Genomic DNA, 124,402 nt, shown 5'->3' on the forward strand with positions numbered 1-124,402 from the left:
CCGGTGACTCCCACATTCTGGTTGAATGCTTAGCACAGGAGTGGGTCTGCAGTGTTAATGCATGGAAAACAGGGGTCACTGTTTTTTTTTAAAGGGATTTTCCTCTAAGCCTTGGGATAGGCCCATAGACCACAGGGAGGAGCACAGGTTCCCTCTGCAAATGGACCCTTGGAATTGATCTGCTTCTGGCAAGAGGTCGCACTGTACCACAGAAGCCCTGTGTTACCGTGGCCCTCAGTACAGAGGCTCTGTCGTTGTCAGCCAGAACTCCGTCCTTATTCTTCCGAAGCTGACCTTGGAAGCCATGTCATTTTAGCTACCATTTGGCACACACATCTCTAGAAATCTTGGTGGTTTTTCTATTTTCTATAAATGGCCCTTGGAAATAGGATTCCAACCCAAGATCCAGCATCCATTACTTCTTGACGGATGACCCTTCTAGACCTCAGAGTCCACCTTGCTCCTCAGAAACCTTGAGTTCTTCCATACCCTTCCCTGTCCAGCATGCATTCTCAAACCCTAGAGCTCTGACAGCACTCTTGGGGGCTACATATTTCTAAGTATAATATCTGTGCTAACTCCGCTCTCACAGCACTGAAACTAGGTCCCCCTCTCCCCCCGTGCTCACCAGTTTCCCTAGTCTAGTTAGCTAGTGTACACTTGGAACTTCCTGTCTCTGCTTCCCAAGTGCTGGGGTTAAGGACATCTGTTACTGTGCCCACCTAGATTTTATGAGTGTTGGGGATTTTAACTCTGGTTCTCACTCTTGTGTGGTAAGTACTCTCTCTGCTCACCATGCCATCTTCCCAGAACTCAAAATATGCTTTAATGGGTAACAATTTAGAAAAATAAAACCTAGGGGCCGGCAAAATGGCACAGTGGGTAAACATGCTTGCTACCAAACCTGATGACCTGATTTTGACTGCTGGAATGTAACAAGGCAGAGGGAGAGAACCAACCTATAAATTGCCGTCTAACCTCCACACATACCGTGGTACTAGTGTGAACACAGATGTTTGCACTCACCCCACCCACATGCACCACCAACCAACCAACCAACCAACCAACCAACCAACCAACCAACAAATCAAATATTTAAGAAATAATTTAGGATTTCAAGCAGGGTGTGGTAGCTCATATGTGTAATCCCAGCATTCAGGAAGCTGAGGCAGGAGAATTACCAAGAATCTGAAGCCAGTCTGGAGAATATGGAGAGTTTCAGACCAACCTGGGCTATATAATGGGATGTCCTGTCTCAGAAAAAAAAAGCAAATGAAAACAAAATTTAAGACTTCAAAAGGGACATGCTGTCACTCTGAACCCAGTGTCTAGAACTATGGGTCAAACAACCACGAGTGGGAGATTATTAGGAAAAAGGCCACTGGCTGCTCTTCAGGGATGGGTGACTGAACTCTTCCTGCCTCGGAACAAAGCTGCTTTTGCCAGAAAGGCAGGTCTCTGTTGCCTCTCAGCAGGACCAGAAAAAGCTAACCTTACAAGTCCTGGCTGCAATCTATCTTAGGGTATCCTGGTGCAACTGTAGAGTTTCACTCCCTAAGGAACAGGCTCAGACCCCCGGAACTGTGGTTGCTAATGACCCGTGTCTTCCTCGCACAGGTGGCCAGTCCCAAGAAAAGACTCTGCACATGATAAAATGTTTACCTCAGTAAAATGTCTGCCAGGTCACCCAGAAAGAACCCTATCGGTCGTCCAAACCATTAAGGCAGAAACTTCTAGGATAGGATGATACTAAAACACGGCCAATGTAGGTCCCTCCCCCATAAAACAACCCCCAGAACATTTCCAAACCCTTCCTCCAGCCTCTCTTGCCCACTGCCGCTGTACCTTGGTGTAGTGAATTATTTTCTATCTTTGGTTTCCTCTGTCTTAGTGAATTCATTCACAGCCTGAGCATCACTGATCTATGAACAGTGTCCTTTGTCTGCAGGAACATCTGCAGACTTTTTCTTGTCATTATTCTCCAAACAATACGGTACAGTAACTGTTTGCATGGCATTTCCATTGTATTCAGTGTCACAAATCAACTACACGGGAAACTGTGGACAGTTTATATACAGATATTACACGGTTTTATATAAGGGGTCTGAGCAGCCTCAGATTTTGGTATCCTAGAAAGCCTCTGTAACCAATCAATCTCCGTGGATCATAAAGATGATTGTCCTAAGAGAATGCCAAGTATAAAAGGTCAAATTAGAATCCTTAAGTATTGGCCAAGAAGTCTGACATCTCAGAAAGACTCGATGCTGAGGGTCAGGGCAGTGTTTTTAAAGGTTAAAAGAAAAAAACAAAAATAAAAAAAACCCACAAAAACCAAACCAAACCAAACCAAACCAAAACAAAACAAAACAAAAAACACAACAACAACAACAAAACCCCAATCCAAACCAAACCAACAACAGCAAGCCATGCAGAACACAACCGTATCAATCCTAGCTGAGGGTCAGAGTAACCTTGCTACATCTTTCAGACACAACACGACAGTTCTCATTTGTGCCCTTAAGTTACTTATGTTTATGTTTAGTTTGTACAAACACTACTTCATGAGGATAATACATCCAGGCCACAGTCAGGGTCATGGGAAACCCCAAATAGGTTGCCCAAGTGGAAGTGGTTGTTGAGGGGGTTAGAGGGAAGAGAGATATCTAAACCGACACAAAACGGGGTCAGGACAAGATGGCATCACCTTAGGCATTTTAATATTACAGATAGGGAAATCAATGTTGATTTGATTCTTGGTCTGGTGCATGCTTGCTTAGGACCGGCCCTTCCCCTGTTCACTGGCTGCGACCCCTTGGCCCTTTGTGGAAGAAATCCAAATAGAGACAATTAATGCACACATCTGCAAATATGTGTAAATGACACCCCCTCCTGGAATGGGGCTGCAGTACCCCGTACTCTGCACCTGGCCTTTTTTGCTGCCCTCTACCACTTTTTTTAAAAAAGGCTAGTGGTGAATGCAAGTCTTTCTGAATGCAAAACTGGTACCCCACTCTTCCAAAGGGGCAAGCCCCTGGCCAGGACCCATCTATGCACCCTTTCAGGGCCTCTCATCAATGAGCGCTGGCCACTCCTCTCTGGCCAAGAGAGCTGGGAAACAACCAACCAATGTCTGGGCCTGGCAGAGGGTTCGAGAATCTGAAGAGAAAGGGGTTTTGTTCTCCACCCTCGAAGACTGGCAGGAGTTGGCCTGCTGGGCCCTACCGCCTTTCTCTCCCCTCTCTCCAACAGCACAAATACTTTCTCTTCCTTGCCAAGGCTCGATGGCTGCCTGGCGGGGCCTGTGGTGGTCCCCCAAGGGCCCGGCTCCCACGCCTCACCTCCTTTTGATGGGCAGCTGTGGCAGTCCCTGCCAAGGTCTCAGGACCTGGCCTCCCTGGTAGTATACATCTGCTCCCAAGCCTGGTTGTCATTGCTGCCCTGAGAGGAACGCTCAGTGCCCATGCTCTGCGCCAGCCACCCTGCTGCAGATTGGCTCAGAGGCCTGGAGGCAGTGCAAGTGCTGGCTGGCCAGCTAACGAGCAAGTGTCATTGGTGGCTAAATGTGTACTTATGCCCGTTCCATTACAAAAAGCCTCATTTGTGGCTGTCACCCCGTCCCCACTCCCACCCCCCCTGGACAATCCAGCTTCTTTCTTCAGAAACAGCTCTGTCTGAAAGCTCCCGGGGAGGCTGCTGGCAGTTTCCGGTATTGGGTGCTAGTCCAGGATCCCTGCCCAGGCTCTTGGCTGGGGGAGGAGCTGCCTCCCTCTACTAACAACTCCCGAGGGTGTTTCTCCTGGGGTGCCAGGGTTTCTAGCCAAGATCATTTCGTTTTGTCTTTGACCTTGAGGAGGTGTTCCTGGTCTCATTCTCCAGCTGTAAAATGGGCACAGGGAGGGAATTTGATGAAGGTGAAGGCATCTAGCTAAAGCCCGGGCAGGCTGCAGCCAAAACTTCACAGGAGAATTTTGCTGCAAGAGGGAAGCTTGAGAGTGAATGCGTTTGTCTTTCTAGAGGCTGAGGCAGGAGTATGAGAAGCCAGAACAGCATGGGATACACAATAAGTTCGAAGTCAGCCTGGGCTGTGAGGCAGGATAGAAAGAGGGGAAGGAAGGGGGATGGAATAGAGAAAGAAAAGAAGCCTTCTCATGCTGACTGAGAGTTATGAAATTTCAACACAACTGATAAAGCCACAATGGCCTAGGAGATAGGACCACTGCGGTTCCTTAGATTTTACAAAGATGTTAAAACTAACTGTGCTTAGGCTGGGAACAGGTTGAGTTTTTGTTATTCCTCCTTCATCTCTAAATAAAACAGCCCTCATAAAATCATGCAACAGTTCCATTTAAAGCAGGAAATTCTTTAAGACTAGGAAAACAACTAAACCAGTCATGTAGTTTTACTTAACTTTTATCTTAAACTTAAAATCTAAGCCTCGCTTAATCACTAAACCGTGTGTATGCCACCGTCTTTTGAGCAATGGTATCTTAGAAACCCACAAACAAAATCATGCGCTGTTTATAAAGACCATATAAGGAGACCTAGGTGGGCCAGTGAGATGTGTCAGTGGATAAGAGCTTGCTGCTAAGCCTGAGGACTTGACTTCCATCCCTGGACCACAATGCTGGTTGGTTTTATGTCAACTTGACACGAACTAGGGTGGTCTGGAACGAGGAAAATGCTCCCACCAGGTGGCTGGTAGGCAAGTCTGTAGGGCATTTTTCCTAAACAATGATTGATGTTTGAGAACCCAACTCATTATGGGGGGTGGCATCCCTGGGTGAGTGGCCCTGATTGTATAAGAAAGCAGGCTGAGCAAACCCTGGGAGGCAAGCCCCTACTGTGGTGGTGCTCCTCCATTGCCTCTGCATCTGCTCTTGTTGAGTTACTGCCCTGCCTTCCCACAGTGATGGGCTGTGGTGTGGAATTGTAAACTGAGACAAACCCTTTCTTGCCCAAGTTACTTTTGATCATGGCATTTTATCACAACCATAGAAATCCTGAGACAAACCCATATGGGGGATGGAGAGAAGCAACTCCTCTCAACTGTCTTCTGACTGCTACATGTGCTAGTGGCAACTTTTTTGTCCTCCGACACCCCAAAGATCCTGCCTCCTTCAGAGTCCTACATTCCTGGGGTGACAGTCTTTGAGGGCTCTCCAGCATCTTCCAGGGCATCTTCCTGAGGGGACCTGCTGCAGTGACACTGGCTTGCCACTGTCACCCAAGTCCACAGCCTATATATGAGTTTGACTGGTGTCATGCCACTCTAGTCTCAGACCCCATGTTCTGAACCTTGGGGGCTTCCTCCTTGGGACTCCCCTCAAAGGATGGTTGGTTGCATTGCTCCAGATGCCCTCAGCCATGTCGCCCAGGTTTAGAAGCTCACTTCCCGGGAAAGGGCAGACATTAACCGATATGCAAGGGCTTTCGGTGTAGATGGCTAACATGACCACTCCCTTATTAGGGGAAAGGTTTTTATTGTGCATAAGAAGAGAGAAAATATCCAGAGGTATCGGGAACTGTCTAGAGCAGAGAGAAAGCAAAGCAGACTGGATGTGGCCAGGGCTAGGGAAGTGGAAGAGCGGGGGAGAATAGTGGAGCTGGAGAGAGAACAAGGAATAGAGAATAGACTGTTGTGGGACAGCAAGGGACCAAGAGAGCAAGAGCAAGAGAGTGGGCTGGGCAGATCATTGCTGCTAATAAGGAGGACCAATAACTGGGAATGGGGTCTGGGAGAGAAGAATGCTAGCCTAGCATGAACTTAGAACTGTGTAACAGGCACTGAGGGAGCCTGGGCCCAGCGTGGCCTTAGATATACCGGTCAGTGTCATAGGTAGCCATATGTCCTCCTGCCAGAGGTAAGGGGAATAGCTCCTTTTAGATGGAAAGTAGCTTCATTTCACACGTTCCTGAGGGGGGCTGGCTCTTATCTAACCATATAGAAGTCTTTCTAGAGTCCAGGTTAGGCTCATTTCTAGACATGGACACCCTGAGACCTAACCTAACCCTCTCTCCCATACCTCCCAATGGCTCTCTCTTCTGTTCTCTCTCTCTCTCTCTCTCTCTCTCTCTCTCTCTCTCTCTCTCTCTCTGTGTGTGTGTGTGTAGCAACCTAACATTGTCCTTGGGGCCTGAACTATACCCCCATCCTCTTAGGGATTTCCATGAAGATAAAGCTGGGCGTTTCTCAGATGTTTTTCATATCTCTGTATGAGGAACATTCGAAATCCTCTCCTCTTGCTATTTTCAATTAATCGTCAGATGCCATGATAATTCAATTGTGTAGAACAGTAGAAGTTATTCTTCCCACCCAGTTATGCCCTGTGTTTGTCCGTTCATGGATGAGGGGACAAAGAAAATGTGGCACAAATACATAATTGAATACCATTCATCCCTAAAAACAAGGAGACCCTGCAAATTGCCCCATCATGAATGAGCATAGAGCACATCATAAAATTCAGATACAAAAGGACAGACGCAGCATCCTCTTGCTTGCATGTGGGACCGGGAACAGTTGATTTTGTAAACTAACGGCTACATTACCTACTAATGGCTTCCAGAAAGCTGGAGAGAGTAGGGAGGAAGGGGGGAGAGGATATAATTTCTCTTGACTATTGCTAGTGGGAGGTGCAGCTGCCAAGCACGTGGCTATGCTCTCGTCTATGATTAGAAGCAAAGCCGAGGCGTGAGTGGTATACTCCTTGATGTACGGGTGAGAGATAAGGGACTGAAGGACAAAGACACTAAAGATATTCAACTTTGTGATGTCAAAAAAAAAAAAAAAAAAAAAGTCTCACTATGCAGCTCAGGCGGACTTGTAACCTTCAGCAATCCTCCTGCCTCAGCTTTCCAAGTGCTGGAATGGACTGCAACTGGGAAGCATGCATCAACTTGCTTGGCTCGATGAGCCAAGAATAAGTCCCTTTAAAGAGGGAAGATTCAGGGGTTGGGGATTTGGCTCAGTGGTAGAGCGCTTGCCCTAGCAGCGCAAGGCCCTGGGTTGGTCCCCAGCTCGAAAAAAAAAAAAAAAAAAAAAAGAGGGAAGATTCTTGGCTGATCACGAACTGAAACACGCTGCCCCTGTAACGGTTATTGAGCGTGTTGTGTAGGCCAGGCAATGTTATCACAGAGAGGAGAAAGGCTGCTGTTTCCTGCCCTCCCCACCCCATAAGAACAGATAATGGGACAAAATAAAGTTTGGCTCTTTTGATGTCCCTAGGCTGGAGATCATGACTTCCTGTGAATCAACTCTATGAGAAGCACACATGTCACAAGGAATGGCAAGAGATTACCTCAGGGCCAGGCCGTGGCCAGCCTCATCAACACCAGGTCCATCATTGTCACCTCCCAGTCAGATGCTTCACTGTAGCCTTGCCATTCTTAACAATCTCTTAGGCTTCCATTTCACATTGAGCTTATATGCTATAGCTGGTCTTGCTAAGCAATGGCAGGGTCTGCTTAGACTCTGTTGCGTTTTATAAACAGATAAAGAGAGAGGGAATGTGTTTGGTGGATGTGCAGTCAGGTATGGGAAGGGGCTACCTTTGTAGGCCCATGCTGATGCATCCTTTTCCCTGGGGGACCAGCTACACGATGGTATAGTATAGAATAGAGTTTATTTGAAGCACAGGGAGGGGAGTTGAGAGGGTAGTAGACAGAGAGAGAGAGAGAGAGAGAGAGAGAGAGAGAGAGAGAGAGAGAGAGAGAGAGTGTGTAGAGGAGTAGAGGCCAGTCATGAGCATGTGGAGAGAGAGGGGGAGGGATATGAGGAGAGAGGGGACAAAGATTGAGAGGATAGAGCAGAGCAAGAAGGCCAGATCAGAGAGAGCTGAGGAGCTAGCAGTCCCTTTACACTGAGTCAGGCACACCTGGCTGTTGCCAAGTAACTGTGGGGTGGAGCTTAGACAAAATGCTAAAAGGCTCTTATTTTGAGTGGCAGCAGGAGGCGTAGAAAACAGACAGGAGGGCTGGAGAGATAGCTCAGCGGTTAAGAGCACTGACTGCTCTTCCAGAGGTCCTGAGTTCAATTCCCAGCAACCACATCGTGGCTCACAACCATCTGTAAAGAGATCTAATGCCCTCTTCTGGTGTATCTGAAGACAACTACAGTGTACTTATATATAACAAATGAATACATCTTTAAACAAACGAACAAACAAACAAACAAACAAACAAACAAAACAGACAGGAGGGCTGGAGAGATGGCTCTGTGGTTAAGAGCACTGATTGCTCTTCTGGAGGTCCTGAGTTCAATTCCCAGCAACCACATGGAGGCTCACAACCATCTGTAATGAAATCTGGTGCCCTCTTCTGGTGTCTGAAGACAGTTACAGTGTACTCATATACAGAAATAAATAAGTCTTTAAAAAAAAGAAAGAAAGAAAAAAAGCAGACAGGACTCCATGTTATCACCTACAGCAGCGTCACATGAACTCTTTACCCAGATCTCTCAGGTGAAGGCAGGATCCCTGACTTTCCAGCAGACAAGAGTTTCAGCACGAGTCAGTAAGAAGCAGAGTCAGAATTTTTACTATCCTTTCCCTCCCTTTCCCTCTTTTTCTTTCCTTGTGGTCCCGAGACTCAAACCCAGGGCTTCACCAATGCTCGACAAGCACTCTCCACTGAGTCGTAGTCCCCAGCCAGAGCTAGAATTTATTAAGAGATTTTAACACATACTTAAACCGGCACTAACACAGAGGGGACGTCTTCGGTTGCTTCCTACTGCTGTGATAAAATAGCATAACCAGAAAAAGCAACTTGGGGAGCTAGATCAGAACTGACTGAGGTGAGGTGAACTTTAAGGATGGGGCTGACCTCATAGGGCGCTGTTATTAGAGCAGCAAAGGGCAATGGTCTCTGTGGGAAAGGAAAGCCTGCATCCCGGCACAGTGAGCCTCTGGGTTCCCAAGGGTAGAGAAGGGATTTGTTTTGGAGGTGTTAAGTTCCCTCTGTGGATCTGTTTGTTCCCTGAAGTTCAGGATGGTAGACGCTGTAGATGGTTATGCTCACTTCCTCGTCGGGAGTTCCTCAGCTTTGTTTTATGTCCTTATCCCTTCGTTCTAGACGCTGAGGGCAGATAAAGTGAGGCATGGTCCTTTCTGGCTGGCTTCTTCTTGCTAGCAGAGGGAGCATCATTTGTGAGTTTGCCAATGTGGGGTGACTTTGAGAGAAGTGTTGCTTTATCTTTTTTTTTTTTTAATTTTTTTATTTTATGCATATGAGTACACTGTCGCTGTCTTCAGACACACCAGAAGAGGGCATCAGATCCCATTACAGATGGTTGTGAGCCACCATGTGGTTGCTGGGATTTGAACTCAGGATCTCTGGAAGAGCAATCAGTGCTTTTAACCACTGAGCCATCTCTCCAGCTCAGTGTTGCTTTATCTTATCCTGGGCGGTAGACCCAGTGATAGCGCTGATTTGATCCAGGAGGAACACATGTGAAAAGTTTAAAAAATGAGTTAAAATCCTGAGTTTAAGGATAATGAGGGAGATTAGGGTTGGTTGGCTTGAACAAGCACAGAGTGAGCGCAGCTGGCTCAGGGCCGGGGCATCCTGATTGGCCATCAGGCCAGTCCATCATCACGGCACCCTATTTGCAGGGAGTGGAGGACAGGCAGTTGTCAGGGCCTTTCTTCTAAGATGTTAGGCTTTTGTCCCTAGAGAGGAAGACCCCAGCCGTTTCGAAAGTTCAGCACCTTTATCACCTACTCTTTCCTACCCTCTCCCCATCTGTCTATCCATTGTGGAAGTCAAACTCCTCTCTCCCCATTCTCTTTCTCAGAGGAAGAGAACATGCAAGAAAGCCATCCAAAGCACCCTTGGCAGGTGTCATAGAGCTCTGTTGCTATGGCAACACACTGTGACCCAAAGGCAAGTTGGGGAGGAAAGGGTTTATTTGGCTTACATGTCCACTGCCCTGTTTGTGATCAGAAGGAAGTCAGGACAGGAACTCACACAGGACAGGAACCTGGAGGCAGGAGCTGATGCAGAGGCCTTGGAAGGTGCTGCTCACTGGCTTGCTTCCCATGGTCTACTCAGCCTGCTTTCTTATAGAACCCAGGACCACCAGCCCAGGGATGGAACCGCCTACAATGGGCAGGGCCCTTCCCTATCTGTTGATGCCCGCACCCACTCGGCACCGAGAATCAGGCGAAAGCCTGCGAGATTAAAGAAACACACACACACACACCACACACACACACACACACACACACACACACACACACACACAGGTTATTCATGTCAAGCAAGAAGAGGAAAGGGCTCCTGTAGCTTTATTCACCAAATATATACCCCAAGTTCACCAGGTAGAAAATTTCTGGGAAGCACAGTGGGAAACCCTGGCTCGAGACTTCGGTAACAAAAGACTGACTGTGTACCCTGAATTAACTAAGGAGAAATCCAGGAAAACTAGCCTAAATCTCAAAGACAAAAGATTGGGAAGACACAAAAGACAGGAACAAATTGACCACGCCCAGGTGTGTAGGTACCGGGTCAGACTGTTCCTTTGTTAGGAACAAAAGGCTTCCACATGCATCAGCAGGGCTCAGCAGGGGTCAAACCCTGCAAGAGACCCAGAAGGGTCTGACAAGGGGGGTGAAACATTGCAGGGGACCCAGGAGGCTCTGACACCTATCTATCATCACTAATTGAGAAAATGCCCTACCACTGGATCACATGGAGTCTTTCCCTCAAATTGAGGTCCCCTCCTTTCAGATAACTAGTTTGTCTGTCAAACGGACCCGAGAGTAGCCAGCACAGCAGGCTTTGCCAGAGGTGTCAGCAAGACTTATTTTTGTCATTTGTCCATCACAAGATGTAAGGCCATTGGATGGTGGAAGAAGTGAGACATTTTTCATTGGCCAATGTTCAGCATCTGTTTGCCTCTGCTTAACCCCGTGGGGAATGTGGTGGTTTGAATGAGAATGGACTGTATAGGCCATATATTTGAATACTCACTCCCCAGTTGGTAGGCCTATTTGGGAGGGATTAGGAGATGTGGCCTTGTTGGAGGAAGTATGGCAGGGAGCGGGGGTGGGGGAGTGGTGGGGGGGGGTGAGAGGGGGGGGGGGATTGTTGAGCTGTGAGGCTTCCAAAGTCAACTTCCTGTTGCCTGTGGATCAGATGTAGAGCTCTCAGCTACCTTGTCTGCTTGCACACTGCCATGCTATCCACCATGATGATAAAGGACTAAACCTCTGAAACTGTAAGCCAGCCCCAATTAAATGCCTTTTTTTTGTAAGAGTTGCATGGTCACCGTGTCTCTTCACAGCAATAGAACACTGACTAAGACAGGGAACATTAAGAGATTAAGCTCATGAGGAAAATGTTTTAGCAACGTAAGTATTGTTTAGTAAGGTGACATGAAATTGTCCAACTGCCTGGCCATACACCAGAGCTCTGGAGAAGGAGAAGGAGAAGGAGAAGGAAATTGTGTGATCAGCTGGTTTTTACATCAGACTCCTGCCTGAGAAACAACCTCCCAGAAGCTTTGTAAAAGTAGCCAGTTAAACTCAGAACTTCATGGACAACTTAAAAGAGAAATAGAATCCTAATGGGATCTTTTTTATAACATAGTCCAGCAGTGCCCCAGACACCATTTAGGTGTCCTGAATAATTTCCCCAAACCTGTGAGTTTGATGACAGTCTTTATTTAAGACGCCTTTATTTAAGAAAATGGATAATTACGGTATAGAAAGACATATTGGCATTCAAGAAGGTAGGCCTTTGTCTAGTTGGGGTTTCTATTGCTATGGTGAAACACCATGACCAAAAGCAACTTGAGAGAAAAAGGTTAATTTGGCTTAGACTTCCACATCACTGGTAATCATTGAAGTCAGGACAGGAACTCAAACAGAGCAGAAATGTAGAGGCAGGAGCTGATGCAGAGGCCCTGGAGTGTACTGACTTGTTCCTCATGGCTTGCTCAGCCTGTTTTCTTGTAGAACCCAGGACCACCAGCCTCGGGATGGCATCAATGACAGTGGGCTGGGCTCCACCACATCAGTCACTAATTAAGAAAATGCCCTACAGGTTTGCCTGTGGCCAGACCTTCTGAAGGCATTTTCTTCATTGAGGCTCCTTCCTGTCAGAGACTCCAGCTGGCATCAAGTTAACACACAACTAGCTAGTACAGCCTTTAAAAAGCAATGACAACAAAAAAACAGGAATAGAATCCATAGTGAGAGATACACCTTTTCTGTTGGTATTTAAGACCATGTAAGTGGCCAAAACCACTTTTTTCTCCTTTTCTGTCAAAGCCAGCTGAAGGTCTAGTCTTCAGGCCACTCTGGTCTGAAAGAGCCTTTGGATCCTGTAGTCTTTCTTTACCGGTTAACCCATCTACATGAGGATGAGTCAAAGGCCTGGCTTGACCCTTGTTGCACTTGGAGATATGGAAGAAAATTTCCCTATGTTGACCCTTCTCTTAGAAATATCCAAAGACTGGGGGTTGGGGATTTAGCTCAGTGGTAGAGTGCTTGCCTAGCAAGCACAAGGCCCTGGGTTCGGTCCCCAGCTCCGAAAAAAAGAAAAAAAAAAAAAAAAAAGAAATATCCAAAGACTGGATACTGGCCAGAATGCACCAGATGGGGTTCCCATGGTCTTCCTGAACAAGAGGACAAAGACTCCCCATGGTAACAGGACACTTTGATGTTCCATGGTCTCCTGGAACCTGGTTGACATTGGAGAGCAAAGGAGAAAATATTCTTACTATTAATCCCTCTAACCTTAAGAATATAAACCTCAATATATGGTTATTAAATACCCAGATGGTCAGTTATACCAGTCTGGTATTTTTCCTTCAAAATAGGGTTTCTCTGTGTAGCCCTGGCTGTCCAGGAACTTGCTATGTAGATCAGGCTAACCCAACTCAGAGACCCACCTAGCTTTGCCTCCTGAGTGCTAGGATTAAAGGCCTGCACCACCATTGTCTGGCCAGTCTGGTACTTTTAACCATTGTCGAACCTTTCTGGGCCCCCATCATTGTTTGACCCCCTGCTGAGGCCTTGGTTATGAATGTGGAAGCCTTTTGTTGCTAACAAAGGAACACCCAGGCCCTGAAGTGACAGGCCTGGGTGGTACACCTGGGCGATAACCGGTTCCTGTCTTTTGTTCCTCTTTCTTTGTTCCTGAGGGCGTAAGCCTGTTTTTCCCACTGCGCTTCCTGGAATTTTCCACCCACTGAACTTGGGGTATATATTCGGTGAATCAAATAAGAGATTTGGCATTCTTGTAACACATGAATGACCCAAGTGTTTTTTCTTAAACCTCAAAGGCCTGTGCCCGGCTCTTGGTGTCAGCGTGGGCTCTGACAAACCACAGTATAATATTTTAAAACCTCAACACTTTTAAATAAACTTTGATTATATGCAAATTTCAGCCAGTTCTTGTAATTATCGATCTTTGACCTTTGTAACATTAACACCATATATATCACCTCTAAATCTTATCCTTTACATACCTTAAATATCTAACTCAGAACTTCTTAACTTGCCTAAACCTTCTGTCTTAGTTAGGATTTTACTGCTGTGCATAGACACTGTGAAGGACACCATGACCAAAGCAACTCTGAAAAGGACAACATTTAACTGAAGCTAATTTACAGGTTCAGAGGTTCAGTCCATTATCATCAAGGCAGGAACATGGCAGCATCCAGGCAGGCCTGGTGCAGGAGGAGCTGAGAGTTCTACATCTTCATCTGAAGGCTGCTAGCAGAATACTGACTCCCAGGCAGCTAGGATGAGGGTCTGAAAGCCCACACCCACAGTGACACACCTACTCCAACAAGCCACGCCCACTCCAGGGCCACACCTTCTATTAGTGCCACTCCCTGGGCCAAGCATATAAAAACCATAATACTTTCCATTCATATTTTCCATTCTGAAAACATCCAACCATCTTAACCTTCATGTATATGTATATCTCTTTACTAAATTTAAGTCCATGTCTGAATCCTTTAAAAAAATTTTTTTTAAAAAATACTGTAAGACATAATAATAGCATTAGTAGATAAATATACTATCTGTTGTGAGAGCTATAAAATATAATGTGGTACCAACCAGAGCTTCCAGGGACTAAGCCACTACCCAAAGACTATACATGGACTGACCCTGGGCTCTAACCTCATAGGTAGCAATGAATAGCCTAGTAAGGGCACCAGTGGAAGGGGAAGCCCTTGGTCCTGCCAAGACTGAACCCCCAGTGAAGGTGATTGTTGGGGGGAGGGTGGTAATGGCGGGAGGATGGGGAGGGGAACACCCACATAGAAGGGGAGGGGGAGGGGTTAGGGGGATGTTGGCCTGGAAACCCGGAAGGGGAATAACAATCGAAACGTAAATAAGAAATACTCAAGGTAATAAAGATGGAAAAAAAAGAAATGTAAATATATATATATATATATATATATATATATATATATATATATATATATGTAAGGGAGTACCTGGTGGGTCCATACTAAGGTGTCCCCTGAGAAATTATACCTGGAACAGATATGGTATAAAGGGGGCTGTTTGGGGGAAGGAGGTTGTGAGGACCTGGAGGAGGAGTAGAGGCAGACAGGAACAGAGGAAGGGGGTTGGGTGGGGGGGAGCAAAGAAGCCCAGAAATGGGGAGAATGAGAGACCGGCCAGGCACACGTGGAAACAGAGCTGGAGTGGCAGGGCAGTCCTTTGATATGCAGCTCACATCTGGAACACCTGGCAGTGGCAGCAGGTGATGACATAAGCCATTGATTGCTAGGTCCCTGGGAGGAGCCTAGTGGACTCCTAAGTTAAGTGAGAACTTTTTTCCCTCGGTATGGTGTATTGAGTGTCTACCCCTTCCTCTTAAGACTCCAGAGGCAATCCAAAGTTTGATTTCAGTGTTCACGCTGGGGAACTGATGAGCCGACCGGCTTTACTTACAAGGGGTGGTACAGGGTCCCTGATGGGAATGATCCAGAAGTGGTCACACTGAAAAGTCTTTACCCTGTATGTACGACCGATTTCCCACAGCCACCTAGGCAGCTCTTCCTCCAGTCAATCACCCTAGGCCCTCCATAAGACTTTGAGGCATAATTGTATAAGGTGGGCTGTTCCATCTCCTCTATATCTGTGAATGAGTATTACCATTTAATGAATGCCTCTATGGTCACTTCAGGCTGGTACAGCTGCAGGTATGAAGATGTTTAGAAAGTTAGGACAGAAGCCCTGCATTCTAACACGTAGACACTGTTTTCTCTTCTTCCGGAAGTTATGTCATGGTATTGAAAGATCCCACGCAGAGAGACCCTTACTCAAGTCTTGGGAAATCGCGGACCCCAGACACAGAGAGACCATTTTGGATGTAATAAGCAAAGGCGAGGTTTATTACAGAGACCTATTACAGAGATCTCCGGGCCGACACATATCCCACGCAGGAGACAGAGGTGTCGGCCCGAGAGGCTGGGAGAAAGAGCATTTAAAGGCAGAGGCTGTGAGCACCAGGGGATGGGGGATGTCAAAGGGGAATGTACCACAAGTTACAGGATTGTTTTATGGCTCCAGGAGATAAGGGGACGCCAGAAGGTTCCTGGAACAGAGCTACTAAATCAGGAGAACGGTTGGGTCTTTAGGTCCTCATTATTTTTAAAAGTTTGTCAAAATTGATGAAGCATCTGTATTTGAAACACCTCTGGTTAGGCTTGGGTCGCTGGTTTCCTGGGGTGCTCTCTGTAGGACGCAATGGCTAGAAAGCACAAGTAGGGGCTTAAATAAACATCACAGGGGCAGAACAAAGAACAGTTAACTCACACCCGGTGATAAGCAAAGTAGTTCTCTTGTATTTCTTTTCTTTATCTTTATGGCCTATTATTCCTGGCGGCAGAGCTTAGCCCTGAGTTTGTGGCTTTTGGGGCTTACTCTTTTAATTTTATATTTTTAAACCTTAAATTCGTATAATTTTCCTTTCAGTATAAGGTCCTGTTGTTTGTGGTGATGTAAACTCCTCCCCTCATGGAAAGAGGTGAGTAGGATATAGGCATCTCTTAGCTGGTGGCCTGAACAAGTGATAGTCCATGAGAAAGTACCAGGCCCTTGGCCCGCCACACGCTGAGTTTCTAGCAGGCCGTGGGGGAGGGGAAGGTACATATTGTTCCTGGTGAAAGGGACAGGAGGGGAGGGAGTCACTCTGCTTAGGGTCTCCCTGATACCGGGCCCATTTCCTTAACTAAACACATTTTAAAAGTCTGGATAGGAAGCAAACAGGATAAGCACTCCTGGTGATTTTCTTTTTATTTAAAGAGGGCAATCTCAGTTGGGAGCCCGTCTCCTAATTCACCACAGGCAAATTGGGTTTAAATCCCAGTAATCTGAGGATATTAGCCATAAAAACAAACAGACAAACAAAAAACCCCAAACAAACAACTAAATATCAAAAAGAACTCAGCAGGGTGTGGTGGTACATGCCTTTAATTCCAGCACTCTGGGGCAGGAGGATCTCTGGGAGTTCTGAGGCCAGCCTGGTTTACGGAGTGAGTTCCAGGCTAGCCAGGGCTACACGGAGAAACCCTGTCTTGGCAAAATCAAACAAAATCAAAACCAAATAGAACTCAGAAGCCTAGGGCATTAGACTGTTCCTTTGTCTTAACCTCTGTTACTGTAATGGAAAGAGCAAAAGCAAGGGTTCACAGAGTACCATGGGGCTGACACACCTAGAACAAAGGGGTAGTGGAGGTGGTGGTGGGGACAGCCATCTTCTCAGTTAGAGGAAAATCGGCCTGGAGAGACCAGACAGAACTATTAGGCATTACTACCCATCAGAGCCTGCCTCATTCTCCTGTACAGCAGACTGATCCTGTCTCAGCTGCAGCAGGTGACTTCCGGCAGCAGCTTGTCCTTAGACTTATCCTTAGAGTCTGTGTTGGGATCTGTGCTGTGATATTCATCTCTAGGCCACCACACATGTCCAAGTGTTTGTTTCTTTTGTAAGAGGCCAGGGTTGGAAGAACCTGGCTGGGAAAACTCTTAGGTCTCCTCTAGAAACTAGTAAATACTTTATTTAAACAATGTGTTGTGGTAAAAACAAAACAAACAAACAAAAAAAAACAAAAAAAAAACAACAAAAAAACAACAAAAACAAAACAAAACAAAAAACCACCTTGGAGTTCTGGTGTTATCTCATGAGTCTAAAATAAAAGGGGTATGGTAGTCCCCAGGGGGCTCAGAAGGACCAGGAAGTTTTATAGGCACCATCATTTTGATTTATGCCCTGTGATTACATTAACCAAGACGGTAGTAAGTGTTCAGTATCTGCCTTCTTCATAACATTAGTGGAGATAGCAGTTATGTCACACAGCTGTTTGCTGCTTACGGTGAGCTCAGCTCAACAGCAAAGTGAGTCCACCCCCATCAGGTAGAAATCCCTGTGGGATCTCCACGTTTCACTGACTTAATGTGGACCATTACTCCCTTTCTTTAAAAAGACACTTTAGTTGGGTTGGTGCCGATAGAGGAGGAGATGACACCCACGGCTTAGGCAGGTAGGCCTAATAGAAAAATAAGGAAACAGGAAGGAATTCCATGGCCTCAGCTCATAGAAGCAGAGTCCGTTTGTGCCTATTAAAGTAGCTAGAATGACAGTGTGAGTTCTCCTTCAGATTGGGTTTAAAGAGGAAGAGAAAAGAAATTCAAACATCATTTAATTTTTGTTCAGAACAGTAGTAAGCCTGTCTTTCTTTCTCTCAGTATTGCAGAAGAGACAAGGGAAGGATAGGATATTGTGAAAAATCCAGAAGTTTGTCTGTCTCCAGGGAGATGGCCACTTCCCAAATCCCCCTAAGGAATGTCCTTCCTTCCAGCAAGTGGGTCAGCCTTAGCTCTGACCAGTGTGCGGTAACATCTGCCTAGAGCCTGTCCTCCAGGTTAATAGTATAATTTTAGTATCTGTTTGCAGGTCTCTAGTCATCTAATGGTTTAACTTGTTTCCTATGATACATAGACATTAGTGTTAGAAGGAAAGGTTAGAGAGAAGACAAAATTACTGCCCCTTTTCCAGAATGTGGGAAGGACGCCCTCCGCTTAACAACTATACTTTGTATCCTTTTCTACTAGTTGTTTTTAAACACGGAGATGGCTCAATAGTTACTTTGTATCCTTTCACACTAGTTGTTTTTAACACAGACCTGGCCCAACAGTTACTTTGTATCTTTTTATATTAGTTTTTAACACAGCCATCTGTGTATTATGAGATAAGTAATAGCAACGTGGTGGAAACAGTTTACTGACTAGCTGTCCTTAAGGACATGTTTTTCCTTCTTGGGCTGTTTTTTTTTTTTTTTTCCCCTGTCACAGAGTCAGGGCCAGTCTGACGGAGGACAAGGGTTTGGAGGATATTTTGAGACCAATATACTTGAGTCTGCAGTGGGAGGATCAAATCCCATCTCCGGAGCCAGCTTCTCTGTGAGCTTAAGGACAACTGTCAGCACATCCTATACAGAGTAGGTAATGTGTCCCTACCAGCACAGATTTTATTTTAGACCAGTGGTTCTCAACCTTTCTAATACTGTAGCACTTTAATGCAGTTCCTCATGCTGCAGTTACTCCAACCAAAAAATTATTTTTATTGCTACCTCAAAACTATAGTTTTGTTACTATTATATATTATAATATAGATATCAGCTATGCAGGATATGTGATCTGGGACCCCTGTGAAAGGTCTCATGACACCCCCCCCCCAAAGGGTTGAGAATGGCTGTTTTAGAAGCTCCTGTTTGGCACCATAGCAGATACGAATTCACTGTGGCACACCTGGGATAATTAAAAAAACACCAAAAACCTTATGAACAACAATATGCCCTTTTATTATGGGCAGGATTTAGGGGGTTCCTCAGGAGACAAGAGGTCCCAGATTTTAATTGTACCTTTTATATCAAAGAAAAAGAGGTCTATGGGTCAGAAGTTGGTCTCTGAAGCCTAGAGAGCTTCAGGGATCCAAGGAGAAAAAGAGGGCAGTGGTGGAGAGATTGTAAAGATGGGGTATTGTGGAAGGAAAGGTGTATGTAGAGAGGCAGAGTAAGAGAAAAGTTTGATGGGTAGCGGTGGGGACCTCAGCTAGATCAGTGTCAGAGAGAGAGAGAGAGAGAGAGAGAGAGAGAGAGAGAGAGAGAGAGAGAGAGAGAGAGTTAGGAAATTAGGTTTAAATGTTTGAGCTGCTAAAACCTCATGTGCAGAAATGAAGGAACAAAGGGACAGACAGAAGTGGAGACAGAAAGACTTGAAGGTGGGGAACTTCAGACCGCTAGCTATTCTGTCTTATGAAACTGTCCAAGTCAGTGAGACTTTGGAAATCAAAAGCACCAAATTCAGGCCATATGTTAATTGTTCAATTTGCACTGGGTCCAGCCCTCAGTGGACAGGCATATCGACTCCTTGAGTTTTTGTTTGTTATTTTTTGGGTTTGTTGTTTTGAGGTTTGTTTGTTTTAAGGACAAGCCAAAGGAGTATCTTTAGGAATAAAGATCTTGGACCCCATTTTGGGCAAGGTAAGGGTAGGGCTCATTTCTGGTGAATGAACCATCACCTATTACTACAAAGTGGCCTGAAGTGATAAACCAGGGCCTGAAACGGGAGACCCTCATTTCAGGGACCTGGCAGGCAAAGTAAAGAATCCTGGGGTTCTCAGGGTTGTCAGTTGGGGGTGGTTGTAGACTGAACTGAACCTTACCTTGTGTGTATAGATGATGGCTGCTGAAGGTCAAACGGCCTCGGAGGAGGTGTGTGAGAGTGAGAACTGAGTTTTTCCAAATCGGTCAGTAGGATTCCAGAAAGGGACTTGTACCACTCACAAAGGCAGAGGCTATGAACAACCCACATTTTTCAGGTCACGATTGGCAGTCGTTCAGCTCAGAGGATGAATGGGGCTCCAGATGGGCCTCAGTGGAAGGAGGAAGAGAAGGGAAGGGAACAGAGAAAGCGGACCAAGGGGACTTGGTCTTCTCTTTGCAGAAAAGGAGGCCGTGTACTGAGGCTCGTGGGTCTGGAGGGTTTTAAGGGTAGAAAAGGGATTTTGCTGGCTGTGGGGAGTGTTGAAAGTTTCATTTGTAGATCTGTTTCCTGTAGTTTCTGAACTACACGGGAATGCTGGCCCGTGTTCTTACAGATATGCTCACTTCCAGATGAGGAGTTTCTTTCTTTTTTTTTGGAGCTGAGGACCGAACCCAGGGCCTTGTGCTTGCTAGGCAAGCGCTCTATCACTGAGCTAAATCCCCAACCCCGAGATGAGGAGTTTCTTAACTTGCCTGGGACCCTTTGTTTTATGTCACTAACCCCTTGGGGAACGGAAGGATTTTATTTGGCTTTTATTTTCCAATAATGGTCGGTCACTGAGGGAAGCCAAGGCAGGAACTCCAGGCAGAAATCTGGAGGCAGGAACTGAAGCAGAGGCCATGGAGGAGTGCTGCTTACTGGCTTGCTGTCTGCTCAGTCTGTTTTCATATACAACCTAGGACTATCATCCACAGTGAGCTACGCCTTCCCACGTTAATCATCAATCAAGAAAATGTCTAACAGACTTGCCCATGGGCCAATTCGATAGAGGCAGTTCCTCCATCATGGTTCCCTCATTCTAGATGACTGAAGATTGTGTCAAACTGACAAAGCACTGACCAGCACAGGTTCTTAGGGAAAGTATATGACACACCCAATTATGGGAGGGAATAGGCTTCTCTAGAGAGGCATGCTTAAATACCTTCATGGTAGCCATATCTATATGATTTTGGTGTCTCTTAAAATTACACTGCTAATAGTTCGTCTCCCTTCCTTCCTTCCTTCCTTCCTTCCTTCCTTCCTCCCTCCCTCCCTCCCTCCCTCCCTCCCTTCCCTTTCTTTTTTCTCTAGGTTTTAACATTTATTTGAATATTGAGGCAACAATATCCTCAACTCTCACTAATCCCAGGGTCGCACATGATTCTTATCCTTACTTCATTTTAATTTACATCACACACACACACACACACACACACACACACACACAGACACTCACGCACGTACCCAAGTGCCATTCATGTGGAGGCAAGAAGATAGCTTTCAGGAGTAGCTTCTCTTACAGTTCCTAGGAATAAAAGCACATCAATCATCCAACTTGGCGGTACATACAAACCTTTACCCCCTGAGCTATCTCAGTAGCCCATCCTATCCCTACTTGTCAGATCAGGAAACTGAAGCACAGTGGTCCACCTTTGAGATTTAAAGCATGGTTCACTGACTGCAGAGTGGGTTGCAGACAGGCTGTGAAAACTGGACTTGCTGGGCTGTTCACGGGTCTGAGGACAGCCCTGAGTGGGGCAGACCAGCAGTTTGGCAGACAAGAACTTTAAGTGACCGACTCTGGGCCAGTTTCTCTAGCTTCATGCTCAGGAAGTCTCAACTGGGTACAAAGAAGCAATAGATTTGCAAACTGGACAAGTGACTTCAGTTCTGGAGACCACAGGTAAGAGGCCTCTCTTCCTAGAATTGCAGACTCTAGATGAAAACTTGGGGGTTGTCCTGTAAAAAGGATTTCTAAGAGACTCATTTTTAAAGCAAATGGCCTAATAGGGCAGTTCCTGGGGTACACTGGGAAAGATTAGAGCTGATAAGGTGAATCTGTGGGTCACAAAAAGAGTTAATGAATGCCTTTTACTATACATGGAGTTTTTAGTCTGGTGAGATTCCCAGAAAACTGCAGGTGTATAGCTAGGAAAAGGGAAAAGTCACACTTGATCATGTGCACTTAGACCTGAGCATAGTTCCTCTATGCTCCCACCTGTGAGTCAGAATGCAACTGAAATCTTTCAATCTTTTTTTTTTTTTTTTTTTTTTTTTTTGAGATAGGGTATTACTGTGTAACTCTCCCTGGACCTCAATGTGCAGACCAGGCTGGCCTTGATGTCACATAGATCCACCTGCCTCTGTCTCTCCAAATACTGGGATTAAAGGCATGCGCCACCATGCCTGACTTCTGAAACACTATTATATAAAAGGAATATGAGGTTGGGGAGGTGGCTCAGTGGGTGCTAGCCGTGCAAGCCTGGGACCTGAGTTTGAATCCTCAGGCCCCATGGGAAAATAAATAAGTTTAAGGGATCTTGTCTCTGTTGCCTGACTTCAGGGTAAATTTTATGGATTGTATTGGAATTTTTGTGTTTGTTTGGTTTTGATCCTTTTGAGACAATGACCTTTCTACATAGCTGTTCAGGAACTCAATCTGTAGACAGGCTGATGTCAAACGCAGAGATCTAAGGAGTTGTGCCACCATGCTCAGCCTGTTCTTGAGCTGTTGTGAGTGGGAAGCCTGAACCTATAGGCTTAAAATTTTCTCATCCTTACTTTTAGTAATGGTTCTTAAACGCTTTAACCTTCCTTCTAGCCCACCACCTACCAGAGGAAGGAAAAGAAAGGGCATGGGAGAAGTGGACCTGTTTAGAAATGGTTCTTTGGAATGAATCCCATCTGTGTTGTAAGGAAATCAGCGGTTCAGTTCACACGATTCAGCAGCAGGAGTTTGATCCACACAGGAGTACTTCACGGATACACCAGCAGTCCAGTTCAGTAGAGTCAGGACGCAAACACGAATCAGCAGCAGTGGCATGACTAGCATAGACAGCCAGGCCTCAGTACTAGTCAGCAGGAGGAACCAGGACCACTAGGGACGCCAGGAGAAGTTCTTTACCATGCCTCTCTCATTGAAGTGAAGATCAGCGAAGACAAGAGACCAAGAAGTGTGGCAGAGCAAGCTATGCAAGCCCCTCTCACAGTCTGTTGGGTCCTATTTATGCTCCCTCCAAACATCATGTGACTTCCACAGGGCTTGCCTTATCACATGAGTCTGTCTTAGCAAAACTCCATGTGGGTCTGTATCAGCTGACATCACTCTGCCAATCAGCAGGAGTCCATGGAAGCAGCAAGAAGCAGCCAGAACACCACCATAAGTTTCTTGGTACACTTCTCTCTATGGAGTCACAACAAATGGAGCTTAGCTACACAATGTAACACAGACCAATACATGCATGTCCTTAGCAGAGAATCCTTCATCACATGTCCTTTCACGTGCTTCAGGAAAACACTTCTTCATGTGTTTGTCCCGGCAAAACACCATCTAACACAACAGATTCCCAAAGAACCCTTAGGTTTCCACTTCATCAATCAGACTCTGGGATAAGGGGTTCCTTTCCCCTCCCATGTCTCCCCGATTTTCTAATACTGTCCTGCCTCAGGAGAACTTAGACCTGATCCTAAATAAAGTCATAATAGTACCTTGACCAGTAAAACTTGAGGGAGAGGAGGGTTGGGAAGGGCATTCCTGAAGAGACCTTGGAACCTGATTCTCTCTCTCTTTCTGTCTCTGTCTCTCTTATGGTGTGTGTGTGTGTGTGTGTGTGTGTGTGTGTGTGTGTGTGTGTGTGTGTAGATCATCAAGGACCTTGGGCTCTGCTATCTGGAAAGGACTCCCCAAGCTTTTGTCTAGGAAGACAAGAGACTTGGAAGCATGTGCTAGGGCAAGGATGGGTTTTTGGCTCCTGGCCCATGTCGCAGGCAGGAGAGTGAGACAGGAAGAGGAAAACCGGAATTAGGCAGTGTAATGTCCCTAAGGGCCCTGAGAGCAGCTCTTAACATATTAGGGAGCATTAGGGAAAAAGCAAGAAAGGCTTTAGGCCTTGCTGTAAACCTGAGGGCAAACTATTGTTGGGCAAGGAAAATTTTCTCACTACTCTTTTATGATCAGTACCTGGGCACCTACAAATTAAGTGGTGAAAAGAGAATTTATCACGAGAGAAGGTTTACTTGTGTGTAGCAAGCCCTCAGGAGTTCTGGGTGACAGATAACTCAAAAGGAGGTGCATCAATCAGCTGTATGGTAATCAATACTCAAAAAGCCCAGATCGGGGAGCAGGGGTGAGGAATGGGTAGAGGGACACAGTCTGGTGGTGAGGGTGGTAGATGATAGCCCATCACAGAAGAAGCACACGTGGGAGAAGAAGCTTATATCTGCAAACAGAAGCCATAGAGGGACCAGGCTTCCACAATTCTTTCCAATGGGACACCTCCAGTGACCCAAGGACTTCCCACTAGGCCTTATCTCCTAATAGCACCACTCGGGGACCAGTCTCTAAATCTCATAGTACCTTGGCAGATACTCATGCCATTCCTAAACCATACCAGGTGTGTTTTCAAGTATTTTCTGCACATGCACCTCCACCATAGAATGATGCAACAAGGAGGTCGTACACAGCAGAACCTTGACCTAGGAACTCCCCAGCCCTAGTGTCAGAAATACATAGCTTAAAAGAAATGACCTCCACCGTCTCGGTTATTCTGTTCAGCTGTAAATGGGACAAGACCTATACACCTTGGTTGGGAAAGGGATGGGGAGAGAAGAAGAGACATTGGAGAGACGCCTTTGGGAAAAACAGCTGTGGATTTCAGGAGAACAAAGCGGAGCGGAACCAGCTTGGAATGACACTGTTTGTCTGGACAGCCATGAGAAGTCTGTGAATCTTCAGGGCCATAAACTAACCCCAGGAGTGAGTTACAGTGGGTTTGCCCTTCATATCTTTACGGGGGATGGGGGGTAGAGCTACTGTTAGAGAGAACGTATGTGAGCCTTTACTTTTCAGAACTCCCTGTTTCCCTTCAGATAAAGAGAGATGAAAGCCTTTCTGCAGCTGCTGTATCTCAAATGTCCTCCCTTCAAAATCAGCGCTGTGCAAACACAGCGGTGCCTAGGTGGCCATCCTGTACAGCTGGCCCTCCTTGGTCAGTATCTGTGAATTAGTGAAGGAGTGAATGAGTGAATGGATGAATGAATGAATGAGTAAATGAGCATAGAGGTAGTATGCAGGGGGATTGTTGCTTGGTGATCAAGTACATAGTGGCAGATAAAGTCCAAATCCCTCTCCTGGGTGAGGTGACCCCATGGTGGTAGGCTAGACTTCCCCCAGCACATTTCAGAGCTGGCGGAGCCTGCACAGATCAATCCAATCCACTCACCAGCCGGGCTCCTGGGCTGCTGGGCTCAGCAGTTGGTTCCTCAGAGGATTAAAGCCACAGCTACAGAGCACTAGGTCTGCAGGGTGAAGTCTGAGATTGGAAGTCTGCAACTCAGTTCATCTATTATCTTCGGTCTTTTTTGAGAGACGAAACTGGAGAGCAAGTGTTGGACAGGTTCTCCCTGGGGTTGCTGGATGAAAAGGAACAGGAGGCGAGAGAAAGAAGACAGTTCTCCAGCAGGTCAAAGGGCTCTCTGCACTGAAAAACTCCCACACCCTCCCAGCAAAGCTCTTCCGGCTGGGAGAGAGGAGGAGGAAGATCTGGGGAGGGTGGGTGCTGCCTGAAACAGTGAGTGAATGAATTGGTTATCAACTAATAGCTAATAACTAATAGCTTCAGGACTTGTGCTCCATTACCTGTCCCAACCTTGCCCAATCTGGGTTCTTTTAAAAGTCTATTCCTAGGGGTTGGGGATTTGGCTCAGTGGTAGAGCGCTTGCCTAGGAAGTGCAAGGCCCTGGGTTCGGTCCCCAGCTCCGAAAAAAAGAACCAAAAAAAAAAAAAAAGTCTATTCCTCATGGCATGCAAAGTCCCTGGTATTGGGTTCAAAGAGGGAACTCGATGTTCTTCATCAAGTGGCTGCTGTCTGGACCCACACAAAATGACTTGTCCAGATGTCCAACTGGCTCAGCTACAGTGGCGTTGGCAGAACTTTATTAAAAGTAGATCATTCTAAGGTATTTATTCCATAATCTTCAAGTCCGCAGAGTAGACATGTGATCTGGGCTAGCGTCCTCCTTTTGTCACAGCAGATAGAGACCTTGAGAATTCTGCTAGGCTAATGGATGGCCGGAAGACAAAACACCACCAGCCTCTTTCTTTGACATAGTTTCTCTATGGACCTGGAACTTGGTGTAGACCAGGCTGTTCTTAAATTCATGGTAATCCTATCTTTATATCCTGGGTGCTGGGATTACAGGCATGTACCATCATGCCAAGCTGAGGAGGCAATTAAAAAATTGTGTGTGCACATGTACGTATGCACGTGCATACATGTTTGTGTATGCGTGTACACATGTTGTGTATGTGTGTGCACATGTCAGTGCACGTAGGTGCAGTTGTTCTCCAAGGACAGAAACATCCAATCCCCTTGGAACTGTAGTTGTAGGCAGTTGTGAGCTACCTATATGGGTTCTGGGAATCGAACTCAAGTCCTCTCTCTACAAGAGTAGTCCATACTCTTAACGGCTGAACTGTCTCTCCAGTCCCAAGGAGTCAACTTCTGAGGGAATAAAACACGTGTGTCTGGGCAGCAGCTTGGCACAGTCATCAGGCTTCTTTAACCACTTCTGGATGTCTGTCACAGAATGGCAGACCCAGGAGTGAGAAGATACATCTGGGTACCTTTCCCTAGTGAGTGGGAGGCCCCTGGCTGGTTCCACTGTTCTTCTGCCAGGCATTTAGAGGAGGGAAATTAGTCAAGACTGGAAGGCGCTTCTATAGTCATTCTGGGTGCGGTAGTGGTCAACAGAATCCTCCAGGGCGATACGGAAAAACCACACAAAGAAAGCTCAGAAGAGACCCATTTCAGTGAGGAAACATTTTTTTTTTTCCATTTTTAAACTGAAGGCGTGTTTATTCCCCAGCACTGGCCTCTGGACCTTGGCCTCTGGCTTAGAAACAAAGGGGGGTTGTTTGGTTCCTGGGCCTGCATTTGCTCACAGATTATGATGTGTGCCCAGAGCATCTGGTTTGGGGAGGCGGTGTTCAGTTGGAGGGATGAGCGCAGGACTGTTCTACTCAAAGCTTAGTCTAGGCCTGCATTTGACAATGCCGTGGAGGAAGGAGATGGGAATCTGAAGACCTCCTCCCTTCCCTCCATGGAGCAGAGAATGTCGACCTCTGAGGTCACTTGTCCTTATGAACACATCTTCTTCCTGATATAGGTCCTTTGGTCTGGCCACCACCACAGGGATCTCACTTCCACATCTGCGGTCTGCCTCTCATTGCGTGCAGACGTCTGCTCTCCAGGATGTATCTATCCCTTCTCCTCCCCACCTCTCCCCTCCTCTCCCTCCTTCCGGCCCTCCCTCCCTTTCTTTCTTCCTTCCTTTGAGACAGGGTCTCCACACAGACCAGGCTGACCTCAGCCTTGTGATTCTCCTGTCTCAGCCTCCCAGATTCTGGGATTACAGGTGTTCATTACTACGCCCGGCTACTTCTGCTCTCCTATCGGGTCCACATGTGGAGTCTGGACCTCCCCTAGGGAACAGCCCTTTCATCCATCCAACACCTATTTGGGAAGGCGCTTTCTTTGTACTGGCCACCATGTTCAGCTATGCACAAGGAGATCGCTGTTGTGGGTGAGACCAACAGGCAGCAGAGCGTTTATTTCAGTAGATTTCACCTACCTCTTTGCCAAGCAGAAGCTGGGTGGCCTCCTCCATTCAGCTCCTGCCTGACCCCACATACCCTTCTCATCAGCGCGGCGCCTGGCTGGTTCTAATTCTGAAACACATGTGGCATTCACTTTCGCGCTCTCCCTTTTTCCACACTCTCTTTTTGCCAACCACACTCCTTTTTCCTCCTGTACTCAAGCAACCACCCTGTCTCTCCTGGACCAATGCACTGAGCTTCCTACTAGGCTCTGGCCTTCTGTCCTGCCTTCCCTGAGCCCCTGTCTCACATTAACCAGAGGGAGGACTCATCTGAAACTCTCAACACTCGGCTCCTTAGGGCATTTCAGTAGGTTTTTTCCCCCCAGGTTTTTCTTTTTAAGATAAGTATGTATTGTTGGGGATTTAGCTCAGTGGTAGAGCGCTTGCCTAACAAGCACAAGGCCCTGGGTTCGGTCCCTAGCTCCGAAAAAAAATGTTTAAAAAAAAAAAGTATGTATTAATTGTGCTAAGCAGCGTTTCCTTAGGACATTTTTATGTATGAATACAATATCTTTTGACCAAACTCATCCCCTGTTCCCTCCCCTCTCCCTTTTGCTCCCTTTTCTTCCTTTCCTCCCTCACCCCTCCTTCCCCCTTCCTCTTCCCCTCCCCCTCCCTCCCTTTCCCTCTCCCTCCCTCCCTCTCCCTCTCCCCTCCCTTCTCCTTTCCTTTTTGGAGCTGAGGACTGAACCCAGGGCCTTGAGCTTGCTAGGCAAGCGCTCTACCACTGAGCTAAATCCCCCACCCCTCCTTTCCTTTCCTTTCCTTTCCTTTCCTTTCCTTTCCTTTCCTTTCCTTTCCTTTCCTTTCCTTTCCTTTCCTTTTCTCTTGTAGTCTCTCTTTCATTTCATGAGCTTTTAAAGTATTTGCTAGATTTCACACACGAGAGTAAGTGTGTAATATCCACCTTTCCGGGCTTGGCTTATTTTGTCTAACAGTATTAAGCTCCATTCAATTTCCTCCAAAGGATATGACTTTATTCTTCCCAGCTGAATACTCTTCATCTGTTGATGGGCACCTGTGTTGGTTTCATATCTTGGCCATCGTGATCCATGCCAAGACAGCCATGGTTGGGCATGTATCTCTGTAGGTGTCTCTGTGTAGCTGGATCACATGCAGTTCTGTTTTTGCTTTTGAGGGGAATGAGTTGAGGCCTGGTCTTACGTAGCCAGGCCAGCCTTGAGTTTGCTAAGTAGCTAGGGATGACCTTGAAAGGATTCTCTTACCTCCTGAGTCCTAGGACTACAGATGCGTGCCACCATGCCCAGCCTCTGATTTTAGTTTTTTGAGCACCCATTATACTTGTTTGTGTAGCTGCTGTGGTTTACATCCTCACTGTACTGGTTGCTATTGCTTCTGTTAACTTGACACTGACTAGAGTCATCTGGAAAGAGCCTCCTCTGAGGGATTGCCCTGGTGAATGTGTGTGGAAATTGTCTGGATTGTTGATTGACTCTGGAGGACCTGAGGCCTAGCCCACAGTAGGCAGTGCCATCCTGGAAAGGGAAGGAGGGAGGAAGGGAGGGGAAGAAAGGAAGATGGCTTTTCCATGGAAGTGCTCCTCTATAGCTCTGCCCCAGTCCCTCCTCCGACATCTGGCAGGAATAAATTGTGACCTGGGAAAGAAAGGCAAATAAACCTTTTCCTCCCTAAATTGCTTTTGCTCATGGTGTTTATTACAGCAACAGGGAGCAATCTGGAGCTCCCACTAACAGCTTAGAAGGGCTCCTTTAACTAAAGGTGATCAACTTGAGAAGGCCAGAAAACCGAGGGTTCAAGACTAGTCAGTACTATATGACAAAATCCTGTCTCAAAAGATCAAACCAAAGTCAGGTCGTGGTGGTGCACACCTTTATTCCTAGCACTGAAGAAGCAGAGACAGGGGGATCTGTATGAGCTCAAGGCTAGCCTGGTCTACATTGTGACTTCCAGGGCAGTCTGGAAACAACAACAACAACAACAATAACAACAACAACAACAATGAAGGATGCCTATTATACTGACTTCTTTTTGTTTTGTTTTGTTTTGTTTCTTGAGACTGAGTTTTTCTTTGGAGCCCTGGCTGTCCTGGAACTTACTCTGTAGACCAGGCTGGCTTTGAACTCACAGAGATCCTCCTGCCTCTGCCTCCCCAGTGCTGAGATTAAAAACATTCATTCACTTCTGACTTTTAAGAGACTGACTTGTCTTTCTGACGTTGACTCTCATATACGCAGAATCAAAAAAATTCACTTTTTGTATGTGGGATACAAACATTCTGTCCATTGAGTGAGTAGTGAGGAGTATTGATTTTAATCCATGTGTAAAAGCTCCACATAAGGTCCACAGGAGGAACAAGGCATGCTACCTGGCGACATCTACAGTTTAATGCATATGCCTTGTGGCTAGCAACCCTAGGGATAAACACGCAGCAGACATTGGCATAGCTCACCAAAGACAACACAAAGCTCAAACTAGAAACCATCAGGAAGGCCATATTAAGTCCATTTTACAGATTGGGAAACTGAAGCTCAGAGAATTTGCCCAAGATCTTTCATTTGGTATGCAGCAGAACTAGAATCAAACCCAGGTTGACAAGGCCATGCCAGAGTGGCCCCTCTTGTCTCTGTGGCCTTCTCTTCCCTCACTCGTAATTAGTCCAGTGGGGTAGACATTCTTTCTTGATCAGGTTTATGCCTTTCTGAAAGCTTAGCGTAGTGGTTTGAATATGCTTGGTCCAGGGAGTGGCACTGTTAGGAGGTATGGCCTCATCGGAGGAAGTGTGTCACTTTGGGACTGGGCTTTAAAACCTTGCTCGTAGCTACCTGGATGATAGTCTGTCCTGACTGCAGTCAGATCAAGATGTAGAGCTCTCAGCTTCTCCAGTGCCATGCCTGGATGCTGCCCTGTTTCCTGCCTTGATGATAATGAACTGAACCTGTAAGCCATCCCCAGTTAAATATTGTCCTTATAACAGTTGCCTTGGGCTCCTCTCTCTTTCTTTTCTGCCACCACCATGCCATCCAGACTGAGGAAGGCAGAGAAACTCCGGGGCCATGTGAGCCATGGGCACAGTTATACCACAAGCACCCAGAAGGCCGCGGGAATGCCGGAGGCGTGCATCACCACAGGATCAACTTTGACAAATACGATCCAGGTTACTTCAGGGAAGTTGGCATGAGGCATTACCACTTGAAGAGGAACCAGAGCTTCTGCCCAACTGTCAACCTGGATAAGTTATGGACGTTGGTCTGTGAGCAGACACGGGTCAATGCAGCGAAAAACAAGACTGGAGCTGCTCCCATCATTGATGTTGTATGATCAGGCGATTACAGAGTCCTGGGAAAGGGGACACTCCTAAGCAAACTGTCGTCGTGAAAGCCGAAGTCTTCAACAGAAGAGTTGAAGAGAAGATTAAGGGTGTTTGAGGTGCCCCTGTTCTGGTGGTTTTAAGCCACTTTGGAGGTTAATTTAATGCTAACATTAAAAAAAAAAAAAAAAGAGTTGCCTTAGTCAAGATCTCCTCACAGCAATAAAAACTCCAATTAAGACACCTAGTTATCTTTTCTCCTTGAAACAGAATCTCATGAAGTCCAGGCTGGCCCTGAACTCCTGATCCTGCTGCCTCTAACTCCCAAGTGTTGGGATTGGCTACCTCACCAGGTTTCACACTGTTTTGGGGATTGGATTCAGGGTAGGTGAGCACTCTAGCATTTGAACCACACCTGCTACCCTCGAGGCCTTTTAATGTTTAAAATTTTAGAGTAGGTTGTATTTATAGAAAACTTGCATTTGGACATAATGGCAAACGCCTGTGATCCCAACACTTGGGGCTGAGGCAGGGGGAATGCCTGTGTGTTCAAGGCCAGCTTAAGCTATAGTGTTTTCAAAAAACGAACAAACAAAGCAAATGACTAATTAAACAAATGGAAAACTTACAAAGAGTTCAGAGTTCCTGCGCTATTACTGTGAACGTTTGTCCCAGCTTAGAAACCAACGCCAGCAGAGTGTCTGTGTCCCTTAGATCTCATCAGCTTGACATGAGCTAGAGTCATCTGGCAAGAGGAAATGTCTCCACCAGACTGACCTGCACCTGACTCGTGCAGCATTTTCTTCTAATGGTTGACATGGGAGGGTTCCTGCCCTGACTTCTCTCCACGATGGGCTGTAGCCTGTGAAATTACGTAAGTGGTTTCCTCCCCCAGGTTGCTTTTGGTCATGGTCTTTATCACAGCAATGAAAAGCAAACTAGGACATCCTCCCGCTTTGTTTGGATACCACTCACCTTCTCCTCAGCGTTTGATTTGCTTTGTTTGAGACAGGGTCTCCCAGCGTAGCCCTGGCTGGCCTTGCCTTTCACACTCCTCGGTCTTTGCTTCCTCAGGGCTGGGGTTGCAGGTGTATGTCTCGATGCCTGGAACGGTGCCACCGGTCTCCACACTGACATCTTTCTTCTGCTCCAGTGTCCCATCCAGGGACACCACAACTCACTTTCCTCTGGCCTGTGGCATTTTCTCAGGTTCATTTGCTTTCTTAGGACTTGGACGATGTCAAGGAGTTCGTGATCTGGCTCTGTGGCTTTGTCTCAGCAATTGGGCTTGTCTGACGTTTTCTAACCCAGAAAGACTGGAGCTGTGGGTGGTTGGGAGAAGATGGCCAAGGTAAAGCTCACATGATAATCTGTCAGTGCTCACGCCACGGGGCATCACTGACGTTAACTTTAGTGCCTGTCAAGGGAATAAGCTATGTTTTCTGAAACTTTGTTTCACGAAAACACTGCTCCTCCCATTCCCTTCTCCTGACTACTCCTTGGGAACAGATTGCCCAGGCAGCCCCTGTTCAAAGTGAGGGGAGGGGGCTTAAACTATTCTCCCTGGAGGGAGGGAAGGCTTACAGAAATTACTTGGAACTCTTCCTTGAGGAAGATGTGTCAGTCAACTTTCCATTGCTGTGAGAAAACACAATGGACAATTTACAGGGATAGAAAGATTGGTTTGGGCTCACAGTTTCAAATGATTACAGGGAAAAAAATTAAATTTGCTCTTTGAGAGTTTCATACATGTAGGCAATCGTTATTCTTTTTGTGTGCTTATTTGGAATATTATTTTCTAGATACTACCTCTCTCCAACTCCCAGCAGGAGCCACTAACCTGTCTTCCTTCCGACTTTATGGTTTTTTTTTTTTAAATAAAGTTATTATTAGCAGCCCACTGTGTCTAACTAGTGCTGGCCGGCCATGTGCAAATGGGCATGGGTACATTCACTAAGGAATGAACAACCTACCAGAGGCCACATCCTCAAGTGGCCATCAAAAGTGGCCATCCACTGCCACTAACTCCGTAGGGAGAGAGTGTGGCCCCAGGAGCTCCTCCCCCAACCATTCGGAAAATTTGACTGACTTGATCTTGTGCAGGCTACCACAGTGGCCGGGAGGTGATGTGTGCCTCCACCACACCATGCCCAGGAGAGAGTGCTGATGGTGCTCTCCCCACTGCTCTGGTTCTTAACATTTCCTTCCTTCCTTCCTCCCTTCCTCCCTTCCTTCCTTTCTTCCTTCCTTCCTTCCTTCCTTCCTTCCTTCCTTCCTTCCTCCCTTCCTTCCTTCCTTCCTTCCTCCCTTCTTTCTTTCTTTTCATTGTTTTAACCTTTTATTGATTTTTTTTTGTGAATTTCACATGTTGCACCCCAATCCCACTCATCTCCCTGTTCCTTCCTATCCACCCTCCTCACTGGTACCCCCCCCCCAAAGAAAAATCCCTAACCACGGAAGCTGAAGTGTGTCATGCTGTGTCACAGGTATATCCTTTGGTTTACACATCTTTACTTTCAGATGTTCACTGCAGTGAGTCATTGTTCTGGTCCAAGGCCTCTGACTTCTGCTACACTATCAAATCTGGATCATCGCCGACTCCTCTCGGATATCCTGTTGTCCTGTGTCATGAAGACCCTGCAGCTTTGGATCTGCAGGACCGGCTCCTTCATGAGCTCCAGCAGGTCATAGACAGGGTAGGTGTTGGGGTGGCCAACTCGAAGCCCTGGATTTGGGCCTGGGTGGTAGATGAGTTGGTCAGCCTGCCAGCTCCCACACACAGGGAGCACTTCAGCACTGCTGGGGTTAGTTCATACAAGTGCCATATTTCCTGCTCTTATGCCCTTGGGCTGGCTTATCGGGACCCATGCCACCAGGGCCAGCTCTACTGTGCTGCCCACTCGAGGTGCAGGGCTGCTCTCTCGAGTGCTGCAGCCAGCAGTTTCAGCTGGTCTTCTGTAGAAGTAGGTTCCGACACATGTGCTGGTGCGTAAGTGCAAGCAGGCCAAGAAGAGTGAGTCTCCCTTCCTTCTTCCAATGTCCTTATGTAGACCTCCAGCAGAAGGTGTGGCCCAGATTAAAGGTGAGGATCACCACACCTGGATCTGGAACTTGCTTTGTCCCAGGCTGGTTTTGAACTCGGAGATCTGCTTGCCTTGGTTTTCTGGGAAAACATGGAAAGCATGTACTAACTTGCCTGGGGCTAAGCTTTTCATGGCCACTATCAGGATTTCCATGTCAAGATCTAGATCAGAAACCTGTGTCTTCCAGCCTTAAGGTCTGGATCGCAGGTGTGCCCTCCATTTCTGGATTGTAGTTCATTCCAGAGGAAGTCAAGATGACAACCAGGAAGAGCCATGACACTGGCCCACCACCATGTGAAGAACATTCATCACGTGCTGCTGCCACCATGAATGGAAGTCCTGCTTCCCTCACCTCCCATGATGGACTGAAACCCTGAGCCTACAAACGGTCCCTCCCTTAAGTAGATTCTGTACGGATGCTGTCGGGTGTTTGTGTCCTGGATTAAAACAGTAGTGAATGAGGCCTCTGTCTAGAGAATTTTCTGGATTGTTAGCCTGTATCTCCATGAGAAATAGCTTGTCTGACTGCACACCAATGACGACGGACAGTTGCTTCGTCTGTAGGCTTTCCTGTCAAGACACTGCTTTTTCAAGCTTACTGAGCCCTTTCCTTTCTCCCATAGCATTTTCAGTGAGGTTGTGTTGGGAGCGATGCCCTTAAAGCCCTCCATTGTTGATGTTATTATTCTGGTTAGAATTAAGTATGACTGGGTTCATGGAAAATCCCCAACCAGCTGCAGAAGACTAATACAAATCTGGTGGTCAAAATAATAATCATATGATAAAGATACCCAATGTGATGACCTTTAACCTTTCTGAAACAGCCAACATCCTGCTGACTAATAGATATGACAAACCTGTGACTTTTCTGACAACCTGTCAACATCAGCCTACTCCCTGACCACACGAATATTGTGTCCTTGGCCTGCGTAAATGTTTCTTATTTCCCCCCTCCCTCTGTTACCCATGTTATGGTATAAATTCAGCCTTGGGGAAAAATAAAATTGTCGCCTTGATCAGACTCTTGTCTTGGCGTCCTTCTTCGTGTCCCTTGTCCCCCATTCTCTTCCAGGTACCTTCAGACCCTGTTGTTTACAAGGTTGTGTCTCTCAGCTGAGACATGGTCCCAGTTTGGTAATCAGAACATTCAGTTGATTTTCAAAAACTTAACAACGTTAAAGTTTATGTTGTAAGATCCTCTGGGTTAGGAAGTTGCATGGTGTCAAGTGTCTATGAGTCCAGTGTCATAACAGAGCAATGGCATTCTCTCAAAAAACCCTCTGTGCTACACTCTGACAAACAACGGCTCTTCTCCAGTCCTGGCAAGCACTGATGTGGTTTGATTGATTGTTTTTCCAGGCTATTCTCACTGTTGCAGGCTGGCCTCAAACTTGCCATGTAGCCAAGGATGGCCTGAACTCTCAGTCTTCTTGCCTGAACCTTCCAAATGCTGGGATTGCAAATATGCACCAACATACCTGTGCGACTGTTTTTGTAAGGTACAGTGGATCTAACATAGGGCTTCATGCATGATGAGCAGGAACTCTGTTAACTGAGCTACATCCCCAGTCCTTGTTTTTCTCAGTATATAGGTCATTGTGTACACCAGGCTGGCCTTGAGCTTGTAGTAATCATCCTGCTTCTGCTCCCACTGAGTAAGTGCTCCCAAGCACTGGTATAACAATTGTGAACAACCACATTTGGTAAATGATGTGTGTGTGTGTGTGTGTGTGTGTGTGTGTGTGTGTGTGTGTGTGTGTAAGAATCAGACCTCTCTTTCTCTCCCTCTTTCTCTGACAAGGTCTTATACTATACAGCCCCATGCTAGCCTGGAACGTTCTCAGTAGCTCAGGTTGGCCTTGAACTTATGATCCTCCTGCTTTCAGTCTCCTGAGTGCTGGGTACAGAGCTGTGCCTTCACACCTGGTTTCTTCCCCTTTCTTTCTTCTCCATTTCTTCCTCTCTCCCTTCCTTTTTTTTAATTTTTAATTTTGGGTGGGTGGGGCAACACCTACCAAGCACTGCTTGGTTTAGAAGTCACTAGTGTGGCTGTCCTCACACTCACAGACACCTCCCAAATGTTGGCATCAAAGGTGTGCACGGCCATGCCTGGCCCCCCTTTCCCCTTCTTTTCCAAAACTGAGTACATGCATCTGTGTGTGCAAATGTCCTCGGAAGCTGGAGGCATCGAGTCCCCCTGAGTTACAGGTAGTTATGAGCTACCTAGTGTGGGTGCGGGGAACTGAGCTTAGAGCTTCTGTGGGAAACGTCAGGGCACACCCACTACTGAGCTCTTTCCAGCACCCAACCCCTACCTTTTTTTTTTTTTATTTTTTGAGACAGGGTCTCATATAGCTCAGGCTGGCTTTGAACTTGCTATGTAGCCAAGGATATCTTTCTGTGTGTGTGTGTGTGTGTGTGTGTGTGTGTGTGCAGTTGCGGGTGTGAGTGTGTATGCTCATGTGTTTGTGAATGCATATGGAGGCCAGAGGGTGACCTTGGCATCTGTTCCTCAGGACTCCATCCACTTGCTTTTGTTTTTATGTCATTTCAAGTTTTATTGTGTATGGATGGATGTGAGCTTGCATGGGTTTATGTGCATCATGTGTGCAGAGGTGTCTCAGAAGATCCTCTGGAACTGAAGTTACAGGTGGTTGTGAGCCACCTGATATGGCTATTGGGGACCAATCTCGAGTCCTCTGTAAGAGCAGTAAGTGCTCTTAACCATGGAGTTATCTCCCTACCCTTTGTTCTCTAAGTCACTTAGCCTGGAACTCACCAAGTAGACTGGCTGGATGGCCAGAGAGCCCCTACCTGTTCAGTGCCGGGATTACAGGCATGTATCGTAAAGCCAGGGTTTTTATTCCCCCATAGGTTTGGAGACTGAATACAGGTTCTTATGTTTGTAAGGTGTCTTAGCTACTTTTCTACAGCTATGAAGAGACACCATGACCGAGGCAACTTGGAGAGGGTTTATAGTTCAGAGGTCGAGTCCATAACCATCACAGCAGAGAGCATAGCAGCAGGCAGACAAGCTTGATGGTGGAGCAGTAGCCAAGAGCTCATGTGTTGAAAGAACAACCACAAGGCTGAGCGAGACCCAACTGGAATGGCATGGGCTTTTGAAGCTTCGAAGACCACTTCAGTGTCACACCTTCTCCAACAAGGCCACACTTCCTAATCCTTCCCAAAGAGTTCCACCAACAAAACATTCAGATATATGAGCCTCTGGGGGCGGGGGGGGGGGGCATTTTCATTCCAATCACCACATAAAACAGGTGCTTTACTATGAGCTTTCTCCCCAGTTCCAGGGTCTAGGAGTTCTGATCTCTCAGTTTCCATCTACCAAGTGCTGGGATCAAAGGCATACACCACCACACCTGGTTTTTTAATTCTCTTTTGACTTGTGTTTTCACATAGAAGTGCTTTCTGAATTTTGCTGTATATGTGTGTGCACATGCAGAAGTCAGAGACCAACTTTGTGGAGTCAGTTCCCTCCTTCCACCTTTACCTGGGTTCCAGGATTGAGCCTTTCACTTGTCGAGCCATCTCACCAGCTCACGACAAGGTATTTTTATAAGTGTGTTCTCTGGAATCCCAAGCATTTGGACAGCCATTCCACAACAGCAGTTCTCACATGTACATTTCTGTGACTTGTGGCTCGTTTTATAGCTCCACCTAGCCTGTCACAACAAGTTTGCTTCTCTCTCTCTCTCTCTCTCTCTCTCTCTCTCTCTCTCTCTCTCTCTCAGCATTTTAGACTATTAATTCTTCAAAATCTTAGACAGTGGTATTACGTGCCTCTTCTCTATTACTATTATGTTGTCATTTTGAGATAGGGTCTTACTTTGTAGCTCAGGCTGGCCTTGAACTCCCAGCATCCTTCCTGCCTCATCTTTCTAAGTTTTCGAAATGTAATTGTGTACCACTGTGCCCAACATGTATATTACTTTTTTAAAAAAAACTTGGGTAATTTCTTTTCAGTGGCTTTTCTCAAAGTAAATATCAGGTCAAATTTTATGGGTGTTTGGGCTGATTATTTTTATTTTTATCATTATTTTGCCATCTAAGAAGAGGGATCCTTGAGAAAATACCCCTATGAGATTAACCTATAAACAAGACTATGAGGGCATTTTCTTGATTACTGATTGATGTGGTGGAGGGTGGCTCTTTGTGGGTGGTGTTACTCTTGGGTTATAAAAGGAAGCTGAGTGAGCAAGCCAGGGTAAGCATGCAAATAGTCAACGTTCCTCCATGACCTCTGCCTCAGCTCCTGCCTTCAGGTTTCTGACCTGCTTGAGGATCTACCTTGAGTTCCCTCAGTGATAGGCCGCAGTGGGAGTCCTAGGCCAAATAAACTTCAGACAAGTCACTTTAGGTCATGGTAATTTATCTCAGCAACAGAAAGGAAACTAGGGTGGCGTCTTATCATTAGACTCTGATCCAGGGTACTGAACCAATGAGGAATAAATGTATCACTGTTCCCATGGCCCACTGACCCAAGCCTTTTTTAGCAATTTAATCTCTAATGTTAAGTCTGTAGAAAAGATGAAAGGTTCCCTGACTGTGTAAACCCATGACTAATGAAACACACAACAACTGTACACTTGGCTTTGCCACTTGTAGAAACAAAATCCGATGGTTTGGGCCAGGTGTGGTGGTATATATATCAGGAAGCAGAGGCAGGAAGATCTCCGTGAGTTCAAAGTCAGCCTGGTCTATACAGTGAGTTCCAGGCCAACTGGGTCTGTCTGTATGAGACTCTCCCTCTCCCTCTCCCTCTCCCTCCTTCCCTTCCTCCCTCCCCCCTCTGTCTGTCTCTCTGTCTCTCTCTGTCTCTCTGTCTCTGTCTCTCTCTGTCTCGCTGTCTCTGTCTCTCTGTCTCTGTCTCTCTCTCTGTCTCTCTGTCTCTCTCTCTCTCTCTCTCTCACACACACACACACACACACACACACAATTTGAGGGTTTCATGGATGGTTTGCTTACTATGGCTAGTGGGATAGGGTCCATGGGTAACACAATCAAATCTTGATTGTAACACTGTGATGTCCTGATTCTTGGGACGAGGCGTTCTCAGGCTGAGGAAATACCACTCACTGCCTGTCTGCAGATCAGATCACAGAAGAAAGGCCTCCTACAGCCCTCCCTTTGCTTGCTATCAGCTCTGGATCCCAACACCAAGGTCTTTCCTCTCTCAGTGTGTCTGTCTCATGGTTCTTACAGCGGTTGTTCAGTTGCTTTAAAAAAAAATGCATGTGCTTAGGTGATATCCAGGGATTCTGATGTAATTGCTCTGGGGGAGGAGCCCAGTGGTGGATGGTTTAGGTACCGATGTTACCACTTCTTATTACTGCATTGACCACAAGCTCAATGAGTGTTTGCTGAATGACTCAGTGATTGAATGAGTCTGGGTGAGGTAACCGGGTATGACTGTGGCAAGTGGGTAACAGAGAGCTGGCGAGGGCCACTAGGAGCCTCTCCTCTGCGGGAAGAAGGGGGTTTGCTGTGTAGCTGAGCATGACCTTGGACTCTCTATGAGTCATGTGAGGTAAAGTGCTTTTTTTCTCTTCCTTCTCAGTCTTTTTTTTTTTTTTTTTTTTTTTTTTTTGGAGCTGGGATCGAACCCAGGGCCTTCGCTTCCCTAGGCAAGCGCTCTACCACTGAGCTAAATCCCCAACCCCAGTCTTGAACTTTTAATCTGCCTCCGGCTCTGAAGCCACAGAAGTGATAGGCTTGTCCTACTAGAACCAACTAAGAATTATAGTTGCTTTTATTAAATGTAGCTCATATAGTATTCAGTCTTTCCAATGTACACTTTAGAAGCTTCTAACATACTGCTGTGTGACACAACTTTTCCTGGGAGGCACAATACATGTATTCACTCGCCGTAGCTAGGAAGCCCACGACAGAGCAAAGTGTAGATACCACCAGAGTCTAACTTAGTGAATCAATGGGTTTTATTGGGTTTGTTTACAGGAATATGGGTAAGGGGTTAGTTACAGTCACAGAAATGACTCAAAGACATCACCAAAATCCACCCTAGAATAGGTGACAGCTCACAAAAGGTGGGGACCTGCAGCGCACTACACAGCCCGCAGGCAGCTCAAAGATTTGGAGAGTGCTCTTTCCAAGTGGTCTAGTCCTCTGCCAAGGCAGCTTGGCTGGTTTCTGCTTCTGTCAGGCAGTTGGTCGGCTCTTTGAGTGCCAAGGTCCTGCCTCAGCATGAGGAGGGTCCTGAGAAAGGCGGGAATGGGAACAGTGCTGATTCAATAGAGGCTTGGAGACAGTAGAAGACGCAAGCTGCTGGTTCCGGTGGTCTCTCTGTTCCCTGACAGTTCTCAGTATTCTTTACTCTTTAGTTTAATAATTCTTCAGCTTAATAACCAGAACCCTGTCTTTTATTTACTCAAGCTACACCATCAAGGCTTTGAGCATTGTTAATAATCATCAAAAATTCTTAGACTTACATAAATTCTATAAATCCCAGATCCATGGTACCTGTTTCCTTAGAGCAAAAATAAAACACGAAGCAAAAAGACATTTCCTTACACAGCCTGCTCTTCACTGGTAGGTAGCTCTTGTGGTTTGCTGGTACAGCAGACAGCTGTCTTTAGTAAGTGTTTTCATGTAAGAACAGAAAAGTAACAGGCCACTACAATGAAAATGAATCTTTGCAAAGTTTTGAATTTAGGTAAATAAAGCGGCCCACTTTCTCTAATAGCTTTCCAAGCATTATCATTTCCAATTTTTCAAATAGCTAGGAGAAGAGAGTACTAACTTTTCATGTGCTTCTGCATCATCTTTTAATTCTCTAATCTTCGTTTCCATATCCTCCTGTACTCTCCTTCTGATACTGTTTATTCCTAAATCATACGTAAGTTCCTATTGTTTCTCTCTGTGCATTTTCCTTCTGAGACCACTTTAACCCTCTGTCCTTGATGTCCCCAAGTTCACCCTGGCTAATTAATGCAGCAGTCATTGGACCGGAGGGTACATGTATCTCCTCATGATTCCAAATTCAAGGCCAAGTCTGGCAATGAACTATGTCTACAAAAGGACCATGTAGGCTTTTATGGCCTCTGTGGTTATGTTGTCTAGATCCTTTCCTGTGATCCTAAATGCCAAGTGGAAATACTGTTCCTCATCCTCCACAACCTCATGACCATCTCCATTCCTCATTCTTGAGAACCATATCTGTTTCAGGTTACTGTGACGTGATTAGCTCTGAGTAATGGGGGAAGTATATTCCCCAGAAAGAAAGATTGAAAGTAGAGTGGTAAAGACATCAGATCAGCTTTGGGGCAACAGCAACCATCAACACATGTGGGGATGATGGGGATCAGTGGCCTGGCCATGCTCCAGGGGCAGGAACTGTGTCACACCTCCCCTTACACAGCCATGTTGACCCAGCGTTTGAGTATTCTTTGTAGCTTAGCTTTCTTCCATCTGAGAGTGACTCTCGCTTGACCTTTATCACTTACCCTGGCAGGGAGGGGTCTAATGAATCTGCTCTGTTTCAGGGACTTCCTGAAGCTATTCCTTACAAAGTTTTGAATTTATGTAACTAAAACTCAAAAGTTGTTTACTTTTGCTTAAGGAACTTCCTGTAAGCTGGAATGTTTTAGTTTTGGAGGAAACTGTTGCATAACATATATACTCACAAGGTTGTAAATTAAAATTAATAGCACTTTTGAATTAAAAATCTTTACTCCTGCCCTGGGTTCGGTCCCCAGCTCCTAAAAAAAGAAAAAAAAAATCTTTACTCCTCAAAATGAAAAAAAAAAGGGCCAAAGTCTTGTGTTCCTTCTTCTCCCTTAATTCCAGCCCTGGGTGATTGTGAAGTTGTCTTCTGTCTATAGACTTACCAGATCTGGGCATTTCTTTTCTTTTCTTTTTTGTAATTTAATTTCATGAGTGTGAATGTTTTGCCTGTATGTATATTATGTGCACCACATTTTTGTCTTTGGTGTCTTAGAAGTCAGAAGTAGTCAGATCTTCTGGAACTTGAATAAAGGAGAATAGCAACCCACCATGTGGTGTAAGGCGTTGTGCTGATGCTAAGGTCCTCTTCCCAACTGGTTCTTGATCAATAAATAAAGATACCAGCAACTAATGGCTGAGGGCCGGGCGGGACACTTAGAGTTTTGCAGGAGGACCAGGGAGAATGGGAGAACAGGAAAAGAAGAAGGAGGAGGAGGGGCAGGAGATAAAGCCAAGCAGCCATGTGAGTTTTTGGTTGGAGAGGCCAATGCCACTCTATCCGACTGTGCCTGGGGTGGCAGGGAAGGTTTAGCTGAGTGCCCAGTAATTGATTTAGCAAAGGCATTTTAAGGTCAACTGGCACTCAGGTGTGTGTGTGTGTGTGTGTGTGTGTGTGTGTGTGTGTGTGTGTGTGTGTGTGTGTGTGTGTTCATCTGGATCAAGGGAATCTGGGCAGGGGCTGGTCCATTCCCCACTCCCCACAGGATACAATGTAGCTACTGGGAGCTAAACCTGGTCCTCTATAAAAGCCACAAGTGCTTTAATTACAGAGCCATCTCTTTGGACAGCCCTAGACATTTCATATAAAAGCTACACACTACATTCTCTCTGAAATGTATTAAAGCAAATGCTTACACCAGGCAGTTGTGGCTCATGCCTTTAATCCCAGGACTTGTGAGGCAGAGGATCTCTGAGTTCAAGACCAACTTGGTCTACAGAGTGAGTTCCAAGACAGCCAGGGCTTCACAGAGTAACCCTGCCTTGGAAAATCGATAAGACAAAACAAGCACAAACAAAAAACATGTTTAGCATACTCTAGGCAGTGACTTGAATCCCAAGAACAAACACACATATACACATAAATACATATAGTGCAAAAACACAAGAACCAGTCCCAGCCTCAGTTGAAGACAGTATTTTTTTTAGGGCTGGGCTGTTGTCTTTGGCGTCCTCCTTCCCCAGCCTGTGAGTACTGGATCACTACGTCTGTGCCACTGAAGCTTTGTGGCTGGCTTTTCCCACCGAGGATGTTTTCAAGGTTCACCCATGTGTTAGCAGGTGTGAGTATTCAGCCCCTTTTAGGGTTGAATAGTTTTCCACAGCATAGGTCTATACTTTTGTTTATGTATCGGTCGGTCAACGGGCATTGGGGTTTGGCCGAGCTTTCGGCTCTTACTGATGTTCATGTGTGAATTGTTGATTTTCATTCTTCTGTATTCCCACAAGACCTAAGCTCAGGTCAGCCTCAAGTTCACTATGTCCTGTAAGCTCCCAGGATGCTGGAATGTGGACATGTGGTGCCATCTTCGTCTGAAGAAAGGTATGTGTAGAGTAAATGTGCATGAAGAAATATGCTATATATGCATGCGTTTAATTTTGTTTATTGAGGTAGAGTCTCAGGAATTCAAGCTGGCCTTAAACTTGTTATTTGGCTGAGGACGACCTTGAATTCTTGGTCCTTCCACTTCCACTTTCCAAGTGCTAAGATGACAAGCACGCTTCATTGTTTAGAAATGGCGTGTTTGTTTTATTTTACACTCACATTTATTATGTGTATGGATGTGTTCTCTGTCTGTCTGTCTGTGTGCGCACCACTTCCACGCCCTGTCCCCAAACTGGACAGAAGAGGGAAAGGGATCCACTGGAGTCGTGAGCCACTGTCTGGATGTGGAAATCAAACCCAGATCTTCTGGAAGAGCAGCCAGTGCTCTTTCATATACATATATATATCTCCCCACTTTTCTTTCTTTCTTTCTTTCTTTCTTTCTTTCTTTCTTTCTTTCTTTCTTTCTTTCTTTCTTTTTTTCGGAGCTGGGGACTGAACCAGGGCCTTGTGCTTGCTGGGCAAGTGCTCTACCACTGAGCTAAATCCCCAACCCCCCATTTTTCAGTACTTGAGATTATACCAGAACCCAGTGCATGCCAGGCCCACACCCTACCACTGAGTTATATCCTGGTCCTAAAATATCTCTTCAGCTCAGGCTGGACCTAGCTACATGTATGCATGCTTACATGCTGTGTGTGTGCAGCGTGTGTACACTCTTGGTGCTAGAGCTTGGCCCCGGTGTCTGCTGCACAGCAAGCACAGTGTTTATGGGTCGTAGAGAACTCTGGTTGTAAAACAGGCCTTTGATATGTACATACCATCTTGTTTCACTTTAAAGTTCGATGCTGTGAGCTGTGTGGAGATGTGTGGGTGAGTTCACCTGCTTTTGCCTGATATACATTGAACTTTGGTCATTGTTTATTAGGCAAATAGTAGCTCGTCCTAGTCTAAAGCTTAGAAAATGCGAAGGATTCTTTTTTCTTCTTCTTTTTCACTGCTGGGGATTAATCCGGGGTCTTTCCGATGCTAGACAAGGGTCCTACCACCCAGCTGTGCCCAGCTGTCTGACAGACTCTTTGATGACACCCCGGTGAGCACTGGCAGACCTCACTGTGGATGTGCCCACTGACAAGATCAGGCGATTATCTTGCTTGACTGCGTTGGTACAATGCGCCATTCAGGTTGGGAAAGGTGACCTAAGACCTGTTTGAGATTTGAGTTTAGCTAGGACCAGACATGGAGTCAGTCTTGGTGGCCCAGCACTTCAGAGGCAGGCACATGGGAAACAAGTTCTGGGCCAACCTGGACTACGCAGAGATTTCAAGGCCAGGCTGGACCACATAGAATCCAATAGTCAATACAAAGCCAGACTTTGGCAGGAACCTGCCTTCTAGGCTGAAACCGGAACCAGCTTGCTTTTAGGTTGTGCTAATGGATATCTTCATCCTTAGCCAATTCTTCTTTTTTTTTTTTTTTTTTTTTTTTCCGGGGCTGGGGATCGAACCCAGGGCCTTGCGTTTTCTTGGGAAGCGTTCTACCCCTGAGCTAAATCTCCAACCCCGATTCTTTTTTTTTTTTTAAAGATTTATTCATTTATTATATATGAGTACACTGTAGCTGTCTTCAGACACACCAGAAGAGGGCATCGGATCTCTTTACAGATGGTTGTGAGCCACCATGTGGTTGCTGGGAATTGAACTCAGGACCTCTGGAAGAGCAGTCGGTGCTCTTAACCACTGAGCCATCTCTCCAGCCCCCAACCCTGATTCTTGATGCTAGAAAAACACTCTGCCACCGAGGCACACTCCCAGCCTGGTCTTAAGCTTCTAAAAAGTCCTGTGGTAGACGCCTCTCTTTTTCTGAGAAAGGGAGGAGGAGCGGATGTGGGGGAGGGGAGGAAAGAGGGAGGGACTGGGAGGAGTGAGGAAAAGTGATGTAATGTAATTAATAAAAAAAAAAAAATCCAATAATGACAATGAGGTAGATTGTAACTTTGCGGTTCATGTGAACTCAATGCTGCCTTATTTTGATTTCCTTGTTTGTGTCGGAGCCTGGAGCTATTTTGGAGGTGGAAGCAGAAGAATTAAAAACTTTTCCGTGTGAAAGCAGTGTTCACCCAAACATGCCTCGTACCTTTTCAGCACAGACTTGATCTAGAGAGGAAACAGTGCATGTGCTCCTTGGTTGTAACTATCACTTCTGCTTTAGTGCCCTGGCGTCTTCGGAGCTTAGTTTATAGGAGGAGCTGCCTATGAGAGGCATTGTTAAAGCTGGTAAATCAGTCAAGCTACCACAGCGAGCCATTTGTGACCTCTTCCCTACCTTCTCCCCTCTTGCATGGTTTCGGACTTGACCGGGTTGGGGTGACAAAGGAATGGAGAATGGACGCACAGACACAGACAGGAAAGCTGGGCTTGGGTGTCTGTGCTCACTCTGGTGGAGCAGCACCGACCACTCAGTGACTTGGAACCTCAGCATGGTTATTATGTTCAGCACCAGAGAAGGGGTTGGCTCGTCTTGGTAGAAGGAGAAAGCTATCTCAGGTTGCAGTCACCTGGGAGGAGGAATCAGCCTTCGCTAGGCTTGGAACACACTGCCAGCGTTTGCACTCAGACCAGAGGCTTTCTGATCCCTCTTAGCCTCAGCCCGGGCTTTGGCAAGCTCCAGGGTCTGAGCATTGAGGGGGTCCTTGACACGGCTGGACCCCTATCAAGCAATATACTTAGGACCTCATCTGCTTGTTCTGCATCCATTCAGGGCTCCTTCAGATCCCCACACTTTCTCCCTCTCCCCTCTCCCCCTCTCCCCACTTCTGAGACAAGGCGTCATGTGGCTCAAGATGATCCGCAGCTTCTGATCCTCTTGCCTCTTCCTCTGGAGCAGGGTCATAGATATGGTCACCTTGGCCAACTTAGTCAGTGCTGGGAATGGAGCCCAGAAGTTAGTGCATGTCAGACAAATGCTCTACCAGCTGGGCTCCATGCTTGGGACTGTTACCATGTCTTGTTTTGTTAATAAAATTCTTCCTATACTCCTCCCCCCAAAGACTCCAGCGTTAAAGGGGGAGGCCACTAGGGGTGCAGTTCATAAAGCTCAGAGGTGGCGTTGGTTTAGAATATGTAAGGCTCCGGGTTTGATCTTTACCAAAATAATATATACAAAAAATGAGTCAATAAATGAAGTGCCAGCGTTTGGGCTGACGAGATGGGTAAAGGGGCCTGCCACCAAGTTCGGTTAGTTGGGTTCGATCCCCAGAATCTACTTAATGGAAGAAAAGAGCCAACTCCTGAAAGTATTATCCTTAGACCTCAGCAAGTAAGCTGTGGCACGAGGGTGTGGCCCTTCCCTGCAATAATTTAAAAAGAGAGATTCGTGCATAGTAATCTTGTGCCCCGCAGCCTTGTTCACCACATCCATGAGCTTTCATAGCTTTTGCATATGGATTCTTCAGCCTTTTCTAGGTATAAGACAATGCGATCTGCAAGTTGTCATGGTGGTAATTTTACTTCTGTCTCTTCTACCTGGATGTCCAAGTTCCCGTTCCTTGTACCATATTAGAGGAAGTGGCCGAGCAGAAATCCTTGCTTTGTTCCTGTCTTACCCCCCTAGTGATATCAGCTATGTTTGTTATAGGCATCCGGGACCTTTGAGGAAGTAACCGTTGGGGTTGGGGATTTAGCTCAGGGGTAGAGCGCTTAAAAAAAAAAAAAAGAAAAGGAAAAAAAAAAAAGAAAAGAAAAGGAGGAAGTAACCGTCACTCCCGGTGTGGAGTGCTTTGCCGTGGAGTGCTGTTGAAGATGATGGATGCCTTTCCCTTGGAGCAGGACTTTTGTTTTTAGCTTTGTTTTTTATTTTGTGTGCTTTGCTTGCATGCATTTCCTCAGAGGCCAGAAGATGGTGTTGGATCCCCTGGAATTGGAGTTACAGATGCTTGTGAGCCACCATGTGGGTGCTGGAAACTGAACCCTGGTTCTCTGTAAGAGCAACCAGTGCTAGTAACAGCTGAGCCATCTCCTCAGGCCTCCTCTTTTTTCTTCAGGCAGTTGAGGAGTCATTTATTTGTGTCCCCAGGAAGGCATCTTGTTGATGGCTTTTTGATAGACACCCTGTGACCTTTTGTGCTCAGCCCCGACCTGGGACTGGTGTTGCAGTCCTAAGCAGCCTGCACTGATGTTGAGTTCCTGCTCTCTCTCTCTCTCTCTCTCTCTCTCTCTCTCTCTCTCTCTCTCTCTCTCTCTCTCTCTCTAGCTTACATTTTCCATATTATTTTAAAGTTGCTTTAAATTCACATCCAGCCAACCGCTTACTTTTTTTTTTTTTTTTTTTGGCTATACAGTTCTATTAGGTTTTCTTTTTTGAGATTATAATATAATTACATTTTCTCATTCCCTTTCCGCCCTCTTAACCCTCCCTATAACCCTTCTTGTTCTTTTTCCATTTCATAGCCTCTTCTTTAATTAACTGTTGCTGTGTGTGTGTGTGTGTGTGTGTGTGTGTGTGTGTGTGTGTGTGTATGTGCATGTCTATGTGTGTATCCCTAGCTATAACTTGCTCTGTCTCTATGATGTTACTCACACGTATGTTTCCAGTACTGATCTTTCGGTACTGGATGACCAATTGGTCTGTTCTTGCCTGGAGGTGACTATTCCTCCCACTCCAGCTTTTCTTAGTGGCCCAGAGTTCTTTTGTATTCGGTTGAGGCCTCATGCGTTTTCCTGGGTCGGCTTTGGCATGTCTACTGGTGTGGTCCCTGTTCAGCTCAAGTTTAGGCAGTCATGCTGGTGAGAATTTATGGGCGTAGCTTATGACATTCCTAGGAGACACAATCTCACAGCAAACTATCCTATCCTTTGTCTCTGAGCCTTTTTCCACCCCCTCTTCTGAAACGTCACCTGAGCCTTAGGTATGCGGGTGTTTCATACTTGTAGCCATAGCCACTGGGATCCACAAGTCTGCATTCTGATTGGCTATGGCCTCCTGTAATGCTCTCTATCTGTTGCAAAGAGAAGTTTAACTGATGAACAGCGAGAGCTACACTTCTCTGTGGGGATAAGGACAGGGGTTTAGAATGCGATGAGACTAGGCTGTTTAGTGAAGTGGTGATAGTAAGGTCTCCCCCAAGATCCATGACTCCACCAGCTCCCAGCAGTTGGCTACGTTGTCAATAACAGGCATGGTTTCCCTCTTGCTGAGTGGGTCTCAAGTCCAAATCAAGAACTGTTGGTCACCACTAAGGACTGTGTGCCTCTGTACCGTTAGGGTTTCCATGTCATGCTGGTGGTTCATGAGCATTGTAGCTGGGTAGGACTGTTGTTTGCTTCTCGATTTCCAAGCTTGCATGGAGCCTTCTCATAGCCCCCAGGGAGGAGGCATTAGGTCAGTTCCAGCACAGGGGCTTTCAACCCCTGTGTCTGAAGTTCAGGGTGGTTCAGTAGCAAGGGTCCTCTGCCCCCTTTGTGAGACAGGGTCTTATGTAGCTTAGGCTGACCTCAGACTTATTATGTAGCCAAGGATGGTATAAAACTCCTCCTGACCATCCTGCCCCCTAGCTCCCAAGTGCTGGGATCGCGGGTGTGAGCCCTCACACCGGGCTTCTTTCAGAACGGTTTAAGCAGGGTCTCCTAACAGTAAGGAGCGCGTCCCAGCCTGGCTCTCAGCGTGCGCCTGGTACAGAGCTGGGTGGCTGCTCTTTGCTCTCACTTCACTACCCCGACTCAAATACCGTAATTAAAGCACTTCTGTGGGAACGGGTTGTATACACAGGATTAAAACACAACCCGTGGCCTGCCTGTCAGTGGTGACAAGCCCTCACCTTCAGGCTCTGATTTCTGTCCTCTTGTCAGCCCTGAAATACTCATTTTCTTGTAGTCAAAGTGCTTTCTAAGGACAAGTATGTTTCTTATACTTGTCGCCAAGATCTTATAGCCCACAAATCCTAAAATGTTTCACCACCACCACCACCACCACCACCACCACCACCACCATCACCATCACCATCATCATCATCATTATCATCATCATCTTGTAGTTATTATTTTGAGGCTTTGGGTCTTACATAGCTCAAGTTGGATTTCCAATTCCTTGTCTAGCAGAGGATGGCCTTGAATTCCTGGTCTCATTTCTCCCACTTCGCACATGTTGGGATTATAGGTCAGAAACTTTTAAATGACTTTATCATAATATCATCATCATCATCATCATCATCATCATCATCACCATTAGTGTGTATGTGTGTTGGCACACTGGGTGGGTGTGGTGGTCAGAGGTCAGCTTTGTGGACTTGGGCTCTCTGCTTCTGTCTGCTTTCCCAAAGGATTTGTGGGGATTGAACTGAGGTCGCCACACTTGCTCCGTAAGTGCTCTACCCACTGAGCCATCTGCTTAGCCAGATTTTTATTTCTATTATTTATTTGTTTGTTTATTTATTTATTTATTTGAAGTAGAGTCTCACTCTGGTGGTCAGGATAGCCAAGGACTCACTGTGTTGTCCAAGATAGCCTTGGACTTTCTATAATTCTCTTGTCTCTGCCTCCAGAGTGCTGTGATTGTAGGCTCAAACCACCACACTGGCCAAAATCCTAAAGTATTTCCTATTTGGAACTTTTACACAAGTTTGACAATTTTTTTTTTCTTTTTTGGTCTTTTCATGGTTTCTAAAGGCATTATGATGTCAATCGTGTAGTGTCGTTTTTTGCACAATGTCTGTCTGATGAAATGAGTGTGCATCTCTGAGCACAACTGCTAGGTCTTAAGGTGTCAGTATTTGTCATTTTGAAAACTATTTCCCAAGAAAGAAGCTGAGCTGCCTCATACTCTGTCCAAGGTCCGCATGCCCCAGCCTGTTGCTCCACAGACTGCTGTTAACAGCCGGACACTTGCCAATCTGATAAAGGAAACACAGTACTCATTGTAGCCTGAATTTGCTATTCTCTCATTACAAATAAGAATTAGCATGTTAAGTCTAAACAGTTATTTTTAATTAACTAAACAACAAATAATCAATAAACAAACACATTTAGGAAAGAGGGTCCCATTCTGTAGCCCAGACTAATCGGAACTCATTATGGATGGAGCACACACTGGGGATCTGATCTGGAACTGCTGTCTAATCCTCCTGATCCAGCTTTCTAAGAGTTGGCACTACAAGCATAAGCCACCACCGCTCCTGGATTATTTTATTTTATCGACTTATCTTTGCTGGGTTGGGGATCGAATCCAGGGTCTCCAGCATGCTTAGGGAAGCACTCCATCATCGAGCTCCCTTTTAAAATTCCTCCAGAGCAATTTTCTCCGGTCCAGTCCATTCAGGAAGCGGGACCTGGCCTCAGGCTGAGGACTGGCAGCGGGATGCAGGGCGTGGCTCACCGGGAGGCTGAGGCACTGGACCCCCCCACCCCCGTTCAGCCCTCCCTCTTCCCACTGTGGTCTCGGAGCTCCGCCCAGAGTCCTCCCGGGGCTGTCCGGGGCGGAGCCCTTGGGCCAGTGGGCGGAGCTGAGCGCCTGATTTATTCCCGTGTGAGAGGAGCGGACGCAGGAACTCTCGGGTCCCAGCATCGGAGCTTGTGGACCATTTCCCGCGTCCCGCAGCATGCAGTTCTCCCGTGTGCTGGCCGCGCTGTGCGGCGTGCTGCTCTGCGCCTCCGGCCTCTTCGCTGCGTCCGGTGAGTCCCTCTGGCCTCGCCCCTCTTCTGCCCGCCGCTCGGAAGTTCTCAGCGGGGCCCTCCCTCTATCTTTACTGTTGACAAACTTGAGCAAAGCCTGGAGGGGGACGCTCAGGGGCTGCATCCGGGTAGGAGAGGCGAACGTGCCTCTGCGTGCTCTGCCCTGGGGCCTTGAGGCTGTGATCCTAGTTTTAGCACCAAGCGGTGACCCTGGACACCCGGTGACAGCCCAGCCTCCCCCAGGGATGTGACTTACACATAACAAAGGAATCCGCTGCGTCCTGCCTCTTTTTACCGCGTCTGTAAAATGAGGCCAGCAAACTGTGTCTGCTTTCCAATCCTAACAATTTGGGAGAATCTAGTACTCTTGTGAGGGTATATCTCCAGTTAACTTTACCAGAAACTCTCTTCTGAACCCACCTGGCTAGAAAATCCAATGAACTTCTGTGCCCCACTTGTTGGTGTTTGATCAGGTAAGGGAAGAAAGGACTGAGGGGCCCGTGCGAGAGACTGACTATAGGTGGGGCGGGTCTGGAACTTAGAAAAGGGATTCCTGCCCCCGGCTGGCCTTGGCCGGCTGCTTTATCTTCCCTAGCCCTCCTCCCCCGCTCTGAGGTCCCCGGTAGAAGTCTGGGCCTCTTGCGGGATGCTTGTGGAGAGTTCATCATGAAAAAGCAGTGCCCACGTGGGGCCGGTGAGCGGCTCAAGCAGCCTCTACATCGTTTCTCATAGAAATGGGACTGGCGAGATCACAGGCACGAGCGATCACAGCTAGGCTCAGCTCTGTCGGCCTAGCACAGGGTCTGACCTCGGGATTGGAGCTGAAGGCATTGGGTGCCCCAAGCTTTCACGAACTGGGAACTGCTAGTCTGTCCACTCAGCTGGAAAGATGCCTGGGGTCTCCTCTGATCCTTTTTACCCCTCATCTTTGCCTTCTCCACAACATTGCCAAATGTTCTTGGAGACACTTCCCAGAGCAGGACCCTGAAGTCCCATAGGATTTATAGAGGAGCTGGCCTCTCCCGGTCTCATAGGCAGGTGGCCAGCCTCAGTCCCAACGCTGCTGCTGGCCACCTTCCACTTTCTGATTTCCTCTCTGGACCCTTGGTTTGGTTCCAGGTGCAGCTGTAGGGAAGGCTAGAAGCTGGGCCCTTGTTGGTATGGGGTGCCTAGGCCTTGGCCGATCCACAGTCTCCATGTGAGGCTGTGACTGTGCCCTTCCAGGTCAGAGGGGATTAACCTGCTATTTAAAGCAAGTGACTAATAGTTCTGCCACAGCGCCTTAGGATCCCCAGGCCCTTGCCGAGGGAGCTGTGTGGGCTGGTGCTCATTAATGGTGTTGCCTGCCTGCAGCTTTGGAGTCTGAGCTCCCTGGGGCCTTGAGCTTTGAGGAGGGCCCTTGTGCTTTGGGTGGGCAGCGGTGGGGAGGAGAAGAGATCTCTGAGGTTTGATTCCAGTGCCGAGTTTGGGGTGGAGTCTAGTAGGACAAAGGGGAGCTGCTGTTCAGTGTCAGGGTCCCAGGGACAGATGGGAATAGGGTAAGCTTCTGAGACAGGGTCTTCTAGTCCCTGTTTGGACATGGAGATGGGGGTGGGGTTTGCCAGCCGCTTGGCTGAGCTGCATAGTCCCTTCAATTCACAGGCCAGGTGATCTCAGCCCCAGCTTACCCCACCTCTCTTCCTCTGTTCTCCGTTCTGGTTGACGGTGCACATCTGTCACTCAAGGTGCCCCCAAAGCTCCCGTGATCTCTCCAGCCTTCCTCCACCTCTTCAGTTCCTGTTCTAAGAAGCCTCTCCAATTCACCTGCTCATGTTCCCTTTGTCCTAATGTGTTTCCTCATCATTCAGCCTGTGAGCTGGGTCTGCTGCCACCAGACCTGCACTTCTTAGCTTGTCAGCCTTGTCCTGGGGTTTTTAGCTTTCCTCCTTTCAAACTTCAATCTGGCTTCAGAGAGGGAGAGGGAGATGAAGAGGGAAAGGGAGAGGGAGACACACACACACACACACACACACAGAAAGACAGACAGACAGACACATATACACAGAGACAGACAGGCAGACACATATACACAGAGACAGACACATATGCATGGAGACAGACAGACAGACACATATACACAGAGACAGACAGACACATACACACGGAGACAGACAGACAGACAGACACACATGCACGGAGACAGACAGACAGACACATATACATGGAGACAGACAGACACATATACACGGAGACAGACACATATACACGGAGACAGACAGACAGACACACATACATGGAGACAGACAGACACATATACAGAGACAGACAGACAGACACATATACACGGAGACAGACAGACACATATACACAGAGACAGACAGACACATATACACGGAGACAGACAGACACATATACATGGAGACAGACAGACAGACACATATACACGGAGACAGACAGACAGACACACACACACACACACACAGAGTGGTGGGGTGTCTGAGACTTGTCAGCCAATGCTGGGGAGACTTAAGGAAGATTAAAAAGCCGTTGACAGACTGTAGCATGCAAAATCTGAACTTGTCGTTCTTAGGTCCCTCTTCTTCCAGCCCGAGTCCAGTCACATCTGAACCGTTCTCCAACTTGCCAAGCCCTCAGCGTGTCTGCTTCTCTCTAGACTATTATTTTCCTGTTCCTTGTCATCTTTTTCATTCTGACTTTAAAAAAAAATGTGTTTGCTTTCTTGTCTGTGTATGTGTGTGAGCCCGAGTGTATTATAACGGGCACTGCGGGCATGCAGGACCCTCAGAGGTCAGAAGAGGACCGTAGAGCCTCTGAAACAGAAGTTCTAGGTGGTTGTAAAACACCATGTAGGTGCCGAGAACCGAACCAGGCTTCTCTGTCAGAGCAGTAAGTGCTCTTAATCTCTGAGCCATTCCTCTAGCTGCACCTATAGATTTAAAGATTTGTTTCACTTTTTTACAAATTATGTATGTATGTCTCTGTGCGGGCCAGTGCATCTGAGGACAGGTGCCTAGGCATCTGCTCACGCCAGACAAGTGCTATCATTGAACCATACCCCTAGTCTCACCGGCTTCTTAAGCATAGGATGACAGCTAACTTTAGGAGTCCAGCGTGTGCACGTGGTAGCCGGACTCTTAAGTGCTTACCAAATGCCTGTGTTTGGTCTGCTGTTGCAGGTGACTTCTGCGACTCCAGCCTGTGCCTGAATGGTGGGACCTGCTTGATGGGCCAAGACAATGACATCTACTGCCTCTGCCCCGAAGGCTTCACAGGCCTTGTGTGCAACGAGACTGAGAAAGGTACCTGTGCCCAATGACCTGCTCCCCTGTCTCTTCCCACGTGGGTAGCCCTTGTTCCAGTAGAAACTCTCGGCCACTTGGAAAAGCGGGCGATTTTAGTATGTGGGCAAATTGATCCTTTCAGAGACCCTCTTGGGTCCAGGATGATGGTGGTAGGGAAGAGGCTGAGTTGGATGGGTCTTGGCTGGGTCCTGTGTTGCTTTTTGCTGTGTTCTGTCCTTTTCAGACCACCTCTCCATCTGATCTGCCTTCTTGCTTCCAGGACCGTGTTCCCCAAACCCTTGCTTGCACGATGCCAAATGCCTGGTGACTGAGGACACACAGCGAGGGGACATCTTCACTGAGTACATCTGCCAGTGCCCTGTGGGCTACTCGGGCACCCACTGTGAAACCGGTGAGCACTGGGGGCCTGTTGCTTGGCACGGGCACTTGTGGTGACGTTGCCTCTGTGAAGACTGAGGAAGGGGGCAGAGTTCGGTGAGGAACCCATTGTCCCGTACCAGACTTCAGGCCTAGCTTCCTCTCTTGGGCCTTTAGGTCAGGCCTGGTGTTGTGGGGGATGAGAGAGTGTGAGGACTGAGGTCATGGGAATGCCATTTCCTGGAGACATACAGTGTCAGAGTTAAATCTTGGGACTTTGTTCACCAGTAAGAAACAGGCTATTTAACTTAGAGCCAGGACCAGCATAGAGGTCAGGGAGGGGGGGAGGCTGTGTCGCTCTGTGCTATAGGAAGGCCAGAAGCCTGGTATATAGGGAGGAGCTGACCTGTCTGACCTGTTTGGCTATCCCCTGGGCTTCAGAGTAGCCTGGGTGAGTGCCAGCTAGCACTGCTGGTGATAGTTCAGCATGCTGCCCCCAGCTCTGCCCTGCGCATACCAGGGCTTTTCTTATCCTGTGTCACATGGGAAGGGCTGTGTTCAGACAAGGGAGGAAGGAAGGTGTGTGTGTGTGTGTGTGTGTGTGTGTGTGTGTGTGTGTGTGTGTGTGTGTGTGTGTGTGTGTGTGTGTGTGCGCGCGCGCACATTCTCATGGGGGTGTTTGGCAGTGTCCAGTTTTCAGCTATCTAGGCTAGGAAGTGGATATTCTGAGGGTCCTCCTTCAGGCAGGTGTGTGTTGTGCTCTGAGGTTAGCTGAAGGAGGGGAAAGCTGGGCCAGCTATGTGGGGTCTGGGCCCCAGGATGGCAGGCTATAGGCAGAGCGCCTGGGATACCCCTGACTTAAGAGGAGACAGAGCAGAGGCCTATTCTTTGAAGGCTGGTCTAAAGCCAGATGAGTTTGAGATTCTTAGGGGGAGAATGGGGAAGCTCCTGATTGCTCAGGCAGATGGAGGGCTGGGTGGAGCCAAGCAAGCCTGCTAATTACCGAGTGGGAGCTGGGCTAACCATGGTGTACCTGGGTGTGAATTAGCCACGCAGCCTTCTCTGGGCTGCCAGGTCTAGAGTTGTCTCTAGGCTGCATGGTAACACCTGGAGCAGAGGGTAGGTGGTGCCCACACAAGCTGCAGGAGTGAGGGGGGCAGAGGGACCGCACTCTTCTTTGTTATGCTGTTTCTGGTGCCAATGCCAAGGCTGCACCTTTGGGTCCCTTGGGGTGTGGAGATGGTGGGTGTGAGGCATCAGATCTAGGATGTCCAGCCCCATTGGGCATCTTACCCTCTCTGTAAGATTGGCAGTACCTGCTCAGGATGAGCCTCCACGGCTAGAGTCCTGTAGGTTATCCCTGGGGCCCCTGGTAGCAGAAGCTTGGGCACACACCGTTGGTGCCCAGAGGGATGGAGAGGTCTTCTTGCCAACAGCTTGACCGCTCTCCTGAGTTTCTGGTGTTGTGGTACTGGTTATGCAGAGGTGATGGGGCTATGGCTGGGAACATGCTAGCATGTGGGTGGGCGGGTAAGGACTTGGTGGTGGAAGGTGCAAAGGATACAGAAGAAAGCAGAATGGTTCTCATCCTCTCCTCAGAAAGCTGCTGAGGAGTGAGTACCATGTGGAGTCAGGTGTGATGCCAGAAGCCTCTGAGCCAAGGCAGGAGAATTCACAGGTCCAAGGGTAGCATGGGCAACTGGGAGTGACCCTGTTCTCCACACAGTAAGGCCTGGGGTTGTAGCTCAGTGGCGGAACCCTTGCCTAGCCTCACACTAAGAAGATGAGGAAAAGCCTGCTTTGTGTGGAGTTATCTTTGCTGTTCCGTACTGTCCAAGGCAACTCCCCTCCCAAACCCACTCCTGGGCGAGCCAGGGCTAGGGATGTGGAGGAAGAGGCCATCCTGCTTTTCTCTCCTACCAGAGACCACCTCCTACCTGGATGGAGAGTACCTGTCCAGCCCAGCCGTCCCTACCACAGCCGCCCCCACCACAGCCGTCCCCACCACAGCCGTCCCCACCACAGCCGTCCCCACCACAGCCGTCCCCACCCCGGCCCCCAACCCCGATCTTTCCAACCACCTAGCCTCCCGTGAGTTAACTCTGCTGGCCCCTTGTCTCCTGTGTCTCCCGTGCCGTCTTCTCTTCCAACTGGTGTCAGTGTCCCTTGATGTTATCTTCTCTGAGCGAGGGTCTGAGGTTCTCCCTGTCTCTAGGTCCTCATGAGAGGCCACGTTGTTTTTTCTTCTCTTGTCCTGTGGACATGGCTGGGTTATGGAACTTTGGATTAGGCCCCTGATGGTTGCTCTCTCCCTGCAGGCTGTTCCACAAAGCTGGGCATGGAAGGGGGCGCCATTGCCGATTCACAGATTTCTGCCTCGTCTGTGTATATGGGCTTCATGGGCTTGCAGCGCTGGGGCCCGGAGCTGGCTCGCCTGTACCGCACAGGGATTGTCAATGCATGGACAGCCAGCAGCTATGATAGCAAGCCCTGGATCCAGGTAGGAAAAGACACAGGGCAGGGTGATAGGGAACACAGGGAGAGGTGACCGTGAGGGAAGGGTCTGTATATGGAGGGCAGCCGTGGGCCTGGAGCCAAAGGGCAGATTATGAGAAGAGATGGTCTTCTTTGGTGGGGGGGTGGGGAGGGCTTTGGCACCTACAGGACCTCTTGGGGTCTTTTGAACTCAGGGGCTCTTCAGAGCACAGGCTCCAGAGCCTCAGGAGAGAAACCAGCCCCTTGGAGAAAGAACCTAGTGAGCTAGCCAGTTGGCTTTGGATGGAAACGCCAGATGATGAGGAGACCACCTTTCTCACCCGGGGTCCAGGTGGACTTTCTGCGGAAGATGCGGGTATCAGGTGTGATGACGCAGGGTGCCAGCCGTGCCGGGAGGGCGGAATACCTGAAGACCTTCAAGGTGGCTTACAGCCTCGATGGACGCAGGTTCGAGTTCATCCAGGATGAAAGCGGAACCGGAGACAAGGTGCGTCTAAGGAGCGGGCACTAACGTCAGGACCCCCAAGAGTCTAGCCCTGATGGAGAAGCAGGAGCAGCCTGAGGGTTGGGGGTGAATCTTCAAGCGCCCCTTGATATATGTAGAAATGGATAGATCTTGATCATATTCACGCTCTGTGGTCGCAGGCCGCAATCTCAGCCTTCAGAGACTCAGAGTAGTGCCATGCCCAGGCAGGGGCAGTGGTTGTGGTGGATTTGACCTTTGTTCTGAACATTTCGGGGCTGCCGTGTACAGTTGTAAAGGTGTAATTAACTGAGTGGGCACTGTTCACAGCACAGATACCATACAGGTCTATATATCTGTCAGAAAGTTGCTGTTGTTATAAATGCACACAGAGGCCCTCTAGATAGCCCCGTGTGAGCAGGGGTTTATGCCAGGGCCCTGTGATGACCAAGAGGTGAGTGACAAGGACACTAACCTGATGGTGGTGGAGAATCAAAGCAAAGGCTGCAGGCTGAGTCCATGTGGGCTCCGTGGAGGAGGCTGTTCTTCCAACCTTCGATGGCCTCTTGCTTCCTCCTCCTCCAGCCCTGCCCCTTCTCTTGTAGGAGTTTGTGGGTAACCAGGACAACAACAGCCTGAAGATTAACATGTTCAACCCCACTCTGGAGGCACAGTACATAAGGCTGTACCCTGTCTCGTGCCACCGCGGCTGCACCCTCCGCTTCGAGCTCCTGGGCTGCGAGTTGCATGGTGAGTGAGAGAGAAGAAGCTTCCTCTGTCTCTGACGGCCTGATCTGCTCAGGAGTTCCTGTGGAGACTGACCCCCTGCTTCCTGCCTGGGAGTTCCAGTTATATGCTGTCTGCCAGTCCACTGCCCTGGGCATTTTGGATAGCTATTTCACGTCTCAGTATTTCTGCTTATTTTGGTTCCTGGTGCTTCTAGAACAGGCAGTGAATTCCCCCATCGCAGGGGAATTGTCTGTTCTCTTTGTTGCTGTATTCCCAGGGCCTCAGACACGTGGGTGCTTAGTTAAATCTTTGATGAGGGATGAATGAATGAATGGAAGGACACCTCCCTGCATTATTCATCCAAGATACCCAGCTGGGAGGTGCAAGCATAGTGCTTTCCCTTCAGGCATCTGCCACCCGCATTGTGCCATCATGCGGGTGCTTCTAGGACGGGGATTTAGAAAGGGACAGGTTGCTGCTGAACCAGGGAGATTACCCTCTGAAGAGGACCTTCTGACCAATACTGCCATCTAGTTAAGGCCCACTGTCTCTTTTCTGAGGTCTGTTTCTCTTTGCAGCCATAGTGCCACCTACTGGCCATATGGGGTAACTACAGGGCTGGCTCTGCTCACCGTCTTTGAAGACCTGCCCGGAACACCCGGCTGTGCCTTCTTTCCCTGCTAATGGCACTGTTTCCCCGTTTCTGCATTTTAGATACTGCCTACAGCTGAAATCTGGGTCTCACTGGTTTCTACCCTCCCCTCCACTTAGGTTCTAGCAACTCAGGGCTTTGTGATTACTAGCCATACCTGCCACTATTGAGCCACACCCAAGCCCTGGTCTATTTTGGTTTTTTTTTTGTTTGTTTTTTTTTGTTTATTTTGTTTTTTGTTTTTTGTTTTTTGTTTTTTGGTCCCCCGGCTGTCCCTGAACTCATGGAGATTCACTTGCCTCTGTCTCCTGAGTGCTGGGATTAAAGGCATGCACCATCATGCCTACTCCGCTACCCCTTTAAAAGTATAGATTTAAGCTAGTATGCTTCTGTTACCAAATGTGGGCCACAGTGTGTACCACAAGAAGCTGAACTCGGCCCCTGTGCTCAAGAAGCCAATTGAAACAGCGAAATTAATGGTCAAAAGCAGAAAGAGATGTATTCAGTGTGGCCATGTAAGGGAAGGTGGACAGAGACCCAGTGGTTCCCTCAAGTTCTTCTTTGGGATCCTGAGCTATGTTAAAAGTTTAAATAGAGGGCCAGGGACACGCTGGCAGGTCTAAGCAGTACTGAGTCGTGGCCCCACCCACTCCTGACTCATCATTGTCCGGGCTTCTGTCTCATCCTGATCTGACAAGTTGTTAGAATGTACAAAAATCTTCAGGGAGGCACATTCGCGTCTCGTATGGTTCTCCCGGTGGCATGGGATTCCCTGGGAAATTTGCATCTGTTGGTTCTCATTGTTTCAGTAGTCTGATAGTCGCGGGAGAGACACACGTATCTTTCAGATTATTGGGTTTTGCAGGAAGGTTATCCTTCTCACAGGTCACTGCCTTTTGCATCATGTGACTTAGTGTCTGGCAAAGGGCAGAGCTAGGTCTGGTCTGACCACTGCTCCCTGGGGCTGCTGGCTTGAGGCCTTTGGTTCTCCAGGTTACCAGGATAGTTAGTGAAGCCCTGAGTGATTTAAGTCTTGGGGTAGGGCAAGTTGAGCCTCACATCGGAGAGCTGTGTCCTCTGCTTCCTTCCCATCCTGGCCCACCTTTCTCTGTAACCCAGTCTGTTAGCTCCAGAGTGTTGGGGTGTGTGTGTATGTGTGTGTGTGTGTGTGTGTGTGTGTGTGTGTGTGTGTACGTGCACTGTACATGTGGGTGGGATGAGGCCCAGTCTTTGGTGAGTTAACTGTTTAATTTAGACAGTTACTAAGTTTCCCCTAAATACCTAGATCCAAGGAGCTGAACAGGTGAGACCTTTGACCTCATGAAACTTGCAAGGAGTCAGAGGTGAGATTAGTAAATAAAAGGAAGGTCAGGGGTGGGCAAGATGGCTGAGTAGTTAAGAGCACCTGCTCCTTTTCCAGAGGACCTGGGTTGATTTATAGCACCCGCATCAGGGGCTCACAATCACGTGAAAGGCCAGTTCCAGAGGTCCCAGTGCTTTCTTCTGGCCTCAGTGCACTGCTTCTACAGCACACACACACACACACACACACACACACACACACACACACACACACACACACACACACACACACACACACACACACACAAATCAATACTCAGGCACATATTATAAAGAAAGAAGAGAAAAGAAGAAAAGTCAGTTAGCAGCAAGAAGTCTGAAGGAGGAAGTGGTGGAGTCCAGGGAGCAGCTGGAGAGCCAGTCCCAGGGAGATCTTAGAAGGGGTATTCTAGGTGGAGAATTGCAAGGCCAAAGGTCCTGGGGCTTGTTGAAGGATAAGAAAGCCGCTGGGGCTGCAGTCTGAAGTGTGCAGGGAGACTTGGAGAGAGATGGGCTCCACAGACCAACTGTTTTAGCATTTTCCAACTCTTCTCTGGACCTGCTGGGGCGGAATTTTTAATATAGTTTACGTTCCGGTTCTGGTGATTTTATTTAAAAAAAAACCAAAATATTTATTTATGTATTTTATGTATATGAGTGCTCTATCTGCATGTACCCCTGCAAGATAGAAGAGAGCATCAGATCCCAGTACAGATGGTTGTGAGCCACCGTGTGGTTGCTGGAAATTAAACTCAGGACCTCTGGAAGAGCAGTCGGTGCTCTTGACCATTGAGCCATCTCTCCAGCCCCCCAGTTCTAGTGATTTCACCCAGGGCAGATACTCTGTCACTGAGCTAAATGTTCAGAGTCTGTCTCTTTAATTTTTAAGAGGCGGGGTTTTGCTATTCAGCCCTAATCATCAAAGACACTGTCTGCTACAAATAACAACCCTTGTCTGGGGAGATTTATGACCTCCAGGACACCAGGGCCTCACTCCAGGTTGGCCTAATCTTGCAATTCTTCTGCCTCCACCTGCTAGGATCATGGAAAGGTACACCATGCCTGACCAGCTTGTTTATAAGATCTGCCGTCTCTGTGGAGAGCCACAGAGGGTCTCACTTCACAGAGGAGGGAGAAGATGACCTCCAGCGAGGCAAGGACTTGTGCATGCATATACTGAGGCCATGGCCTATAGTTTGCTGTCTCTGCGAGGCCCATGCCAGGGATAATTGTACAGGGTCCTACCCCTAGGAGATGAGGAGAATGAGTAATGTCTGAAAAGTAGTCCCAGGGTAGTGGCTACCTCAGAAGGTCCCAGTCCTGGATGAGCGAGCTCACAGCGCAGGAGTCTCTGTGGAAGCAGGGTGATGGCTGCCTGGCCTCCTGCCTTTTGTATGGAATGGCTCTGCAGGCACCTTCGGGAGGCAGGCATCTGGGGGGACACACTTTCCAGATGAAAATGTGGCTTTTCATCCCCACTGCCACACTCTTCCGCCTTTTACGGGACACAGTTGCAGGGTGGGGATGTGGCCGGACATGAGAGACGGACCATTATCCGCCCGGGAGTTTTACTTTCTACTTAGCATGACCTGTTCATCCGGGAGCAGTATGAGTGCAAACTTGTTGGTCATTCCTGAGAGTGAGCCTGGAGGCAGAGGGAGGAAACAAAGGCTGTTCTCCGGGTACACACCCCAGCATGCTAGACATGTTGGGGTGAGCCGAGGCCCTCCACTAGGTCTTAAGAAATGTTCTCGGGAAGGACACAGAAGCAGCTCCCAAACTCCAGGAATTCCTGGGCTTCAGTAGCCTGTAGCTGCTGGAGGGGAGGGGTGTTTGCTGTACATCACTGGATGGCTCCATACAGGACTTTACGGGTCCTGGCATGGGGGATGATGTCACATTTGGGGTGGTGGTCAGGATCAGGTGTGTGAGATGTGGGTACAACCTCTCTGTGGTTGTGGGCAACACCTCCCGGCCTCTGTTTTCCCATGCCGATAGCTACTTACTTGTTCAGTGTGTTCTGTGGCTAACGTAACTCCAGGAAGCACCCAGCTGTGGGAGGTGTTCTAAGAGAAGGGGAGGGAGTGCTGGGAGTTTGGCCATGTCAGGGGGTGTCGGTGATCTTCTTGGTGCAAATTGGGATGGGGCTGGGGGTTGGAGCTGAGTCCAGCTGACTGTAGTGAAGAGATAGCGGAGAGCAAGCAAGGATAAGAGAACAATTGAGGGCTGGGGAGATGGCTCACTGGTTAAGAGCACTGACTGCTCTTCCAGAGGTCCTGAGTTCAAATCCCAGCAACCACATGGTGGCTCACAACCATCTGTAATGGGATCTGATGCCCTGTTCTGGTGTGTCTGAAGACAGCTACAGTGTACTTATATACATTAAAAAAAAAAAAACAACGAGAGAGAGAGGAGAGAGAGAGAGAGAGAAGAGAGAGAGAGAGAGGCGAGAGCGAGCCAACAGTGGCCTTGGAAGGCAGGTAGGAAGTCCAAGAGGATGCTAAGTTGAGCATCATGGCCTAGTCCCAGATGTTAGGAAGCTGAGGATGAAGGATCTTCTAATAGTTTTTTTGGGGGGTGGTGGTGATGGTGGTGGTGGTGGTGGTGGTGGTGGTGGTGGTGGTGGTTTGAGGCAGCGTTCTTTGTGTAGTCCTGGCTGTCCTGGAAACTGGAAGATCTCTTGAGACCAGGAGTTCAAAGGCCAGTCTGTGTGATACACCTGAACTCAGCTCAGAAAACAAAGGCTGGTGGTCACTTAATTGGGAAGCGTGCTCATGAGAACCTTGGTTTCGGCGTGCAGCACCACATAACCTAGGTGTGGGGGTGCATGGCTGTAGTTCCTTTACTCTGGTGGTGTAGGTAAAGATCAGATGTTCAAGGTCATCCTTGGCTGCGTAGTGAGTTTAAGTCAGCCTGGGCTCCACAAAATACCGCCTCAAACCAAACCAAACCAAACCAAACCAAACCAAACCAAATCCTAAACTAAAATAAAAGCCGTTTGGGAACCGCAGCCCTTTCTCTTTTTATCATCTTGAACCTACACATACTGGTGACAGCCCCTTTTGCCCACAGGATGCTCTGAGCCCCTGGGCCTGAAGAATAACACGATTCCTGACAGCCAAATAACAGCCTCCAGCAGCTACAAGACGTGGAACCTGCGTGCCTTTGGCTGGTACCCCCACTTGGGGCGGCTGGACAATCAGGGCAAGATCAATGCCTGGACAGCTCAGAGCAACAGTGCCAAGGAATGGCTGCAGGTGAGAGCGGGTGGGATTTGTGACCCTGCCCAGCCCCAACCGCTGCTCTCCAAGGGATTCCCCGAAAAGCCTTAGTTTTCTTTGTTTCTTTTTCTCTTTCTTCTTTCCAGGCTACCCATTTTCTCTTGATCCTGCTTTGTTGTGCTTTCACACTTGCACATGCACACACACACACATAGACACACAGTCACACACATACATGCACATACATACACACATACACACGCACTCACTTGCACTCACACACATGCACACAGGCACTCACATGCAGTCACACACATGCAGTCACACACATGTGCATGTACATGCACACACACATACATGCACATACACACATATATGAACATACATACACACACAGACATACCTACACACACATACACACCCACTCACACACACATAAATATACTCACAAACACACATACCTACACACTTAAACACATGGATACACACATACGCTGCTCATACACACCCACTCACACATAAACACTCACAGACACACACACACATATACCTACACACACAGTGACACATACTGACACACGTGCACGCTCACACACACACACACACACACACACACACACACACACACACACACAGAGAGAGAGAGAGAGAGAGAGAGAGAGAGAGAGAGAGAGAGAGAGGTAGAGAGGTAGCACCGTCTCGTCAGCTATCACAGAGTTGACAAAGCTTGCCTGTGGGCAGCAGGGCAGAATGGCAGAGGGCACTTTAGGACTAAACCACTTCAGCAAAGCACATGTGTTCTCCCACTCAGTGTAACTGGGAAATCTCAGAGAGAATGGAGAATGCAGATGGGGAAACTGAGTCCTGGCAGATTGTGTGGCGCTTACCTGCTGGTTGTGGGTGAGCAGGGCTTATAACCTAGATCTGGGGACTGCCGGTCCAGGGGTCAGTTTTCAGGATAGTCAGGGAAAGGACAAACCTAGGCCAGAGGTGCTCAGTCGGGGTCGGGTTCATCAGGAGCCACCCGCTTTTGGGCTCTCTCAGGACCATGTAAAGCTCCAGGAAGCCTGACAGGTTTCAGAAGCAATTCCCACTCCTATAGGCTGTGGTCTCTTGGCCTGTTCACCACACCCCAGTATACATCTGATGCAGGACCTGGCAGAGTTGGCCAAGGCCCGGACCTGTGAAATGCCCTTCACTAAGCTTTACTGTGCTGGAGTTCGTGGGTGTCAAAGTGGATCATTTACGTGCCTTTGTTTATTTTGACTTCACATCTTTGTCATATTGGAGATAGAACTCAGGGTCTTGGGCATCCTAGACCAGTGCTGTGCCACTGAACTATATCCCCTGTCCTTGGTATTTTGAGGCAGGGCGTTGATATGTAGTCAGACTGGCCTTCTACTCCATTGTCAACCTCCTAAATGCTGGGGTTACAGGCGAGCGCCACCACACAGGCTTTATCTTCTGGATGAGTGTCCTAGGGTTTCTACTGCTGGGATGAGACATCATGGCCAAAAAGCAAGTTGGGGAGGAAAAGGCTTATTCAGCTTACACTTCCATATTGCTGTTCAACATTGAAGGACGTCAGAGCAGGAACCCAGATGGGGCAGGAACCTGGAGGCAGGAGCTAATGCAGAGGCCATGGAGGGGTGCTGCTTACTGGCTTGCTCCACATAGCTTGCTCAGCCTGCTTTTTTTTTTTTTTTTTTTTTTTTTTTTTTTGGTTCTTTTTTTTCGGAGCTGGGGACCGAACCCAGGGCCTTGCGCTTCCTAGGCAAGCGCTCTACCACTGAGCTAAATCCCCAACCCCTCAGCCTGCTTTCTTATACAACCCATGGATGGAAGCACTCACCATGGGCAGGGCCCTCCCCCATCAATCACGAATTGAGAAAATGCCTTACGGCTATTCCTTAGGGAGGCAGCTTTTTTTCCTCACTTGAGGTTTCTCCTTTCAGATAACTCTAGCTTGTGTCAATTTGACATAAGACTAGCCAGCGCGAGGAGGAAATAGGCTAGCAGGTCATCCCCAGTGTGTCTGCCTTTTCACCTTCCTGAAGAAGCTCCAACCTAGGACGATGAATGTTGTTTTTTTTTTTCCTGTAGGTTGACCTGGGCACTCAGAAACGAGTGACAGGAATTATCACCCAGGGGGCCCGTGACTTTGGCCACATCCAGTATGTGGCATCCTATAAGGTAGCCCACAGTGATGATGGTGTGCAGTGGACCGTATATGAGGAACAAGGAACCAGCAAGGTGGGTGTCTGTCCGGCTGCAAGTCCTGGGATGCTGTGGGGTCCTGATGGGTGGAGGAGGTGGCAGACTGTGGGGCACTCCTGACACTCCAATTGTTTCCAGGTCTTCCAGGGCAACTTGGACAACAACTCCCACAAGAAGAACATCTTTGAGAAACCTTTCATGGCTCGCTATGTGCGTGTCCTTCCACTGTCCTGGCATAACCGCATCACCCTGCGCCTGGAGCTGCTGGGCTGTTAGTGCTCAGTCCTTCCAGCCCAAGTGACGAGGACGGCCAGAGGCTGAGGGGCCTCCTGGCCCTGCCTCCCAGGCCCTGCTGCCTTCTGTGGCTGACACCTTCTCAATCCTCCCTCTTGATTGCACTGGGACTACAGGCAGGAAGGGCAAGGGGGTTTCAGAGTTGCCCCTCACCCTTCCCCTCACCCTGCAGCCCCCACAGGCCTCCTGCTAGCCCCTTCTCTCAGGCATTCTGGGGGAGTTGGACAGGTCTGAGATGAATAGAGAAGAAGAGTGAAGTTGGGGTATGTGGGCTGCTGTACCAACCACCCCAAGTCCTAAACTTTCTCCAGGGGTTGACTCAAGACTAAAGGGAACCTCTGGTTGCCCACCCATCTCTGCACACCGCACATTCCTCCATGTTCCATTCCTGGAAGGAGAGGCCCATGTCCTCTTGCTGCCCCTTGGGTCACCAGATCCTGCCTCTTATCTCCTGAGACCCCTCTTGACCCTCGCTCTGGAGCCTCGGTTGACAAGAGGACTGTCGGGTCTGGAGAGATAGATGGGCTCTGGGTGGTTGGCGAGCTGGCTGTGGGACCTCTGCTGGCTTGCTACCCAAGTTAACAAGCAGATTCCAAAATACATTTGTGCTCTCCACTGGACCTTCTGTGCTTCCTTATTGCTCTGTCCAAGCCAGAATGTCTGGTGCTCTCTGCCCCCACCCTGTCCTCCTGAGCCCAACACTCTTATGTCAATTGCCAGACCGCAGACAGCTTAGGAGTAGGAATGGGAGACAGGGGGTGGGGTGCAGTTAGGATAGGCTTCCCCCTTCCCGCCTCTACTTCTCTACTTCTCTGGCTCTGGCCTATAGTTGCTACCTGGTGAAGGACCAGAGAAGGCCTGGCAGAGAGGTGGTTCCTATGACTGCTCCCTTCCCTCACTGGGAAGGTGGGCGAGGCCTGGATACTAGGTTCTCTTTGGTAGTTTCCATTTTCTTTTTAGAAGTCTGGCTTTCAGAGAAAAAGGGCCATGGTAGACTGAGCGTGGTCGGGGGAGGGGGAGGGTGCACGTGGAAAGGAAGGAAAGGGTGAGGAGTTGCCAAACAGGATTGTGGGCGAGAACATGATGCTTCCTAGAGTCCACTGGTGGGAGGAAAGGGGGGCTCTGCCCTGCTCTGCAGAATGGCCAGTAGGAGCTATGCTGGCCATGTCTTGACCCTGGTTTTCAAGAGTTAGGTCCCAGCTGAGCTTCAGGAGCCACACTGTGGTTCTCTGGGAAGGAGAAGGGCAGCTACTTGGCTGCTGAAGGGAGAACAAGGAGGTTTGTCTGGGAGCACTTCAGGAACACTCAGCTGAAAGTGCTTCTTTATAAGAGCTGTCCACTGTTGTCAGGGCTTCTTGTGCTTAGGACAGAGTAAGAAGCTCAGTGGTACTCTCTTCATAAAAGAGAGGTGGGAGACTGCCGGACCCTGAGGGCCTCTCAGCCTGAAGCCTTGCTCGAACATTAGCACTGTAGTCCTGTGATTGGAACTCAGGAGTCTTTCTAGGGTTTGCTGGCCCCAGTCCTCCCTTCTGGGGAGCACTACCCCAGCTCCTAATCCTGGCCTTCCCTGGGGACCAGCAGACGATAGGAGAAGCATCCTTTTAGATCTACTGCTTGCGATGGCCTTGCCTCCTGGGACTAAATACACAGGAGAGGGAGTAACACCTCTCCCTGCCTGGCCCACACTTCACAGCCATTTCTGTGGACCAGACTTTATCTGGGCTGCTGGGCAGGTGGGTGGATGGTGTGGGAGACTAGTATTGCCCAAGCTTGTTTCTTGGTTCTTTCTATGTAGCCTCGTGTTGGCCACAGCCTTGAGAACGTTTCCGTTCTGGGATCCTAGCTTAAGAGTCTCTCACTTTGACTTTGGTTTTCTTTCCCTTTCTTGTCTACAGTCCAGACAGCCAGACTCTGCTTACCGACCACCCTGTCACTTGCGCTGACAACAGACCCTTCTGGCTGATCACAAGTCTGCTTCCAAAGCCAGACGCTGTTAGCTCTGAGACCACCTCCCCTGCCTCTGCCTGCTCCAAGTTTGAATATGGTAGAATGGCCTGGAGCCTAAAGCCTCAGTTCAGACAATCTGCTCATATCTTAGTTCTGAGTGACATTTGGCTTCTGCTATATAAAAAATGGAAGTAGGAAAGCTGAATCCATGACATTGCTGGGACTAAAGGACAGAGTACGGAGCACAGATGCCAAGCCTGGCCCAGCCACAGCCTCAGAGGCTTGTGGGAGTTTCCTCATTGGTACTTGTATCCAGTTTGTTTCCCTCCCTAACCTGCTCCCTTTGCCAGTGTGCCTGGTATTCATTTTAGAGGGAACTTAGGTCCACAGAAGTTGTGTTTTGTTCCTAGCTGGGAGAAAAACACACACACACACACACACACACACACACACACACACACACACACACACACACACACACACACACACACACACACACACACACACACACACACGGAGGGAAGGAGTCAGTGCTATCTAGAGTGTATTTAGAAAAGCCTGGCTCCTGACCCTGTGCCCTTGCTGAAGGACCTCCTTCGCTTTCTCTGTTGAAACAAGTAGGCCATGCAGGCCACGACCTGCTCATTTTGGACAGGAAAGAAAACAACACCCTGTCCAAACAGAAGCATCCTGAGTAGCGGCTGCTTGAGAGACAGATGTCAGAGCCCTGCAAGAGGGCTCTGTTAGAGGAGTGCCCCTCCTATCCTGACTTATCCCACCCCAGGACCTCCTGGGGGTGGTCTATGTGTGTGGCTAGCCATTTATCTCTGTGCTCAGCCTCTGGAAGAAGGTTGTCATCCCTCAGCTCTCAGGGGAAGCAGGCATACATAACTTACTCTTCTCGAACTATCTAGGGCAGTCATAGCCCACCCGCAGAGTGCTGAAAGGGGCTTCCCTTTTTGGAAGCCTGGGTATTTTAATGGGACCTCCCACCTCTATAAACAATTCTCTGCCACCTCTCTTTCAACTCCTCCTCCAAGATGTGACAGCTACAACTCCTGGGTCTTCATTCACATCTTGCCAGCCAGCAGCTCCGGGTTTCGAATCTCCAGCTCTAACAGCGGCTACTCCTCCGGGGGCCAGGCCTTTGGGACTTAAGGGAAAGGGACTGTGTACCTTTAAGGGGCTGGTCCAGCGGGCGCGCGGTGTTTGTTGGAAGCAGCTTCCTCTCGGGCCATTCAAGATCCCAAATTCTTCTGCTGCTTCAGACCTGGACAGCCTGTGGCCTCAGCGTGTCGCAGTGGCCCCAAGCGGGTTGAGCCGTCGAAGAACTTGCTGGGGACGGTACACGTGGCTGGGGGTTGGGGGGGGGGTGGCTGTCTGTTGTGCATGCAGGTTTCTCCCTTTTCGCCTAGGGGACCCCGCGGTTGCGGAGAAGGATAGGGATAGGGGACAGGGAACAGAGGGCAGCTAGGGACGGAGGGACTCATCTGCCATGTCATCAGTAGCCGTACAGGCAGCGGACTTGCGCGCGACCCTTTTCGGAGCTACCAAGAAGTAAAACCACAGCGAACCTCCGGGACATCCGAGGTCTGCTGCCTTCTGCTTGTAGTAGGTCGGTACTGTCTCAGTAGAACCGTACCAGATCTGTTCCAGGCATCCACGGGATGCTGCAGGAGCCACCAGAGACCTTGGGGGTGCTGGTAGGGGGACTGGAGACAACCTGCGTTGGGGTGAGCGGAGGATGTGTGCTTTTAGTCTACTTTGAATACTTGGGGGTAAAATGCAGGACACTAGCGAGCACCTGGAGCGTTTGCCTTAGGGACAGGAATGCACGGGGCAAACTCGGTGCAAGCTGGTCACATCCAAGTAGGAGGCCTCGAAGGAAAGGCATAGTCCCTTGAACCCATCCCTACCCCTAGCTCATTGGGTGGTCACCAGCCACCTGCGATCCTGCTTGGACAAGGGCCTCCGGATCTGACCCAGGGAGCGCCTCTGCCCAGTAAGAAAGGGACGAAGACCCGAGGCGCCCTTCTTCCCTCCAGCGACTGGCACCGGAGGCCCGTAATGCTGGTGGAAAACGCCCCTCTTTTCCCTTTGCGGTGGTGTTGGAGGAACTTCAAAGGCTTGGTAAAGCCCATTTGAAAGGGGGCATTGATGTCAAATTCCTTCCTGAACTTGCCTAGTGTATCTGGGGGATGGGGGGGATCCTGCCCTCTGCCGGTGTCTAAGGGACTAATACTTACCAGTGGCTCAGTTACAGTGAGACTATGGTAGAAGTGACATCTTCTCTTCCCTGTCAGGATTCAGTTTAATTTTGTTCTCTTTGGACACTTTTTGGCCAGCGGTGCCCCGAAAAGGCAGAGAACTGGTGATCGTGGTCCCTGAATCTCCTCTACGCCCCAGATATTAGCCAGAGTTAAATAAAGCCTTGGCGGATCACTTTTCCTCCACCGTGAAGAGAGTGGCTTCAGGGGTGGCTGCTTCTCTCCTAGTTGCTCAGAAGGGAGAGAAATCGCCCACTGCTAACAGTCACAGCTGCTGAGGCTTGTCTGCACCAGAGAGTGGTCCGCAGTCTGCCAGTACTTTGCCCTTTGGTCTTCCAAAGAATGTTTTCTGACTGGCAGAGTGGGCCCGTTTATGAATGAAGAGAACGGGGCTCAGACACTTGTTCAGGAGCAGACTGGTTGTAAGTGGACACACCCAGAACAGAATCCAAGCAGCCGGTCTCCTTGGTGTCCTAGGCAGAAGAGGCTATTGGCTGACACAGAGTGGAAGAGGTGCTTATCAGTGACAGAGGGGATGAGACATTGCTTCTGATGCCCACCCAGGCTTTTGCTCTGTGGTTAACCTTAGCATTTTGGGGCCTCCCTTGTCTTCAGCCTCAGAAGTGGGGTGCGGGGGCTTGCATTCCAAGAGGCCAGATGACTTGCCCAGGGTTACTCAAAAGTCTCAGTTCAAAGCCAGCAAACCAGAATCTTCGGATTTTATGACTTCCCCCTGCCATTTGTTATTGGGCACTGGGCACATCTCTTGCTAACTTCTTTTATTTGTCCTGACACCTCCCTGGTGGAAGGCTACACACCTGCAGGGCTAGCCTCGGACTCTCCACTTGCATGGTGCTAATAAAGTCGGACTGGAGTGCATTCGGGTGCTCAGGGAAGCTGAGGTCAGAAGGGCTAGGGCGGGGGAGGCCATTCTTTGTGTTCGGTGTGGATTTGATGACACACATTTGATTGGGGGCCAGAAGTCGCTCATAGCCATCCTTGAAGACCGTAACTCAGATTCACACCATGCCTCTTCTGAAGATTCCTTGTCCTTTTTTTAAAAAAGTCCAAGAGGGATCCATGCAGTCTGGCCACCACGTGGGCATTGTTTCCTGATGCCACTGGGGCTCCAGCCTCTTTGGCCTCTGAGTTCTCCCTGCAATGCTCTTCTCCCAGGATTCTCAAGGCTCCCATCTTCTTGGAGGTCTCCCTGACTTACGGTCAAGGAGCTCCCAGAGCTCAGATTGTGGTTCAGTTGGTAGTGTGCTTGCTCAGCACTCACACAGCCCTGGGTTCCATACCTGCGGCCCCAGGCAGAGGTAGGAGGATCAGAAGTTCAAGACCACCCTCAGCAGCATGAAGAGTTGAGGCCAGCCTGGCCTACATGACACCCTATTTTGAAAGTAAATAAACAAGTAAGCACCCATCTCCCTGCTCCATCTTCCCCCATCACTTGCAGTCCCACCGGTGGCTGTCATCACCTTTGTGACTCTGAGGCCCAGCAGCACTCTGACTCGAACCCCTACTGCTTAGAACTCTGCCTAGCATGTGGAGGCACGGGCAATATTTGCTAAAGAAATTAGGTCAAATCCCATCTCTTTCCTAAGGATAGCCTTAGGCATGCATCTTAGCTCTACTGAGCCCCAGTTCTCTTGTCTAACAATGAAGATGATGTTGGTGTTACTGTAGCCAGGAAGGTGTGCTGACCGTTAGAGGATAGGTCATAATTCACATCAGGCAAAAGGAATCCTGCTCTGTCATTTGTTGGCTGTGTGGTCTTTGGGTAGTTGATTCAGATCTCTGTTTACTTGTGGAGTGAATGGAGAGAATAAAATTCTCTGCTACAGTTATGGTTTGGGACCTCTTAGGAGGGTAACTAAATGAGGTTCATTAAAAAACCAGGGAGCTAGTCTGGGGTCCAGGCTGGAGGTTGTGAGTGTTTCCAGTGTCTCTGTGGCTGGAAAAGCCAGCTTTGGGAACTCACACTCTGTGTCACTGGAGGGAAAGCTTGCTGTAGAATTCCAGGTTTTTCTGAGCTGTGGCTACCTTCTCTGTGACTGACTGAATGAAGGGTACCAGGTCAGCGCAGTGGGGAATCACATTGATGTGGCAGAGGCTTTCCCCAGTACTTGAGCATGTGGAGATTTCTGACTCTTCTGACTCCTCAACTTACTATTTGTTGTGTGGATTCTGATAAAGGCTGGCAGAAAGCACCTAGCTTCATTCAGCATCTCCATGGGTGTGCATTAGCATCCAGACTCCTGTGGGTGGCTGTCCAGAGCTCAGGGAGCAAACGGATGGGGGTGTTTCCCAATCCTTGCTAAACCAAATTCCCAGATCAACTGTCACCATATCAATGCAAGGATACAAGCAGGATGACGGTTATAACCCATGTGACTGTCTCGAGGGAGTTTAGCACCAGAAGCCTTCTAATAAAATCAGGACTCAGATGAAGAAATTCCCAGGCAATCCTGAATTTATAAACAAAAAGTAGAAGAGGGGAATCTAGCCTAGGGCATCCTGTGTGTCAGGCGAGTGGTCTACTGTTGCGTGTAGTTTTACGTTACCCACTTCAGCTCTGAGAAGTGGCTGAGCTACCAGTCCTCTCCCAGCTTCCTTTGAATCCTCGGACAACACACACACACACGCACGCACGCACGCACGCACGCACGCACGCACGCACGCACACACATACATTTTCAACTTGTCTTCTTGGTACAGCTGCTGGGTGTTATGATCTCCTGCCTGGAAAAATTGTTCCCTTATCAATTTCTTATCTCCATCTCTCTCACCTGCCCTAAACTTCAGCTGCTAAACTCCCCTGGCCACCTGCCTATAGGAGCAGCCTGTATGGCCACTCTATTTTGAGATCTCACGTGACTCTTAGTTCTTCTCTCTCCAAAGCATGGCGAACTCCGTTCTCCTCCTGTACCTTCCGCCCAGCAATGGTTTTCTTTACTGACAGATCAAGAACCAACTGAGGAACAGTACCTTAGCATCAGAACCACCCCCTACAGTCCACCATGGAGCAACACTCAGCCCTGGGCACACTTCTCATTTGGACAAATTCAGCTCCTTCTCTTCCTCTCCTCCTCCTCCTCTTCTTCTTTTAGTTAGGGAAAGGTTTATTTGGTTTACAAGCTGTGGTTCAGCTTGTCCAACAAAGGCTCTCTACCAATGGAAAGAATCCAGTAGTCGTTCATTCCACAAGGCTGGATGTCTCAGCTAGTCTTCCGTAAACCCTGGGATCCTGAAGAAGTAGACTCTAATGTCAATTAAGGAATGGACTTGCCATGAGCAGTGAGAATCAGCAGGCAGAGACTGAGCTTCCTTCTTCCATGTTCTTTATAAAGGCTCCCAGAAGAAGGTGTGGTCCAGGTTAAAGATGAATCTTCCCACCTGCCTTTCCCATTCCCTTGGCCTCCAGTCTCTAAGGTTAGATGCATCTTCTCCCACTGAGGCCAGACCAGGCATCCTCTGCTGTATATGTGTTGGGGGCCTCAGACCAGCTACAGTTTGCTGCCTGGTTGGTGGCTCAGTGTCTGAGAGATCTGAGGGGTTCAGATTAGCTGAGACTGCTGGTCCTCCTATAGGGCTACTCTCCTCAGCTTCTTCTAGTCTTTCCCTAATTCAACCACAGGGGTCCCAACTTCAGTCCAGTGGTTGTTTATAAGTATCTGCTTCTGCCTCAGTGAACTGCTTGTTGAGCCTCTCGGAGGACAGCCATGCTGGGCTCTTCTCTATAATCCCACCATGGCATGAGTAATAGTGTCAGGCCTCGGAGCCTTCCCTTGAGATGGATCCCAAGTTGGGCAGGTCACTTTCCCTGAGTCTTCTTTTTCCATTTTTGTCCCTGCAGTTCTTTTAGACAGGGACCTCCTCTTCTTTTTAAAGATCTCTTTGTTTCAGCTGTGCGAGTGTTTTGCTCACATGTATCTCTGTGTACCGCATTTACCAGAAGAAGGTGCTGGATTCCCTGGAGCTGGAGTTGTAAGCTACCATATAGGTGCTGAAAACTGAGCTGGCTTCTAATGATGTCAGTGACTTCAGGGAGCTCTATCAAGACCGAGGAATCCTTGACCCATGACAGAAAGACCCGCCCTCTGGCCCAGAGTCCTGCAAGAATTTATGATACTGTAGGTCTTTTGCTTTGCCTGTCTAACCTTTTAACATTGAAATACGACATGGTCATCTACAAGGTTCATGTGCGAGAACCATGCAATCAAACTAAAAATACATGCATCCATGCATGCATCCATGCATGCATCCATGCATACATACATACATGCATGCATACATGCATGCATACATGCATACATACATACATACATACATACATACATACATACATAAAATTACAGGCCTGGAGAGATGGCTTATCAGTAAAGAGCACTTTCTGTTCCTCCAGAGGACCTGAGTTCAGTCCCCAGCACCCACCTTGAGTGTCTCACAACTTCCTGTTACTCCAACTATAGGGGATTCAACACCATCTTTGACCTCCATGAACACCTGCTCACATATAGCATAACAGCCCCCCCCAAATCTCATAATGTTTTCAGTTAGTTTTATGATTTTGTGTTTAGGCCGTACTCTACAACCTCCTAAGATGGGACCATCAAATGGGGACCAAGTATTTACACACATAAGCCTCTAAGATCATGTCATAGGTTTATGAAGTGCGTAAGGGTATTCAGCACAGTGAGCCCGAGCTATGTTCACGGATACTCAACATGTCGTGGTTTAAGTTCAAGGGTACTTACTTGTTCCTGGGCCAATTTAGGTAGAGGGTGTCCAGGCTGGAGAATGGCTGTGGTTCCCATCTCTCTGCATTTGACTACTGCGGTCCTAGCAGGTTGGAGAAAGAACATCAGGACATGGCCTCTCTGAGAGAGTTTTCACTACAGGCCTGGATATTGTTGCCTAGGGTTTTTCTGCTCCTAAGTGGTTTTGCCCGTATCGAGATCCCCATCGCTGGAGGAGGAAACTGAGACCTGCTGGGGAGAAGTAGGCCAGGCGATCTTCACGCCACGGCTGCAGATTTAGCGCAGAGTCACACAGTGAAGGTCGACGGGCCTCTGATACCTGCATGTGTACACTCAACCAATCACAGAGAGGTAGTCAGGTGGAAACAATGTATAGACTCCCCCTCCTCGTCAGTAGCCCCTAAACAACGCAGTAGGACAGTTATTATCCAGAATTAGACATCAGTGATCTAGAGAAGACCCTCAGTGTGCAGGAGAATATGTAAGGGCTACATGCCAGTGTGATGCTGCTTTATGTCATGGTGTCCTTGGACAAACTGTCCACTGATCCAGAGGGATGGTGGGAGTGGATGGAGATGGTTTTCAACAGGAATCTTCTAGTTCCTGGTCAGGAGGCTTTGTGGGTGTTAGCAAGGCTCTGTCTGGCTCGGGTGCTAAATCTAGACTTCAGATTTTCTGCAAATACAATTCAGAGAAGAGTGGATTCAAACGTCAGTTCCCTCTGTCCTCCTTTCCAGCAGGAACTAATAGTTCTGGGAACAAGAATGTTCCCTCCAGAGTCTCTCACAGGTCAATATTTACTTTGCCTGACCCTCTTCTTCCTCTCTCCTTTCTCCTTCCTTATCTTCCTTCTTCCCTCCCTCCCCCCCTCTTTCTTTCTCTCTCTCTCTTTCTGGAGCCCCTGCCTCCTCTCATCTTGTACACAGACATTCATAAGGCCACATGTTTGCAATCAGTGTGGCAATTGCATTTTGCTTTGTCGTCACAAATGACACCCTGAACACCCTCCCACATTCCTCTAGGATAATCATACAGTTCTATTTGCACAGGCCTGCGGGCACTCTGGTTGCCTTGCACGAAAGCTTGCCTCCTGCCTGCCTCCAGAAGGCCGGCCGGCAGCTCTAAGATGTAAGTCTGACCCTGCCTGAAGCCTGATGTCTTCATAGCTGACTCTGCCTGGAGCCTTCCATCTACATTATCGGGACAGAGAGTTGGGCATCTAGGTTCACCTCCTGCCAAGGCTTTCAGACAGAGTCTCTGCTGACTGACTCGCCTCCTTCTTCTCCCGTGTCAGTCAGAGTCTGGGCAGGAAGCAGAACTCACTCCAGATGGTTGCAACAAGGAGATTTGAATCAAGGGATCACTTCTAGAGAACAACTATAGGGATAGCAGAGAAGTTGGAGGCTGCCGAGAGACAGAAATCGCTAGGGTGGGGGTGGGGTCTTCTTTCTTTCACATCTTATCCCTGCTTCCTACTCACTGAATCCAGCTGGAAGTCAGAGGTTGGGGGTGGGGCAGGGCAAGTGACCCAGAGGGACAGATGCATGGTGACAGTGGACTTGAGATGCATGGGAACAAATGGAGAGCGTCCCTCATGCCTGTCCCTGCCCAGTCTTTCCCTTCCACATCAAAAACTGCCCAGCTTCAATGTTCCTTTGGGTGCTCCCATCTTTAGATGACTTTGTGTAGCTCAAGCTGGCCATAAACTCCATATGTGATCTAGGATGGCCTTGAACTCTCAATCCTCCTGCTTCTACCTACCCAGAGCTGGGATTATAGGTGTGCACAAATCAAAACAAATCAAAGGAACAAAAGCACTTTCGGGAGCCATTCTCATGTTGGTGGGCACTCAAAAGAGGCAGCTGGCCCATGGGCTGTAGGTTGTTTACTTTGTTTTTTGAAATATCATTCTTTGATTACTAAGACTTTTTGAGGTAGAGTCAGGAAGATCAAGAGTTCAAGACCACCCTCTGCTACACACTCAGTTTGAGGCAAGCCTGTGCTAATATGAAACCCTGATGTATTTTCTATTTTTTGGTTTGTTTTTACAGAATTTATGTGTATGTGTTTGTTTGTGTTTGTGTGTGTGCGTGTGTATGTGCATGTGCATGCATTTGTGTTCATGTGTATATGTGTACACGTGTATGTGTTCATGTGGAAGTGTGTGTGTGCGTTTGTGTGTATGTGTATGTGCATCTGAGTTTATGTGTATGTGTGTGTGCCTGTGTATGTGCTAGGGTTAGGCAGCATCGTGGAATAGTTCTTTTCCACCTTTATGTGGCTGCCAGAGATTAAACTCAGGTTGTCATATGTGTGCAGCAAGCATCTTTACCACTGAGCTATCTTACGTCACAAATGATTTTTGACCTTGATCTAGTCTTTAAAACAGACGTCACAGTGTCACACCCCTCCACACCCAGACATTTTGGTGTTGAAACAAAGTTTCCAGTACAGACTTATTGTTACTAAATGTGAAACTCAGCTCTGCAATGTTCTGTTCTAGCCTCGTCTGTTTTCCTTAAAAAGTGCTTGCTGTTCACAACCTTTGACATTTGAACAGCTTCAGTGTGCGGCTCCTGTGCTTACATCACAACATGGCTACAGTTCTTCCCCACAAGGTGGACTCCTTCTAGCTTGTTCTTGTTGCATGCTGTGCTGAGGACGGTGCCTGGCACATGGAGCTGCTCTGTGCTGTGCCTTTGAGTGTGTGTGTTTGTGTGTGTGTGTGTGTGTGTGTGTGTGTGTGTGTGTGTGTGTGTGTGTGTGTGTGTGTGTGTGAGAGTGTGTGTGTGTGTGTATGTGTGTGTGTGTGTGTGTGTGTGTGTGAGTGTGTGTGAGTGTGTATGAGTGTGTGTGTGTGTGTGTGTGTATGTGTTGTGTGTGTGTGTGTGTGTGTGTGTGTGTGTGTGTGTGTGTGTGTGTGTGTGTGTGTGTGTATGAAGGATGCTGAACAGAGGAAGCCCAGCCTGCTAGAGTGGGGCTTCTGTAATTGGCTTGTTTTTCTTCTCTCTGCAGTTTTCCCAGGGCCCAGCCTCATCCAAGACACCCTGGCATTGCCACCATCCCGGCCAGGATGGGCCTGCTGTTCCTTGTCCTTCTTTCGCCACTTTCCTGTGTTTTGGGACTTCCGTTCTACAACGGCTTCTACTATTCCAACGGTCTGCATGGCAGGACCCTGGGCAATGGCTATGGAGAAGGTGGGTGGCTCCTAGGCCTGTGTCCTGGCTTCTGCTGTGAAATGCAGGTTCCAGGCTGAGGTGGAGACAGCAGAATCTTCCCTGTCTAGGCTTCCAGAGGTGGACTAGCTTTGCTTCTAAGATGAGAGGAGATGGTTTATCTAATGTATATTACAGATGGTTGTGAGCCACCTTGTGGTTGCTGGGATTTGAACTCAGGACCTCTGGAAGAGCAGTCAGTGCTCTTAACCACTGAGCCATCTCTCCAGCCCGAGGAGATGGTTTAGATATTCTGAGTTTGCTGGTACCACAGACCGAGTTCTCCTAGGGTGGCCCTAGTCCCTAAACTGCTAGCTCTTTAAGATCTAGCCGAGTGCAGCTACCCTTGGTGTCTCCTGCAGAAGGGACTTTGGGTCACAGAGGTGTGAATTTGAATGCATACCTCTTTTTGGCTGGGTGGCTTTGGGCATGGGCCTTTTGAGATGGCTGTCACTGTGTTCCTGCACCAAGTTCTGTTGCTTAGGGGGTTCTGTCATTTGGACCCTGAGCTCTGACAGTGTCCTGTCTTGGCCAGGATAGCTGGATCTTTGGGAGGAGCCCTGGTAAGAGTTGGCTCAGACGGTGAAAAGGAGGCGTGCTGTGCTTTCTGGAGGCCACTATGGAGTGAAGGGGTCTCAGGAACACTTAAGGCAGGATGCTCACTGGAGCTGCCTTGTCCTTTGGTGAAGTTCTTGTTGGCTCCCAAGTGCTGGGATTACAGGTGTGCAGTTTTACACCCGTTTTGACGCACAGTTGGGAACTAAACCCAGGGCCTGTGCCTGTTATGCAAGCTCTCTCGTAACTGAGATACACCCTTAGCTCCCTATGGTAGCCTAGAAGTTTCTGTGTAGCTGAAGATAGCTTTGAGGCCCTGACTTTCCTACCTCCACCTCTCTAGATCTGAGATCTCATAGGAACCACCATGCTTAGCTTGCCAGTTAGCTTTTGGTGCAGAACAAATTCCCCCAAACATGGCGGCTTATCAGCACACCTATTAATTGAGCTCTGCCGCTCAGCACTTTGGAGTGAGCTCTGTTTCTTCTGGTCCTACAGACTGCGTCTCTTTGGAGAATACAACTCCATGTGTATCCTGAGTTTCCCTCTGAGTCTTGGGGGTGGGGAAGGGAGTGGCAGTGAGGGAGGGTGAGTGGGTGCGGTCTTCACTCAGATATTACCAGACTGTACAGCAAAAAGAATTTTAGGTCAGACGAGAGTTTATTAAGCAGCCGGAGAAGATGAACCGAAGATTGTCTGTGGGAGAGCATTCATGAGGGTCCCAGGATTTGGGATGTGAGATTTGGGGACTGTGAAGCCACCTAGTCTATAGCTAAGCTTAGATATTAGGGGAGGGATGTGCTGGTCTATTTGCTTACCTCTTCCTTTAATCCACAGAATGCTCTCCTTGAGGAGAACACTGAGCAGCTGCAGTTGAGGAAGGGAGTTCTAGTAGGGATATAAAAAATCAATCAGAGGGCCCTTACGTAAGTGTCACAAAGAGGCTGGAGTATGACTTATTAGCTGTTTATAGAAAACGATTCCCTCTTTTTTCCTTTATTCTTGAGAATTTAATAAAGGTATATAATGAGATGTGATCTCATCTATCTCTCATTTTACTTCTGCAACTTCTTAAAATCTCAATGTCGCCCTCTCAAGCACATGTCTTTCTTTGGGGTAGGGGCATGATATTTGTCTCAATATGTTTCCCTGGCTGGCTTGAAACATGCTACCAAATCAGGCTGGCTTTGAACCCATAGAGACTGGCCTGCCTCTGCCCCACCCCGTCCCCGCCCCTGCCCCTGCACATTGGGATTAAAGGTGTATATTACTATGCCTGACTACTTTTGTTTTTCATAACCCTCTAAATCCAGTTAATGCTACCCGTATGTACACCTACGTGGGGCCATCCATCGGAATTCTACCAGGGCCAGTAGAAAGTGATTCTTCTTCCCTTAGCAGCTAACAAGTGCCAATAGTTCATCAGTAAGGGACTGGGCCTGAAGAGTATCTCCTGCATTGATGCCAGAACTCTGGCTGGCTTGATCTTATGCAGGTCACCACACCCACTGCGAGACCACGAGAGCTATAGCCACGCCATGTGCAGAAGACACAACTCCTCCCCATCTGCTGACTCTCGTGTTCTTTCCACCCCTGCTCCCGCCATTTCTCTGAGCCAGGGGTGGCTATTGGAGGGCTGAGCACTGAGCTTTATTCTCAGCTCCTTGACCTCATTGACCATCTCATTGGTTATGTGAAGCAGGAGAGCAAGGGGGTCCTGTCTTTCCTCGGGTCCCCTCGGTCTCCTAACTATCCATCTCAGAACTTGCAAATGACCTGTTATTGGAGAAGCTCACAGGTGGTTGGTGTAGGACGATGTCAGCTGAGGAAGAAGCATTCTGCTTTCCCCAGTCTCTAGTGCTCTAGGCAGGCAAGTCTGGGCTTGTATTCTTAGTGACTGGCACCTTCCCCAGAGAAGGTGGAGTCAACAAGAGCTCCTGGCACCAAGGCTCAGGGCAGGCACAGTGGGACCATCATTTCCATCTTTCATCCAAGCAGCAAGCAAGTGGCAAGGCCAGTACAAATCCAAGGAACTGACATCCATTTTTTGAGACAGAGTTCCACTGCACGTAGTTCATGCTGGTCTCAGACTAATGCTAATCCTCTGTCTCAGCCTTTCTTTCTTTCTTTCTTTTTTTTTTAATTATTTATTTATTTATCATAGTACACTGTAGCTGTCCTCAGACACACCAGAAGAGGGCATCGGATCCCATTACAGATGGTTGTGAGTCATCATGTGGTTGCTGGGATTTGAACTCAGGACCTCTGGAAGAGCAGTCAGTGCTCTTAACCACTGAGCCATCTCTCCAGCCCCTGTCTCAGCCTTTCTACAGGCGTTTGCCAGTGCACACAGCTCAGTGGAAGTAGGCGCAAAGTCACGTGGTTGGGTAGTGGAGGAGCAGGAGCTTGTGGGGATGGGGCAAGGTGTCTCTTGTTGCATCCTACAGCACTTGAGTCTGGAGGGGCTTGGGACGAGGGTATGGATGGTCCTTCTAAGACTATCGTCTCATCTGTGCCCCACCTTTTCCCCAGGCCTATTCAATGGCGTGAAGTTAGTGGTGGAGACCACCGAGGAGTCGTTGTTCAGTCACCAAGGAGCCAGTGTGACCCTGCCCTGCCACTACCGCTATGAGCCAGCCCTGGCATCCCCAAGACATGTGCGTGTTAAGTGGTGGAAACTGTCAGAGAATGGAACCCCAGAGCAAGACGTGCTGGTGGCCATCGGGCAGAGGCACCGCTCCTTTGGGGACTACCAAGGACGAGTTCAATTGAGGCAGGACAAGGAGCAGGAGGTCTCGCTGGAGCTTCGAGACCTGCGGCTGGAGGACTCTGGGCGCTACCGCTGTGAGGTCATTGACGGTCTGGAAGATGAGAGTGGCCTGGTAGAGCTGGAGCTGCGGGGTGAGGCCCTGAGTGGTGCCACTGGGACCCGAGGGAGGGGGAAAGGACCCAGAGAAGGCATAGACCTTTGTACTTTACACAGGTAAGCACGTCTAAGTCTTAAAACAACCCTAAAAGGAAGTTATTATGGCACCACGGCCCTTGTGTTCCAGAGAAGGAAATGAGAGATCACGGAACTTATTTAAGGTCATAATAGCTGACAGGCGACAGAGCTTGGACTTGAACACAGGGAGCAACTTCCAGAAGCACTGCCTTCTATTCCCTCTCATTTAGTCCTGTTCAGAAAGAGAGAAACGGGAGCTGGTCCCTCAGCTCAGAGGAGCCAGAGTGGAGGTTTCAGTAGTGTTAGTCAGCAAGACATATACATAAACAAGGCAGGGCCAATGGGTGACAGTAGAGACTGGTAGCGCCTGGGGCACACTGCTGGACCCCATCCCATGTAAAGAAATCCACTTAGTTGAGGCTAGTCGTGATACCAGTTATGAATGCAGGCCTATTGCTGCTAGATTTTCATATTTAAGTATGAAATTTTATGTGTGTGGTGTGGGGGATAAGAACTCAGGGTCTCGGGCATGCTGGGTAAATGGTTTATCAGTGAGCCATATAACCAGCCATTGCACTCTCTGGATTTTTATGTGAAAATCAAACTGCTATACCTCCCAACCCCCACTCAGTAGGGCCCATGGGCTTCAATGCTCTCTCAGCCTGGCTATGCCAGGTGCCCGGCCACCGGGTGACATTTATTCAAGGTTCTGCTTCTAAACAGCACATACCAAGGAGAGCCTCCTCCTGGACTCTTAGCTCCATCTGTCTTGATATGGACTGAATGATACTTAACAAATTTTAAATTGAGCTGGGGAATATACATCAGCGGTAGAATGGTAGCCAGTGTGAATGAAATCCTAGGTTCAACCCAGCTCAGAACAACAAAAACGAATACATAACTTTTTATAGAGTAAGATTTCAAACATGCTTGTTTTGTTTTGTTTGTGTGTTTGTTTTGAGTAATGTTTCTCTCTGTAGCCCTGGCTGTCCTAGAACTCACTATGTAGACCAGGCTGGCCTTGAACTCACAGAGCTGCTTGCTTCTGCCTCCTGAGCGTTGGAATTAAAGGCCTGTGACACCACACCCTGCTCTGTGCTTTTGCTTTCTGAGACAGGATCTCATTCTGCAGGCCAGAGTGGTCTTGAGCTCATGGTAATCCTTCTGCCTCAGTCTCCTGAGTCTTGGGACTACAGAAGTGAACCACTATGCCCTGCAAGCATAGTAATTTTTGAGGGGAACATGTGTGTGGCCTCAAGAAGGAGGCCCCCTGTCCCTAGGTGTCCTTGGCCTTAGGCCTCTTAACTAAGGGCTGTTCCCCATCCTTCTTCCTGCAGCCATAACATGCTCCCTGCTCCTGGGGATCCCAGGATGACCTTAAACTCATGGTAATCCCCAGTCTCAGCCTCCTGAGTGCAGGAATTCTAGGCATGGGCCACCTTGCCTGGCTTCTTTTATTCTCTTAAGGCATTTCCACATTAAGAAGCCAGCTGGTGGCACAAATCTCAGTATGTGGAAGGCTGAAACTGGAGGGCTGCGAGTTAGTGCCCAGCTGGGATTACATGGCAAGACTCTGTCCTTGTCTTAGTTAGGGTTCCTATCGCTGCCATGAGACACCTTGGCCAAAAGCAAGTTGGGGAGGAAAGGGTTGATTTCGCTTATACTTCCATAGCTCTGTTCATCACTGAAGGAAGTTAGGACAGGAACTCAAGCAGGGCAGGAACCTGGAGGCAAGAGCTGATGTAGAGGCCATGGAGGGGTGCTGCTCACTGGCTTGCTCCTCATGGCTTGCTCAGCCTGCTTTTTTTTTTCCCCATAGAACCCAGGACTGACAGCCCAGGGGTGGGTGGCCCTACCCACAGTAGGCAGGGCCCACCCCATCTTAATTGCTAATTAATAAATGCCTCACAGGCTAGATCTTATTGAGGTCCCCTTTTCTCAGATGCGTTTAGCTTGTGTCAAGTTGACACAAGTTCTCCAAAAACCAAACCAACCAACCAACAACCAATCAAACAGACAGACAACCAACCAACCAACGTGTTCGCTAATGATCTACAAAGCTGGTCTTTCCTATCTGGTCTGAAAATTAAACTACCTGAGAGGGGCCTGGGAGATGGCTCAGTAGATTATGGCACTTGTGGCTAAGCCTGACAATTTGAGTTCGGTCCCCAGGGCCCATATAATGGAAGGGGATAGCTGATTGCTATGAGCTGTTCCTTGGTTTTCATGCACATGCCCAAGTAAACAAACAAACAAACAAACAAACAAACAAACAATATAATTAGGGAGATGAAACAACTCATAAACCGAGTATCTGTGCCCCAAATGCAGAGGCTAAGTCTTGAGCTCGCTGCAGGCTCAGTACCACACAGATCCATGGGGATGAAGTGCTTTGTGGGCTTGGCGTCAGGATCGTAAGCAGTTAACAGGTAAATTAATGTATCCTAGACGATGCACAGATGTTGTGTGCAGACACTGCTGTGTTTCATAAACTTGCAGACACCTTTAGGACTGGGAGAGGAGCCAAGCCTCACCCCTGGAGTCTGACACACAATAGGATGGTCTTGTCCTCTCTCCTGTTCTGTAGTCGGGGATGTCACTTGATAGGTTAATTACAAGGCAATATGTACTTTCTGGGGACTCTGTTCAGGCTCAGGAGGAAGGTGAGAGCCAGGGAAGGCTCCTCTTGGGCTTAGGTAGTGGGCAGGAACTTGGCGTTTGTCTGAGCTATCTGAGCCAGGAGAGTCTGTGTTTTGGATGCACATGCCTCTTGGTGGGGTGAAAATCTCCTGCCCCCTCCTCCCGACTCCTCTGAGACCTTCCTGTCAACCGCTCTGAGACCTTCCTGTCAACCCCTCTGAGACCTTCCTGTCAACCCCTCTGAGACCTTCCTTCCTTCCTTCCTTTCTAGGTGTGGTTTTTCCCTACCAGCCCCGCGAAGGGCGCTACCAGCTCAACTTCCATGAGGCCCAACAGGCCTGCCAGGAGCAGGACGCTGTGGTAGCCACTTTTGAGCAGCTTTTCCGAGCGTGGGAAGAAGGCCTAGACTGGTGCAGTGCAGGCTGGCTACAGGATGCCTCCGTGCAGTACCCTATAACGCTGCCCCGGCAGCCCTGTGGAGGCCTGGGTCTGGCACCTGGGCTTCACAGCTACGGCCAGCGCCACCACCGCCTGCATCGCTATGACGTGTTCTGCTTTGCTGCCGCCCTCAAGGGTGAGTGGAATAGCCAGGCACAGACCTGCCCTGCTTGACGGTTACCTGAGGGAGAGCCTATGGAGCTTCCAGAACCGTCTGCCCTTCTCTGCCTGCCTGACCTGGCCTGAGGTCTGAAGTGTTTACAGTTCTGGAGGCAACGTGTCCTACAGTTCTCAGTGCTTTGCCCTTGATGCTCCACGGCCTTCATTGGCTATATATTCATCAGACATCTTTGGAGTGTCTACTCTGTGTTGGGCTGTGGGTCAGCACAGACGAACCACATCTTTTCTGAAACACCGTCCTTGTCATTCACTGCAAGGTAAAGGAAAACAGAAGGTTGTTCAGTGATGCATCGTGTAATCTCAGCCCTTGGGAGGAGGAGGAGGAGGCAGGAGGATCAGAAGTTCAAGTTCAAGGTCCTCCTTGGCTACTTAGTTTAAAAAGTGTCTACTGCCATGTAGTAGGTGCTTAGTAAAAGGCAGGTGAGAGACTGGTTCAGTCTGGTTGGGTGCCCCCTCAGAATGCCATTGGGGTGTACAGAAATGACTAGAGCAAACCCAGCCCTGTGGCAGGTGTGATGGTGGGTTGAGGGCTGCAAAGGTGGGCCTTCAAAGTGTCCGACACAGATTCTCGTAAGGCAGTGCCTCCCTGCCTGTGGCAGGCTCTGCTGCTTCCTATGCTGTGTAGTACTCAAATGCTCCCCTTTCCCACAGGGCAAGTGTACTACCTGGAGAACCCTGAGAAGCTGACGCTGCTGGAGGCCAGGGAGGCCTGTCAGGAAGATGGTGCACAGATCTCTACGGTGGGTCAGCTCTTTGCTGCTTGGAAGTTCTGTGGCCTGGATCGTTGTGATGCTGGCTGGCTGGCAGACGGAAGTGCCCGCTACCCCATCGTTCACCCCCGACCCAACTGCGGCCCCCCTGAACCTGGAGTACGAACCTTTGGCTTCCCAGACCCCAACACCCGCTACGGTGTCTACTGTTACCACAAGCACTAGCACAGTGACCAGCTGTGTATCTGCCCTGCCCCTGACTTTCGGGGCTTAGTGCTTATCAGGTGGACCATTGTCCCTTGTGGGTTGGGGAACTTCTTGGATTGTTTTTATACTTCCCAACTTAAACATTTAAAGATATTATTATTATTATTATTATTATTATTATTATTATTATTATTACAGGACCAACTCTTAATTCTCTTGGCATCCTTCTCTGGGGGTATTTGAGGTCCACTGTATCATGTTCTGGTACAACTGCCATCCCTACTTGAGGAAACTAGTGCTCTCCTGAGGGAGAGCCTATGGAGCTTCCAGAAGCCTCTGCCCTGCTCTGCCTGCCTGACCTGGCCTGAGGTCTGAGGTGTTAACAGTTCTGGAACCAGTGTGTCCTACAGTTCTCAGTGCTTTGCCCTGATGCTCCACAGCCTTCACTGGTTATACACTCATCAGACACCTTTGAGTGTCTACTCTGTGTTGAGATGCTCACCATGGACAATGGCTATGACTAGCTCTGTTTCCTCAGCTTATAGGTGGCAGAAGGCTGAGCGTTAACTTCTTAAATTTCTGCACAGGGTCCTCAGACTTGTGGATGAGGACTTAGGCAAGGGAGAACTTCTTTTCTCCTGGTTCCAAAGAGTCTAGGTGTCCATTCCACGTACCCTGCTTAGGAGTGATTCTCGGTGTGTGTACCTTATTTGGCCAACAAGTAGTGTGTGATCTCCTTCCTTCCTTCTTTCCTTTCCAGCTGACCCCTGGATCTGACCCTTTGTCTCCTTCAATCTCAGGGACTAGGGATCCCAGCCCCCAGTAAGCATGGGATGACGTCTGTCCTCTGTCTTCCCCCGGGCTGCCCCTGCATGCTGGTTTGGTTTGACCCTGTCTAACCTACAACATACCTGCCTCAGGTTTGCTGACCCAACCACTAGGGATCTGATTCCCTTCGTCGCCATCTCCACCTCCCACGATGGCCCAGTTTTGAGGGCCTCAGGAGAAGAATAGGGAATGCCTTTCATGAAACATGGACTCCTGTTTTTTCTAGAAGATCTCAGAGGCTGAAGTGGAGTGTCGTTCCTCACCCTAACAATGCTTCAGGGGACCAGACCTGTATTTCATCCAGGTGGCTCCTGGTGCTTACCAATCAGGTGTTTAGTCAGGTTTTCTTTCTTTCTTTCTTTTTTTTTTTTTTTTTTTTTTTTTTTTGGGGCTGGGGGCCGAACCCAGGGCCTTTGGCTTCCTCGGGAAGGGGTCTCCCCCTAAGCTAAATCCCCAGCCCCTTTTCTTTTCTTTTTAAAATGTATGTGTGCATGTGTGTGAGTGTGCATGCGTGTGTGTGTGTGTGTCTCTGTATGTGTGTGTGTGTATCTATGTCGTGTATGTGTGTGCGTGCATGCATGTTTTTGTGTGTATGGGCATGTGTGTGCAGAAGCCTGCAGAGGCCAGAAAGGTCATTGGATCCCCTGGAAATCAGTTATTTGTGGGTTGCTGTGAGCCACCTGACATGGGTGGTCAGCAAGAACAGAAAGCTCTCTTAACCCCTTAGCCGTCTCTCTAGTCCCCAGATGGGTCGGTTTCGTTATGGGGGAAGGGAGAGAGCAGGGATTGAGACAGTCTCACATAACCCGAGCTGGTCTTAAGCTTTCTGTATAGTTGAGGATGGCCTTAGACTCCAATCCTCTTATTTCCCAATGCTGGTCCTGCATGTGTGCACTGTCACGCATGACCTGGGAATTTGTTAAAAATTCAAATTCCTCTGCCTCACTCCAGTTTTACTGAGTCAGAAACTTGTGTTATCACACTCCTCAGGAGACATGCTACCCCATTTTGCTAGTGGAGATCGAACCTAAGGTCTTACATATGTTAGTCAAGCACTCGCCCACTAAGCTTTTAGGCTATCTCATCACTCAAGTAGCTGGGATTACAGGCTCTGCCCCCAAGCCTGGTGCATCTAGTCTTTCTTGAGTACTTCTTTTGTTGTTTTGAGACAGGGATCTACTATGTAGCCCAGGCTGGCCCCGAGCTTTGCATGCACCTGTCTCAGCTCATTGAGACACCATGCCTTGTCTTAAGTTTCCAGTGTGCTCACCTGCAAACCTGCACTCCAAACCACTGAACAACGCAGGGGGACAAGCACATTCAGGCATACACACACAAACAGGTCATATGTGTTCACACAAACACGTTGTATTCACACACTCAGGTACAGAGTCCATCAAACATAGTGTCATTCTGACAAGAATGAGGCGACTAGCACAGGAACTCACACGCCATTCTGGAGTCACGTGATCAAAGTGTGACTCCATAGAGGTCCCAGATCATGGTCACCTTCGGCTTAAATAAGACATAGAATAGAATATTAAAAAAAAAAAAAGGAAAAGAAAAGAAATAGATCTCTTCCAATGTCTTTATTATTATAATTATCATAATCTTTAGTTTTCAAAAATATAAATAGGTGCACGGAACACTGGTGCCTGCACCGTCCCGGGGTGGGGAGAGGGAAGGGGACGGCGGAGCACTCCTGGGAAGGAAGTGCCCCTACCCAGTCCAGCCGAGAAATGACACCTGCTAGGGTGGTTGACCCAGAAGAAAGGTTCCTAGGAGAAAGGTTCCTAGGAGAGGGGCCCTGGAGGAAAGGCAACTTCACTTCCCTTTGGCCAGCCTGCCCCCTGCCCCAGGCTCCTTCCCACATAGATGGCACAGACCTCGATCCCTTTTGTCCAACACACTAAGCTATAGTTTGCCTCTTCTGAGTCCTTAAAGCTCTGCGTCTGTGTGGCTGCCCTACTCCTCCCTCCCTGGCCCTGTCTCCTTCCAGCTCCACCTCTGGCCCCCTAGCTCTCCCTGGAGGTGAAGTAACCAACCATTGTGCTGTTCTTGGGTAAAGTCAGGAAGCAACAACAAAAAATAATCTTCTTTATTTAATTTAACTCTTCTCACCCTGTCCCTGCACTGGTCCCTGGAAAGGCACGGTGGGAAATGAAAGAAATGTCTCTAAACTCAGTCCATGGGTTACAGTGAATTTGCTTTGGCGGTTTTTTTATGGGGCGGGGGGAGGTGACGGTGGTGGATAAATTAGATGCAGTTTGGGTGATATGGGGAGTGGGGCACACACAATGTGGCTTTTTTTTTTTCCTTCTTTAATGGATTCCTTATATGACAAAAAGCGACAAGAAGACACCATGTGAGTGGGATGCACGGTCAGCATGGCTGGCCGCTGGGCTCAGCATCCTGGGCACATTGTGGAAGCTCCTCTCAGTGGGCCATGCTGGGGCGGCTCTTCCGTGTGGGTCTCCAGCTCCGCTTCTGTAGCCTGTGCTTGTAGGTGTTGGCTGCAGCAAAAGGGAGGTGGGAAGCAACGGTGAGAGGGGAGGAAGCAGGGCCAAGCTTAGGCTCCCGCAGCCTTCCCATGTGTGCAGGAGCCCCTCCTTGTGCATCGTGGGCCTCAGAATGTAACCCAAACAAAGCTGCTCCCAACCTGCTCCCCTGGGCTGGATTTCTCATTAAACTTCCTTAGGTGGGGACCAATGGTGTTTTTTTTTTTTTTTTTTTTTTTTTTTTTTTTTTTTTTTTAGTGGAGAGACCCTTAAGCCATCCCTGTGTGGCTTAGCCCCTAGCATGGTATGGTAGCTACAGAACAGTGCCAGCTACCACTATGCTCTGGGGAGAGCAAGAAGGCCCTTTTGGTGGAGCCTGATTCTGTGCCATTTGAGGGACCAGGGGGACAATACTCACGGTCTGTGCAAGTGATTCGAGGCTCTTCCCAGTGCCCACTGGGCTGGCACCGGATGGTGGGCACGTGGCGCTGGACAAAGCCCTCAGTACACTGGTACCGCACCAGGGAGCTGATCTCATAGCGATCTTTCTTCTGCCCGAGGGTTCTGGCATGCTCCACCACTGGGGGTTCTCCACAGGCCACTGAGGAACAAATGCCTTTTAGGAAGGGGCCTCATGAGAGTTTCTGTGATGGCCTATGTAGGCAGAGACAAGGTTATCCCAGAGCCCACGGTATGATGAGAAAGGGATTAGCCTGTGCTACCCAGGACTGAGTCTGGACTGCTGGGAAAATGCAGGGCTGAGAATCCTGAGCTATTCAGTTCTAACATCCCAATTCCTTGGTGCTCTGGGAAGCAGGAAGGGGATAAGAAAGTGGCCTTGAACAATGGGGGGGGGAAGATAAAAAGGAAGGAAGACAGGGAAAGAGGACTGTGTGGTAAGACATCTGTGACATCTTTATGAAAATGTCTAAAGCTAGGGAAAGTGGGGCCCAAAGGAGGCCTGATGACACAGACTGAATGGCAGCACTAGGCTGGGTTCTCTAAGTGTTACGATGCCCACGGCCTTAAAGTTGAAGTACCCAGGCCTGATGGCTTGATTCTGTGACTAGCAATTTTGGAGCCCCAAAGAAAGGGTGGTCCCCACAGGGGTCATTATGGGTGACTTTCTGTTGCTGACATCTGAGGGACTGACATATGCATGGTGTTGAGGATCCTAGGATCCTCCCTGTGAAAGGTCTCTAGGAATCATCGTGTTCTTAGTCCCATGACGCTGTGCCACGAGAGGCCCTCACATCAGCACCCATGTGCCTCTTGAGGATGCTCCCATAGCTCCCAGTAGCTAGGAGACAAGAGAACTCGCCTCAGGTCGCATAGTGAGAGGCTTCCATGCGGTTGGAGGTCTTATTCCTCCCCCTGGACCTCCTCCCAAGCCTTTCTTACCTGTGCCCTTTTTACATGTGAAGGGCAGCTGGTAATTGCAGGGGACATCGTTCCATTCACCCCTCTCATGCCAGATCATCACTACGCAGTCCTCTCCAGTGGCAAAGAAATTGTCGGGTTGGTTTGGACGCCACTTCTCAAATTGCTGTGGACAGGAGAGGCAAAATAGTTAAGAGAAAGGCTGAAGCAGTATGGCTTGGATTGACCACCCCTCTTTCTTCCCAATCAGCTCCCCCACCTCCTTTTCCCTTTCATCCAACATCTGGGTTGTAAGGCACCTGCAAAGGCTGCTGGGAATCTGATCTGATCAGGGTCATATGATGCTATGGATCCCATACTAGGCAACTGCTTCTGGTCCTTTGTCAGGAGCTCTTAACTCCCAAGGATTCATTCCCTGATAGGGTTCAGCTTCTCACTGACCTGTAGCTACTGCTCACATTGTCTATGTGATCTCTGTCTTCTATGCCTTGCATAGACACTAGTCCTTTGCACATAGGAAACTCACATGCCATACACTTTTCACGGTGGCTTGCTGTCATACCTTCATTTCCTTTTGGCTCCTTCTCTCATCTTGTGCCTTCCTTCATGAAGTCTACCCAGCCCCAGGCCAGCCTCCAGAGACACAGAGGAAAGAGACACAATCCCTTCCTTACAGGGTTCCTGCTTGTGGTTGCCTTATAACATCTGCTCAGTGAGTTTGCATCAGACTCGATGCATGCTGTTCTTGGGGTCTTTCTCCCACTACTTATTCTCTGGGAACTCACCAGGGAGTGTCCATCAGACCAGCGGAAGTCCCCTTCGATGGTTCTGTCATTCAGACCGATCCACTGGTAGTCTTGAGCATTTTCTGGAATGGGAAGATAGGCTTGCATTGATGTTGGGTACCCCGCACTGTCTGGGGACTGGAGCTCATGGAGAGGGAGGAAGGAGGTAAGTGCCTCCTAGCAGCATGCCACTGGCTTCTAAGGACCTTACAAGGGTCTCAGGACATGCATGTTTGTGGTATATATTGGAACACCTCCTCAGGCTGGTATAGGCAGGTGATAGCTACGGGGGTAACCTGGGATGGCACTGACTGTCAGAGTCTGCCCTCGGTCAGCTGGGGCTGCTGGTCCCAGGGACCTGTGGCTTCTTCTCTGAGGAAACTGTGGGGGCATTTGACCTTCTAGCTCCGTGCCATGCAGTGCCCCCAATCTGCACTCTCTTTCTCTGGCTTCGTCTCCCCTCCCCCCTTCCTGCAATGCTGGACCTGGTACATGCAAGGTGTGAGCTACCATCCTGATCTCTAGTCTGCTCATTTCAGAACAGCCAGGCTCTCTGCTCTCACTGCTGTGTCCCTTAGCCCCTGTCACACTCACTGTTGACGAACTCCTGTTCCTCAGGGGTGACGATGCTGCTCAGATGTGACTGCTGCTCCCGACACCGTCTCTCCGCATCCACCCAGGTCTCGCGGTCGGGAAAGTGGCGATAACAGTGGCCCTGGAACTTGGTCCACCCCTCCTCACATTGCTCCTGGTCTGCAACACAGGTCAGGGACTTGAACAGGGGGCAAGGCCGGTTGGGAGTGTGGTCCCTGCCAGTCTTGTGGCATGGACTTCTATGTTTAATCCACCTTAAATGCTGTGCCCCGGAGGGAGACAACAGGCTCAGCTAGAGAGAGGCTCAAGTAGGAAGCCTTATGGAGACCTCCATGTGCATGCCACCCGGGAAAGGGTCTTTTCTTTCTCTGATATAGCACCTTGCCTCCCAAGATTTCCTCCTGTGGATGGATTCATGCTCTGCGTGGGTAGGCAGAGGGCTGGCTGAGTGCAGCAGGCTGATGGGAGGTTTAAGGCAAAACATAGTTCCCAGTTTCTGATGGATTCTGGGAAAAGGAGCTGTGGGTAGTAATAGGTGGTGGTCAGAGAAGAGGATGGGCATGGTGGAGCTGGTACCCTCTTCCTCACAGAATCTTGTGTGAGGCCAGAGACTCTCAAGAATAACTCTCTTGGGAGTCCAAAGAAGACCAAGCTTAGGTCACGGGTCTGAGCTGGTTGCTGTTGTTATATTATTAGTTTAATTCTAATTATTCTGTCAGCGCTGGGATGAAATCTGGGGCCTCAGCCATGCTAGGCAACTACTTCTGCCCCAGGTCTCTGAGTTGGCTCTAACAGAGCGCCACCATGGCCTCATTTGAAAAAGATGTTGTGTGCTGGAGGAGGGCCTGGATTAGAGTCTTGGACAGAGGAGTATGGATTAGATCTTTAGGGACAGAGGAGGGGACTTCTTAGAGCCAGCTCATCAGGATCAGAAGAGGAGTTTGTGAGCTAACTGTCTTTGGTGGCAGCACGTGGATGACTGTAGGTTGGCCCTGGTGGGAGGACTGCTACCTCCGGCCTGGAAAGAGGCCTCCTGTTAGGACTCCCTCTCCTCTGTGAGAGCCAGTAAACATCTGCCAGTACAGCACCGGACAGAGGGAGCTCTAAATCTATCTCTTTTCCTCCTTTGCCTGGAGCCTCCATCTGTGGGGCTGGAGAGCTGCCACAGATACCTCAGGATGAGTGGCAGCTTCCAAACTCGGTAGTTTCAATAGTCTGGCGGTTCCAGGAAGGACGGGGTTTCCCTGAGGGGAAGGAGTCTCCCTTGGGCTAAGAGATGGGTGCTTGGCTAGGCTGGAAAGGGAAAGAAAGGCAGTAGAAGGCTGGTTCCTGGAGAAGAAAGAGTCAGAGTGGAGCCCGGGAGGAGGAGGGTCCCTCTGATACCCTCCTCGAGGGTCAAGATAAACGTCTGGAAAGAGGCAAAGGAGGCCTCAGAGGACTCACAGCACTGAGACAGTGACACCATCCCTGGACCTGTGAGCCAGGGCTTGTGTCACCTCAGAACCTGAGGGCTGAGATGGGTCGGTAGGGTCAGGGAAGGGAGGAGTTGGGCATGGTTGGGAGGACCATGCCAGTAGAGGAAGTGAACATAAGACAGACTTCCAAAGAGGCTGGAGAAAGCAGTGATACCCGAGACAAGATCGCATGAGGCATTGCATTCAGGTTGTGACAGAGCCTTCCCTCGCTGGGCACTCAGGCCTAGGGCTCAGGTGAGTGGCTCTGGAACCACTTTTCTGGTCTATAAGGAAGCAGAGTCTGGCCCCTGTGGAACCCAGCCCCTGTTGCAGCAGAGGCTTCCTTTCCCAGATGAGTTCCAGAGCTGTTGTCTGTGTGGATGTTGCAGACCTTTCTCCCATACGGTATCTTGGAGGGGAAATCTTTGTACTTTCGATTCCTGCCTAGCGGACACCCCATGCACCTGACTTCTTGGAGTGTAGATAAAAGATAGGAGGTGCAGGGAAGATGAGTGCCCCGGCATTACTGCAGAAACCCTAAGTTATTCCATCCCTTGACAATGCCCCCAAGGAATGTATAATTCTTATTACCTCCTCACACTGTTCAGGCTCAAAGGAAGATTTACCAGGACTTTCCGCTGCTTTCTGGAAATTTCTCTGAGAAATTTGTTCAAATTGAGAAATTTGAAGAGTTTGTTCAACAGGGTTTTGAGCCCATGCACACTTCCAACTTTCTAGGAGCCACTGCTACCAGCACCCTAATGCCTCAGGTCTCCTTTTCTGCACTGGGAAAGCCTGAGGCCAGGGAAGCTGGCAGAGCTTAGAAAGCACCATCAGTGAGAGTGCTGGGTGTCACTGCCTAGGGCTCCTGGCCCACAGATGCAGAAGCAGAGGTATTGACAAGGTCCATCAGAGGAAACTCAGCCCCTGCACCTTGCAACAAGACTGCTTTGCCAGGCTAGCCTTTTGCTTTGTACAAGGGAGCAAGAAAGAAAGCATGGACCAGTGTAGCATTGGGAAGGTAGCCACCGTGGTGTGATGGAGAGAGGATGGCATGCACCGTCCCTGTTCATGCATGATTGGAGCATACTGGTGATGTAAGTCACAGTTGACCAACCACAGCCTCATGCCAGGAGAAGAGGAGGACAGCTTGGTTAGTGTGGTATTGTGGCTCCCTAGGGTCATGGAAAGGACATGGAACTCCCATGGAGAATTCAGCAAGACAGTGCCATGATCATGCTGAGAAGATCTGTGGCCGTCAGTAGAGCGAGAACCCATTGAGCCTACCCACAATTTCCTCCAGGACTGGTGCTGTGTTGTTCTAGCGGGACGCATGCACTGAGCTCTGTGGTCCCGCCAGCAAGTCTGCAAGCCCTGGAGAAAGATTAGTGGTTGCAAGACTCCCTGAGCCCCACTTCACAAAATACACATGTCTCCTGCTGTCAGATCAGCCAACATTTCAGGGGAAGGTCCCCAAGGGGAAAGAGCAAGAACAAGAGTTAAAATCAGGAGGCAGGCTTCTCAATTGTGTCCCCCAGAATGTCTCTCCAGGCAGACCTGTGGGCCCCAGCCCAGGCCTGGAACCTGTGGTTAGAAGGAGGAAGGGGTGAGGAAAGAGAAGGGCAGCAGTTAGTGACATTAGCTGAAGCCGAGACGGCCGTACCGATCTCACACAGGTCCCCTCTGTAGCTCGGAAGGCATAAGCATGTGAAAGTGTCCAAGGCATCCACGCAGGTGGCTCCATTCAGACAAGGGCTTGAGAGGCACTCATCAATGTCTGCAAGAAACCAAGGGCCACCATTAGGACCTCTGCTGGTGACTCATGAGCACCACGGCTGCATTACGGGTGGCCGGCCCTGCTGCTTTCCAGAGGCTGAAAGTGGCCTGGCTGGATTTCCTGAGAACTGTTGCTGCTGCTGCTGCTGCTGCTGCTGCCTCCGTGGCTGGCGCCGCCATCTTGGACTGTTGAACCAAAGATCCAGACAGTTTCCCTTGGATGTGTGTGATTCTTGGTGGGCAATCTTGGAGCCATTTTTCCAGGTTGGAGAGATCTGGTGCTTCTGAAGCCAAATGGCTTTTATGAGTCCGAGAATGGAGTTCCTTCAGGATACTTTCTCTTGTGAATATTTCAAGAAGCTGGACGTCTGGATTGGCCGTGGCCACCGTAGTAGTAGTAGTAGGCAAAGAAACTGGAAGTGAAATTCTTAAAGCTTGGTTAGAAGTCTTGTTTCTCCTGGTTTCCTCTACAGTTGTGAGACAGGGAAAAATGGGCAAACCATGTTCCAGAATGAGCCATCTAGAGGGTATATAGAACCGTAAGAAAGTGGCCATATGGGAGTTTTGCATGAGACTCATTAGAATTCCCAGATCGTAGATAGTGTCTTTGTTTTTCAGTAAATAAGATTCGAGTATTTTTTTTTTTTTGTAAAAAAAGAAGCCTGAGTTTGTTGGGGTTTTTTTGGGGGGGGAGGGGATGGAGAACAAAATCTTGCCCAACATTTTCCCTTATGATCTCCTTCCAGCTTAAAGCCTCAGGTGGGCATCTTCAATAAGTTCTAATTCCTAGATGGGCATGAAACCCCTCTGACAAAGCTGGCTAAGTGCTGCTAAGCCTAGCTAGATCCTCACTCAGTTAGTGAATACAGACTCTGGGACTCAGTTGGGTGCCCAGACCTCTTTGTCTGAGGTGGGCTCCTCCTCCTTTCTGCTCTTCAGCTTCCAAGGCATTCTTTTTTTTTTTTTTTGGATGAACTTCTTTGCAAGACTCAAATTAGTAAGTCAGTAGCTCTTGCCTTAGTTTATTCATAGCCACAGTGAGAACTGAATCTCTCAGGCTTTTCCGTCTTTCTGGGAAGCCAGGAGCCCTGGGGGTGAGGAGTAGGGCTTCTGTTGTCTTCATGTTTATAACTCCAGAGCTGCCTGCCCTTGAACTTGCCGCATAGCCGGTCTTGAACTTCTGATTCTCCTGCCTCTATTTCCTGAGTTCTGAAATTACAGGTGTGTATTATCACGCCCGGTTTACGTGGTGCTGGAAATCCAACCCAGGGCTTTGCATACTCTAGGCAAGCACTCTGTCAACTGAGCAGCATCTCCAAAACCAGGAGGGGGCTTATTCTTGGTACATGCAATTATGTTTACTTGAGATCCAGGATCCAATGGTATGCTCATGGGTGGCCTTCTTAGGATCAGTCAGAGCGTTGGCTTCAGAATAGGACTTTAATTCATCCTAGGACTTAGATCTTGCTGACCATAACAGCAATCTAGATGTTTACATCAGTTCTATGCTAGAGAGCAATGCACTTTCCTCTGGATCTTCTTGGCCAAGTCCATGCAATTTGTGTCCTGAGCATCCCTGAGTCTTAGGTACCTTCCTCAACTGGTGCTGCCCTTCTTCTCCACATCGCTGGCCTCTCTTCTCTTCTCATGAAGTTCTTAGCTTCATTTCAAGAAGCACACGCCACGGATTAGAGACTCACAGTTCCAAGCAACCCCAAAAATGCATGGAGGAACTGACTGAAATCCCGGCATGCACTTGGTTTCCCAGCATGCACCAGGATTCCCAGCAGCAGCAGTAGCAGCAATAGGTCAGGTCAGTTGGCAAAGTGGAAGCTGGGGGGCGGCTCTCCAGCTTCAGGAAAGATAATCGTGTTCTCTTTTGTCCATTAGCTTCATTATGGGAGACCAGAAGCACTAGGGCAGGGGGTTAAGCAAATGGAGGCGCTAAAGCAGTTGTATAGAGCAGGGATGGGGTGACCTCAGAGGGAAGAAAAGTCAGACACCAACGCTGGAGCCCTTGGCCCAATCTTGACACAAAGGGCAGGAAAGGAAGAGGTCTGGTGGAGGCCAGGCCAGGTGGCATCTGATTGTTCCAGAGGCTTAGAGAGGGCTCTAGTCTGGCCAGGGATATGAGAAGTTGTGTTATTTTCCTTTTGTGTTTGGCCAGGGTATGAGGTTTGAGAATTGTTTCAGGCCTGGATATCAAAATGAGGAAGAGCCACAGTCCTGAGAAATCTATATCTATATCTATATCTATATCTACATCTATCACCAGGTACTTTAGAGATGCCAGGTGAGCTTTACACTGATTCCCTTGGGGAGTCACCACAACGTGAGGAACTGTATTAAAGGGTCTCAGCAGCTGAGAACCACTGCTCTAGGGGGCTCTGGACAAGGTGGTAGCAGGTGTGGGGAGGGATGGCTCTGGGTAATGGCAGCCTCTGTGGAATGAGGAGACTGATATCTGGTGAGATTGGATGCTGTGGACCCCCTTTCCAGTTACGATTCTCATATTGTAGTGGTATAGACACTGTTATGCCACTGGCAGACAGGGAAACAAGAGGCTTGCCCACATTGGCAAGCTTGGGAGACAGCTTGGAAGAGATGGAAGAGAGGCAGGAAACGAAACAGGAAGCTGAGTGTCTGTCTGTCCCAGGTGACTGTGGGCACCTTGTTGCCATTTATGCTTTCGTCACCAAGAGCTTATGCATAGTCACTGAATATAGAAATGGGGGTGGTGCTGTTTGTCTCTTGAGCAAGGCTCCCAAGCCTCTCTATCTCGGGAGAGACAAAACTTTGGGTCTTCTAGCAAAGCCCGGAGGAGACAGACTTGCAAGTGACCACTTTGGCACCTAACCCAGACACATTAGGCCACCACATTGAGTAGTCTTATCCAGGTTTGGCAAAAATCAGAGTTCATGACCTCCGAGGAACAAGAGGTTTTTATGGCTCATGGAAAATGTTGAATGGAGAATGGCAGCTGGTGCTTTTCCTCAAGTGATAACTCAACTAGATGGTTCACCACACAACAAATGACAAGCAAACAAACCCCTGCAGTAGCCACAGCACTTTTCAAGTTACTCAGTGCATACCCTGTACAGTTGTGTTGGACGATCCTGGAGAGAGAGAGAGAGAGAGAGAGAGAGAGAGAGAGAGAGAGAGAGAGAGAGAGGAGAGAGAGAGAGAGAGAGAGGAAAGGGAGAGGAAGAGGAAGAGGGAGAAGGAGGTTATAAAAATGTGTTTATCAATCTCAATTTGCATTTTAAAAGAATGATCTTTACATTTAAAAGTAGGGTATTGCTCCTTACGAATTTCAAGACTGCTCTATTTTAAAAGTTGACCTTAAATGTATCTTCCATATGCTGCCCTTTCAGCTCAGCCTGTTGCTAGCTGAAATAGTCAGTAACTGCCTATGGACGTTTTGGTGAAATGAAGTCATGGAAGTATATGTTATTACATCTATTGTTACATTATCAATCACTGTATCTATCTGTTGGCGGTGGGGGTCCACACCTGTGATTTCAACACTCAAGGGGTTGAACTCAAGGAGGATTGCCGTGAGTTCAAGGCCAGAGTGGGATGCACATGGAGAACCAATGTGCAATCTGGTTAGAGCAGTGGTTTTCAACCATGGCTACATTTCATAGCCACTGAAGAAGTTAATTTTATTTTTCAAAAGACTTATGAGAAGATGCCAGTGACAGTTCTTCTCCAGACCAACAGCCTCACAATGGCTTGCTGTGGAGCCCAGGCAAGATCCATCTTGGGAGCTTCTCAGGGGATACTAAGCTGCATCGAAATGGCGGTCCCAGTCAGAAGCCTACTTCGTGTGGGCACCACCAGTAACAAGGTGGGGGAGAGGCTTCTGGCTTTTATTACATTTAATTAATTAGCATGGGGCGGGGCAAGTGCTCACTATGGCATGAGTGTGGAGGTCAGAGGACACCTTGTCGGGGTTGGTCCTGGGGATTGAACTCATGCTGTCAGGTTCAGCAGCAAATGCTTTTACCTGCTAAGTCATCTTACCAGCCCTGAGGCTGCTGATTTTTAACTGGACCAGATTAAGAACCTGAACATTCATGAAGCCAATGTTGTTGTTGTTATTGTTATTGTTATTATTATTGTTATATCTATTTTGAGATTGGGTATAATTTATCCTAGGATAACCTTGAACTGCTAATCCTCCTGCCTCAGTCTCCTAAGTACTACTATCATAGGCGTGCATCACCACACAAAGTTTTAGATATTTATCCTGACATCAAAAGTACTGGTTCCTGATTTATCAAGAACTTGTTTATGGATAGAATATCGATTAAGCAAGGTGACGGTTACTATTGAATGTTTTCTTTAAAATCCAGCCCCTCTACCTGGGAGAGGATCCCCTGGATACTCAACTCTCATAGGAATAATGTTGCATCTTGGTACCTGTGGCTTTTGGAAAAATCTGAGCAGTGGAGGCAGAGTGAGGGAGATACAGGTAACGGGGAAGCCTGTTCTTATGACAGATTGCTAATGTCTCCTCCCCCCTTCCATCCCTCTTTTCTTTTATTTTGAGACAGTGTCTCACTCTGTAGCCCAGCCTGACCTGAAACTCTTGGGAATCCTTCTGTCTCAGCCTCCTGAGTGCTAGGACTGGGGTTATAGATATGACTATCTATATCCTGGGAAGAATAAAGAATAAATTCTATTGCTACTTTTACTAATTTTAGGGCTCCTGAGGTCCTTTCCATTCTCCCCAACCCCTCGTCAGAATCTCATTTTGTAGCTGAGGCTGGCCTCGACCTCCCTCCCCTTCCTAAGAGCTAGGATTACAGGTGTGCACCACTATGCCCAGCTGAGGTCACAAGTCTTGACTGGAAATTTCCCCGGTTGGAAAGAGTTTCTGAGAATGGTGTGACCAGGTGTAGAGAGATTTGGCCACACCATCTTCAGAACCTTCCGGCAGGCAATACTGTTGTTCTTGGGCAGGAAGAAAAGTCGACCTTCTCTGTCCTTGGGGTTAGATGCCTTTAGGTTCTGGTCTGTAGAGAATGACCCCAGCAAGGGAAGAGTGGGTAGAGAGCCTCCACTGTCTGTACACACATGTATTTACTATGTATGTGCTAAGTATGAAGCATGTTCACTATGTACGAGGCTGTACTATATGGTGAGGTATTATGCTTGTATATTAACGTCTAAGAATACAGAGTCTTCTGTGTGTTATGTAAAGGCTTCTGAGGCTGGGGACTGGCCAGCAGGTACATCTAGTTAGTTGGATTTCTTCTAGGATTCATTTCTCCATTTTCGAATGGGTCTCAGGAATAAAGCTCCTTTATGAGAGACCCTGCCTTAGTAGAGAGAGGCTGCTTCTGCATGACTTCCCCTCTGGAGGCTGCAGGAGTTAGTCTATCTAGCACCTGTCTACCTACCCATAGCTAATGAGAGCTTCCCTACATCACAGTGTTGGCCACTGTGGCCAGTGGGCCACAAGTATGTTTCCAGGTATGTCCCTGGACCACACAGCTCCTCTATACAGACCCTAGAGGGTAGGCATCAAGAACTCAACTGCCTAGAGACCAGAACAGCCTCTGAGCTCCCATGACTGAGTAATGAGATACTCCAAGTCTTTGAGGATGGCTTAGAGTCAGCTCACTCCTGGGGGTTCTGTCTTCCTGTTCTCTCAGTCCCCAATATGTGGGGTACCTTTTTCTCTGATTATGAAAACTGTCCCAGTACAGTAGAAGGATCAAGATGTCCCCCAAATCTAAAGTTGCTGGAGCTTGGTGGCTCAGAGAGGGTAGAGGTGAGGCACTGGAACAGCACTGGGAAGTCCCGGTGGCCTGGGATGGGTTGGGAACACAGAGTCTTGACAGAGCTCAAGTGAGACTTCATAATCCCTTAAACTGTGCAGGTTTTAGCCCCACACAAAATAAATATTTGGCCATAAATGCCACCAGCAGATGTACTCTCTCATCTCACATTTACTTGGAAACAGGTTTGCAAACATAATTTCTGTCGATACCTAAGTAGGTACTCTCTCCCTGTGCCAAGCACAGATGGTGCCGCCCACTCGAGACTGTTCATGGATCTAACCCCAGTGGAAGGAAGTCAGTCACCTTCACAAGGTCATGCCATGAACATGGCACGACACTCAGCACTTGCTTTGTTCACATCCATATCCTATTTAGTCTTTTTCAGTACTCTTCCCACTTCATGGATAAGGCTCAGAGAGATTTGGAGAATTATCTCACCCTGTCCAGCTGAGCTTTGAACTTTAACGCTATCATGCGTTATTCCTTTTGGATTGCACTTGCCTATATCCCAACCGCATTCAAAGAGAAAATAACCCCCATACCTGCTGCAGCTGACTCTGTTTCTCCTGACCCTTCTGGAGAAGAAAGGGTAGGGATGTCTGTCAGGGACTTGGCTGTTTCTGCTGTTTGGGTCTCTTCTCCCGAGTATGAGGGATTCGGGGATTCGATTTCTTGAAGTGTCTCTGTAGGGTGCTGGGTAGGCTGGGCCCACTCGGACTCTGGGATGGTGGTGCTGACAGTAACATTCACCTCTGAGGTATGATCAGACCATTCTCCACTGATTTCAGTCCTGTCTCCAGAAGTCATGGGCGTGGCAAAAGGCACACCTGAAGTGCCTGCATCTATGTCAGAGGTAGTGCTAGATTCTCCACTCACTTCTGGAGCAGCGGATCCCTCCCTGGTGCCTTCCTGAAAGGTCCATGGGTTGCTGCTCACCTCCGTGCCTGGGGTTGTCACCTCCAGATCTGTTTCACGGGAGGCAGAGGTGATTCCATGCAGATCTGGGAACTCAGACAATTGACTGCTGGCCTCAGGGGCAGCAGACACTCCCACTCCAGCCTCAGGGTAAGCAGATGGGTCACTGCTGCCTTCTGGGACTGAAGCTTCTACCCCAGACCCGGGAAAGATTGTTACAGGTCCACCAAGGTCCCCAGATGCTGAGGCTTCCCCACTGGCCTCAAAGAGCCGGGGAGTATATGTCATAGAAGGACCCTGGCCAAGTTCCTGGGAAACAGTTGGTTCAGTCACGCCCTCCACTAACTCTGAAGTGATTAAAGTGACTTCCGGAAGCCCCGAGGTTTCCCCACTGCCAGTTGGGGCAGTTATGGATTCTCCACTTGCATCAGTGGTGCTAGAGAAGTCCCCACTAAAATATGGGGAGCTTGGTGGCTCTGTGCTGGCTTCTGTCCACCCAGGCTGCCATGTGCTTTGGTCTAAAGACCCAGAGAGGTCCCCAGATATGTCTGGTGTTCCAGAATAGGCACCACTGAATTCCAAAATGCCGGAAGCCCCTTCTCCAGCTTCTTGAGCAGTAGGAGCCAGGGTTATAGACTCCACCAAAGTTCTGTCTACAAGAGACACAGTAGGGAAACCTGACACAAGTCCACTGCCATCGAATGCTCCCGAGGACAAGCTGCTCCCAGTCTCAACTCCAGAGACCTCTCCACTGACCTCAGCTACTCCGCTTGGGAGGCCACTGAATTCTGGAGTGGGGGATATGAGTCCACTGGAATCGATTGCTCCAGAAGATTGTCCACTGACATCCACCATCCCAGATGTGCCAGACAGATCTGTCTCCCCCGAAGGGAGGCCACTGAGTTCCACAGACCCTAACCCCTCTTCTTCTCTAAATGTGGTAGGGGTCACTTCAATAAGACTGGTGTCCACAAACGTAATGCCAGAAGAATCTCCACTGCCACTCATGGTGCCAGAAGCCAGGTCAGGGGTTCCAGGTGTTGTTCCGCTGAGCACTGGGAACCCTGAAGGTTGCCCACTGAGATCAGAAATCCCAGAGCTTTCTCCACTCACAGATGTAATGCCAGAGGATTGGCCACTGCCAAAGAGAATTCCAGACCCTTCTCCACTGACATCTGGTTGCCCAGAGGACAGTCCACTAAGCTCAGTCACTCCAGATATCTCAGTGGTGTCAGGACTCCCTGACGGCTGTCCACTGACTTCAGGAATCCCAGATGTCCCCTCACCGGTGCCAGAAGACCCAAATGGCTGTCCACTAACATCAAAAAATCCAGATGTTTCTCCACTGACATCAAGAGATCCGGATGTTTGGCCACTGAGTTCAGTTCCTGAAGGGAGACCACTAATGTCCGCACTACTGTCCAACTCACTGAGGGGCAGCCCTGACTCTTCTCCTGAACCACTGACGCTGGTGGTCCCCCTTCCTTCCAGTTCACTGGCAGTGGTGGCTGTGATCACTTCCACTAAGGTACTGTCCACAAGGGAGACTGTTGGGAAGCCGGACGGAAGTCCACTGAAGTCAGGCAGGCCAGAGGATGGGCCACTTCCAATGTCCACTCCAGAATATTCACCACTAAATCCAGAGGGAAGGCCACTAGCTTCTGGAGTTTGACCACTTCCTAGAGTTCCAGAAGGTAGCTTGCCGAAGTCCAGAGCTCCAGAAGCAGACCCTACCACGTCTTCTTCTCCAGAAGGCAAGCCACCAAGGTCCTCAGCTCCTGAAGCTGAGGTCTCTAGGCCTGCTTGTCCAGAAGGAAGTCCACTAAGGTCATCACCTACCCCAGGAACAGAGGTTTCTGTGTCCTCTCTTCCAGAAGGATACCCAGTAACATCTACTCCTGAGGCAGATGTCTCTAGACTATCTCTTGTAGGAAGACCAAGATCTTCTACTCCAGAGGCAGATGTTTCTAGACCCTCTCCTCCAGAAGGAAGACCACTCACACCCTCTACTCCAGAAGTAGAGGTTTCTGTACCATCTTCTCCAGAAGGAATCCCACTGACATATCCCCCGGAGGCAGAAGTTTCTAGACCTTCTGCTTCAGTAGGGAACACACTAATGTCCTCTATTCCAGAGGCAGAAGTCTCTAGACCTTCTTTTCCAGAAGGAAGTCCACTGACATCCTCTACTCCAGAGGCAGAAGTTTCTAGATTTTCTCTTCCAGTAGGAAGCACAGTGATGTCCTCTATTCCAGAGGCAGAAGTCTCTAGACCTCCTCTTTCAGTAGGAAGCTGGGTGACATCCTCTACACCTGAAGCAGATGTTTCTAGACTTTCTCCTCCTGAGGGAAGTCCACTCAAGTCTCCCACTCCAGAAGCAGAAGTTTCTGGACTTTCTCCAGTCGGAAGTACACTAATGTCCTCTATTCCAGAGGTAGATGTTTCTGAACCTTCTTTTCCAGAAGGAAGTCCACTGAGGTCCTCTACTCCAGAGGCAGAAGTCTCTAGACCTTCTCTTCCAGTAGGAATCCCACTGGCCCCATCTATTCCAGAGGTAGAAGTTTCTAGACCGTCTCCTCCAGAAGGAAGCCCGCTGATTTCTTCTGTCCCAGAAGCAGAAGTTTCTGTAATTTCCCCTCCTGAAGGCAGCCCACTAAGGTCTCCTGTTCCAGAGGCAGAGGCAGAACCTTCAAGGCTCTCTCCTCCAGAGGGCAGTCTGCCAACTGTGGGAGTGCGCGACCAGGGGATTTCTCCATCTCCCGAGGCTGACCCACTTTCTACAGGCAAGCCTGAGCTCACTGTGGGGCCGAGACCACTGGAGTCAAGGTCGCCAGAGGGAAGTCCACTTTCACTGCCTCCTGATGGCTCCCCACTGGAGTCAAGGCGTCCTGAAGTGTCTGTGCTGCCTGTGAAGTCACCACTGAGGTCAGGTGCCCCTGATGTGTCCCCTGAGCTGGGCAGCTCTGTCCCGCTTGGCACTGCAAGTGAAGGTGTGTATGGCTCTTCTGATGTGGAAGGGACTTGCGAGGCAGAGGGCTCTTGAGAGGCGGAGGGGCTTTCGGTGTGTTCCTCTGCTGCTGGGACGGTGGGAAGCCATGTGGGAGGGATCCCTGGAGGAAAGAAGGAAGCCAAGGTGAAGTGTAGGATCGTGAACTCTGCTCCATTTCAAAGTCGTACATGGACCTGAACTCCTCCCTTCCACAGGAAATGTCTTTTGAGAGTGTGGGAACATGTCAGGTGATTGCTAAGGGATATGTTTTAAGTGTTACGACAAAGGAGGTTGAAAGGAGAGAGAGAGGAATGAAGGAGAGAGGAAGAAAGGGAAGAAAAAGGGGTGAGGATGGCTTGGGAAGCTCCCTTTACACCCTCAGGGCCACGGGCTCTATGACCTGTGCTTTGTGGGACTCCAAGGGCTGACGTCTATTTACCCACTGGAAGTGGATAGGGGCTATCCCTGAAAAAAACAAGTTCCCCGTTCAAGTGCTTCCTTTTTGTCTCTTGTATCCAATTCATGGGTTTCATATGAGAGCTACCAGGATCTTGGTCCATAAGCCAATTCCAAGCCCCTAACAGAACCCAGTGCTGACAGAGAAGCCGGCTGTTCTGGCTTAGGGAATGTTCGAGTAAGCCCTCCTGACAATGCCAGTGCTGTTTGAGTGGGAGAACCCATCTCCAGGTCAGCAGGGCCAAGCGGTGCTGTTCATAAAGATGCCTTAGTGTTCATGCTGAGGTCCCTGTCACAAAGGACCCGAAAGGTAGAGCAAGTCGAAATATCCCACCGTCTCAAACATGATTGCACCCCACGTGCCTTGTTTTTGTTGGTATTTTTAATACAACTTTTATCTGGGTTTGGTGGTGCAGATCTGTCACTACTTAGGAGGCTGAGGCAGGAGGATTCCAAGTTCAAGGCTTGCCTGGGCTATATAGTGAGTTTGAGCCCCACCCTCCCCAGACGCCACCCTCACCTGGGCATTCCATAGCAGGCAGGAGTGTGGGGATAGTGCGCATGCTTCAAGGCATGGCCCAGAGACCAGCTACACTCACCTGGCGATGGGGATGTGCCCAGCGGGGTGTAGGCTGGCTCCCATTCAGTCTGTTTTTCTGGCTCAGTGGTGAAATATGGTATTTCTGTCGTCTCCGGCTCCAAGGGGACAGCATCTACACCAGGCTCCACTCGAGTGACGATCCAGTCCTCTATGTCAGAGGGCGATGTGGGTGTACCACCTGGAGAGGGCGCCACTGACACACCTGAAGAAGAAGTGGAAGGTGAGGTCCTGCCCTTTGACCGGAGTCCATTCTGCCTTGCCCTTCAGGGACAGAGGAGCAAGGGGACCCTGAGGTACAACTGTCCTGTACAAGAACCTTGTTAACCCACCCCAGTCTCTACGTCAGCGAGATCGCTGTTTGCCATTTGTAGTACTGGATGATGGCACCATGTACCCTCAACCCCATCAGCTTAGGACACAGTGCTCTGGGGTATCTCTTCCCCACAGTCTATCATGTATGCTGGACCAAAAGCCTTTATGCTTATAAACAGATTTTACCTTAACTGAGAAGAGATTGCATCTAACAAGTGGTGACTTGTTTCTGTGACTTGCCCAAGGTCAATGGCTTAGAAGTTCCAGGGCAAATCTCTCGGGTCAAGATCCGTCATGATCCTGCCCACCTTGAAGGCAGAGTTAGGTTCTGAGTGTCAGTTCCCTAAACAGGAGGCTCATCTTTAGACTCCACCAGCTAGCACAGCATTTGCACTGGGCAGGATTCATAGGCTAGGGGTGATTTCTGATTTGAGGGAAGCCAGCAACCTGGAGAAGGTCAGGAAGGAACCGGTTTTCTCTACGGAGTGATAAAAGGTTTAAAGCCTGGCATGGCGGAACACCCCTTTAATCTCAGCACTTGGGAGACAGATCTCCATGAGTTAGAAGCCAGCCTGTTCTACGTAGCAAGTTCTAAGACAGCCAGGGCTATATAATGAGACCCTGTCTTAAAACAAACAGACAAGCAAACAAAAAGGAGGTTTGAGTCCATTGAAGGGTGGGTGGGTGGTGAAAGTTATGGTTAGAAATTTACTAGGAGGTGTACTGGTTTAATCTCTAATGCCCACTGAGACAAGGGCATCAGTAACTCCCCTGGGAGGGGATTGGCCCTTTTAAATGAACTTTTGGATCTTAATTAATTTATTATTTTTTTGAGATAGTATATTTCTATTCAGCCTAAGCTACCCTCAAAACTGTGGCAATTGTGAAGGTATAAAGAGAAGTCGTGCTTTATTTTGGCATTTTTTTGGTCTCATTGGTCTCTTGTTTCTATGCTTTGCTTTTCATTTTAGCAGTGTTTCACTGTTTGTCCATTTATTTTTTATTTTATTTTATGTCCATTAGTGTTTTGTCTGCAAGTACATCTTTGTGAGGGTGTTGGACACCCTGAAATTGGAGTTATAGACAGTTGTGGACTGCCATGTGGTCACTGGGAATTGAACCCTGGTCCTCTGGAAGAGCAAGCAGCTAGAGCTCTTAATCACTGAGCAATCTCTCCAGCTCTATTGTTTCATTCATTCTTTTCTTTAAAAGAGAGAGAACAAACATAAAGTCGGGTGGGTAGGGAGGTAGGTAGGACCTGGGAGGAGAAAAACATGATCAAAATATATGATAATAATTTTTAATAAAAAAATGAAGGCAGGCAATCAGAAAAAGATAATGCATAGTGAAATATAATGCTGTGTATGTCAATTTAATTTTTTAATTAAAATTAAAATGTTAAAATTACACACAAGAAAAAAGTAAGGCTCCACCCACCACCAGACATGGTGCCACATCACTTGCCTATAATCAGAACACTTTGAAGTGAAGGCAGGAGGATCAGGAGTTCGAAGCCATCCTTGGCTCAAAATACAAACAATAAATAGGTAAAATGAAAAGGTGTCCCTCCAAGACAGAGAACCTTGGAGGCCTTTAGTTAAAAGCAATCCTCGGGCCTGGTGGGATGGCTCAGTGGTTAATTAAGAGTGTGCACTCCTCTCACAGAGGACCTGAGTTTGAATCTCACAACTGCCTGAACTCCACCTCCCTGGGTGTCTGATGCCTCTGGCTTCCAAAGACACCTGCACATATGCCCCTTCCCCCATACACATAATTAAACATGGTAGAAATAAATCTTAAAAAGTTAATCCTGATACACAAGAAGTTGTTCCAACACTCAGTTTGATGTGCTATGTCACAGCCACGGTTCACAGCAGTCTACATCTCCATTCTGGTGGGTGCGCCATTAGTCTATATGGATGCTGTGAGAATTGAAGCAATCAGAACCTAGCATGATGACCTCAACCGCCTAACTGGTATGGACAGCCGATAGTACAGTGGTAGTGCCTCACAATATGGGTCAATTAAGCATGTGTCTGGCTGGTGCTTGACAAAGGACACCAGACTTGTTTGCTTGCACTTACTACAAAGATATTTACAGGTAGAAGAAAACTGACAAGAACATATAAGGAAAACAGTATATGACATTCTACATAAACACATATGGAGTGTTTCACACACACTATCTCCATTTATATATATATATATACATATATATATATATATATATATATATATATATATGACTTCATTTGAAGTAGGAGCCACTTGTCACTATTTAGAGGAACCTGTAAGGGATCCTCCCAGGAAGATGGGGAGGGGGACTACAGTACCTCGGAAGCAGAAGGCATGGTGCTTGGACAGTGGATCAGGGAGGCCGGTCTGGTTGGGGTAGAGGTAGACAGTTCTCACGCCCGGTTTGTCACCACCACAGGCAGGCCGAGGGGTGACGATGGGGTATCGGAGGGTGCCATCTGCCAACCAGCCAGCATAGCACTTGTCCAGGCCCTGGCTCCAGGCAGCATAGAGCTGGCCAGTGGAGGCCAGGGTAGCATTTTGAGCTGCACAGAAGGCCTGAGCTTCCTGGAAGGTGAACTGCTCCATCTGTGTGGCGAAGAACACTTCCCCTGGGGACAGAGGCAATGGCGGTGTGATGATCCATGTGTATCATAGCCATGTTCCTCCTGCTCTGAGGCAGAGCTCCTGGCACCCCCACCCAACTCACCAGGGCTGTTCGTATCTACCACATAGGAGTATGTGGCAATGCCCCTGTAGGCCCCAGCCTTAGTCCCCTCCTCCAGCCCAAAGCTACACCCATAGATCTCTTGGGACAATAGAGACCAGCTTCTCCACTTTGTACTGAGTAAGAATTCCCTGGTTTTTGGGACATCCCTTACTAAAAAAAGACAGTGTCACAGTTGAGCTGGATCGAGCTAGTCCATCTATGAGAAATTAGTTTCTACCCCTCACACCCCTTTTTAAGGTTCTCCATTCATACCTATGCTCCCCTCCCTTGACTAACAGTGGGGCTTGGCTGGCAACCTCAGTCCCCCAAGTGCTCTTAGCTCCCTGCTCTCTCATGAGCTCAGTGACTGCTGTGGACTTGATTCCCATTCCTTTGGGGGTTCAGCACCCACATATTAATTACCCAGAGCCCTATCTGGGTAATTACCCAGCCTCTGTTTGGGGCAGGCACTTTTTATGTGTCTCAACCAATACTCAGAAGATCCTCTGATGGGAGTATTAAGCAGACAGGTTTTACAGACAGGGAAACTGAGGCTTACAGAGGTTAAGTGAGAGGCCATGCTTAAACTCTCCCAGAACACTGGCATTTTCCAAGCTGGGCTCAGTGGAGAGGCAGTTTAGTGACGTTCATGGCAATTAAAAGGAACGAGACAGAACAGGTCTGTAGTTGAATAAGCTTGGGCAATGCTAAGTTGTAAAGAGTTGAAAAGGTTCCAAGCTTTAGGGCTTCTCTGAGCCTTTGACTTGTTCCTGGGCACTGGGAGGGGACACCCAACATTTATTTATAACAAATCCATCAACTTAGCCACTGAACTCATGGCTTTCTGAGGGACCAACGTCATGCCACAGCACAAGGGGGAAAGCATTCGAGCCTTTGGCAGGGAGAAGGCACTCAAATTGAAAGAGGCAAGGGGTGGGCCTGCTCTCCACCTGGAGAGCTGTGTGGGAGCAGGCCAGGGTGGGTGGTGACAATTCTATCCCTCCCTTTTATGACGCTCCCTTAGTCTCCGCTGATCTGGGGATGGGCATGCAATAATACGGCCTGTACCCTCAAGCTTGTCCACGTAGCAGTAGACATCATAGGTTTCTGATGATGGGCGCACGCCATAGGTCCTGACTCCGGGGCTGCTGTCCTTGTCACCCACACATGGGGTCCGTGGGCTCACAATGGGGTATCTGTGAAAGAGGATGGGAAGGGGGTGAGGGGCTGTCCTGGGGGTAGGAAAGGCATATCTTGGATCATCTGCTATGATTCAAAGCAGGTGGTATGTCCATTGTGGCAAGTCTCTCGAGCCTTTGGCAGACTTCAGAAGAGAGTCTCTTACATAAGAGTATACTCTGTCAAGCATCAGTGGGTGGAAGTGTTTGAAGGGGGTGTTTAGGGCTTTCTCTGTCTCTTGGAAGGAGATATTGGTATAGCAAAGTTCCTGTCACCATCTTTCAGAATATGCCTTGGTTTAGTGTGTGTGTGTGTGTGTGTGTGTGTGTGTGTGTGTGTGTGTGTGTGTGTGTAATTTAGGGAGCTATGCGATCACTAGTGAGTTCCTCAGTGCTGGGTGGCTCCCGTCCTGGGTGTTGAGTCAGGCCAGGAGCGTCTTGGTTGTGACTGGGAATGGTTGGCTTGTCTTTTACCTGACGGTCTGGTCCTGCAGCCAGCCAGCATCACACTGCTCATAGCCTGCCTCATAGGCAGCCTGGAGCTGCTCAGGAGAGGCGATGGCTGCCCCGGTGCGAATGCAGGCCTGCTGTGCCTCCTCAAATGTCAGAGAGTATCTGGTGGAGCCCGGGCGGTAGTGGAATACAACTCCTGGGTGGAGAGGGAAGAACAGAGGTAAGACCGATGCTCTTGCAGTCCGTTCTGAGCTTAGCTCCTTCGTTTAGACATAGCAGATGAATCAATTCCACCTGAGGTTCTACTTGGTGATATCATGAGTGTCATCCCAGCTGGGGACATCATCAAGACCCTATACCGGAGTGGAGATTTGCATTCGGGGATCAGCTGGGCTCTGCCGAGTGATAGCCCTCTCCCGGTATAGGGAACATCACCCACCTAGCCTAAGAGCTACAAGTGTTTTCCAGAGAGAACCAGATAACCATATTAGGCTTTTCTTTTTCTTCTCCTCCTTCTCCTTCTTCTTCTTGAGACAGAGTCTCGATATATAAACCAGATTGGCCTTGAACTCACAACTCTCTTGCCTGACCCTCCCGTTCTGTGATGCAGACGTATAGTGTCACACCTGGTCTCTGGAACGGGCTTTGTGAGACAATGTGATTCCGTTCCTTTGCTTAACTCAGCCACAGCAGTTCTACATTAGCCACAGAAAAAGTCTTAAATAAGTGGCTGTGGCTTTGATCCAATCAAACTCTATTGGTAGGCACTGAAATCGGAACATATTTTCATTACCTACTTTTCACACATCCCCAAATACCTTTCTCTTTTTAATTCCTCCCCTCCCTCAGTTTTTTAGGACCGTGGAAGCACTGTCAGGTCACCGCTGCCTCAGACCAGCTGCACTCAGCCTGCTCACCAAACTCGGTCGATTTTCTATCCTGTTGGGAGGACAAGGCCAGGCCAGGCCATGGGTTCACCCAGAGCAGTGGTTTTCAAGTCTATTTTGTGGTGAACCATGTGGTACTTTCATCTGCCTGATATAAACCTGCTTTCCACAGGTGACTTCATTTGAGGCTAATGATTTGTGACCAAAGAGTGGACATAATTGCCCTGCCTGTGCCCCAGGAGTGTACTTACCCCCTGGCAAGCGGGGCTGACCAGGGACCTCAACTGCACCTGGAGAGATGGTCACTCGCACCACCAGGTCCTCACTGGCGAAGGCAGTGGCAGAGTCAGGCCCACGTGTGGCTTCCTCGGGAAAGCCCCAGGGCCTGGTGGTCTTTTCAGTTCTCTCCCCAGCCTCAGGGAAGACTGTGGTCCCCACTTCAGGGGCAAGTGTGAGGGCCTCCCCAGGCTCTGAGACAGTGGGGGACATGTCGAAGATGGGCTTTGCAGTGAGGATCACATTGCCCCGGGCTTCTCCCTCCGTAATATTACGGGGCAGGGGCAGCTCCAGGTCTGGCCAGGTCACTGTCTGGATGGTGATGTCCTCTTCACCACCCACTCCGAAGAAGTTTTCTGGGATGTCTACAAAGTCTTCACCTGGGAAAGGAGGCAAAGACAGGCTTTAGTGCTGAGCTTAGGGATGTTTTGAGGGAGACAAGAGCTGAATGTGCCCCATTTCCTTCTACTTGGCTGGAGCCAGGCACCTGGCCCTGCCCACCATGAGGGCTTCAGGTATCTGAGTTTTGTGGCTCTTCCTTTCCCGTGGGATGGTTCCAGACCTCTGCAGATGCCAAACTCTGTGACTGCTAGAGTCCCTTATGTAACTTCTGGGCCACTGCTGGAATCTAATGTCATGTTTTGGTTGCATATAATTCCTCAAACAGTGTATGCACCATTTCCATAGCTGTTATAGTGTATTGTTTGCATAACAACGGCAAGAAAAATCCTGCACCTATTCAGTACAGATGCAATTAAATTATTAATAAGAGTCTGAGGTTGGCTGAATTTGTAGAAGCTACTCCTGGTATATAGATCAACTAGCTCTCTGTTTATCAAATAAAATCAGTTCCTATTTCTGCCTCCCCACCAGCTGCTACTTTGCCTGCTCTGTGTCCCATGGGAGAGTGTGAATCGGTGAGGAAGGGGAAGCCTGAATGCTTTGTGTAATGGATGTAGGCATTGTTGGAGAACTGACTACCTCAGAGTCCTAGACAAATGAGGGGCTGGCAGACATAAGGCAGTTATTAATAAAGAGAATATCCTGAGGGTGATATTCTTCCAAAGAGTGGTCAAGGGTTGGGATTTGGCTCAGTGGTTCAGCTGCTTGCCTAGGAAGCGCAAGGCCCTGGGTTGGTCCCCAGCTCCAAAAAAAAAAAAAGAAAAAAAAAAAAAAAAAAAAAACCATGAACAACAAAGAGTGGTCAATTATCAAAGAGAGAAAAGAGGCGTTTGGGAGAGACGGTGTCCCTGTTCAAGTAAGATTGGGCTGTAGAGGTGACGTAGGAAATGAGCCATCCTTGTATGGCCAAGCTGGGATTCAAACCCAAGAAAACAGTGGCTCGGAAGCATATACTTTAAATGCTGTTCTGTGTGGAGCTGATGAAACAGGGCTGTATACATTGGGACTCCATCTTTTATATGTTAAGAAGCAATGAAAACCGAAGACAGGATAAAAAAAAATATATGGGGTTCAGGAACTCAGTGGTCCCTTCTCAAGACCTTATTGGGATCTGATTTCGGTGGCGAGAACCCCCTTCCCACCTTCAGTCCCAGCCCCACCTGTGTAGCAGATGGCGTCGTAGCGGGATGAGGGATCAGGGTAGCCTGTCTGGTTGGCGTGCAGATAGACAGTCCTTACACCCAGGAGGTTGCCTCCGCAGTTGGGCCGAGCCTTGGAGATGGGGTAGCGAACGCTGCGGTCCGCCAGCCAGCCAGCGCTGCACATGTCCATACCGCCCTGCCAGGCAAGGTAGAGCTGGCCTGTGGTGGCCAACCGTGCCCCCAGCCTCCGGCACTCGTTGGCTGCCTCCTGGAAGGTGAATTTCTCCGGGGATGTGGCATAAAAGACCTCACCTGTGAAGGACACATCACACTGGTGAGGGTTTCACTCACATCCCAAGCTGCATGTGTTCCCGCGAGGTCCACGTCTTTTCTCAGAGGTTTATCCTTTTTATCCTTGGTTCTGCGTTAGTGTTTCACAGCTTGTCTGTGACTTCCCATTTTCCATTCCTTTCAGAACTTTTGGGTAAGACGGCACCAATCTTCTAACAAGGACCTCCGCCCCCACCCCCCAAAAAAATCTGCCTGAAGAGCAAGGGGTGGAGCAATCTTGAAATCAGAAGCCCCGGGGATTGAAGTTCACCCTCCGACCACTAGGGGAGCTCTCCTTTAAGACAGGCACTGCCTGTTCCTAAGAAACCATCCCAAATTCATAATCTGATGAGAAAAGCAGGCCTCACCTTTTGATCCCTTAGAGTACTGCCTTCCAAACCAGGGTCAGTAGTACCCAAAGAGGCCATTATAGGGTAATTTGGGGGGTCTTCTAGCTTTTAAACAAAATCTCCTACAACCTGGCAAGGTTGTGCTTGAGGAGGGGGCAGAATCTCTGAGCACTTATTGGGCAGTTTCAGGTGTCCTTGCTCCGTGGCGGCTCGGACAAAAGGACTGTTGTGTTTGTCTCTGGTCAGTCAAACATGGAGACACAAATGCTTGTTGGTAGAGACCCTGGCTACTGAGATGAGAACGAGAAGGCAGGCCATGTGGTAAGAAAGGTGGGGTATATCACCCACAGCTTTTCTCCCAGCGGGAGGAGCTTGGGAGCTGAGTTATTCAGACCGTGTGGGATTTCCAGAGAGGTAGATGGGAAAGGAGTGTCATCTACAGGCCAGGGTAACCCTATGTTCAAAATTAGTACCCTTATTAAAGAAAGACGCTCCCCAGGTTTCTCCCTCAAACAACCCCAACAAAAGGCCCAGGGTAGGAATGGAAGTGGAGAGAGGGTAGCTGGAAAGTATGTTCATGTGTCGTCTGTTGTGTCTGCCCTAGAGTGGCATAAGGATGGAGCCCAGGGTCTGCCATTGAGCTACATCCCAGACCTGAGCATGGCTTTGACGGCACCATTGACCTTAAGACAGGGATGGGTTGGCCAGAGATGCTGAGAGCCTGGATAAGAGGCTGTCCCAGAGGACTTTGGAATTTGGGGTTTGGTGGTAGCACCAGATGGTTTGCAGATGCCCATGGCTACTGACATCCCTTTCAAAGTGAATAGCATGGATTCCAGCAAGAGACCATTCCTGTTCATGGCAAGAGAGGACTGAGGGAGGGCCGTGGCCCGGAGGAGGCCTTGTGAAGCTATCCTAAGTACGAGCATGGCGATGGGGATGGAAAAGGCATCTTGGAGGGAACCGGCTTTCTCACCCTCCATCTCTTCAGCGAAGCAGTACACATCATAGGTCTCGTTGGTGTCTCGGATTCCATAGGTCCTCACTCCAGGGAACTCGTCCTTGTCACCATAGCAACCTTCCCGGGGAGTGTGGATGGGGTATCTGTTGGGAAGTCAATGTGGGAGTGTGACACTAGGAACAGAGGGAAGTCCAAAGTCACTGTTCTTGTAGCCTTTGCCTCCATAGGAGGAGACAGGCATAAAACTGCCTCTGTCCAAGTCTGCTTTGTATGCCAACCATCCCTCCAGTCTCAGTGCTGCCCACAAGTCTGGCTGCACTCTTGGTACCAAACACTCTCTCCCCGAAGACGCTTTCCATATAAAAGGTCAGAATCTTGTGGGTTTTGCAAACCATGGGCCCCTGGGGTGTCATTTGCACTGCAGCAGCATAGAGCATCTGCAGACAACATGTAACCGAGTGAGCATGGCTAGGTTTCAGCACGATGATATTTACAGAAACGAGGAATGGGTTGGGTTGGGTTGGGTTTGGCCATGGTGCCTACTTGGTACCACATGAATCTTATGCCCACTAAGTGATGCAGGGACTGGTCTCTATTTACACTTGAAGTAAGGTCCAGAAATGCCAACCATTTTGTTGACAAACGCACAGCTTCCAAATTCCAGGGTTGGGATTAGAGTTTAGCTCTTCTTGAGGTCAATATGCGGACTCTTGCCATATTAGACTGTTGTCTTACTTATTTTTTTTTTTAGTCTATCTACTAATTTTTGTAGAAAGTGCCTGTCCCAGTTAGCTCCAGCTGTTAACTCAACACAGTCTAGAGTCACCCGAAGGGGTCTCAACTGAGGGACTGCTCACATTAGCTTGTGACCAGGTCTGTGAGGTCTTGAGCTCTGATCAACGTAGGAGAGCTCAGCCTACCATGGATGACACCATCCCTAAGCAGATGGGCCTGGGCTGTGTGAGAAAGCTAATTGAGAACCAGCCTGTGGGTGAGCCAGACCGTGAGCCGCAAGCAGCATTCTTCCATGGTTCCTGCCTCCAAGTGTTTCCGCCCTCACTTACCTCAGTGATGGACCTCGACCTGGAAGAAGAGCTGGGAAAAACCATTTCTTCCCCAACTTGTGTTTGATCAGTGTTTGATCTCAAGAGCAGAGACGAAACTGTAACAGTGCTGTGTGACCTTGTGACCTAAGATCCCCTAACTTGTCCCAGCCTGTACAGCTGTCTTCCTGAGGCCTTGTGGGCCGGCTTTGGGGCAAGCCTCAGGATGCACATGAGGTGGACAGTGTCTTGAGGCTTGCTGCACGGTACTGGGATGCTTGAGGCAGGCCTCTGTCTGCTCTGCTTTGCCGTGTGGCTCCTAGGACTCCCTCAGAAAAGATGTTTCTAGACACTTGGTATATGTATGTCTTGTCTCACAAAAAAGGATATGAATAAGCAGGCAATATAAATGCAATATATTTGTATAAATTATGAAACATGTGATATATTATTATAATATGTATTATAATATATAATTTATGAACTGGCAATATAAATATAAACAAAAAGGCAATAAGTAAAAGTAAATAAAATTCCTAGTAAAAAACTCACTGTCAAACCAGAAGCAAAGAAACATCAAGAGGAAATACAGGCAAAGAGAGTAGTGGAGTTGAGAACATGGCCACTGGTATTGTCTTTTCCTTGGAGAGTGACTAATGGGGACCTGGGATGGGACGCTGGGTATGTATGTCGACAAGGCTGGACCCTAGACTGGCCAGAGGATCATGTTCATACCAGCTCAGGTCAGATCATTGTCCCACCCCATCATCTGCTCATTCTGCTAGGACTCTGTACCTGGCCGTCAGCTCTGACAGTTTTTCTTCAGGGGGTCTGGGTCTCACCTGACTGTCTGATCAGCCAGCCAGCCTGCATCACACTGGTGGAAGCCATCCTCATAGGCGGCCTGCAGTTGCTCAGGGGTGGCGATGATGGCGCTGTTCTGAAGGCAAGCCCGCTGGGCTCGGTCAAAGTCCAGTGTGTAGCGTGTGGAAATAGCTCTGTAGTGGAACACAATGCCTGTAGGACACATGGACCAGAGGGACAGCAGGTTAGGTGTGAACTCTGGTTATTGAAGCCCTTGATAAATGGTGACAAGAATCCAGGGGACCAAGGGCCCTATCTGGTCCAGGCTGACATAGTTCTCGTCTTTGAATTTTTATTATAATCTTTCTTATTCATGAGAATTTCATACATACTTAAAATGTATTTTGATCATATGCACCTCAACTTCTCTCCCTAACCCCTTCCAGCTCTGCCCTTGACACTCCACCCCTCCCACTGAGTCCAACTTGTGCAGCCTGTGTACTCCTGACTGTGGGACCATCTACTGGAGTGTGGCCAATCTCCTAGGGACTGTACCCTTAAAGAAAACTGGCACTTCCTCCCCCCAGAAGCCATCAGATCAGCTGCCAGTAGATCCTCAGCTACTGAAGTTTGCTCTTGCTGGAACCCTGTCTCCTCTCCACCCCATCCCACCACCTTAACAGGGTGCTCACCATTCCCCCACAAGGCGTTCATTTTAAAACACCTATAACAATCCTGACAATAAGAAAGTTATTGGAACCAAGGCAAAAACTGTCTCCTTGTGATTTTCTTTTGGTCACTCCAGGACCCTCTAATCTCCCCTGCCCTGCCCCTAATCCAGGGAGTGAGACTCGAGTGTTCCAGGTCTCCAGTAGCTCAGTGGCATCCTAACCAGACCTCTAAGAGACAAAGGCGACGAGGAAGTGAATCATCAGTCATTTCTTTGGTCTCCGAAGCTGAGAATAAAGGGTGGGGGGGGGGAGATACCTAGATGAATGACGTTTTAGGAACCCACTTTCCCTCATTTCTAGGGTCACAGCAGACAAGCTAGCAACTCATTTACTTAGGTGCAAAAAGGGCACACTTACAAAGCCTGTTATAAGGTAGAAGACACACCTCTGGGTATGTCTGTGAGGGTTTAACTGAAGAGGGAAGGCCTACCCTGAAGGTAGGTGGTACCATCACACAGTTCAGGGACCCAGAGTGAAAAAAAGAAAGAAGGAGAAAGTGATGTGGGTGAGTACTTCCTTCTGACTGTTGATGCAGTGTGATTATCTGCCTCACACTTCTGCTGCCATCTTGCCCCACCACGGTTGGCTGTACCCCTTCGAACTGTGAGCCAAGGTAATGCCTCCCTCCCTCAAGCGAACTCCTGTCAGGCATTCAATCACAGCAACGAGAAAAGCGGATACACCCAACAAGTGAGTGATTGCTGGCAAACAAGCTGCCAATACCAGGATTATTTACCTGCCCCACTCCTGGAGTCCCAATCCCACAGAGAACAGCATTTGCCAGTCAGTCCCACATTAGGGGAAAATAAAGAGAAAATGGGCATGCAGAGGGGCGAGTGAGTGAGAGAGCTAGTCACTAAGGCCCACACTGCTGGGGACATCATTCTAGTTCTTTCTACAGGCCGCATGGCGGCCCAATGGGAGGCCCTTCACCTTTTACTATGACCTCCAGGGTGGCTTCGCTGTCCTCAATGCCATGCATCACTTCACACCGATAGATCCCAGAGTCATTGGAGCGAAGGTTCTGGATTTCCAAGGTGGCATCGCTGGGGATGGCTGGATAGTTGGGAAGTGACACCTTGTCTTGGTAGATGCTGTTCACTCGAACCTGTCCTTCAGTGGCCACCAACAGTACCACCTCCTTTTCCTTGGAAACACGGCTCCATTTGATTCTTGGGGTGAGGGGGGCAGTGGAGGGAGCAGTGGTCACAGGATGCATGGGGTCGATGAAGTAGCAGGGGATGGTGAGGGAAGTCCCTAGGAGGGCCTTCAGTGGGGATGGTTGAGGGATGCTCACACTCAGTGAGTTGTCATGGTCTGTGAGGGAAGGGTGGGAGGGACAGACAAATGTGTTAGGAATTATAGAGACCACAAGTCTCTGCCTCCCTCCCCCAGCCCTGAAAATGCAGTCATCCAAGAAGCCCACATCCAGCCCACCATGTGGGAACCTCATGGAGTCCCAGGGAGCCTCACGGCACCCTCTCTAGATTGCATCTCTGAAGACCTCTGGTCTGCCCACCCTAAGACAAAATTCAGAGCCAAAAAAAAAAAAAAGTGCCAGAGAGATCTCGAACCTTAGACACCTAGAGGGGATGCCAACTCTGAGGTAAACAGGCCCCCCTGTTCTTAGAGCACTGATATGCTTGATTCGGAGATTTTAGAAAAATATATTGGAGTGCTTATTTTGACTATGATGAGTTCTCCACAAAAAGGTTCATGTGTGGAAGGTTGGGTGGTGTTATGAGAAGGGACTGGTGCTGCCTCATTGGAGGGAGATGGAGATAAATTACTGCAGGTCGACTTTGCAAGGAGTAGCTTGTGCACAGCCCTGCCCCCTCCCCCAGTCTCCCTATCCCCCCTGTCTCCATCTCTCTGTCTCTGTCATTCTGTCTCTCTGTGTGTCTTTCTGTGTGTCTGTCTGTGCCTCTGTCTCTGTCTCTCTCTGTCTCTCTCTCTCTCTCTCTGTCTCTCTCTCTCTCTCTCTCTCTCTCTCTCTCTCTCTCTCTCTCTCTCTCTCTCTCTCTCTCTCTCTCTCTCCAGGCTACCATGAGGTGAACTTCTCCCCTCCACTGTACCTTCAGGCATGAATTCTGCCTTGCCACAGGCAAGCTGTTTTTCTGAGACATTTTCTCATAGAGGCAGTGACTGCCCTACATGTTGGGTGTAATAATTATTAGGGGGTATACAAAATTCTACACAACCTTTAAACTTGAGACACAGAGCTTCAAAGATATATTATTCCAGGAGGTCTGCTTGGGCTTTAACTGGGACCTTTTGAAGTAAAGGACAAGAAGGTTGGGGAGGAGAACAGGAGGCCAGACATTTTTTTTTTCCCTGTAGAGTCAGACCTAGAAATGTGGGACTGAGTAGGACTAGATAGCATAAAAATGATGTAGTGTGTCAATAGAGAAGACATAGTGTTTCCTGAACTCTTTTGGAATGGGAGAGAGACAGCTTTCCACACAGCACCTTTCATGGCAGGTCTTAAATTTTCAGAACCCTTCCTTTCAAGGGATGCTACAGGTTGAAATAAAAATGTCTAAGGTAGTTGTGGGTGGCAGAGACATAGCAGGGTAAGGGGAGGGAGCCAGGAATGTCTGGAGTCCAGCCTGGACCTTTTGATGTCTGGACAGATTCCACCATCTCTCCACAAACACCTCCATCGGCTGCCCTGCCCTGACGCCACTGGCCGCAGCTTGGCTCTGTAGTACTGGTCCTCAGGGGATAGCCAGAGGCCACGTTTGAGTCCAACTTGGCGGTGGTCAAAGCTTTCAGTCAACCCTAGTGGACTGCTTTGCTGATGTGGACACATCTCCCCGGGTGATGGTGGGTCTGGATATTCCTGGGTCTCTGAGCACCACTGGAGGTCCAGATAACCACATCTACATATTCAAAAGCTGTGAATCAGGCCAGCTGTGAGTGAATAAAATACTGTGTGTCTTTCCATTTGACCATCGAAGTTTTTTTCCATGACCCTGAAGTCCTGTAGTTTTTGCCTTGGCATACAGTGGGTTGGTGGGAGGAAGGGAGCTCAAGCCTCCTCTAGCCCCCACCCCCCATGAGCAAGCCAACTATTGCGCCCACACACACTGTTAGGGAGGTCTCATGATGTGTTCAGTCCTTGAACCTCAGATCCCCACACATGTGTGAGGTTCTTCACCTGCCCCTTGAGTCAGGGGTGGGGAGCTCACCCCAGGGCTGCTCCCTCACTTCTAGAGGGAAACCAGTCTCTTTTCAACGTTGTTCCTCAGGTTCTTTTCTCTTCTTTGGTGGTCTTTTCTCTTCTGGCTCCCCGTGCCTTCTCTCTGCTCCATTCACACTGTGAGGGGTTCTGAATGACAGCACTGAGGGGAGGGCTCTGTGAAGGAGGCTGAGCAGCTCTCCTTGCTGAGGGCATCCAGGAGTAGGTACATTTGTAGCAGTGTGTGTGTGTGTGTGTGCACGTGTGTGTGTGTGTGTGTGTGTGCGTGCGCGTGTGCCTTCCTACTACATCCAGAAAAGGGGAGCAGGGCTGTGTCCCAAAACAAAGTCATATCCTGTATTCAGAACCCAGCACTCACCCCCTACTGAATAAAGGAGCCATAGCGAGGAATTGCTCTCACCTGGAACTTCTTCTGAGATCACTGCAGCGATGACCCGCAGAGTCACAAAGACCAAGAGTAAAGTGGTCATAGTTCAGCTGGAAGAGACAGCAGGGATGTTATTTGGACGGTTAAAGCACGGGATAATTAAAGGAAGAAAAAAAAACGTTATAAAATTCATGCCCAAGGCTCTGAAGTCACATTGCACAACAGCGGGTTGCCATGGTTTGGACAGTGTTTTCACTAAGAATCCTTTCCTCAGAAACCTTCGACCTTTCTTAGCTTAATTCCAAGATGGCTGGTATACTGGTTCCCCCATCTTCTAGCCAGTGGAGACTCATCCTAATGAGTTCCTGGGGTAGCCAGTGATATGTGACAGGCGGACCATAGATGCTCAGGCTTACGCTCTGTTCTGTATCTGTGAGGGGTTTTGCATAAACACTGGAGTCTCTAGACCTAGAATGGCCTCCCTTTTCAGTGTGGGTGGGTCACAGCCACCCCCATGAAGGCTTTAAACAAAAAAGGACCCTCTGTGGAGGGAGAGAGACTTCTTCCCTGATGGCCTTCCCGCTGATTTTCTCCTCCCTTTGGACTTGACCTGAGGCATCAGCTTTTCCTGGGGCTTGAACATGTGGAGCTTCACACTGAGTATGTGCAGGAGGCCAGCTGCCTTGGCCTCCTGGGAGTCTCTGCAGCTCTGGAGAACCGCAGCCTCCCCTTGTATTGTCTCGATTCTCTCCCTCTCCCTGTGACACACACACAGACACACAGAGCCATGCAAGGGGATGTCCTCTGCTGAGAAGAAATGACTGGTCAATGGTGGAGCACCCAGAGAACAAGAAGATTCTAGTGGAGGGGAAAAACTCGCCATTGCCTGGAGACACTGCACTGTCGCAGTGCGACACATTTCTCACCTGTCTGCAAAGATGACGGTGCACGCCAATCTACTGCGTGCCAATCATATGAAAGTATGGGGAATGTAATTATGTATACAGTACAGGAGACTTGGCAGTGACAATAATTGGTGGTTACAGTGTATTTCCTGTACTCTACTCTGTGTCTTTACTCTTAGCGTGCATCACTGCTTATCAGAAACGTGATTGAGACCGTCCACCAGGGACTCACTAAGCAGCCCCAGACCCTTAGCATTTATGGTGCATCTTAATTGCATCAAGAAGCCACGTGGAAGGTTAGGGTGTGGTTCAGTGCTCGCGTGTTTTCCTAACATGCTTGATACCCAGTGACTCCCACGTGCACACGTGCACACGTAGCAACAGCTCTGCTGAGGGACTGAGCCACTTATATGCTCGAGCCCACTAATGACATGGGAGAGGGAGCGGGAGAAGAAAGGGAGGAGGGAGGAGGAGGAATAAAGAGTGGTGGAGAAAGAGATGGGGAGGAAGAGGGGAGGAGAGAGGGAGCAAAAGGGAGGAGAGGGAAGGAGGTGAGAGGAGAAAGGAAGAAGGGGAGAGAATTGTTTTTTAAAGAACCCTAACACGGGATTGGGGATTTAGTTTCAGTGGTAGAGCGCTTGCCTAGCAAGCGCAAGGCCCTGGGTTCGGTCCCCAGCTCCGGGAAAAAAAAAAAAGAACCCTAACACGACCCTTTGGAAATGTCAAACGATCTGTCTTCCCTGACGGAATCTGGGGATGACATACCCACTTCAAATTCAGGAACTTTGAATATTTTAGCAAGGATCATGTGTCAAAGTTTTAGGTAAGATTCAAGGTCCTGGCTAGAATCAGGAAGACAGCTCTTTCTTTTTTTAAAATTGGATATATTTCTTTATTTACATTTCAAATGTTATTCCCTTTCCCTGTTTCCTGTCCATAATCCCCCTGTCCTCTCTCCCTCCCCCATAAGGGTGTTCCCCCACATCTACCTCTCTTTACAACTCCCCCTCCCCGACATTTCCCTGCACTGATCAGGCTGTGAGATGAACAATTAAATACCAGGAGGTGAGCACCTAGGACTCCTGTGGCCTTCTTATGGCCACGTGAATTAGAGTCAAGCTTTCCTGATTGTCATCAGCTGGTCAGTTGCTATTTGTGTACACAGATCTGTTGCAACCACCACTTAAAGCTCTTCCGCAAACATTCAGCAAGCATAACTGAATTTGTCAAGTAATCATCTGGAGCAATAGCCTCCAGCCAGCTGCATGTAGAAACAGTCTGGACCTCGTGGTACCACTGCCCTGGAGGGTTACACAACCATGTCTCACACACACCTTCTGAGACTTGTATTGTGTGGCCCCTTCCCCTATGCTCAGCGGCAGCAGCATTTACTTTTGGTCCAAGAAGAAGAAAGGAAGCCTTGGGGATGGGGCAACGGTAAGGGACAGATGGGGTCTGCAGCCACAGAGAGCATCCTTCGTGGAGACAGAACCCCAGCCTCCACACCTCAACCTCAGCTTTCGGAGTCAAGTGGTCCAGCAGGTGTCGCTCTCTGCTTACTCACCATGGGCTGGGATAGACCAGCGCAGAGCTCAGGGAGCAGCACCCTTAGGAGCACAAGTTTGTGGGGAGAGGAGACACTGACATTCTGGAGTCCCTGGGGAGGAACAGTCTGGATGCAGGACAAGGTCACCCTTTCCTATCTCTGGAACTTGGCCATTTTGACCATCCGTCCTTTATCCATGTCTGAGAAATGAAAGGTCTGTGTGTCTAAGGGGGTAGAGGCACATCACCCCCACGCTGTATAAAGTCTGGAAAGTTCCATAGTTCCAAGAAATGGCCCCTTGCTTCTCCTTGGGGATTTTTCTGATTTAGATACTAATTTAAAAAATTTTCTGGGGCCCCATGTCTGGTACTCTGAGAGACACAGAGTTGGAGAGGGGCTCCTGTTCAAGTTCAGTCAACCAGTCAGGGCTTCCTGGAGGGTCAGGGAAGATCGGCCTGAGGTGTGTTTGCAGAGGGAGCTTTACCCAAGACCCAGACACAAAGCTAGCCTGTTCCTCCCTCAGAACACCCTTCACTTGGAAGTCTTGTGTATGTTTCGGAGTTGTGTTTCTTCCCTCGCTCTCTGAACAAGCTGGACATTGTCTGGGGTGCAATGGTGCTCTGTGGGGCTTGGGCTGGCTCTGTTTTTCTCCCTGGCTTAGACCAGGAAATGTGAAGGAATGAAAGGGAGGGGTCTGGTGTGGAGTGGGCAGCAAAACTAATTTTATTTCTTCTTAAAAACTTCGGGATAGAATTATTGCAATAAATATGCTCTTGTGTCTGTGTGTGTTTTCTCAGTGTAAAGAAAGTAGGGAGAAAATCCATTCTGTCTGGGCTCCAGGCCTCTCAGAGACTCGTGAGGCTTTTATGTGAGGAGACGACTTTGCCAGCCCACGCTCACTCGTGGACAGAGAGAGCCTTCTCAGTGGGAAGGAAAGTGAGGCCGTGGGAAGGGATGGTACATGGAGGGCCCTGGGGATGGGGAGAGGGAGAGGGAGAGGGAGGCCTGAGGTGGACA

The 124,402-nt window shown here is 48.7% G+C and overlaps 3 protein-coding genes and 1 pseudogene across 3 annotated transcripts; 3 read left to right on the forward strand and 1 right to left on the reverse strand.

The window, feature by feature from the left end:
• Positions 1-30,423: 30,423 nt before the first annotated feature.
• On the forward strand, positions 30,424-30,877 carry LOC116893236 (annotated as a pseudogene).
• A 19,730-nt stretch (positions 30,878-50,607) lies between these two features.
• On the forward strand, positions 50,608-66,460 carry Mfge8 (milk fat globule EGF and factor V/VIII domain containing). The gene is made up of 10 exons (XM_032893387.1): positions 50,608-50,768; positions 53,945-54,067; positions 54,330-54,461; positions 56,351-56,518; positions 56,746-56,927; positions 57,255-57,410; positions 57,992-58,136; positions 63,181-63,365; positions 65,433-65,582; positions 65,685-66,460. Exons 1-10 carry the CDS (start codon positions 50,696-50,698, stop codon positions 65,820-65,822), a joined length of 1,452 nt encoding a protein of 483 aa, XP_032749278.1. The 5' UTR covers positions 50,608-50,695; the 3' UTR covers positions 65,823-66,460.
• A 2,486-nt stretch (positions 66,461-68,946) lies between these two features.
• Hapln3 (hyaluronan and proteoglycan link protein 3) lies at positions 68,947-85,917 on the forward strand. The gene is made up of 5 exons (XM_032893389.1): positions 68,947-69,131; positions 77,833-78,014; positions 81,120-81,488; positions 84,443-84,745; positions 85,441-85,917. The coding sequence occupies exons 2-5, from the start codon at positions 77,891-77,893 to the stop codon at positions 85,722-85,724; spliced, it is 1,080 nt and encodes a 359-aa protein (XP_032749280.1). The 5' UTR covers positions 68,947-69,131; positions 77,833-77,890; the 3' UTR covers positions 85,725-85,917.
• A 2,191-nt stretch (positions 85,918-88,108) lies between these two features.
• Acan (aggrecan) lies at positions 88,109-121,037 on the reverse strand. Its single transcript, XM_032893390.1, has 17 exons — positions 120,968-121,037; positions 118,299-118,682; positions 116,673-116,847; positions 114,803-114,930; positions 113,165-113,458; positions 111,578-111,982; positions 110,461-110,635; positions 109,877-110,004; positions 108,417-108,710; positions 105,770-105,973; positions 101,356-104,835; positions 94,909-95,022; positions 91,792-91,950; positions 91,198-91,280; positions 90,434-90,578; positions 89,451-89,633; positions 88,109-89,047 (listed from the first exon to the last, which is right to left on the reverse strand). The coding sequence occupies exons 1-17, from the start codon at positions 121,035-121,037 to the stop codon at positions 88,971-88,973; spliced, it is 6,498 nt and encodes a 2,165-aa protein (XP_032749281.1). The 3' UTR covers positions 88,109-88,970.
• Between the last annotated feature and the right edge of the window lie 3,365 nt (positions 121,038-124,402).

This window comes from Rattus rattus, chromosome 2 (assembly GCF_011064425.1).
Source record: "Rattus rattus isolate New Zealand chromosome 2, Rrattus_CSIRO_v1, whole genome shotgun sequence".
NCBI lineage: Eukaryota > Metazoa > Chordata > Mammalia > Rodentia > Muridae > Rattus > Rattus rattus.

Bases quoted from the DNA above. Each gene is read 5' to 3' on its own strand.
- Hapln3 (XM_032893389.1), top strand. From the start codon at position 77,891: ATGGGCCTGCTGTTCCTTGTCCTTCTTTCGCCACTTTCCTGTGTTTTG. The intron at 81,489-84,442 runs GTGAGGCCCTGA...CTTCCTTTCTAG, and splicing joins GGTAGAGCTGGAGCTGCGGG to GTGTGGTTTTTCCCTACCAG. The intron at 84,746-85,440 runs GTGAGTGGAATA...CCTTTCCCACAG, and splicing joins CTTTGCTGCCGCCCTCAAGG to GGCAAGTGTACTACCTGGAG.
- Mfge8 (XM_032893387.1), top strand. From the start codon at position 50,696: ATGCAGTTCTCCCGTGTGCTGGCCGCGCTGTGCGGCGTGCTGCTCTGC. The intron at 56,928-57,254 runs GTAGGAAAAGAC...CCCGGGGTCCAG, and splicing joins ATAGCAAGCCCTGGATCCAG to GTGGACTTTCTGCGGAAGAT. The intron at 57,411-57,991 runs GTGCGTCTAAGG...CTTCTCTTGTAG, and splicing joins AAAGCGGAACCGGAGACAAG to GAGTTTGTGGGTAACCAGGA.
- Acan (XM_032893390.1), bottom strand. From the start codon at position 121,037: ATGACCACTTTACTCTTGGTCTTTGTGACTCTGCGGGTCATCGCTGCA. The intron at 110,005-110,460 runs GTAAAAGACAAG...CCTCTTTCACAG, and splicing joins CTGCAGGACCAGACCGTCAG to ATACCCCATTGTGAGCCCAC. The intron at 90,579-91,197 runs GTGAGTTCCCAG...TCCTGTCCACAG, and splicing joins GGTCTGATGGACACTCCCTG to CAATTTGAGAAGTGGCGTCC.